Raw genomic sequence first — 144179 nt, 5'->3', positions numbered from 1 at the left:
ATCTTAACGAGAGGCTTACAATTCTGGCCACGCTTCCAAGAAGTATTCTATATAAATCTAGTGTTATCTGTTAGCAAGTAAACCCCGGTACTCACCAGTCAACATATACTGATAGGCATTATCAGAGATGGAGAAGATGTGTGGTGGAGCTTCCTGACGCTTCTTTCCTCTGTAGGCAGCAACAACCTCTGGGTTGTACACAGGCAACCACTTGTAGGGGTTAACTGTGGCACAGAAAAGGCCGGAGTAGGTCTGCAGAGATCACAGAAATACTTAGAGACACCAGGAATTTGTCATGGAGTGAAATCCAGAAGACCGAGCTGGCTGAGGAGACTTACGTAGATCATCCAGGCTGCATAACGCTCTTTGAGGTTATACAGGACAGATGGTTCGTTCAAGTGGGTCATCATGGCCATGTCTTCAATCTTATCGTACTTTGGAGGGTTCATGGGGAAAATTTCATCTTCCTTCACCGTTGCGGACTACAGAAAAGCATGGGTGTCAAAAAAAACACAACTGAGTGTATTTATTACAAATGATATAAAACAGAACCAGAATGATAACTTTTCCAACTTACGGACATGTCTTCTTTCTTTACAGTGACCTTTCCCCCTTCTCTGCCAGTGACCAAACCTTTCACGTACATTGTCTTGGGGTCAATCACAAAGACATTTGTTTTGGCATCAAAGGGCCGGTTCTGAGCCTCAATTCTCTCCTTTTCTGATTTTCGGAGGAACTGGGCGGCTTGCCCAAACACAGCCATCTCACCGTCACCCATGGCTGATGGATTTCTGTATGGAGGAAATAAAAGCTTCAGCTTCTAACAGGACCATAATTAAGTGTATTTGGGCCCCATTGCAAAAATCATTAATGGGCCCCTTGTCTCTTTAGACTTCATCTCAAAGCAATTGCTCTAGTCATTATTAATTGCTTTAAAAACAATTGCAAAAGGGGAGTCCCCACAGTTTATACATTATTTGCATGCAAATGTGTTAGCCAAACAATATGGCTCTACATGGATTTATCATTGTATATTCAGGCTGCTCAGGGCCCATAGCATGCCATAATATTTCAAAAGTTATCTTTTAGGCTTTTAGAACCTAAATCGCGATACCATTTCATCAAGTCATTGTTACTCCAATGTAGCGTTAAAGGGAATAACATTTTAATTAATAATATACTACCTCCTTATTCTATGACTGTTGTTAAAACATTTGTGATGTCATTATTGTATGCAGGTAAAGAAATTGTAATTTATTCATTATTTTAATTACACGAGACAAAAAATGGTAAAATTGATTTAGGAAATGTACCAACCTTTCTGTATCCTTCTAAGATGGAAAAATAATGTTCAGAGGATTTCAGCTATGGAAAAACAAATATTGCAGCATTAAAATAGCGGCAAATTGATTTCTATTGTTTCCTACTTCTTATTTTTTCACATCCCTCTTCCTCTGTCTCTTCCCCCCACCCACTTTATAAGTATCAAAGTATTTTTTTTTTTTGTACATGACAAGAACTAAATGTTATTGACACATAGACAAGTTTTATTTAAAAAATACTGTTATAAATGTATTTCAATATTTTTTTTTCCAAAAAAAAAGAGTTATTTTTATATCAGGTCACTTATTGCTGCATCTAGAGTTATTTTAATTATTTAACCTGATCATTTTTATTTGCATGAATTTAAATGTACTCAAATACTGTATTTATAAACTTGGATCACTTAATTATTTATATATAATATTTATAATTAGCATTTACCCCCCAAAAAATTACAAAGGTATTTTTATATCGGGCCACTCATTGCTGCTTCTGTAATTATTTAACTAGATCATTTTTAGTGACTAAATTTAAATGTACTCAAATGCTGTATTTCTACACTTTGGTCACTAGATTATTTATTTATAACATTTATCATTAGCATTTAGATATTGTTTAGCCCCCCAAAAATTCTAAAGTTATTTTTATATCAGGTCACTCATTGCTGCTTCTGTAATTATTTAACCAGATCATTTTTAAATACTGAATTTTAATATACCCAGATATTGTGTTTTCAAGCTTAGGTCACTAGTTACAATATACTGTATATAGCCATTATAAATAAAATGATATGTAACAAAAGTGTCATTGTATTTATTTTGTAGCTTACCGTAACCTTTTTTTAAATTTAATAATATTAATTTATAATTTATAGGTAAAGTTGATCCAGGGAATATCCAATTGCCTCTTGGGGATCAGGAAGGATTTTTTTCCCTGCCGGAGCAAATTCGTTTATGCTTCGCTGTTTCTTTTTTGCCTTCCTCTGGATCAACTGTGGGTGTAGGATTATACCTTTTTTTTTTAATGCTTGAACTGGATGGACTTTTGTCTTTTTTCAGCCAGACTAACTATGTAATTAAAAAAAATATATTTTGACCATCAGTCTCAAATTAAAATTCAAATCGCTACCTTTTTTAAGGGTTGGAATAGCAACAAGATATAATTATATTAATTGTCGGTTATAAAAATATTTGTTTTATAGAAGCATTAAACATTAAACAAGGTCAAAGAGCCTGGTCTTTTTTTTATATAGTTTTAGATCTATAGATAGTATAGGATAGGATAGGATAGAATAGGATAGGATAGGATAGATTTATGTTTATCCCAGGAAGAAACTCTCCTTTTTTTTTTTTTTTTTTTTGAATGGTTGAACTGGATGGACTTTGTTTTTTTTCAGCCAGACTAACTATGTAATAAAAAAAAAATATTTTGACTATCAGTCTCAGATTAAAATTCAAATCGCTACCTTTTTTAAGGGTTGGAATAACAAGATATAATTATATTAATTGTCAGTTATAAAAATATTTGTTTTATAGAAGCATTAAAACATAAAACAAGGTCAAAGAGCCTGGCCTTTTTTTTTATATTTTTAGATCTATAGGATAGGATAGTATAGTATAGCATAGTATAGGATAGGATAGGATAGGATAGATTTATGTTTATCCCAGGAAGAAACTCTACTTTTTTTTTTTTTAATGGTTGAACTGGATGGACTTTGTCTTTTTTCAGCCAGACTAACTATGTAATAAAAAAAAATTATTTTGACTATCAGTCTCAGATTAAAATTCAAACCGCTACGTTTTTTAAGGGTTGGAATAACAAGATATAATTATATTAATTGTTGGTTATAAAAATATTTGTTTTATAGAAGCATTAAAACATAAAACAAGGTCAAAAAGCCTGTCTTTTTTTTAATATTTTTAGATCTATAGATAGTATAGGATAGGATAGGATAGCACAGCATAGCATAGGATAGGATAGTATAGGATAGGATAGGACAGGATAGGATAGCATAGGGTAGGATAGGATAGGATAGTATAGGATAGGATAGGCTAGGAGAGTATAGGATAGGATAGGATAGTATAGGATAGGATAGGATAGGATAGCATAGGATAGGATAGGATAGTATAGGATAGGATAGGATAGTATAGGATAGGATAGGATAGGATAGCATAGGATAGGATAGGATAGCATAGGATAGGATAGGATAGTATAGGATAGGATAGGCTAGCATAGGATAGGATAGCATAGCATAGCATAGGATAGGATAGGATAGTATAGGATAGGATAGCATAGCATAGCATAGCATAGCATTGCATAGGATAGGATAGGATAGCATAGTATAGGATAGGATAGCATAGTATAGGATAGTATAGCATAGTATAGCATAGGATAGGATAGCATAGGATAGGATAGGATAGGATAGTATAGGATAGGATAGCATAGGATAGGATAGGATAGGATAGGATAGTATAGGATAGGATAGCATAGGATAGGATAGTATAGGATAGGATAGGATAGGATAGGATAGCATAGCATAGCATTGCATAGGATAGGATAGGATAGGATAGGATAGTATAGGATAGGATAGGATAGATTTATGTTTATCCCAGGAAGAAACTACTTTTTTTTTTTTAATGGTTGAACTGGATGGACTTTGTCTTTTTTCAGCCAGACCAACTATGTAATAAAAAAAAATATTTTGACTATCAGGGTTGGAATAACAAGATATAATTATATTAATTGTCGGTTCTAAAAATATTTGTTTTATAGAAGCATTAAAACATAAAACAAGGTCAAAGAGCCTGGCCTTTTTTATATATATTCTTAGATATATAGTATAGTATAGTATAAATTTATGTTTATCCCAGGAAGAAACTCTACTTTTTCTTTTTTTTTTTTAACATTTAAAAATATTTTTTTTTCAGTATAAATCTAAGTTTATCCTCTTCTGGAAGTCTGCTAAGCATTTTCCAATTTTCCAGTGAAAAAATATTAGATCCTTATTCAACATTTGTTTTTTACTCTTAATTAAGAATTTTGGCTTCTTTTATCAAGCTACAACAGTTTGACTAAAAAAAAAAAAAAAAAAAAAAAAAAAAATCTAAATGATTCCCTATATGAGAATGAACAATAGAAGGAGTTTTGCTTGTGAATGGAGATGAATATGAACTCAGCAGACAGGATGCTGTATACAGTGCAGTGCTGAGCTGGGATGGGATGTTACACAGACACAGGGACCGCCTTACCTCTAGATGCAGAGCCAGTGAAGGATAAGTGGGTCTGTGCCTTGCTAATACTTTTATATAGTGAGATCTGCTAGAGCAGCATTATTGGCTCTCTATATTTGGAGATTAATATTAAAGGCTCTCAGCTGTAAATGTGTCGATGCTGTAATTTTACTTCTGTTGACCACTGTGAGATACAAGATACCACCAGTACGCGAAGACCAGCGGCCATATGGACGATCCATTTATTTTTTTTTTTATATATCGTGTCACCTGCTATGTGTTTATATCTCCCGGCTTCCCAATATAGAACACTGATCTGAAACTGAATCGAGCAGCTCAGTGTCGCCACAAAACCTGAAGAAAATTCTGTCTATTTCTCAATGAACTTGTATTTCAAGCGTATATACGTTCCAGGGTGGGTATCACTTTTCAGGAGGACACAAGTGTTCATGCTGACTGTGGTGGCGTGAGGGGCAGCAACGAGGAAATGAGAAAATATGGGAGTAGATCTGCGGGATTGTTACAAAAAAAATAAATAAAGTTTGGAAAACTCTGAGAATCTTTTTATTTTCTAATTTTTTTTTATTGTGGAAATATTTATGGAAGTTTTTAGCCACTCTCCGAAACACAAAAAATCCCAAAATTCAGAAAAAAAAATGTATTGCCTATCGGTCAAATTTTTACCCAGTATTTAAAAAAAGTTAGGTCTGGTTCACACTATATGAAAGCAGTCCAGATGCGTTCCGGATGCGTTTTTGCTTGCATGTTTTTTTACAAGTTTTTGGCGTGTTTCAGTGCATTTTTTATGTGTTTTTGACACGTTGCAGTGCGGTTTTTATGTATTCCAGTTCATTTATTCCCCTCTCTTTTTCTTCAATTTAAATAGGGACATGCGTTCTGGATGCGTTTTTACATGCGCGTTTTTGACACATTTTTGGCATGTTTCGGTGCATTTTTTATGCGTTTTTGACATGTTCCAGTGCGTTTTTTATGTATTTCAGTTCATTTATTCGCCTCTTTTATTTTCAATTTAAATAGGGACATGCATTCTGGATGCGTTTTTGCATACGCGTTTTTGACACATGTTTGACACGTTTCGGTGCATTTTATATGCGTTTTTGATGTGTTCCAGTGCGGTTTTTATGCATTCCAGTTCATTTTTTCCCCTCTCTTTTTCTTCAATTTAAATAGGGACATGTTTATTCCAGTGCATTCAGGTGCGTTTTTCATGCATTTTGCTGCATTCCAATACAGTTCTGTGCAAACAAAATACAGCCTGTTCTACTTTTTTTTCTGCAACTGGAACGCATAGGAACTGCAAGCACTGATGTAAACTATGACATTGACATTTTTATTTCCTAATATTTTTTATTTTAGAATTATTTCTGGAAGTTTTTACCACTCTCCGAAACACGAAAAAAATCCCAATGTACAGGAAAAAAATTTGCCGTATTTGGCGTGTTTCAGTGCATTTTTTTATGCGTTTTTAACGTGTTCCAGTGCGGTTTTTATGCATTCCAGTTCATTTTCTCCTCTCTCTTTTTCAATTTAAATAGGGACATGTGCATTCCAGTGCATTTTTAGTCCGTTCAGGTGCGTTTTTGATGCGTTTTACTGCTTTCCAGTACAGTTCTGTGCAAAAAAATATACAGCATGTTCTACTTTTTTTTCTGCAACCGGAACACACAAGAACCGCAAGCACTGATGTGAACTATGACATTGACATTTTTATTTCCTAATGTTTTTTATTTTAGAATTATTTCTGGAAGTTTTTATCCACTCTCCGAAGCACAAAAAAATCCCAAAATTCTGAAAAAAAAATCTGTTTTCAGCCAGTGTTCTAAAAAATGTTTTATTGCCTATTGGTCTCATTTTTACCCAGTATTCAAAAAATTTAGGGCCGGTTCACACTACTCTTCCCCCTCTCTTTTTCTTCAATTTACATGTGCTTTCCAGTGCGTTTTTGGTGCGTTCAGGTCAGGGGCGGACTGACAACTCATGGGGCCCCTGGGCAATAGGGGATCATGGGGCCCCTGTGTCCTTGCCCAAACTCAAAAAAGCCTATGAAAAAGGTACCAGGGGCATCTCATGGGGCCCCCTACTGACCCCGGGCCCTCGGGCAGTGCCCGAGTTTCCAAATGGTCAGCCCTCCCCTGGTTTAGGTGCGTTCCAGCACAGTTCTGGACAAATGCAGCCTGTTCTACTTTTTTTTCTGCAACTGGAACGCACAGGAACTGCAAGCACCGATGTGAACTATGACATTGACAACCATATCACCTACTTTCTGGGCGCTTTGGATGCAGAAAAAAGCAACTGAAACGCATGGAGTGTGAACCGGCCATTAAAAAAAAACTATTTTATTCCTATTTAGGGCAACTATGAATGAGAACAAACATTTTAAAAATATGGGTTCCTACAAATATACAATCATAACCTGTGTTTTTTTTTTCTAGTAAATAAAAGCCAGTACTAGGACTTCTGCTGATTTTTTACTGTTCCTTGGCTTTTTTTTCCTTTGTAGGTGGATAATGTGCTGGAATTTAAAGTGGACTCATGTCAACTCATGGGCAAAATTTCCAGGTATTTATCACCTCTCACAGAGATTTCAACACTCCCCCTGACAATGCCTTTATCTTCTTTCTTCTTTTTTTTTTTGCTCTCTAGAAAATACCACAGTATGACCAGTAGATGGAGCTGAGAATCATAGGAAATATTTGTATTAGAGAGAATACAAGGGTTACTTTGTGACAGCTATGGGAATGTTTGTGACATTCATCCAGTATTGTTTTAAATGAATTAAAGTATCTCCAAGATACGGCCATTCCTGACCTCGGAAACCACTAAGCAACTTATTCACTCCCTTGTTATATCTCGCCTTGACTATTGTAACTCCCTCCTCATTGGCCGACCTCATCGCAGGCTATCCCCTCTTCAGTCTATCATGAATGCTGCTGCCAGACTCATCCACCTTACTAACCGTTCTGTATCTGCCATCCCTCTCTGCCAATCCCTCCACTGGCCTCCACTCAGTGTCCTCCACCCCTCTCTGCCAATCCCTCCACTGGCCTCCACTCAGTGTCCTCCATCCCTCTCTGCCAATCCCTCCACTGGCCTCCACTCACTGTCCTCCATCCCTCTCTGCCAATCCCTCCACTGGCCTCCACTCAATGTCCTCCACCCCTCTCTGCCAATCCCTCCACTGGCCTCCACTCAGTGTCCTCCATCCCTCTCTGCCAATCCCTCCACTGGTCTCCACTCACTGTCCTCCATCCCTCTCTGCCAATCCCTCTACTGGCCTCCACTCAGAGTCCTCCATCCCTCTCTGCCCATCCCTCCACTGGCCTCCACTCAGTGTCCTCCATCCCTCTCTGCCAATCCCTCCACTGGCCTCCACTCACTGTCCTCCATCCCTCTCTGCCAATCCCTCCACTGGCCTCCACTCAGTGTCCTCCATCCCTCTCTGCCCTCCACTCAGTGTCCTCCATCCCTCTCTGCCAATCCCTCCACTGGCCTCCACTCAGTGTCCTCCACCCCTCTCTGCCAATCCCTCCTCTGGCCTCCACTCAGTGTCCTCCACCCCTCTCTGCCAATCCCTGCACTGGCCTCCACTCAGTGTCCTCCACCCCTCTCTGCCAATCCCTACACTGGCCTCCACTCAGTGTCCTCCACCCCTCTCTGCCAATCCCTCCTCTGGCCTCCACTCAGTGTCCTCCACCCCTCTCTGCCAATCCCTGCACTGGCCTCCACTCAGTGTCCTCCACCCCTCTCTGCCAATCCCTGCACTGGCCTCCACTCAGTGTCCTCCATCCCTCTCTGCCAATCCCTCCACTGGGTTCCCATTGCCCAACGGATAAAATTCAAAACACTAACAATAACATATAAAGCCATTTATGACTCCGCCCCAAATTACATCACTGATCTTGTCAATAAATATCACCCAAACAGTACTCTCCGCTGTTCGCAAGACCTCCTGCTCTCCAGCTCCCTTGTCTCCTCCTCTCATGCTTGTCTCCAGAACTTTTCCAAAGCTTCCCCCATCCTCTGGAACTCTCTACCCCAATTTATCAGACTATCGCCTACTCTGCTCACTTTTAGGCGATCTCTGAAAACCTTTCTCTTCAGGGAAGCTTATCCTGCCCTCAGCTAATACTGGAATCTTCTACTCTTCCAACCAGTCCATCCCCCACAGTTACTACCTTTTGTACCACTAGCCCCTCCCTCCTAGATTGTAAGCTCCCAGGATCAGGGCCCTCATATCCCTCTTGTATTGAACTGTATTGTTGCTGTATTGTCTCCCGTTATATTGTAAAGCGCTGAGCAAACTGTTGGCGCCATATAAATCCTGTATAATAATAATAATATATAAATCCTGTATAATAATAATAAGTAGAACTTTAGGATAGAGTAAGGGAGGGTTATAACCCCTTTCAGATTTTTTTTTTTTGCCATCTGTGTCCCAGAGCAGAGATTTCCCTTCGATTCCTGTCCCATAACCAAACAGGAAGTGGGAGGAAATTCCTGAAAATGAAAGGAACTCCTTGGGGACCCCCAGATCACCAGGACTAGTGTCCCAATTGGAAGGTTTCCCTCTATTCCTGTTCTGGGGACAACCCAAAATTTGGGCTTTTCTTTTACTTTCACTTTCAATGGTAATGGTAAACAGGACACATAGAGAGGATGAATATCCCTAACAAGGGCACAAACAGCAATAAAAACCCCTGACAGAGGACCTAATCCCTCCCCACCTCAAAACTGAAAAAACTTTTGCTTACAACTTTTAGTTATATTTTAAACCTTAAGTAACAGGAGAGATCAAAGTGCCTTCATCTGCTTTTCTCTCAAGAAGGATGGCACCATCCTTGTTCAGGCATCATCTAAGGCAGACTTTTTACCCCAGAGGAACCCTTGAAATAATATTCATGTATCAGGGAACTCCTGCTAAGAATAATCCATCAAGGGTCATTAGGAAAATGCCCCTTACAGTGGTGGAAATTGGAAAGAATAGAACCCCTTACAGTTCTGATTGGAATTCCACTCTTACAGTCAGCTGAAAAGATCATTGGTGCCATGCTACTGGTTCTACCAAGTGGCAGTCAGTCTGGAACTATGAAGGCAGCATCAGATGGGAGGTCACTTAGCTGCATTTCAAGGAACCCCAACCTGTGGAGGAACCCTAAGGGTCCACCGAACCCTGTTGGAGATTTGCTGATCTAAGATCACTATCTACTTCCTGGACTGAGATGCTCATCCAATATGACAGAATCATGTAAATCCTGGTGTCCATTCAGTTCTTGGCTGGGTTTACAAATGTCTGACTTAGATCAGCCCCTGCTGAAATCTCTCACCTTGTGACTTGTTACAAGTTGCAAAGCTTGTGGTCTAGCTTCAGGGTTATTGGGTTCTTCTGGGCTACACTAGGCACTGTGGGCGTGGTCACTTGTTTTCAGATGTTCTGGAACAAGGAGTTTCACCCAAATGGCATGGCTGTACACCTTGGGGCACTCTTCCGCTAACTAGTGACAAGTGATTCTCGCCTGAAAATGGACTGGACCTTGGGGGGAGTACTTATGCCTGGTCCTCTCCATGGGTATTTCTGGAGGACTCAGGGATGCTCCAAGGAAGAGGGCACTAGGGCACACAAGGCACCAGTGGTGGCTGCAGCTCCTCATCGAGTTCAAAGATTAGAGAGTCTCAGGAGAACCCCTCGGGCGAGCCTTTAAGGACAAACAGAGTCCTCTTAGGCAATGGGCAGCTCAGAAGTGGTCATTGAAGGAGGACCAGTACCGGAGAGTCCATGATGGGAGGAGGTTTCATAATGGACTAACCCAGGGTAGGTGGAGGCAGCAGTTCTTCCAGAATTGGCTCTGAAGGCTGGCTGTAAACTCCCTGAACAGGAGTAGATTTTGCAACAGGAGGACAGGACGGCAGCTCGACCCCAGGTCCAGTGGAGGAGGCCATCCCTGGGATGCTGCACAGTGCAGAGCGCAGGATCTTGCCCATGGTTCCAGTGGGGAGTTGGCCCTGGAACCACCAGTGGTCATGGGTAGATCATCAGGGCCGACCATCAGGGCCAAGATTTCTTGGTTCTTCTTTTTCAGGTAGTCACTGAAACAAGAGTGCAGGATCCAATCAGGGAGAAGACATAATTGAGCATGTGAATTATTACTGGGCAAGTTTGTTTTACCTAGCTAACTATTGCCATGGTCTTTTTTAATGGTGGTCTTCAGGTGTATGAAGTTGACATAGCCCCAGGTTGGGCGCCAAGTGTGGGCTAGCTGCGGGGTTATATGGTTCTTTTGGGCTATGCTAGGTACTGTGGCTGGGGTCACTTGCCCTACACATGGGGTACCTTTACTGTGTAGCAGCCACTCTCAGTGATAACCAAACTTTAAGGAAGATCTCCAGCTTAGAGATGATCATACACCGTGTACACTGAACAATGAACTGGAATCTGGTTAACCCTCTGTTCCGGAGTCAGTGTACACCTTGACTGTAACTGTTTGCATTTAGGAGGGACACGCTGAGCTTATGCCCACTCCACCCATCCAGCGTTTCTCTGTTACCTCACTCCCAGTAACAGAATGGGGTCCCACCGTGCAATTATCCTGCACTCCATACATGCACTTAATAACACTTCCTCTTTCGTACCTAGTAGTTGGGCTGAGGACCTCTGCTGTGCTGATCTGTTCCTGTTACTATGGTAGATGCTTCGCTCTGGTAGAGGGGCCAAAGCAAACCCCTCACTGCTATAGGACACTCCGCCTGCCACAGGCACCACTCTGCATAGCAGGCTTCTCATACTGGTTGCTAGACTACCGTTACTCATGGCAGCTACTTGCATTTACTCCGCACTATGTTGACTCTTGCAGAGCTGTCATCATACCCCAGTGTGCTTTATCTGATCCAAGAATAAGTGTGATATGCTGGTAACTTTCATATACCCCTTTGATTAACTTCAGACCATGCATTTAAAATGTTTCAAAGACTACTGAAAAATTTAGCACAAATGAGTAACAGTTAAACAGCTAAAAAGTCTTTCCCTAACTAAACCCTATCTGTAGTTGTAGCTGCCCCAGCATACCTGTACAGGCAAGCGTCCATTCTTGGCAAGTCTATATTGGTGGCACTCCAGGTGCTGGTGCTTTCAGGATACAAATGGAAAAACAGAAAAAGGGCGCACCGACCTAGTGCATTATCATTTAAAATAATTTATTAAGGACACAAAAATAGGTTGGCTCTGAGGAAGAGGTTGTGTCCTCGAAACACGTTAGCCAGTTGGTCATCCTGGGTTCCATCGTATGGACTCAGATGTTGTTTGGATCATACATCTTGTTCAGTTTGACATGCCTGTGTTATTATGTCCATTGTGAGTATGATACCTGTTTTTGTGTCTTTAATAAATTACTTTAAACGATAATGCACTAGGTCGGTGCGCCCTTTTTCTGTTTCTCCATTTGTATCCAGTGTATTCGGACCACCCTGGTCTGTTGAGGGCAGCAAGCAGTGCATATTCCAGAACATTCCTATTGGGTCTACTGAGTCCTTTCCTAGCGCAGGAATAAAGTGTTTGTTGTGCTGGTGCTTTCAGGGCAGACTGCAGGTCCCAGCAGCCCCCTACATGGTGAAGGTTGTAAGGTTCAGCAGCAGACCCCCAAGGCCAAGAGGTTACTATTCCTGAGCTGGCTTACCGGCCCTCTCTCTCTACCCAACTCTGTGTTCTTGGGTCCAGACCCCTGTCCCCTTCTATATAAACACTGAGCCAGAGGGTCGGACCCGAAAAGCCTGTGAAGCCAGACCCAGGAACAGCAGCAAAAAGACATTAACTCCCTCAAACAATCTAACTAACAGTAGGCAACCTGCCTACAAGCTGCCATCTGATTCCAGGGAAAGGGAGAGTAAAGTGAACTGCTTCCTCATCCGTGCAGCATGACGTTATCTCACCCTAGCCAAAGTTACTGATTGGAGCTTAAAGAAGTCTATTTAATTAAAAAATGTGCTGACACTGTATATTGGGACATGCCAGGAATTTATTAATTCAGATCTGTAAAGTTACTGACAGCTCCACTTGAATACATTTGTTTTAGCTTTGATCACAATTGGGTACATTTAGGCTTTGCCACTTAACACGTTCAAAGGAAGGTCATGCTTACTGACAACCCCCTCCTCCAAGAGCTACATTGGCTGGCCTGCCCAATGATAAACAACCTATGCCCACGGTCGCCAGTGCTTGTGCACCACTGACTCCATTCACTTCAAGAGACAGTCTGTTAGCTATGACCGGAAATTACGTAATTAACCTCCCTGGCGGTATGATTATTTCCGATTTTTTGTGCTGAAAGCGGTACCATTATTTTGCATGGAAATATGTAGTTTTTTTATTGTAGGCTGTAATATTTAGAAATAACTCACTGAAATCTGTCTGAACAAGAGTCTAGTAAACATCCCGGGTATGATAAAACTTGAAACACAAAATCATAAATTATAACTTAATAAATAATCATAAAAAATAATAATATAATAATAATACATTTAATTCAATAATATAATCAAACCAAAAACACTGAAATTTGAAATATAGCGCCAAGTTCGCACATCACGGAGCAAAGTCGCAAAATCGTTTTCAGTGTCTGATGACAAATTTCTCCACGACTCATTATCACTCAATCCTGCAAGTAGTTCTAATTTACTATCGCTGTTCTCTAGCCGGTCTAAAACCGCTTTTGACCTAAAGGGACGCTTTTTGGACGCCATGGACGTTTCTCAGTTTCCAGGCAGAAAGAACAGTCAAAATGCAGGCAGGGCACAGGACAAAGCACTCGGGACAAAATGTATGTGAAATGGGTTGATACAGGAATGTTTTACTATGTAAAATAAGTTTTGAAAAAAATTACATTTTTTAAAAATTTTCAAAATTTTATGTCCCGACGTCACAGGGATCTGAACACAGAAGCCGGGTGCCAGCATCGGCCGGAGGAGATGGCCGGGGACGCTGCAGGGGACACATCGCGGGAGCGAAGGACAAGGTAAGCGCTGCAGGGACTCCCTATGCAGCGCTGCATGGTAAGCCCGAGTGTAGCTCGGGGTTACCGCTTTTGGTACAGAAACTTTACCCCGAGCTACACTCGGGAATACCACCAAGGAGGTTAAGGGAAGATCGACATTTTGTTAAATAATACCAATTTGAAACAATAATTTAATTTCAAAACATAGCACTGCTAGAAACATATCACCTTGCCATAAGTCTGTCTACAGTGCACCAGGTCTTGAGAACAAGGAAGACATCAGGGATCCCTCCAGATGTACACTTGGCTTTCCACAATTGGCTAGGACATTCGGAGTTTGAATAAATAGCTTAAATGTAGAGCTGTTGTCTTCTAGCACATTGTGATCTCTATTGATCACATGAGTGCAGTACAGTGCAGGAATCATCAGTTGTGGCTATTGGTATTGAACACAATTAAAACAAATATTTGAAGCAAATACTTACCTTGTTTCTTGTCTGCAATTACAGTGCAGACTGCAGACAAGCTGAATGCTAGCAAAGCAATGCATTACCTGATAAGGAACTGGGACAATGGCAAGTAATATATATATACTATATTGCCAAAAGTAATGGCCCCGCCCTCCAAATCATTGGATTCAGGTGTTCCAATCACCTCCATGGCCACAGGTGTATAAAACCATCACCAAGGCATGCAGACTGCTTCTACAAACATTGGTGAAAGAATGGGTCGCTCTCAGGAGCTCAGTGACTCCAAGCGTGGTCCCGTGATAGGTGGTCACCTGGGCAATAAGTCCATCCGTGACATTTCCTGGCTACTAAATATTCCACGCTCAACTGTTAGTGGGATTATAACAAAGTGGAAGCAACTGGGAACAACAGCAACTCAGCCACCAAGTGGTAGGCCACGTCACATGACAGGGCGGGGTCAGCGCATGCTGAAGCGCACAGTGCGCAGAAGTCGCCAACTGTCTGCAGAATCAATAGCTAAAGACCTCCAAACTTGGTGTGGCCTTCAGGTGAGCACAACAACAGTGCGTAGAGAGCTTCATGGAATGGGTTTCCATGGCCGAGCAGCTGCATCCAAGCCTTACATCACCAAGTGCATTGCTAAGCGTCAGATGCCGTGGTGTAAAGCACGCCGCCACTGGACTCTAGAGCAGTGGAGACCTGTTCTCTGGAGTGACCAATCACGCTTCTCTGTCTGGCAATCCAATGGACATGTCTGGGTTTGGCGTTTGCTAGGAGAATGCCTGACTGCATTATGCCAAGTGTAAAGTTTGTTGGAGAGAGGATTATGGTGTGGGGTTGTTTTTCAGGGGTTGGGCTTGGCCCCCTAGTTCCAGTGAAGGGAACTCTTAAGGCGTCAGCATACCAAGACATTTTGGACAATTTCATGCTCCCAGCTTTGTGAGAACAGTTCGGGGATGGCCCCTTCCTGTTCCAACATGACTGCCCACCAGTGCACAAAGCAAGGTCCATAAAGACATGGAGTAGCCAGTTTGGGGTGGAGGAACTTGACTGGCCTGCACAGAGTCCTGACCTCAACCCCATAGAACACCTTTGGGATGAATTAGAGCGGAGACTGTGAGCCAGGCCTCCTCCCCCGACATCAGTGCCTGACCTGACAAATGTGCTTCTGGAAGAATGGTCCAACCTTCCCATAGACACCCTCCTAAACCTTGTAAACGACCTTCCCAGAAGAGTTGAAGCTGTTATAGCTGCAGAGGGCGGGGCCAACTCAATATTGAACCCTACGGACTAAGACTGGGGGGTCATTAAAGGTCATGTGCGTGTAAAGACAGTGTGACGGGAGTCACTTTGGGTGGGCGGCCCATGGAACACAGCTCACTTTGGAGAGGTGGGGAGACCCCTGTCTCAGCTCCCCATATCCCTCTTATGTGTAAATCACCCTGTGCCTGTTAGGGGTACAGGGTGATCTGTCCTAATACTGTGTGGGCTTTGTCTCAGACTGTGTAGACATGTTTAGAAGATAGGTGGGGTGGGGGGTTGTTGATTGTTTAATGTTATGTGGCTGCATCCCACTTTTCTATTGGTTGTCTGGCTTGGGAGCAAACTATTATGGGATGTATGTGTTTATGTGTATTAGCTTAGTGGGAGGGGGGTGTCTCCAGCAGCCCTCCCTCCTGATGGGACTGTCTGCTGGTGTGAAGTTTGAAGACCTGTGTGTCTCTTGTTACTAAATGTAGATTGCCCCGCCCTGTGTCATTATGCAGGGAGGGGGGATTGTCCCCTGAGTGTATATATCTTGTGTCTGTGTTCAAATAAACTAGTCTACTTCTGGTTTACTTCAAGACTGATGTCGTCTAGTCTTGTATGGTTGGCTGTGGTGTCTGTTGTCGGTGTTCGGACGAGGAAGTACTCAAGCGCAGTCTGGGTCGGTTCCGTTACAGGCAGACTGACCAATACTTTTGGCAATATAGTGTATATATATATATATATATATATATATATATAAAATTTGTTTTTTGGATTTTTTTCGTGTAACAAACACTGTTTCATATAGCTTCCAGGGGCGGACTGACCATCTGGAAACTCGGGCACTGCCCGAGGGCCCGGGGTCAGTAGGGGGCCCCATGAGATGCCCCTGGTACCTTTTTCATAGGCTTTTTTGAGTTTGGGCAAGGACACAGGGGCCCCATGATCCCCTATTGCCCGGGGACCCCATGAGTTGTCAGTCCGCCCCTGATAGCTTCCTTCTTCACTCACATCATATCATACTGACATGATTGCCTTTGAGTTTTAAAATAATACTACTACTGTAATTTGGGGATGTTTATCCAGCTGAGGTCTCTGTTCAGCATTCTATTTTGCAGTCGACCAAACAGAAATAATATTCTTTCCTAATTTACTATATATGAACTGAAGTACCTGGCTTAAACCACATTCCATCTCTCTTGTATGTTTACATGGAATCCTGCAATTTTACAAGAAGGAATTCTCTGTATTCTAAATTTTGTGCTGCAGAAATAAAAGTGGAAATATAATGGAAGTCACCATGTCAGGACAACAGGAGAGAAGAGATCTTCTTAAAAAAGCTCTGAGGCTTGAACTTGCCTCAAGTGACTATGTCTGGAGAGACCATCAGAAGAATCTAAACTTCCTGGACATTTCTAGGTTAGAATGTTTTATGCTCACATATGTTTTCCCATTTTGCAGAGGTTCTTGAATAGTGCAAATGAGGACCCCTTGAACGAAGCAGCTGCTACTTGATAACGATCGCCTGCAGGGAAAACAATTTTATTTCCATATCTAGAGAGGCTGTCTGAGAACATTGTAGTCATGAAACTTCTCTGGGAAGTTAATTACAGATAATTGTCAGTCGTATAGTGAGAACCTCTACACTCATACTTATCTAAAGTAAAGAATCCTTGACTTGAATCTGCAATTTGGTTTTACATACATGGATCAGAAAAGAAAAAAAAATAAGGGCCTGTGGCTTGAAGTTAATTCTATGCTTCTTTAGGGTCCCAAATGCAAACCAACCATTACACATAATGCCTTTTTGTCTAACAGTAAAGATCCCCTCAATCAACAGTAAGAAACTTGCTTTCACCTAAAAATGATGGGCACATACACTGGGGGCCAGCCTTGTAATCTCACTGGGCAGCTGTAGTAATGTTCCAAAAGGCAATGCATGGCAAGACTTCAGTATAAAATTTAAGAGAACAAAGAAAAGAAAGAAAATAGAGGAGCTGGATTTGAAGGTCGGCCATCTTCAAATGCAGGTTGGTTCTTGTTAAAATGGATCACAAAATGCTAAGTAGAGGGACAGTCCTCTGGAGTAAGCAGACATCATCCATTGACCGCTGTGCTGCCCATTCCAAGACGGATGTTCTACATCCACCTACCATACCTCATAACCTAAGTGCCATGAGGTGGATATATTAATGCGCATACCCTATACGCATCTGGTAAGTGCGCAGTCCTATCATTTCTTCAAAGCATTAGTATACTGATATTTGCTCACTTCTGGATTCATCTCACTATATACTCAGAGACTTATTGGCATTTGGATTTTATTGTGATTATATTTATTTAGTGGGAAGGAAGTGTCCAAAGCATTTTGGCAGACAAAGAATCACCCTTCATCTGGGCTCAAACTTGTAAAGGTTGTTAGAGATCCAATATGGTGGTATAACCTCCTGGACAAATATCTCAAAGACAACACGAGTGAGAGTGCAGAGCTTAATGGCTCTGCAGTGACAATGTGCTATCAATCAGAGAGGTTATACCACACTGAAACTCAAACAACCAAGCCTAAGCCTTGATGAAAGGAAACTCTTTGGCCTCCAAAACACATTGGTTACGTTCTTATTTTTTTTTTTCTTATTTTCATGGATGCTGAGCTTGTCCGCTGTGAATAGAAGTATTTATTTTCTACGAGAGGCTTTCAAGTCAAACCAGAACTTTTGAGTTTATTAATTAAAAAAAAAGTGGAAGCTGCATTTATTTTTCAACATAGTCCCCTGCTACACTTATCCCAGTGTTTCACTAATTCCGGGACAGCTTCGGCATAGAAAGATTTATCAGTACACTAAACCATCCTAAGAAAGCCTGCTTCACTTCATCATCACTGTGTTCACAGTTCCCACAGAAAAAATTGTCTCTTGTGAAGATTCACAACAGGTTATGCGTCGATTATCTAGGATTATCTAGGATCAGGCATTCCACATGCTGAATATTCACAGGAATGACTGCTGTGGGCTGGGAACCACCACGGCTGGGATCATCACTGACAGCCATCTTTGAAAAGTTTACACAATTCAAATGTCTTACTGCGGTTGAGCGTCTCATCACCGTACTGTGCTTGAAGTCTTCTGTAGATATCTATGGGTTTTATGCCTTCGTTCAGAAGAAACTTCATCACCCTATGCTGTTCCATGCACTCACTAACACTGTTGTCTAAAGAAAATCCTCTTGCGCTTGAAATAGAGCCCTAACCCTAAAAAAGCTGCTGACACTAACCTTATTACCTATTGAAGGTGAAGTGACTAATTAATACAAAAAAAGTGCAGCGCTAAATAGATATACAATATCTAAAAATAATAATAATAAACAGTGTAGTGACACACTCAATCCCCTTAAAAATACTCAGATAAAGGGGATAACACACAAAAATTGTGCAACACGTGACTTCCCACTAAGGGAATATAACAAGTGCAAGTGATAAATGCTCCAATCGTGATTCAAAAAAATTCCACAGTGACTCTCAAAACTTAATATAAACTTAAAAATACAGTCCACACACAGTGCATATATATACACAATATCCAATCTAATGAGAGTGCTTCCATTCAATGATCATGCAAGTGACTGTGTAAAATTCATGTTCAATCCTCCAGTGGCCTAAGTGGCCCCTCACCTCATATACTCGACCCTACAGGATCAGCTCGCTCAAAAGATCACAGCAATCCTGATAAGGGCAGATTCATCACAGGCTCCCCTCAAGGGAAAAAACGCTCCGTATTCCAAGCCTCCATGTAGTATAGTAATTTTCTCCTCGGATCATAGATAGACACAAAAAGATGTAACTCCTTCTTGTGTACAGCTTCGTATCACCTCATGTTAGAGGTGTACTCCATGGGTATCCAAAAAGGTGTTCCAATATGGCCCCCACGCCGGAAGTGACGTCACCGCGCACCCGGAACTTCCTCGCGTATCGACGCGTTACGTCACGTTATCACGTGACTTCCTCAGGGTATCACTGTTGTCTGCCATCTTGATTAAGGGTCTCTGGACTGGAATGGACTGTGACATGTGCACCGCCTATCAGTAATAGGACACACTGGCCACTTACTTACCACGCTAGTATCCCTTTTTATACCTGTAAAATTAAAAGCCCCGGTTTGACTTGAACGCGCCTCATATTTTGGAATATGAGTTTTCCTAAGCAAAAACTAGGGTCAAATATGGATTTAAAAATATAATATAAAATGTACTGTATATATATATATATATATACAAAGGTTTTTCAAAAAGTTTCACTCTTTTTTTAACATGTATAAAAGTGCGGAAACTTTTTGAAGACCCCCACAAACTACAGGTGTATCTCAATAAATCAGAATATCATCAAAAAGTTAATTTGTTTCAGTAATTCAATTAAAAAAGTGAAACTCATAAATTATATAGATTCATTACATGGACAGTGATATATTTCAAGCATTTCTTTCTTTTAATTTTGATGATTATGGCTTACAGCTGGTGAAAACCCAAAATTCAGTATCTCAGAAAATTAGAATATTGTAGACTCGTGGTGTCACACTCTAATCAGCTAATTAACTCAAACACCTGGAAAGGTTTCCTGAGCCTTAAATGGTCTCTCAGTCTGGTTCAGTAGGTTACAAAATCATGGGGAAGACTGCTGACTTGACAGTTGTCCAGAAGACAGTCATTGACACCCTCCACAAGGATGGTAAGTCACAAAAATCATTGCTAAAGAAGCTGACTGTTCACAGAGTGCTGTATCCAAGTATATTAATGGAAAGTTGAGTGGTAAGAAAAGGTGTGGTAGAAAAAAATGCACAATGACTTGGTGGTCTAAAGTCCTCATTTTGCATGAAAGTAAATTTTGCATTTCATTTGGAAATCAAGACCCACCACACATAGTCGTATCCAGAACATGGGCTACAACTGTCACATTCCTTGGGTCAAGCTACCCCTGAACCAGAGACAACGCCAGAAGTGTCTTACCTAAGGAGAAAAAGGAGTGGACAGTGGCTCAGTGGTTCAAAGTCCCCTTTTCGGATGAAAGTAAATTTTGCATTTCATTTGGAAATCAAGGTCCCAGAGTTTGGAGGAAGAGTGGAGAGGCACAGAATCCAAGTTGCATGAGATCCAGTATGACGTTTCCACAGTCAGTGAGCCATGTCATCTGCTGGTGTTGGTCCACTGTGTTTTATCAAGGCCAAAGTCAGTGCAACATTCTTCCAGGAAATTCTGGAGCACATCATGCTTCCCTTTGCTGGCTATGGAGATGCTGATTTCATTTTCCAGCTGGACTTGGCACCTGCCCACACTGCCAAAATTACCAATACCTGGTTTAATGATCATGGTGTCACTGTGCTTGATTGGCCAGCAAACTCAACGGAACTAAACCCCATAGAGAATCTGTGGGGTATTGTCAAATGAAAGATGAGACACCAGACCCAACAATGCAGACGAGCTGAAGGCCGCTATCAAAGCAACCTTGGCTTCCATAACACCTCAGCAGTGCCACAGGCTGATCACCTCCATGCCAAGCCACATTGATGCAGTAATTCATGCAAAAGGAGCCCCGACCAAGCGTTGAGTGCATCAGGGGCGGACTTAACGTTTGGAAACTGCCCAAGGGCCCGGGGTCAGTAGGGGGCCTCATGAGATGCCCCTGGTACCTTTTTCATAGGCTTTTTTGAGTTTTGGCAGGGACACAGGGGCCCCATGATCCCTTATTGCCCGGAGGCCCCATGAGTTGTCAGTCCACCCCTGGAGTGCATATTATATTGGACCTGGGCATACTTTTCTATAAGCCAACATTTCTGAATTAAAAATCCTTTTTTTTAGGATTTTGGGTTTTCACTAGCTGTAAGCCATAATCAACAAAATTAAAAGAAGAAAATGCTTTAAATATATCACTCTGCGTGTAATGAATCTATATAATTTATGAGTCTCACTTTTTGAATTGCATTACTGAAATAAATTAACTTTTTGATGATATTCTAATATATTGAGATGCTCCTGTATATATACTATACTGTGTAACAAAAATTTGGTAGGAGTGAAAAAAATGCTGTAAATGAAGAATGCTTTCAGAAATAGAAGTGATAATAGTTTATTTTGATCAATTAACAAAACGGAAGGTAAATGAACAGAAGAGAAATCCAAATCAAATCAAAATTTGGTGTGACCACCCTTTGCCTTCAAAACCGCATCAATTCTTCTAGGTAGACTTGCACACAGTTTTTGAAAGAACTCGGCAGATAGGTTGTTCCAAACATCTTGGAGAACCATGAATATTCTGTGGATGTAGGCTGCCTCCATGATGTTGAGATCAGGGCTCTGTGGGGGCCAAACTATCACTTCCGGGACTCTTTGTTCTTCTTTAGACTGTAGATAGTTCTAAAGCAGGCCTTACATGGGTCGAATTCCAAACGATTTTTTGATTGAAAATCGAAAACGTTGTTTGTTCTGTCATCCGATGGTGCCACCAATGACTTAAAAAATCGTTAATTTTTCACGAATTTTCCAACATGCCCGATAAGTGAAATGGGGAGGAACCATGAAAATCGGCCAGTGCCATTACCTCACTAACAGAGCGAAAATCGGCGATGGTTCAGCCCATCAATCTGATCTTCAGATATCTTCAAAATAGATCCTGAATCCAAGTGTGGCTTTGTGAGCAAGTGAGCCTGCGCATTGAAGGTTGCATCATTTGATGTTTGTGGAAAGTAGCCGTCAGAGGTACCAATATACTGGAGAATTTGGGCCATCCTTGGAAGAACTCGTGTTGTGAGAGAATATCTGTCCTTAGGAAAATTATATATACAAATGCGCAAATGCCAACCATGAGAATGGAAGGCAAATATTTTTGGTGAGTGCACACCTAAAAGGAGAGCATAGCACAATTGAAGAATTATTTTGAATATTCACGTGGTGATTTTAGAGAAATGGAATAATTTGACGTGGTGATCATAAAAGGACTGGAATTTATGGACTTTTTAGTTGATTATTATATTATGATTGACAGATCGCCACACTAATATTTTGCCATTTATTCATTCATCATAATCCATGCCAGCTTGGTCTTCAGAAGGTGGAACGGAATGATCGGGAACTTTCAAGACCGCGCAATAGAAATTCTATCTGCCATAAAAATCAATGTTAGTAACCGACACACAGGTTATTGGCGCCCCCTCCACTGGTTTACCGAGGAGGGCCTGCTGAGAGCTTTTCCTAAGGTTCATCTGGGTGAGAGAATAGGTAAAGTTATATGTACGTATCCATAAATTGGTCTTCAGAAGGTGGAAAGGAATGATCGGGGACATCCAAGACCGCGCAATAGAAATTCTAGCTGCCGTAAAAATCAATGTTAGTAACCGACGCACAGGTTTCGGCGCCCCTCCACTGGTTTACCGAGGAGGGCCTGATGAGGGCTTTTCCTAAGGTTCATCTGGGTGAGAGAATAGGTAAAGTTATATGTATGCATCCAAAAACACCGGACCTTTGGACACAACCACCTCCCTGGTGTTTTTTGAAGTCTGTATACACCCATATACTGTCATATATCATATTGTATCTGTGGGTAAGTCGGCTATATCCAGAAGGAATTTCCTACACTAACTAGCTCCATCTAATGACCAAATGCAGTATTTTCAATTTAAAATCAATTATTTACATTCTAACAACACAGGATATAGCCTATTTACATTTGTTTTTTTACAGAACAAGTATACATCACTGGATGAATAGCTATGCAAATTCTTTATAATTCAATGTCTTAGTGTAGAAATGATGGCACGTCACATCAACCTGTATTCCAGATCAGGAGATCAGCATTTGGTGACAAAGCTGCTCCTCAATATATGCAATAAATTTAGCCTTGTCACCCTAGGACAAGAAGTGTGTTGCTGGCATTATCTCAGGTGAAAATAGAGGGAAAATAACTCTGAAAAAATAAAACTACTGCAGCTAACACATTGAAGGTCTGGTAATCTTCATTATATGTTTGTTCTTGATTTTAAATACACTTTAGGCTCCGTTCACGTTTGTTGTTTTGGAATGTTGGGCAGAATTGCTGCGATTCTGCCCATGATCTCAAATCGCACTGCAATCGCAAAATGCATGTTTCGGGTGTCATTCATTTTAAATGGCACCTAAACCGGGTACACTTTTGCTGTGTTTATCGCATGATAAATGCTCTTTTTTTGGGCGACAAGCTTCATGTGTTGTGGTCTACGACGATAATCGTGGCAAAACAGCATTGCATTTTAGGTGCCATTGAAAATCAATGGCACCCAAACATGCGTTTTGCAATCATAGCGATTCTGTCCAAACGCCAAATGTGAATGGAGCCTTAAACCTCAGAAATCTGAAGAGGAATCCAGGACATACTCTTCAGAGGAGATTTTCATTATTATCAGATAGCGAGAAAAGAGGAATGAGACGATGTGAGTTTACTAGAGATCGATAGATAGATAGATAGACAGACAGACAGACAGACAGACAGACAGACAGATAGATAGATAGATAGATAGATAGATAGATAGATAGATAGATAGATAGATAGAGGATAGATAGATCGATAGATAGATAGATAGATAGATAGAGGATAGATAGATCGATAGATAGATAGATAGATAGATAGATAGATAGATAGATAGATAGATAGGGATAGATAGATCGATAGATAGATAGATAGATAGATAGATAGATAGATAGAGGATAGATAGATCGATAGATAGATAGATAGATAGATAGATAGATAGATAGATCGATCGATCGATAGATAGATAGATAGATAGATAGATAGATAGATAGATAAGGGATAGATAGATAGATAGATAGATAGATAGATAGATAGATAGATAGATAGATGGATAGATAGATAGATAATAGATAGATAGATAGATAGATAGATAGACAGATAGATCGATAGATAGATAGATAGATAGATAGATAGATAGATAGGTAGATAGATAGATAGATAGATAGATAGATACAGTCATGGCCGAAATTGTTGGCACCCTTGATATTTTTCCTGAAAATCAAGTATTTCACACAAAAAAGGTATTGCATTAACACATGTTTTGCTATACACATGTTTATTCCCTTTGTATGTATTGGAACAAATATAAAACAGAGGCAGAAAAGCAAATATGACATAATGTCACACAAAACCCCAAAAATGGGCTGGACAAAAGTATTGGCACCCTTAACTTAATATTTGGTTGCACACCCTTTGGAAAACATAACTGAAATCAGTCGCTTCCTATAACCATCAATAAGCTTCTGACACCTCTCACCCGGAATTTTGGACCACTCTTCCTTTGCAAACAGCTCCAGGTCTCTCTTATTGGAAGGACACCTTTTCCCAACAGCAATTTTAAGATCTCTCCACAGGTGTTCAATGGGATTTAGATCTGGGCTCATTGCTGGCCACTTCAGAACTCTCCAGCGCTTCTTTGCCATCCATTTCTGAGTGCTTTTTGACGTATGTTTGGGGTCATTGTCCTGCTGGAAGACCCAGGATCTTGGACGCAAACCCAGCTTTCTGACACTGGGCCCTACAGTGCGACCCAAAATCCTTTGGTAATCCTCAGATTTCATGATGCCTTGCACACAGTCAAGGCACCCAGTGCCAGAGGCAGCAAAACAACCCCAAAACATCATTGAACCTCCACCATATTTTACCGTAGGTACTGTGTTTTGTTCTTTGTAGGCCTCATTCCGTTTTCGGTAAACAGTAGAATGATGTGCTTTACCGAAAAGCTCTATCTTGGTCTCATCTGTCCACAAGACGTTTTCCCAGAAGGCTTTTGGCTTACTCAAGTACATTTTGGCAAACTGTAGTCTTGCTTTTTTATGTCTCTGTGTCAGCAGTGGGGTCCTCCTGGGTCTCCTGCCATAGCGTTTCATTTCATTTAAATGTCGACGGATAGTTCGCGCTGACACTGATGCTCCCTGAGCCTGCAGGACAGCTTGAATGTCTTTGGAACATGTTTGGGGCTGCTTATCCACCATCCGGACTATTCTGCGTTGCAATCTTTCATCAATTTTCCTCATCCGTCCACGACCAGGGAGATTAGCTACAGTGCCATGGGTTGCAAACTTCTTGATAATGTTGCGCACTGTGGACAAAGGCAAATCTAGTTCTCTGGAGATGGACTTGTAACCTTGAGATTGTTGATATTTTGCCACAATTTTGGTTCTCAGGTCCTCAGACAGTTCTCGTCTCCTCTTTCTGTTGTCCATGCTTAGTGTGGCACAGACAGACACACAATGCAAAGGTTAAGTGAACGTCTCTCCTTTTTATCTGCTTTCAGGTGTGATTTCTATATTGCCCACACCTGTTACTTGCCCCAGGTGAGTTTACAGGAGCATCACATGCTTGTAACATTCTTATTTATCCGCAGTTGTGAAAGGGTGCCAATACTTTTGTCCAGCCCATTTTTGGAGGTTTGTGTGACATTATGTCGAATTTGCTTTCTTTCCTCCCTTTTTTTGTTTTGTCCCAATACACACAAAGGGAATAAACATGTGTATAGCAAAACATGTGTTAATGCAATACGTTTCGTGAGAAATACATGATTTCCTGGAGAAATATCAAGGGTGCCAACAATTTCGGCCATGACTGTAGATAGATAGATCGATAGATAAGGGATAGATAGATCGATAGATCAATAGATAGATAGATACTGTAGATAGATATATAAGGGATAGATAGATCGATAGATAGATAGATAGATAGATAGATAGATAGATAGATAGATAGATAGATTGATGATGGATAGATAGATAGATAGATAGATGATGGATAGATAGATAAGGGATAGATAGATAGATAGATAGATAGATAGATAGATAGATAGATAGATAGATAGATAAGGGATAGATAGATAGATAGATAGATAGATAGATAGATAGATAGATAGATAGATAGATAGGTTGATCTCCATCTAATCATGTAAGATATATCAACATCCAAATTCTAAATATCCTTTACTAGCTACAAGTCTTCCAGAATTTGCATTTAATGCGTTCTAAAAGGTTTCTGGAATCTATTTTAATAGGCGTATTAAACACGATCCTCCGTCTTTTAAATTTAGATTGTCAGCGCTATGCTTTATTAACGGCAGTTATCATAACTCTCAAAATAAACGATCGTCCTCCTCCCTCCATATTCGTCATACCGCGGATATCGTTTTACCATTCTGGGATCTACGCCCAGAGTCCCTTATCATTGATAATCTATTACACATCTGCTCATACTAATGTTAATACTGCACATCCACATTTACTATCCATGCTGCAGAACGTTCTCTTTGAGTCCAATAAACTTTGGGCACAGAATAAAACATTGGGACAGGAAAATTGTGTGCAAAATTATCACAAAAAAAAACTGATTTTGGGCCAAATTATGTATTATGGGTCAATGACCAAAGTTTATAAGGAGTTTTGTGCCAACAACTATTTGGTGCACTAGTGCGCTTATGTTATCCACCCAAAATATATGCAATCTTTTCAGTTAAATGTCGCACAGTGACGATCAGGCGACATGCCACAAATAGGGATAAGCTTCCGGGTCCCGTACCCAGTGGCTGCCTTTCTGCTTGCTCAGTAGGGGCAGCATTGAGGGACAAGGCTGCTGTTAGAAACCACAGGGCCCCATATAGCCAACCAGGCTGAATTGTAATTGTTACAAAGTTGCATTTTAACAAATTTTCACTCTTTTTTGTGGAGTTGATAATTGGAAAAGCAGTCCGCGTTGTCAGATTGAACACACTGAACCAGCAGAGGAGGAACACTGAGGAGTGGAAGAGAAGAGGAGGAAGAAGCCTGAGGATTGAAATAGGAGTGAAGGAAGATGCCTAAGGATCATAGTAGAAGAGGAAGAAGAGAACTAAGGATCAGAGTAGAAGAGGAGGAAGAAGCCTAAAGATCAGAGTGGAAGAGGAGGAAGAGGACTAAGGATCAGAGTAGAAGAGGAGGAAGAAGCCTAAAGATCAGAGTGGAAGAGGAGGAAGAGGACTAAGGATCAGATTAGAAGAGGAGGAAGAAGCCTAAGGATCAGAGTAGAAGAGGAGGAAGAATTCTGAGGATCAGAGTAGAAGAGAAGGAAGAAGCCTGAGGATCAGAGTAGAAGAGAAGGAAGAAGTCTAAGGATCAGAGTAGAAGAGAAGGAAGAAGCCTAAGAATCAGAGTAGAAGAGGAGGAAGAAGCATGAGGATCAGAGTAGAAGAGGAAGAAGAAGCCTAAAGATAAGAGTGGAAGAGGAGGAAGAGGACTAAGGGTCAGATTAAAAGAGAAAGAAGAATCCTAAGAATCAGAGTGGAAGAGGAGGAAGAGGACTAAGGATTAGAGTAGAAGAGGAGGAAGAAGCCTGAGGATCAGAGTAGAAGAGGAGGAAGAAGCCTGAGGATCAGAGTAGAAGAAGAGGAAGAAGCCTAAAGATCAGAGTGGAAGAGGAGGAAGAGGACTAAGGATCAGAGTAGAAGAGGAGGAAGAAGCCTGAGGATCAGAGTAGAAGAGGAGGAAGAAGCCTAAAGATCAGAGTGGAAGAGGAGGAAGAGGACTAAGGATCAAAGTAGAAGAGGAGGAAGAAGCCTGAGGATCAGAGTAGAAGAGGAGGAAGAAGCCTAAAGATTAGAGTGGAAGAGGAGGAAGAAGCCTAAGAATCAGAGTAGAAGAGGAGGAAGAAGCCTGAGGATCAGAGTAGAAGAGGAGGAAGAAGTCTAAGGATCAGAGTAGAAGAGGAGGAAGAAGCCTAAGAACAGAGTAGAAGAGGAGGAAGAAGCCTAAGAACAGAGTAGAAGAGGAGGAAGAAGACTGAGGATCAGAGTAGAAGAGGAGGAAGAAGCCTGAGGATCATGGTAGTAGAGGAGGATGAAGCCTAGGGATCAGAGTAGAGCAGGAGGAATAAGCTTAAATATCAGAGCAGGAGAGGAGGAAGAAGCCTGAGGATCAGAGTAGTAGAGGAGGACAAAGTCTAAGGATCAGAGTAGAACAGGAGGAATGAGCTTAAAGATCAGAGTGGAAGAGGAGGAAAAAGCCTAAAAATCAGAGTAGAAGAGGAGGAAGAAGCCTGAGGATCAGAGTAGAAGAGAAGGAAGAAGTCTAAGGATCAGAGTAGAAGAGGAGGAAGAATCCTAAGGATCAGAATAGTAGAGGAGGAAGAATCCTAAGGATCAGAGTAGAAGAGAAGGAAGAAGCCTAAGAATCAGAGTAGAAGAGGAGGAAGAAGCCTGAGGATCAGAGTAGAAGAGAAGGAAGAAGTCTAAGGATCAGAGTAGAAGAGGAGGAACAATCCTAAGGATCAGAGTAGAAGAGAGGGAAGAAGCATGAGGATCAGAGTAGAAGAGAAGGAAGAAGCCTAAGAATCAGAGTAGAAGAGAAGGAAGAACCCTAAAGATCAGAGTAGAAGAGGAGGAAGAAGCCTAAAGATCAGAGTGGAAGAGAAGGAAGAAGCCTAAGAATCAGAGTAGAAGAGGAGGAAGAAGCCTGAGGATCAGATTAGAAGAGGAAGAAGAAGCCTAAAGATCAGAGTAGAAGAGGAGGAAGAAGCCTAAGAATCAGAGTAGAAGAGGAGGAAGAAGCCTGAGGATCAGAGTAGAAGAGGAGGAAGAAGTCTAAGGATCAGAGTAGAAGAGGAGGAAGAAGCCTGAGGATCAGAGTAGAAGAGAAGGAAGAAGCCTAAAGATCAGAGTGGAAGAGGAGGAAGAGGACTAAGGGTCAGAGTAGAAGAGGAGGAAGAAGCCTGAGGATCATGGTAGTAGAGGAGGACGAAGCTTAAGGATCAGAGTAGAACAGGAGGAATAAGCTTAAAGATCAGAGCAGGAGAGGAGGAAGAAGCCTGAGGAACAGAGTAGAAAAGAAAGAGGAAATCTGAAGATCAGATCAGAAGAGAAGGAAGCAGCCTTAGGACCATAGTGGGAAAGGAGGAGGAAGCCTGAGGATCAGAGTAAAAGAAGAGGAATAAGCCTGAGGATCGGAGCAGAAGAGAAGGAAGAAGCCATAGGTTCTGAGTAGAAGAGGAGGAAGAAGCTTGAAAGACAATAATGGAGTGTATATCCTGTCTAGATTCATCGTCTGTTATTATAGGAGCCCTGTACACCATAGCCGGGATGGGAAGTCAGGAGCCCTGTACACCATAGCCGGGATGGGGAGTCAGGAGCCCTGTACACCATAGTCGGGATGGGAAGTCAGGTGAGCTCTGTACACCATAGCCGGGATGGGAAATCAGGTGAGCTCTGTACAGCATAGGTGGGACGGGAAGTCAGGTGAGCTCTGTACACCATAGCCGGGATGGGAAGTCAGGTGAGCTCTGTACACCATAGCCGAGATGGGAAGTCAGGTGAGCTCTGTACAGCATAGGTGGGATGGGAAGTCAGGTGAGCTCTGTACACCATAGCCGGGATGGGAAGTCAGGTGAGCTCTGTATACCATAGCTGGGATGGGAAGTCAGTTGAGCTCTTTACAGAATAGCTGGGATGGGAAGTCAGGTGAGCTCTGTACACCATAGCCGGGATGGGAAGTCAGGTGAGCTCTGTACACCATAGCCGGGATGGGAAGTCAGGCAAGCTCTGTACGCCATAGCTGGGATGGGAAGTCAGGCAAGCTCTGTACAGCATAGCCGGGATGGGAAGTAAGGTGAGCTCTGTACAGCATAGCCGGGATGGGAAGTCAGGCAAGCTCTGTACACCATAGCCGGGATGGGAAGTCAGGCGAGCTCTGTACACCATAGCCGGGATGGGAAGTCAGTTGAGCTCTGTACACCATAGCCGGGAATGGAAGTCAGTTGAGCTCTTTACAGAATAGCCGGGATGGGAAGTCAGGTGAGCTCTGTACACCATAGCCAGGATGGGAAGTCAGTTGAGCTCTTTACAGAATAGCTGGGAGGGGAAGTCAGGTGAGCTCTGTACAGCATAGCTGGGATGGGAAGTCAGGTGAGCTCTGTACAGCATAGGTGGGATGGGAAGTGAGGCGAGCTCTGTACAGCATAGCCGGGATGGGAAGTAAGGTGAGCTCTGTACAGCATAGCCGGGATGGGAAGTCAGTTGAGCTCTGTACACCATAGCCGGGATGGGAAGTCAGTTGAGCTCTTTACAGAATAGCCGGGATGGGAAGTCAGGTGAGCTCTGTACACCGTAGCCAGGATGGGAAGTCAGGCAAGCTCTGTACGCCATAGCTGGGATGGGAAGTCAGGTGAGCTCTGTACAGCATAGCTGGGATGGGAAGTCAGGTGAGCTCTGTACAGCATAGGTGGGATGGAAAGTCAGGCGAGCTCTGTACAGCATAGCCGGGATGGGAAGTAAGGTGAGCTCTGTACAGCATAGCCGGGATGGGAAGTCAGTTGAGCTCTGTACACCATAGCCGGGATGGGAAGTCAGTTGAGCTCTTTACAGAATAGCTGGGATGGGAAGTCAGGTGAGCTCTGTACAGCATAGGTGGGATGGGAAGCTAGGTGAGCTCTGTACACCATAGCCGGGATGGGAAGTCAGGTAAGCTCTGTACAGCATAGCTGGGATGGGAAGTCAGTTGAGCTCTTTACAGCATAGCCGGGATGGGAAGTCATGCGAGCTCTGTAGACCATAGCTGGGATGGGAAGTCAGGCGAGATCTGTACACCATAGCTGGGATGGGAAGTCAGACGAGCTCTGTACAGCATAGCTGGAATGGGAAGTCAGGCGAGCTCTGTACACCATAGCTGGGATGGGAAGTCAAGCGAGCTCTGTACACCATAGCCGGGATGGGAAGTCAGGCAAGCTCTGTACACCATAGCCGGGATGGGAAGTCAGGCGAGCTCTGTACACCATAGCCGGGATGGGAAGTCAGACGAGCTCTGTACACCATAGCCGGGATGGGAAGTCTGGCGAGCTCTGTACACCATAGCCGGGATGGGAAGTCAGGCGAGCTCTGTACACCATAGCCGGGATGGGAAGTCAGGCGAGCTCTGTACACCATAGCCGGGATGGGAAGTCAGGCGAGCTCTGTACACCATAGCCGGGATGGGAAGTCAGGCGAGCTCTGTACACCATAGCCGGGATGGGAAGTCAGATGAGCTCTGTACACCAAAGCTGGGATGGGAAGTCAGGTGAGCTCTGTACACTATAGCCGGGATGGGAAGTCAGGTGAGCTCTGCTTCCATCTAGTGGACGGTGGCTTTTATGACACATTTGGAATGATTCAAATAATAGTCAATTAAATTCAAAGTAAAATCAAATTCAGGCCGGATTTCTGGAGCAGGAAAGTTCAGTCCTTTGAATGTCTTGTGCTGATATCTCAGATAACATTTGCCAGTACTATGCCCAGAACAAACCGGAGATCAGTTTTGAGTGATGCATATCTGGACTGCACAGCTCTACTATGTGGCTGCATCTTAATTTCCCTTTGGGATTAATAAAGTATTCTGATATTGATTTATTGTGCAGAATACTTTCAGATTTTTTCTGACCATGTTTCCTCCTGTTATTTTAATGTCAACATGTTATAGCTAAGGAGATTCTCTGCTTATTTTCACTCTCTAATACAGGGGTCTCCAAACATTTTAAGCAAGGGGCCAGTTTACTGCCCTTCATATATTAGGGGGGCTGGACTGTGGCCATCGAGAGTTGCAAATGCCCATGCATGGTGGGAGTAAACAATGTCATAGGCTTGGTGGTCAGTGGGAGTAAAAAAAATTACATCTCTTGTGTCATTTGGAGCTATAGTGCCCATCACTGGTGTCAGAGGGAGGAATAATGCCCCATCATTGGTGTCAGTGGGAGGAATAGTGCCCCATCATTGGTGTCAGAGGGAGGAATAATGCCCCATCATTGGTGTCAGTGGGAGGAATAATGCTCCATCATTGGTGTCAGTGGGAGGAATAGTGCCCCATCATTGGTGTCAGTGGGAGGAATAGTGCTCCTTCATTGGTGTCAGTGGGAGGAATAGTGCTCCTTCATTGGTATCAGTGGGATGAATAATGCCCATCATTAGTATCAGTGGGAGGAATAATGCCCATCATTGGTGTCAGTGAGAGGAATTGTGTCCCATCACTGGTGTCAGTGGGAGGAATTGTGCCCCATCATTGGTATCGGTGGGATGAATAATGCCCATCATTAGTATCAGTGGGAGGAATAGTGCCCCATCATTGGTATCAGTGGGAGGAATAGTGCCCCATCATTGGTGTCAGTGGGAGGAATAGTGCCCCATCATTGGAGTCAGTGGGAGGAATAGTACCCCATCATTGGAGTCAGTGGGAGGAATAGTGCCCCATCATTGGAGTCAGTGGGAGGAATAGTGTCCCATCATTGGTGTCAGTGGGAGGAATAGTGCCCCATCATTAGTATCAGTGGGAGGAACAGTGCCCCATCATTGGTGTCAGTGGGAGGAATAGTGCCCCATCATTGGAGTCAGTGGGAGGAATAGTGCCCCATCATTGTAGTCAGTGGGAGGAACAGTGCCCCATCATTGGTGTCAGTGGGAGGAACTGTGCCCCATCATTGGTGTCAGTGGGAGGAATAGTGCCCCATCATTGGTGTCAGTGGGAGGAATAGTGCCCCATCATTGGAGTCAGTGAGAGGAATAGTGCCCCATCATTGGTGTCAGTGGGAGGAATAGTGCTCCTTCATTGGTGTCAGTGGGAGGAATAGTGCCCCATCATTGGTGTCAGTGGGAGGAATAGTGCCCCATCATTGGTGTCAGTGGGAGGAATAGTGCTCCTTCATTGGTGTCAGTGGGAGGAATAGTGCTCCTTCATTGGTATCAGTGGGATGAATAATGCCCATCATTAGTATCAGTGGGAGGAATAATGCCCATCATTGGTGTCAGTGAGAGGAATTGTGTCCCATCACTGGTGTCAGTGGGAGGAATTGTGCCCCATCATTGGTATCGGTGGGATGAATAATGCCCATCATTAGTATCAGTGGGAGGAATAGTGCCCCATCATTGGTATCAGTGGGAGGAATAGTGCCCCATCATTGGTGTCAGTGGGAGGAATAGTGCCCCATCATTGGAGTCAGTGGGAGGAATAGTACCCCATCATTGGAGTCAGTGGGAGGAATAGTGCCCCATCATTGGAGTCAGTGGGAGGAATAGTGTCCCATCATTGGTGTCAGTGGGAGGAATAGTGCCCCATCATTAGTATCAGTGGGAGGAACAGTGCCCCATCATTGGTGTCAGTGGGAGGAATAGTGCCCCATCATTGGAGTCAGTGGGAGGAATAGTGCCCCATCATTGGTATCAGTGGGAGGAATAGTGTCCCATTTTTGGTGTCAGTGGAAAGACTAGTGCCTCATATTAGTGGAGGGAATAGTGCTCCAAGGGCCGGATAAATGCAAGCAAAGGGCCACATCCGGCCCAGGGGCCACAGTTTGGAGACCCATGCTCTAATACGTCTCAGTGCTGCTGATCTCCTGCAGCTTCTTTACAGCCACATCCTGACTATATGCACTCCAGCAATGGCTGCATGGCATTTCTGAAGGCAGGTTTCCTGATGGTGACAACAGTGGACCATGCCTATGTAATGTTTGCTGAAAGGGCCACTTGTAATCTCCATCGGCAGCCCGTGTGACAGGGTGACAACACAAAAGCACAAATAGGAGACAAGAACGGAGCATTGTCACCCTATCCTGGGAAAAGCCTGAACACGGAATTCCATAGCAGGATCACCAGGGATTAGCCCAAAAAAGGTTACAGATTTAAAAGACATTTTTAAAATGTTACGTCTTATTGGAGATTTTAGTGATTGAGTTTACATTTTATTTAAGGGCCTGCTTACTCTTGAATCGCCTTCTGAAGAGTGATCTATGGTGGATCGCTTTTCAGAGGGTGTGTGGATGGGAGGTGTTATGTAGCTTTCTCACTGCTTTTTTTTAAGGCTGTGAAGCTCGCACCAACTGTGTGCATTGCACTTGCAGGGTGGTTGCCCATTCACTTCATTTGGTGGACAGCACTGGCACCGACTGCAACCCCAATGAAAGGAATGGGGCTGCGCTGCAACCACCCTGCAAGCCCATGCAATGCAGAGGGTAGGATTTATGCTACGGCCATGGCACATGTATAACCCCCTCCAGCCAATATGTTAGATTAAAGCAGCAGTTGGGGAGCGGTAGAACCCCTGGACACTGAAATATCAGTTATTGGTGGAGCGGCCCCTTAATTAATATGCTTCAAGAAATATATTTACATTTTCTAAATTTTAGAGCAGGTGCAGACTGACCATTTGGAAACTTGGGCACTGCCCGAGGGCCCGGGGTCAGTAGAGGGCCCCATGAGATGCCTCCAGTACCTTTTTCATAGGCTTTTGAGTTTTGGCAAGGACACAGGGGCCCCATGATCCCCTATTGCCCGGGGGCCCCATGAGTTGTCAGTCAGCCCCTGTTTTAGAGAGATGTAGACATGCAGGACATCTACATATTGAACACATTCATATTATTGTCATAATAATAATAATTGGGATTTATATAGTGCCAGCAGCTTTTACAAAATAAAGGGAGACAGTCAGGGGCGGACTGACCATTTGGAAACTTGGGCACTGCCCGAAGGCCCGGGGTCAGTAGGGGGTCCCATGAGATGCCCCTGGTACCTTTTTCATAGGTTTTTCTGAGTTTGGGCAAGAACACAGGGGCTCCATGATCCCCTATTGCCAGGGGGCCCCATGAGTTGTCAGTCCGCCCCTGGAGACAGTACAATTCAATTCAATACACGAGGGGTAGGAGGATCCTGCTCCTAAGAGCTTACAATCTAAAGGATTTTCGAATCTTTACACTAGGATTAGGATCTTGATTTTCAGCCATGTGACTTTAGCTTTTAAATCCCATTTGAGTTCCACTGGCTGGAAATAACTGTCACTTTTTTTTTAACATATGTATCCTTTTCCTGGTGTGTTAGCTCTGAGAATTGTAATGTTTCCTCTGCTTGTCTTCATTCAGATAGCGATTGAATTAAATAAAAACACATCTGAAGCGGTTGTGGAATGAAACAATTACAGGGAAATATTCCAGAGATGCGCGGAGCTCCTGCCAAGTCCTGAGCTCTGAGCTGGGTGATAGGGGGGAGGGGGCTATGAAGGGGAAAATTATGTCCTGCCTGAACCTGAGATGATGCAGATAGAAAAAATGATTTATCCATATGGCCCTCTGCAGCTAATCATATCCGTCGGGGGGTCAATGGCGGGAAAATAGCACCATCTGCAATTCTGCGGCCAGAGGGGCCGATATTAATGACCTAATATAGATCTCCATAGCCTGCTGGTTGATTGGGGGGATATATAAGAGGTCTGGAGAGGGAGGGATAGTCTCTCTGCTGCCCCAGGGGTAGGTGAGTGCCAGAATAGTCTGTGTATTGGGAGTTCCATGAGCAGTGTGTCTGTGGAGGGATGATTGTTTCTTTACATTTTATTTTTCTATATTATTTACTCTAAAAGTATCAATTTTAGGGTTGAGTGATATGGGCAAAACTAAGGTGTTTTTGGTGAAGGATACTGAGTGTCACAACAGCTCCTTTCACCTACCTTGGGGTCTGAAAACAGCCCCTCATTTTTATTATTAAAGGTATTTGTACCAATTTATTTAATTGATGAATATTATTATTTATTATTCATTTTTATTATATATATATATAGAGAGAGAGAATTAATATAATATTATTTATTATTATTCATTATCATACTTATTATTTTTTTTTATTTACATAGTGACAACAATTTATGTGGCACCTTACATATTTTACATTCATTATTATTTATTTTAATCTATACATTATTTTATTCATTATTTTTAAAGTGCCAACAATGTATGCAATTTATAATATATTTAAAAAATAAAATTATATATATATATATATATATATAATTCATGTTATTGTTCATTATTATATTTTCATTATTATAATATTATTCATTAATATAATTATATTTTTTTTTTTATATAGCACCAACAGCCAGTGCAGTTAGTTTTTTTATTCAATATCGTTATTATTGCCCATTATTCAACTAACAATTATCACACAACTACTATTACATTTTCTTTATTCATTTTACACACACATATATATATATATATATATATATATATATAGTATAGTGTATATATATATATATATATATATATAATATTATTATACATTATTTGAGTCATTTTTTTATTTATATAGTGTCAACAATGTATGCAATTAAATAATTATATATATATAATAATTAAAATATAATATAATAATGAATAACAACATGAAATATATATATATATCTATATATATATATATATATATATATATTTATATATAATGAATTAATTCATGTTGTTATTCATTATTATATTATATTTTTATTCATTATTATATTTGTTATTATTAATGTAGCACCAGCAATTTATGCAGCGCTTTCCATACTGTACAGTCATTACTTTTATTCATTATTATTATTATTATTATTGTTTATTATTCCACTAACAATTATTACACAACTAACAATAAATATACAAAAAAAAAAAGAAAATAGGAACAAATACAAATAAAGTACCCTAAATATACCCCAAACATTCCTCTACTAAAGAAAAAAGACCATTTTTACTTTCTTTTTAAGCAAATTTTACATGATGAGAAAAACTGAGATTTCCCACTTTGAAAATAGCGAGTGTACACACTTATTGACTTCAATAAAATTATTTGACTTACTTTTAATGTGGGGAGAATCAAAGAGGTATAAATATCTATTGTATGTTTGACTTTATCAATGATAAGAATTGTGTCTTGAGGCTCTTTTAGTAGATAGTGGTAGTAGATCAGTATTCTTAGGTGATAGGTTCAATATTCAGAGGAAAAGAAGAATTTTTATATAACAATACTGAGACTGACACATATGTATATATATATATATATATATATATATATATATATATATATACACCCATACAAACACACTCATACTTGTCCCCCCCCCCAACAGGGCTGACTTGCTGTGTGGCTCTGCTGCCATCTACTGCTCTTCACTCATTGTAGCACCAACGGCATCTCCACTGAAGCCCAGAGCCAGCCTGTATGGATATATTTTACACGGGGCCACACTGGAGCTACTAAGGAAAGAATGTACTTAGCTGTAAAGCATGCTTAAGCATTTATAGGGTCAGTCCACCCAGAACTGGTATTTGGTAGATGATGGAGAGTTCAACAATTCAACTGCTTTTTCCATCTGTCAGGATGTATTTGGTGCACACCTTCTGTGCCCAATATGAGGAGTTCCCACCATCCCTGTGCTGAGTTCCCAGGTCTGCACACCCGCTGTGCCCATTATGAGGGGATCCCACCATCCCTGTACTGAGTTCCCGGGTCGGTACACCCACTGTGCCCATTATGAGGAGTTCCCACCATTCCTGTACTGAGTTCCCGGGTCTGTATACCTGCTGTGCCCATTATGAGGAGTTCCCACCATCCCTGTCCTGAGTTCCCGGGTCTGTACACCGCTGTGCCCTTTATGAGGGGTTCCCACCATCCCTGTGCTTAGTTTCTGGGTCTGTACACCTGCTGTGCCCATTGTGAGGGCTTCCCACCATCCCTGTGCTGATTTTCTGGGTCTTTACACCTGCTGAGCCCATTGTGAGGGTTTCCCACCATCCCTGTGCTGAGTTCCCGGGTCTTTACACCTGCTGTGCCCATTGTGAGGGTTTCCCACCATCCCTGTGGTGAGTTCCCGGGTCTGTACACCTGCTGTGCCCATTATAAGGGGTTCCCACCATCCCTGTGCTGAGTTCCTGGGTCTGTACACTGGTTGTGCCCATTATGAGGGGTTCCCACCATCCCTGTGCTCAGTTCCCAGGTCTGTACACCTGCTGTGCCCATTATGAGGGGTTCCCACCATCCCTGTGCTGAGTTCCTAAGTCTGTACCTCTACTGCATCCATTATGAGGGGATCCCACCATTCCTGTATACATAATGTCGGGAGATCTCAGTAAGACCTAGTTTACACTTGCAGCAGGGGGGAAGGGGACGAAGGGGAACAAGCAGTTGAGCCATGGTTATACTGCCCTCTTTAACGGAACACAATGGCCGGACGGGGTTGTGTACACCAATGACCACAGCAAACATTATTTACCCCTGTCACATTCAGTGAACAGTACCACCAATATATGTGACCCATTCATGTAATAGGGGCTCACTGCACCCACCCTGTGGTGGTTCTAGATTTACAGAATTAAAACAGGCAGTGAGAAGGCAGCATTTCGTCTCACAGTCAACTGTCAAACAGCCCCTGAAATGTAATCCACTCTGGATCGCTCTTCAAAGGACAAAGCAAATGTAAACAAGCACTAAGGGGATATATCCCCTTGATAAAGTCACAAGACTAGTGCCGAAACACGTCGGATAGGAGTGTGTGGATGACATCACACGCCATTCATCGGGATAGCGGCTTGTAGTATTCTACAATCGCTTTGCCTTGCATTACATTATGGATGGGGTCTGTTTTGAGCATGTGCTGCTGAGATGATACTGCCATCTAGTGTTTAATCAGTATATCACTGGATCTTCATCAAACCTGGTGAAAATAGACCTCCGGAACGTGAGAGTATTTCATGTGTTTTAATTGCTGAATAAAAGGATAAAGCACTCTGTTGAATTCTTTTTAATGAGGAATACGGCTGATACAAAGACGCTTATCAGGAGGGAGCTCACTTTGGAGTCCTCATTCAGCAAGCTGATCTTCTGAGTCCAAATGGGACCAAAAGTGCAGTTAGACCGTAACATTGTATAATGTGATATATGGTGGAGGATGTCTTTCCATGGGAATTGTTGATAGATGCACATATTTTTTGTTATCCAAAGTAGGGTTCACTGTGTGAACACTTTATTGATTGAATTAAATTTTTTTAAAGAATACATTTTGACCTAAATTAATGAAGAAATGTTATTTTTTTGCAAAATTTTATAACAGAAATGAAGAAAAGTGCTTTTTTTTTTTCAAAAGTTTCAGGTGTTTTTTGTTTTATTTAGCAAAAAATAAAAAACTCAGTGGTGATTAAATACCACCAAAAGAAAGCTCTACAATGTTGCATGACTGCGCAATTGTCAATCAAATTGCGACAGCGCTGAAAGCTGAAAATTGGCCTGGGCAAGATATAGTGAATGCAGAGTCCAGGGAGACTGATATAGTGAATGCAGGGTCCGGGGAGACCGGATATAGGGAATGCAGGGTTCAGGGAGACCGATATAGTGAATGCAGGGTCCGGGGAGACCGATATAGTGAATGCAGGGTCCGGGGAGACCAGATATAGTGAATGCAGGGTTCAGGGAGACCGATATAGTGAATGCAGGGTCCGGGGAGACCAGATATATTTGAATGAAGGGTTCAGGGAGACCGATATAGTGAATGCAGGGTCCAGGGAGACCAGATATAGTTAATGCAGGGTCTGGAGAGAGCAGATATAGTAAATGCAGGGTCCGGGGAGACCGATATAGTGAATGCAGGGTCCGGGGAGACCAGATATAGTGAATGCAGGGTTCAGGGAGACCGATATAGTGAATGCAGGGTCCGGGGAGACCGATATAGTGAATGCAGGGTCCGGGGAGACCAGATATAGTGAATGCAGGGTCCAGGGAGACCAGCTATAGTGAATGCAGGGTTCAGGGAGAACAATATAGTGAATGCAGGGTCCAGGGAGACCGATATAGTGAATGCAGGGTCCGAGGAGACCAGATATAGTGAATGCAGGGTACGGGGAGACCAGATATAGTGAATGCAGGGTCCGGGGAGACCAGATATAGTGAATGCAGGGTTCAGGGAGAACGATATAGTGAATGCAGGGTCCGGGGAGACCAGATATAGTGAATGCAGGGTTCAGGGAGACCGATATAGTGAATGCAGGGTCCGGGGAGACCGATATAGTGAATGCAGGGTCAGGGGAGACCAGATATAGTGAATGCAGGGTCCGGGGAGACCAGATATAGTGAATGCAGGGTTCAGGGAGACCGATATAGTGAATGCATGGTCCGGGGAGACCAGATATAGTGAATGCAGGGTTCAGGGAGACCGATATAGTGAATGCAGGGTCCGGGGAGACTGATATAGTGAATGCAGGGTCCACGAAGACTGATATAGTGAATGCAGGGTCCTGGGGAGACCAGATATAGTGAATGCGGGGTCCTGGGAGATCGGATATAGTGAATGCAGGGTCCGGGGAGATCGGATATAGTGAATGCAGGGTCCAGGGAGACCAGATATAGTGAATGCAGGGTCCAGGGAGACCAGATATAGTGAATGTAGGGTCTGGGGAGACCAGATATAGTGAATGCAGGTCCAGGGAGAGCGGATATAGTGAATGCAGGGTCCAGGGAGACCAGATATAGTGAATGCAGGGTCCAGGGAGACCAGATATATCTGGGGTATAGTATCACTTTAAATGTCTGGATTTACTCTCACTGTACAATGAAAAGCTGAGACATAAAGGGCAGTCATCGCTATCCTTCTGAAAATGCCATTTACTTGGCTTTCTCTTGGGAGTCCCTATCATCTTGTAGGACAAGCATGTGACCAGTGAAGGTAGACCTTGTGATAAATCACACCAGCATTCCTCAGTGTTGCTATACTAATGAAAAGAAATGGAACACATGGAGATTTTTTGGTTTATACGTTTTATTTGCATCTAGAGCTACACGTACTAATTACATACGAACAGTTTTAATTACATAAAAGTCCATATTGTATGAACTTCTGCAAAGTGTTCCTTGATCTCTTCACTCTTCAGCTTTCTGCAAAGATAAAATAAAATAAATTAGTTGGATGTTGTACATTAAAGATAGATAATCTGCATGGCCAGAAGGTGGTCAGAGTCTGTGGTTTTGTAGCTTCCTGTGTCACTGCCTCCATCCTGCTCATTGGTCTATGAACAGGGGCGGACTGACCATTTGGAAACTCGGGCACTGCCCGAGGGCCCGGGGTCAGTAGGGGGCCCCATGAGATGCCCCTGGTACCTTTTTCATAGGATTTTTTGAGTTTGCGCAAGGACACAGGGGCCCCATGATCCCCTATTGCCCGGGGGCCCCATGAGTTGTCAGTCCATCCCTGTCTATGAATGATCATTCAAAACCTCTCTGATCACCCCAACCCCCATGTAAGATGCTTAGATATCTCCCTTTTGGCACCCATTGCCTAAACCAGGCTTTCTCAAACCTTTTCACACTGGGGAACCCTTGATATAACTTTCTAGTTTAGAGAACCTTTGCCAATCATTGTGATATCTATAGCTCATGGTACATTAACGTGATGGCCACTGGGACAAGTGCCCCCTTATGTTTGTGGACATTGGGAAGAATACCCAGATAGCTAAAAAGACCACTGGCTTTAGTGGTTCAATTGCTCAAGGAAACCCTAGCAGCCTCTGGAGGAACTTTGTTATTCCATGGAACCCTGGTTGAGAAAAGCTGGCTTATACAGTCACATCAACCTTTTACTGGGACCATTAGTTGCAGTTTGGACTAATGACATCACCTTTAAATTTGTTTTACATTTTTTTTATTTTTTGGCATTTTAAAATCATACAAATTTCCCAGGACCATGTTGGCTAGATTGGTATTTTCAGTATGGCTCTGAATAGCAATGGAGCCCCACCCCTGAGGATTCTTGTGTACAAATCTGCCTAGAAGTTCCTAGACTTGGAAAGGGGTGTAGATACATTCATCCTGAATAATCAGGATGTACATATTTAGAATAGGTGGTCTTGAGGCACTCATCATTATAAAGCACATATTAGAATCTACACCATTTGTTACATGGGGGAGATTTACTAAAACTGGAGAGTGAAAAATCTGGTGCAGCTCTGCAAAGCTTGCAGGATTTATTGTCAAAGATTAAAGCGGAGCTCCACCTAAAAGGGGAAAGTTCTGTTTTAAGGCTTCTTTCGCTGCTCCTAGTTAAGGATTGGCATCTTTGGGGAGCAGGGGGAGAACGGGTACCCGATTTTGACAGATACCCGCTCCCACTTCCGCTGCAATTGCCTAGGTGATTGGAAGCGGAAGTTGTCCTCCTCCCTCTCCATCGTCTTCTGGAACACATGACAGGTCCCAGAAGACCATTTAGAAAGTGCAGCGCTGCTAGCCTGGTTGTGAAACCGCAAGCCGTCACAGCCGGGTACCCACACTGAAGATGCCAGCGCCGGGAAAAGAGGACAGTCAGTGAAAGCAACTGCAGTGAGGACACCGTGGGATTGAGGGACAGATGAGTGTCTGTTTTTTTAAAAGTCAGCAACTCCAGTTTTTATTTTTTTCTATTGTGACGGGAGCTCCACTTTATTAGAATAAACTGAAGTTAGAAGCTGATTGGCTACCATGCAGAGCTGCACCAGATTTATTTTACTTATTTTAGGTACTTATATAGTGCCATCAGTTTATGCAGCACTTTACATATATATTGTGCATTCACATCAGTCCCTAATCCTCAAGGGGCGTACAATCTAAGGTCCCTAACTCACATTCATACATACACATACTAGGGACAATTTAGACAGGATCCAATTCACCTACCAGCATGTCTTTAGAGTGTGAGAGGAAACCAGAGTACCCGGAGGAAACTCACACAGGCACAGGGAGAACATGCAAACTCCAGGCAGGAGGTGCTGTGGCTGGGATTCGAACCAACGACCCGAGTACTGCCAAGTGGAAGTGCTAACCATTTAGCAACTGTGCTGCCCTGAGTGATCCAGTTTTAGTAATTCTCCCCCATAGTTACATAGTTTGTCAGGTTGAAAAAAAAAGGCATAAGTCCATCTAGTTCAACCAATGGAAAATAATAAATAAATATAAAATAAATATAAAACCTCCATATACAGAATTCAATACCCATGGCTGATCCAAAGGAAGGAAAAAAACCCTATAAAGTGTGGTCCAATTTGTTCCAGTGGGGAAAAATAAATTTCTTCCTAATCCCCAGAAGGAAGTCAGAAGGATTAACAATTTCTAATGTTAATACCGATAAATGTTAATATCCAAGCATTTTCCATTGGTATGTTCTTATAGTTACTTTCATGACTGTGTAAGATTCCTCAGTCTGCACAAATTCAGAGAACTGACCATATAAAACCAGAGTGAAGATGCTCTGTGCATTTAAATGCTACACATTCACATATGACTGGAGCACAGCAGAACACACAAGTATGAAGTCCTGACCTTGCCAATTTCCCGGCTTTTGACTCTGAGCTTGTTGACCTGAGACTCTGCAATGTCAGCACGTTCCTCTGCCTCCTCCAGCTCATGCTGAGTCTTCCTAAATCGGGCCAGATGGACTGTAGCTTGTTCCTCCTGAAATATTCATAAGTCACTTTTAGAGTTTGTTTCTTCTCTATGATTTTTATTAAATATTGGTGAGCATCAAAACAATGATAGAGTAGTCTCAGTATACTTACAACTTCTTCTGCTTGTCTCTTGTAAGACTTGACTTTCACCTGCAGCTTGTCAACCAAATCTTGGAGCCTAAACACGTTCTTCTTGTCCTCTTCAGACTGTGATATGTTAGAGACAATCAGACATTTTAGGAGGTGAACTAATCCCCATGCTAAGTCTAACCAAGTTTTTGTAAGAAAGCCAGTCAGCAAAGTCTATTTGGCTTCTGGATTCTTTGAAGTTTTATATTTGGAAAAAACACTGTGCTGTAAAAATCACTTTTTCCACCAACCAGATTTTGTACAACAGTGTGCTGTATGTTCTTTTGTTATATACTTTAGTCTGTAAGTTTCCTACTAGTTTATCAATATCTGGTGATTAATTCTACAAACCTGGTATGACAGCTCCTTGACTCTCCTCTCGTACTTGCGCACACCTTTGATGGCGTCTGAGCTTCTCTTCTGTTCAGCATCAAGTTCATTTTCCAGCTCACGCACCTGTAGAGTAGCATTAAATTGAGTTAAAGTTACCAGTTTTGACCTCCTGTCAATAATAAAATATTGGTTCTTACAGAAACAGATCGTTTGAAAAAAACTTACTCTGGCCTCCAGTTTCTGGAGTTGCTTCTTGCCACCTTTCATGGCCAGCTGCTCAGCCTCATCCAGACGGTGTTGAAGGTCCTTCACTGACTGTTCAAGGTTCTTCTTCATCCTCTCGAGGTGAGCACTGGTGTCCTGCTCTTTCTTCAGCTCTTCAGCCATCATGGCAGCCTATGTATTTAATAAATTATCATTACAAAGGCAAAATATTAACTTTTCAAGTGTTATGCATATTTTTATGTCATGTAAGACTTACATCAGTGATTGCTTTCTTTGCTTTTTCATCTGCATTCCTACATTCTTGGATGGCTTCTTCCACTTCAGTTTGCAGTTGTGAGACATCAGATTCAAGCTTCTTCTTTGTGTTGATAAGGCTGGTGTTCTGAAAGACAAATAACAAGCAATGATAACATCCATTACTGTGGATGAACAGTAAAACACAAAGTCCAAGAAAACTATCCTCCTCACCTGGGTGTGGAGAAGTTGGACACGCTCTGTGACATCGAGTAGCTCTTGCTCAGCCACCTTACGTGCACGCTCTGTCTGTTCCAGGGCAGACCTCATTTCTTCAATTTCTGCGGTCAAGAGGTTGCTTCGTCTTTCAGAAATAGCCAGCTGTTCTTTAAGGTCATCAATTCCTCTAAGAGCATCATCAAGATGCAGTTGGGCATCCTAAGTAGGTATAATGTGATATGTTAGCCCATTGGAAAACGTTATAGTTTAATTTAATTCAGACCAACTAGAATCTTCAATAACTGTACCTTGAGTTGTCCCTGAACATTTCTAAGTTGCTTTTGAGCCTCAGCTGCCTGTCGGTTGGCATGACTCAGTTGGATTTCCATCTCATTGAGATCTCCCTCCATCTTCTTCTTCAGTCTCAATGCATCATTCCTACTTCTGATCTCAGCATCCAAGGAGCTCTGCATGGACTCCAGGGCTCTTTGGCTGTTCCTCTTAATCTGGTCTATCTCTTCATCTTTTTCAGCTATCTTCCTGTCAATCTCAGACTTAACCTGGGTCAGTTCAAGTTGTATGCGCAGAATTTTGGCTTCTTCATGCTCCAGAGATGCTTCAGCTTCTTCAAGAGCTGTCTGGAAGTCAGACCTCTCCTGCTCAACCTGTTTTTTGGCCTTTTCCAACTCATGAACAGTTTTCCCTGCTTCTGCAATCTGTTCTGTCAGATCTGAAATCTCCTCTGAAGAAAGAATTTTTAAAACACAAAATTAAATAACAAACATGTAACTTCAGAAATTATGTGAACAAGATATTTAGAGAAACAAAATATAATGCTCTTAAAACAAAATACATATATACTTACGTTGAAGGTTCTTGTTTTCTCTCTTGAAGGTCTCCAATTGGTCTAATGCCTCTTCATAGGAATTCTTCATCTTAAAAACTTCAGTGCTTAGAGATCTGGATTCTTTCTGAGAAGCTTCCAGTTCAGCTTGGGTCTCCTCATACTTCTGTTTCCAGTCAGCCAGCACCTGATGAAATAAAAAAAAATGGAACATGGTTCTTCTGAGATCCATATTTTTAGTTACAAACCGAGTACTGGTTGTAATAACCTCTTAATATATGAATCATTTGTTCCATTGTCAGAATCATTCTATGATTCATTCAAATCTATATCAAAGACAAACCTTATCAAAGTTCTTCTGTTTCTTATCCAGAGCTGCACATGCTGAATTGGAACGTTCTACATCCACCATGAGATCCTCCACTTCACTTTGAAGTCTCTGTTTGGTCTTATCCAGGGAGGAACATTTGGAATTGACTGCCTCAATTTGTTCTTCAGCCTCCTGGAGACGCTGGGCCAGTTTCTTCCTGTTACACAGATAATAGAAAATTACATGTAAACCATCTATACCAACTTGTTGTATTGTGTGGTTTTCTTAAGATAAAAAATGCTAAATAATAAACAGTAGTTTGGCATTTATAAATCATTGAGCCTTGCCAGTTTTGTTTAACAATTTTTATAAAAGCATTCATATGATTTAAAATTGTTAGAAAGAACTAGGACACTTACTTGGCTTCTTCAAGTTCTTCTGTGCGCTGAATGGCATCTGTCTCATATTTTGTTCTCCACTGAGAGACTTCACTGTTGGCCTTGGACAATGAGCGTTGAAGCTCACCCTTGGCTTCCTGCTCCTCTTCAAATTGCTCCCTGAGCAAGTCACAGTCGTGGCGAGCAGACTGAAGCGCATGAGCTAGGGCATTCTTGGCCTATAGAAGTATAACAAAGCAAGGTGAGTGTCATTCACATTCACAAATTAGAGTTCTTTTCAGTGAAGAATATATTGTACCTTTGTCTCTTCCTCAAGCTGCCTCTTCAACTCTTCAACTTGTTGGGTGAAAGCCTGTTTGCCTCTGGAGAGTTGAGAGACCAAGGATTCTTTTTCTTCCACCTGGCGAGAGAATTCGCCTGTTTGGAGAGATAAAAAATAATAAAATTGGTATGGCGCTTCTCTGCGTGACAACCATTGCAAAAAAATGTTTCAAGGCTGATAAATACCAGTCTCTGTTTGAAGACGAGCTCTTTGGGCATTTAAGTCATTAATCACTCTTAAATGTTCTTCCTCTTTTGTTTTGATCTCAGAATATTGGTCCTCTAGGGTTCGGCACATCTTCTCCAAGTTTGCCTGTTAGGAAATCCAGATTCATTTTTAGTGCAGGGCAACTATATATAATAAAACGAAGCTTCACTAGCAATTTGGGATTCTAGTTGATAAGTTTTTAATAGCAGACATACCAGTTTTCAACCACTTCACACCCTTAGGATATACCAGTACATCCACGGGTTGAAGTGGTTATTCCAGGATCATGGCTGCAGCTGCAGCCATGGTGCCAGTATCCACATTTGCAGCTGGTGATGGACTTTCATGTATAAGTGATCCAAGTGACTCTACAGCCACCCAATCACATTTACAGGGCGTGGAGGGGGCCCCCCTCCCACTGCTGCCCACCACCCTGGTGCGGTTGGGGAGCCCAGGACTGCTGCGCTCAATCTGTCCAGCTGCAAGTACATGCATACATGCCCCTCCTCTGTGATGTCAGAAACTGGAATCAATGAGAATTTTGTCATTTCTGGTTTTAGTTTGTGTCTACAAGCCCCACTGGCTTATAAAGCATCTGGTCAAACTGATCTCTGTTTCATCAGATGCTTTTGAAGGCAGAGGAGAGATCTTGGGTCTAATAGACCCCTGATTTCTCAGTAAAGAGGACCTGTCACTGCCCATGCTATCACAAGGGATGTTTTTCATCCCTCGTGACAGCAATAAAGTTAAAAAAAATTAAAGGGGCAGTGAAAAAAGATTTTAACAAAATATTAAAATTAAAAAAAAACTTTCAAGAACCCTTATCCCCCTGTGCTCACACTTAAATGTGAAGGCATACGTAGGTCGTGCGTGCATTTGTAAACAGTGATCACACCAAACGTGTGAGGTATAATCATGAAAGTCAGAGTGAGAGCAATAATTCTAGCACCAAATCCCCTGTCTAATCCTAGACTGGTAATCTGTAAAAACGTCATCTACGGATAATTTAATGTACTGTAGTTTGTTGCCATTCCATGGGTGTGCGTAATTTTAAAGTGTGACATTTTAAAGCGGAGTTCCACTCACCTGGCAAAAAATAAAAGTAAGCAGCTACAAAAACTGTAGCTGCTGACTTTTAAAAAACAGCCACTTACCTGTCCCTCAGTCCCGCAGTGTGTCTCCCGCAGCCCGTATCACTGGCCGTCCTGTATTCCAAGATGCCAGCATCTTCAGTGTGGGTACCCGGCTGTGCAGCTTGTGGCTTCACAGCCGGGTACCCACTGCGCATGCACGAGTAGCGCTGCACTTTATGAATGGTCCTGTAGTCTTCTGGGACCTGTCACGTGTCCCAAAAGACTACAGGGAGGGAGGATACCTTCCATTTCTGATCACCTAGGCGATCGGACCGAAAATGGGAGCAGGTACCTGTCAAATTTGTGTATCCGCTCCCCCCGCCCCCCAAAGGTGCCAATCCTTAATGGAGAGTGGGGGAGCAGTCCTTAAAACGTAACTTCCCCTTTTGGGTGGAGCTCCGCTTTAAGCATCTATTTACTCAGCATAACATCATAGTTTATATTTTACCAAACATTTGGGTATTATTTTGTGTTAGTGTGCATTAAAATTCAATAATGTAGTTTCTGCTGAAAATTTGCATTTAGAAAAATGGCTGCACAAGTATCTTTCAAATTGCAACAACCACTATTTTATTCTCCAGGGCCTCTAAATAAGAAATATAGAAAAATTGGGGCTTCTAAGTAATATTTTTTGCAGGAAAAAAAATGCTGATTTTTACATGTATATGAGAAATGTAAGAATTGGCCCAGTTTTTAAGTGGTTAAATTAATATTGACAAAAAGTATTTTTTTTCTTTTTTACCTTTTGTGGATAACTGTAAAAATGATGTAGTGTTGAGAGATCCTTTGATACCATATAAGGTCACATGGGCTTGTGTACTCTTGGCTGGAGGACAGTAAGTATGTGGGCTCCCTGCCATGATAATGGTACATTATATACCATTTATATTTATTTATACCATTATATACCATATATATTCCCTGGTCTCCTCCTCCCATGCCCACCTCCAGGACTTCTCCAGGGTGTCACGCATCCTCTGGAACTCCCTGCCCCAACCCATCTCTTCAGGGAAGCCTACCCCACCCCCTGCTAACTTGCCGACCTCCTCCACTCTTCCTACCACTCCATCCCCCACAGCTATCTCCTCCTGTGCCACCATCCCCTCCCTCCTAGATTGTAAGCTCGAAAGAGCAGGGCCCTCGATCCCCATGAATGGACGAAGCAAGAAAAACACCTTGAATCTTTCCTTTATCCATTGTGTTCATTTTTAATAAATTTGTGGGGGAAAAAAAGTTTTATGTTTAATTGTGCTATTGAAAGCAAGTATACAAATGGAGAAACAGAAAAAGGGCGCACCAACCTAGTGCATTATCGTTTAAAATAATTTATTAAAGAAACAAAAACAGGTATCATACTCACAATGGACATAATAACACAGGCATGTCAAACTGAACAAGATGTATGATCCAAACAACATCTGAGTCCATACGATGGAACCCTGGATGACCAACTGGCTAATGCGTTTCGAGGACACAACCCTTCCTCAGAGCCAACCTCTCTAAGGAAGAGGTTGTGTCCTCAAAACGCATCCTCTCTGAGGAAGAGGTTGTGTCCTCGAAACGCGTTAGTCAGTTGGTCATCCAGGGTTCCATCGTATGGACTCAGATGTTGTTTGGATCATACATCTTGTTCAGGTTGACATGCCTGTGTTATTATGTCCATTGTGAGTATGATACCTGTTTTTGTTTCTTTAATAAATTATTTTAAACGATAATGCACTAGGTCGGTGCGCCCTTTTTCTGTTTCTCCATTTGTATTCAGTGTATTCGGACCACCCTGGTCTGTTGAGGGCAGCAAGCAGTGCATATTCCAGAAAATTCCAGAACATTCCTATTGGGTCTACTGAGTCCTTTCCTAGCGCAGGAGTAAAGTGTTTGTTGTGTTGGATTGAAAGCAAGTATACCTCTCTTTACTTTCAAATTGTGGTGAACACATAAGAAAAGCAAATATCATCTTATATTTTAGGGAAAACAATTAAGCATCTGGTGGCCATAACAGCGCCAGTTGGGCCCCTCGCTGTGCTAGAGGGAAAACGGGTTGGTATGTGCATGACTAAGGACTTGCGGCCTTCCAGCCATGAGAAAAACAACCTGAATGTCAGTTTGAATCAGAAGCATTGAGAACATATTCACTCATCTGCAGCACGGAGTCAGTACTATTTTACCTTACCTGCTTATCATGGCTAAAGTCTCTGGGAGAGGTCTCTTAAAAGAAAACTTTGCTAACAAAGTTTTTATATCATATACTGTATGTCATACCTGAAATAAAACATAGGAACCAAGCTTGCACTCACTTTTGCTTTAGAGACAGACTCCATGTTGCTTGCTAGGTCGTCTATCTCCATCTTCAGCTCACTCTTCTCCTTTTCCAATTTCTGTTTGACCCTCTGAAGGTTGTCAACCTGTTCTCCGAACTCTGCCACGCTATCAGCATGCTTCTTCCGGAGAGTGGCAGCAGTGGCTTCATGCTGCAAGGTGGCCTCCTCCAGGTCACGCCTCATCTTCTGGAATTCTGCCTCACGTTTCTTGTTCATCTCTATCTGAGCAGATGTTGCCCCTCCAGCTTCCTCCAGACGCTCGCTGATCTCTTCAAGCTCCCTGGAGAGGTCGGAACGTTGCTTTTCAGCCTTGGCACGAGCCGCACGCTCTGCCTCAATTTCTTCTTCAAGTTCCTCAATGCGGGCCTAAAGTTCACATACGTTTTTGTTTTCTTGCACATTTATGATAACAGAAACACAAACCTATTTGTATTATGCTCCTCAAGTTACCTGAAGTTCCTTAATCTTTTTCTGAAGCTGTGAAGCCAAAGCCTGTTCATCTTCAATCTTGCTCTGAAGCTGGCTCATTTCAAACTCCTTCCTGTTTAAGCAAAAGTGAAATAAAGTTAAATGATTTTGCCATTCATCTATGATTTACATTTCTAAACTACCAATCACAATGTTTTACTTTTTAACTTTTTCATCCAGCTGTTGCTTGTCATTTTCCAGGTCCATCGTGGACTCCTGAGCCAACTTCAAGTCACCCTCCAGCTTCCTCTTTGCTCTCTCCATATCCATGCGGAGCTTCTTCTCTTGTTCAAGAGATCCCTCCAGCTACAATATACAAGTTAAATTAATAAATATCTTCCCACCCTATTATTATAGCACACATAACTTGGTTACTTATTGTCTTTTTTATTTGCTCACATCGTCCACTTGCTGTTCCAGCTTGGTCTTAGCCTTAGTCAGGGTGTTGACTTTGTCCTCTTCAGCTTGAAGGTCATCCAAGGTCTGTTGATGGGCTTCCTGAAGAGCTTTCTTCTCCTTGGTCAGCTTGGCAATGTTTTCATCAAGCACGGCCATTTCTTCAGTAAGGTTTTTCACCTATGTAGTACAGAAATGACAAGTTAATGTGCAGCTGATATACAGGATACATTCAGTATGCAAGTACCAGCACCACCAATGTACCACGTCACATATACTGGTTCAGTACCTTGTTTTCTGTGGCATGCTTCTCTTTCTCTACTTTAGCCAGAGTCAACTCGAGGTCATCAATGTCCTTTTTTAACTCAGAACATTCATCTTCAAGTTTCCTCTTCTTTGCGGTAAGCTCTGCATTTGATTCCTCTTCATCTTCCAGCCTCTCATTAATCTCCTTGATTTTGGCTTCCAGTTGAATCTTGGATTTGATGAGACCCTCACACCTTTCCTCTGCATCTGAAAGGTTCTCAGATTCCTGCAAAGTACATTTAATTATAGTTATAAATTGCTTATTCATAGATTGTGTACTATGATGAGTTTACTCTGATGTGGTAATTACAATAGTTAAACACTTACAGATGCAACTTGGAGCTGCAGGTCATTCTTCTCTTGCAGGATGGATACCATCTTCTCTTCAAGCTCCTTCCTCTTGGCCTCTGACTTAGTCAGAGCCTCCTTTGTCTTCTCAAACTCTTCCTTCATGTTGGCCATTTCCTTCTCAGATTCAGCGCTCTTCAGCAGAGGCTTGATCTTGAAGTACAGCTTCATCCATGGCCAATGCTTGACATTCATGAAGGAGCGAACATTGTACTGGATGCAGAAGATGGACTCTCTGGAAGGCAGATGCAACCATTATTTGAATGAACATTTCATTATTGTTTTATAACAAACTTTGAAATTAAAATACCTCCTCTCCATCATTTTTCCGAACTCAACTCTCATGAGGTATCCTCTGCAAATGGCCTGAGTACGAGTAATCAGTTGTGCCAACTTATCATCTCGCATCTCCTCAAGAGTACCCAGCAGACCAGCTTTGAAGAACACCTAGAAATCATGGAAACTAATATAAAACTTGTGCATAGTTTTTGGGGAGTTAAATATTATAAATCACACTGATACGAAAGTGTACCTTAGTGTGCCCAAATTTGTATTGCGTGTGGTCAACATCAATAGATCCAAGAAGCTTCTCGGAAGCCTTCTTGCTGTCAATAAACTGACCTTCTGGGATGGCACTTGCATTCAGGACTTTGTAACTGTATTATTAAATAGGGAAAATGTAAACGTCCTCGCATAGCACTTGCCAAACTATTTCTACCACGTAGTGAGGGAGGCTCTGGCCTTCCAAATGTTCGAGCTTACAACCTGTCATGTCTTCTACGTATAAGTCTGGACTGGCTCACCCACTCCTCCCAGTACTCTAATTTCCGCATTGAATCGGCCCTAGCACGCCCTTATGACCTCTCGGCCCTATTGCACTCCAATGTTAATTCCTTGCCAGCGCATCTAAAACATAACACACTCTTTCGTGACACCCTTATCACTTGGAGGGAGGTCAGGCGCAAATTGGGGGTTTCTCCGTGGCTCTCTCGCTTTCTCCCTATTCATCGTAATCCTTCATTTACCCCTCCGCAATTACATGATGCCTATGGTACCTGGACAGCTCAGAATTTAACCCTGATACAACACCTCTACGATACTTCAACGGGTACACCGAAACCTCTCAACAGCATCCTTCAAACTTATGGACTACCAGCACACCACTTCTTCTACATTCTTCAAGTAAGGAACTTTGTCAACTCCGTTGTGCCTAATAAAGCAATTAGATTTCAGTCGACGTTTATTGATGTCTTGGCAAAGTCTCGAAAATATAAAATAGCAAACATCTACAGACCTCTAAACCTTCTGTGCGCCAAACCTTTCGAATCCTTCAATGCAGTAAAATCCTGGATCAAGGCGTTCGATAATAGCTTGACGGCGGAACAGCTGCTCTCAGGCTTTAACTCCACCTGTGCCTTCAACCACAACGAATTTTGGCGTGAGCAACAGCTAAAGATTCTTCACCGTGCCTATATGCCATGCATCTACTCTAAAAACGATCCGGCTCTCTCAGCCTGCCCTCTATGCGGTAGTCAATCTCCGTCATTAAAACACAGACTCTGGCTTTGTCCAGCCATTGCGGCATTCTGGAAACAAGTGGTTAACTTCATACATGTCATTACTTCTTTCCGATTACCTATCCACCCGTTACCACTCCTCTTTGGCTTCCTGGAACAACCAGTCATTGGCCTCTTCTCATCTCAAACGTCGTCCTTCAGGAACAACAAAGCCTGGATATCCTCATGTCTACTTATAGCAAGACGGGCTATTCTTCGGAAGTGGATCTCCAACTGCCTTCCATCCTTGGCTGACATTAAGCAGGAACTCAACTTCCTTCTACGTCTTGACAAACTAAATTTAATAATGTCTCCGACTTCCTCTAAGGAGTCTCAATACCTAGGCAAATGGACTTCCTATATCACAGGTTCTCTATCCGTACGTGAACAGGCATTCTTTCTTCAAGATCCATGTTGCTCGAACCGCCCAATGTATCAGTCTGTAAACTCGTCGGCATTGGGTCATTCATCTTTTTGATTAGGTTATACCGTTTTTGCATTGCTAAACTGTAGATGGTACAATGTTTTTCTCCACTGTTCTCCTCCTCTTTATCCATAGGCCCACTTATGTTATCTGGAATGTGAACTCTCCGAGATATCTCTTGTGACGGAACCCACAAGTCCTGATTTCTGCCTCCGTTTTCCTTTCTGTAGCTTCTCTACTACTTTTTTTTTTTTCTTTTTCATTCTGGTCGGACAGGTCCCCGGGTAACCCTCCACTCTCCCCCTTATTCCTTTAACCTAGCAATCGCATTCACCTATTATTTTTTTTTTTTTTTTTTTTTTTTCATACCAGTTCTCATTCATACCACCTATTCTGATTGCTTTCTCTGCTCACGATTCTTCCCCCCCTATACTTTTATCTTCACTCTCCAGCTTTCCTATTTTTTTATACACTCCTAATTCTTACATCCTTGGGTCTTTCTTCTTTTTTTTTTTCTGATCCTTCCTCGATATGATAATATTGGGCAAATTCACTTGTCCTGTGTCACCTCTGTTTTATATAAGAGCTACGCACTCATCACTCTCACGTATTCTTTTTCCGTCACCTACTTATGCAAGCTCTATGCTCCAGCAATCCTCAAACGTCTCTCATGTCTGCTTCTATTTTTTTTTAAGTTTGTGTTATTTTCCATCAGCTAACCTTTATGACTCGATACATTTGATGTAATATTCATGTCATAACTGCCTCATCATTTTGACTTTTCCTACCTTGTCCTTTCTTGTTAAATCCTTAATAAATTTTCTTGAAAAAAAAAAAAAAAATAGGGAAAATGTAAATATGTCCATTGTGTTTTCTGTCATATAGCGTCACATACTGTAGCTGAGTAATTGACCCATACCGTTGTTTAAAGTCAGCGTAGAGGATTCTGCTGGGGAAACCTTTCCTGCAAATTCTGATGCCCTCCAGCACACCATTACACCTTAGCTGATGCATGACCAAGTGATGATCCATAGCACCTAAACATGAAAATGTTTAATGGTGAAACTGAATCTTTGGTAGAACATTGGTATTTTTACAGTTCTCAAGAAGAAATTTGTAATTTTAATTTTTACAGAGTTTACCTTTGAAAAAACTTTAAAAGAAAAAAATGTACACTTAAATATTACAAACAAAAACCAATTTTTATCAACAATAACCAACATGTGGCAAGTTTTAGATGAATTTGTATTTATTTGTATAATTCAAAGACCCAATGTTATTGTGCAGTTGAATAAGCAGCCTGAACACTAAAGGTTGCTGGCATGAGGAACCAGTATCTGTCAGCACATGTACACTGCTGTGCTTTCCAGGCAGAAAGTGTAGTAAGGGAAACAAAGAAACACAGCGCCTCTAAGTGTGTACTGTGAAGGCATTTAATATAAAGATAAGTAGTAACTCACATCTTGGAATTTAAAAACAGGCTCATCTAAGATGTGAGTTACTACCAGGGGCGGACTGACAACTCATGGGGCCCCTGGGCAATAGGGGATCATGGGTCCCCTGTGTCCTTGCCCAAACTCAAAAAAGCCTATGAAAAAGGTACCAGGGGCATCTCATGGGGCCCCCTACTGACCCCAGGCCCTCGGGCAGTGCCCGAGTTTCCAAATGGTCAGTCCGCCCCTGGTTACTACTTATCTTTCTATTAAATACCTTCACATTACACACTTAGAGGAGCTGTGTTTCTTTGTTTCCCTTCTGCAGAGTTATGCTTCGCTCCTATGCAGCTTGCCCTGGACTACCTTCTGGACTACCTTCACCCCTGCCCATTTGGAACTCATCAAACATACCTGGACTGCCACACCATGGGCCTGTTATCCCTTTTGTAGAAAGTGTAGTAAGCATGCTTAATAAACTGTTATGGAGGCACCCAGCCCATTGTTGTTTAGTTACAAAATATGAATGAAAAAATCCTACATTGACTCTAGAAATACTAAAAACAAAAGAATGTGTACAGTATAGACTAAACTTCTTTATGGATTAGAGCATTCTTTATAGTTTTGTTTTTTGGAGCGCTAACCTGGGGTCTTGGTTTCATTGGGGATCAAGCAACGCACAAAGTGAGGGTGAGTGCTCCTCAAGTTTGTCATCAGTTTGTTCAGATTCTCCTGTAGCCAGAAAATAATTATATATATTAGAAAATGTACAGCAGAAATGAGGAATATCCATGTTCCGTGTATCCAATATAAAATGTCACATACCCTGAAGAGAGCAGACACAGTCTGGAAAGATGAACCCTTCTTCTTAGCACCCTTCTTGCCACCAGAGTCTGCAACAGGAGGAATATCATGTTAGGACATGTGTGGAAGGATTAATGTTGCTGGTGATATGGGTGTAGACCAGCAATGGGCAAACTACGGCCCGCGGGCCGTATATGGCCCGGCGGACCTTTTAATCCGGCCCGCGGAGCGTGATACATTGGCTGTCAGGATGTGTGTAGGCGGGGCAGCGTGACAAACGTGAGGGGAGCTAGGCTCCTCTCACAGTCCGCCCTGAAGACCGGAACGGCGCGGGAACACGGCAAGAGGAACGCGCGGAGCAAAGGTAAGTAAATTGACACAGGGGAATTTGGGGAATGAATTACTATAGGGGGGATGAATTACAATGGGGGGATGAATTACTATATGGGGGATGAATTACTATATGGGGGATGAATTACTATGGGGGATGAATTACTATATGGGGGATGAATGGGGGATGAATTACTATATGGTGGATGAATTACTATAGGGGGGATGAATTACTGTATGGGGGATGAATTACTATATGGGGGATGAATTACTATATGGGGGATGAATTACTATGGGGGATGAATTACTATGGGGGATGAATTACTATATGGGGGATGAATTACTATGGGGGATGAATTACTATATGGGGGATGAATTACTATGGGGGATGAATTACTATATTGGGGATGAATTACTATATGGGGGATGAATTACTATGGGGGATGAATTACTATATGGGGGATGAATTACTATATGGGGGATGAATTACTATTGGGGATGAATTACTATGGGGGATGAATTACTATATGGGGGATGAATTACTATATGGGGGATGAATTACTATGGGGGATGAATTACTATGGGGGATGAATTACTATATGGGGGATGAATTACTATGGGGGATGAATTACTATATGGGGGATTAATTACTATGGGGGATGAATTACTATATGGGGGATGAATTACTATATGGGGGATGAATTACTATGGGGGATGAATTACTATGGGGGATGAATTACTATATGGGGGATGAATAACTATATGGGGGATGAATTACTATGGGGGATGAATTACTATATGGGGGATGAATTACTATGGGGGATGAATTACTATATGGGGGATGAATTACTATGGGGGATGAATTACTATGGGGGATGAATTACTATATGGGGGATGAATTACTATATGGGGGATGAATTACTATGGGGGATGAATTACTATATGGGGGATTATTACTATACTTACTATGGATGACACATACACATCATTCATCTACTCTTGGTCCGGCCCCCGGGTCCGATATATGAACCCATTGCGGCCCTCAAGTCAAAAAGTTTGCCCACCCCTGGTGTAGACTCAGCTCCTAATTTTGAGAATATTTTCTTCCCACATGGGTCTTTCATCCCTAATACTAATGCAAATCGTAAGGTATAGTTTAGTACTATGTGTGAATGTCTTTAGGATTGTGATGGGAACAATGGAAGGTAAGTTCCTTTGAGTGCAAGAGAGACTGAATCGATGCACGTCTTTTATAAAAAAATATATAAATCACTTAATATACTGGAAGTGTAGCAAGCAAATGCTTTAGGCATGGAAGACAGAACACAGATTACAGAATGTATTACCTCCTTCAGAACCAGAATAGGCAGAATACAGGAAGGACAAGAGTTTCACTGATGACTTCTGGTAGAGGCCAATGACAGTCTCATTCAGTGGGTCCTTGTTCTTGTCCAGCCAGCCACTGATATTGTAATCCACAGTTCCAGCATAGTGGACCAAGGAGAAGTGAGCCTCAGCTTTGCCTTTGGCTGGTTTAGGTTTCTGGAAGTTGTTAGACTTCCCCAGATGTTGGTCGTACAGCTTGTTCTTGAAGGACGTGTCTGTTGCCTTGGGGAACATGCACTCTTCTTCCAGAATGGAGAAGATGCCCATTGGCTAATCACAGAAAAGCAGTAACATTTTGGTGTATTGCTAGGCTCTCAGTTTGTACTTGTAAAATGTGTTAAAACTGGGTGATAAAAAGTAGCAAGCATACCTTCTCAATAAGCTCAATGCAGGCAGCCAAGTCCATGCCGAAGTCAATGAACTCCCAGTCAATGCCTTCCTTCTTGTACTCCTCTTGTTCCAGCACAAACATGTGGTGGTTAAAGAACTGTTGCAGTTTCTCATTGGTGAAGTTAATACAAAGCTGCTCCAAGCTGTTGTACTAAAAAAAGACAATTTACTAAATTACACTTTTCCATATAAAATATGGCGGGACATTCACGTACTATGTCATGCTACTTACATCAAAGATCTCAAAGCCAGCAATATCCAAGACGCCAATAAAGTGCTGCCTTGGCTGTTTTGTGTCCAGCTGCTGGTTGATGCGGATGACCATCCACAAGAACATTTTCTCATAGACAGACTTGCCCAGGGCACCGACAGAGTTGTACACCTTGAAAAGAACAAAGTTGCAAGTTTATATGCTCTAAACTGTGTCCTACAAATATAAAAATAGCAAAAAAATGTATGTACCTGCTGGACAGTTTGACCTTTGGTGACAAATTCATTTCCGACTTTAACCCTGGGGTAACACAAAGCCTTCAGAAGATCAGCTGAATTCAGGCCCATCAGGTAGGCAGCCTTGTCAGCCACTGTGAAACAGTAATAAGTTTAATATCTGCCCCTTTTTGCTTTTAACCTCCTCGGCGGTATGATTCTTTCCGATTTTTTTGTGCTGAAAGCGGTACCATTTTTTTGCATGGAAATATGTAGTTTTTTATTGTAGGCCTGTAATTTTTAGGAATAACTCACTGAAATCTGTCCGAACAAGAGTCTAGTAAACATCCCGGGTATGATAAAACTTGAAACACGAAATCATAAATTATAATTTAATAAATAATCATAAAAAATAATAATATAATAATAATAAATTTAATTCAATGTTATAATCAAACCAAAAACAATGAAATTTGAAATACTGAGGCAAATTTGCACATCGCTGACCAAAGTCGCAAAATCGTTTTCAGTGTCTGATGACGAATTTCCCCCACGAATCATTATCACTCAATTCTGCAAGTGGTTCCGATTTACTATCACTGTTCTAAAACCGCTTTTGACGTAAAGGGACGCTTTTTGGACGCCATGGACTTTTCTAAGTTTCCAGGCAGAAAGAACAGTCAAAATGCAGGCAGGACGCAGGACAAAGTAGTAGGGACAAAATATATGTGAAATGCATTGAAACAGCTATGAGAGCAAAAATGAAATTTTTTAAAAATTTCAAATTTCCCGCCGGTTCCGGCGCCCGTACGTCCCGACGTCACAGGGACCGGAACACGGAAGCCGGATGCCGGCATCGGCTGGAGGAGATGGCCGGGGACGCTGCAGGGGACACATCGCTGGAGCGAAGGACAAGCAACGCCGCATGGTAAGCCCGAGTGTAGCTCGGGGTTACCGCTCTTGGTATTGAAATTTTACCCCGAGCTACACTCGGGAATACTGCTAAGGAGGTTAAAGCAGAAGACTCTATGATAACAAGAAGAACATCAAGTGCTCATGGCCATATCTGCCTCACCTTCCGTGCCATCAGGCTCAGCCTGCTCCTCTCTTTGCTTCTGTTTGAATTTCATGTTTCCATAGTGCATGACAGCACCGGTCATTTTGTAGATACCGATCTTCTCGTCTGGGTTGAAGCCAAGGATGTCAATAGCACTCTGTTAAACATAAACTCATCAAATTAAACTTTTCTCTGATTGTAATGCATTCATATATACACCACATTAGGTAAATTGATGTGTTGTAAGTTTAATGTTCCAGGGAGTGAGTCCACTTACATCGGTGGCCATTAATTCTTCTTGGTCATCGATGCTGGCCACGGTGATCTCACCTTGGCTGACATAGGGGAAGTCATAGGGGTTGGTGGTGATCAGAAGCATTTCTAGAAGAATGAAGGAATGCATGTTTTGTGTTGCAGATATTATGGTCATTTTAACTAACCAGCCCTGAGATTTACATCCCAGAACACAAGTCACCAATTCAGTAACAATTTTCTATTTCTTGCTAAAATTTTCTACTGCTTATTTTTATAGATCCTTATATTATTTATATATCTCTCCATCTCTTTCTTACACTTGTAAACTATTCATTAACTATATTTTTCCTACTAGCAAGATCTGATCTGTCACTTTAACTGTTTACATAAGGCCAGTCCTTCCAAAATTCATATACCACTTTGGGTTGCATTACACATTTTCTCAGAGTTGGTTGCATTGAAATCTTTGCAATTGGGTTTCTAGATCTGCCAAGCTGCTTTAGACAATACAATCCCTCTCCTTATTGGGTTCTTATGTTATGGAAAAAGTAGCAGCAGGAGTGAGAAATGGATTTTTATTTGATGGACTTTAATGTTTTTACATAAAGAGGTTGATAAACACATCTTCCTCAGCATCACTTACCAATCAGTTCTGGCCTTTTGTTGGACATGATCTGGTAGAAGATGTGGTAGCTCCTCTCAGCAGACAACTGGAATGTTACTCTGGATTTTTCCAGAAGATCTAGGATAAGCGATAATTTATAACATACATGGGGGGAAAGCTGGCTGCATTTTTTTTAGTGTTTGGTGCAGTTTAACGACAATTAGACATAATAAATTAACACTGGTAGAGAATTAAAAAGGTCTCTCTACAGCTCCTTAATATTAAAAGTAGAACTAAATTCTCTCAATCAACACAATTTGTAATCCTTATGCAACTAGCCTTAATATATACATATGTGTGTGTGTTTAAGGTTGTAACTTTTTTTTTTTCTTCAATTGCTTCCTGGTTTCTGATGAAGAATGTCATAACCCACATGGAAGAAAAATATATTTGAAATATAGTTTAAAAATATTCTTCCCAAATATATATATATACATACTGCATGTTGAAATGAGTATTTTATATTTTACAAAATATATGAAAAATATTTTTTAAATATATTTTTTAAAATATATTCTTCAGATTTGTTTTACCATATAAAAAAGTAATTTTAACATATATTTTTACATATATTTTTAAATGCATTTTTGGAAAAATGTAGATTAAATGTATTTTTAAAGGCACACAGCATATTTGAAAATGTATTTTTAAAAATTATTTTTCATATATTCTGTCATAAAAATGCATTTCAACATACATTGTATATATATATATATATTGAAATATATTGAATGCGGCCACAATTGTAGTATTTCAAATATATGTCAATATATTTGCAAAGAATATTTTTAAAATATATTTTTCTTCCATGTGGGAATTTCAAGAGTCTTCATGGGCACTATTTTCTTTCATCTGGAGGAGGTAAGGAGGGGCTTTCACAACTAAGCACACCCTCCTGCCTGCATGCCTGAGATAAGCGCAGATGTATTCCAGGAAATAAATGCTACAAGAAACATCTGCCCTTACTCAAGATGGCCACAGCTAGAAATGCTAGAGAGTATTTTTTAAAGTGGTTTCTCAGCAAAATAAAGCATGGAGACATAGATGGATGGGTAAATATGATGTGCATATTAAAAACTAGTTAAATAGCATTTTCAGTTTGGAGTGCTAGGACACAGTTTAGTTCCACTTTAATGAGTGACATCCTGACACAAGGAGTTTGCTGCAGGCTTTACTATACAGGTGCCATTCAGCTCCACCTGTTTCACACAGGCTTCAGCTTGTATAAGAGCAATGTGAACAGTAAGCTTTTACAAAGTATTTGCGGAGCTTTCAGCCAGCTTTATTGAAGCTTTTTAACCACTTCCCGACCGGCCGTTGCATATAAACGGCCGGACGGCGGCAGTGCAGGGTCGGGTGGCCGTTTATAAACGCCCTGCCCGCACCCTGCTTGTGCGCGCTCCCTGGGAGAACGCAGCACCGCGATCCGGTGCCCGCTGTGTCCTCCGGACACAGTGGAACACCAATCGTCGGACGGGACCTCTGTACGAGGTCCCAATCATGTGTTCACTGATTGGCCAATCAGTGATCACATGCAAAGTAGTAAGCAAGATGTCACTTGTGACATCATTGCTTACTACGTGTGAAATCTGTGAATGATCACAGAGGTCACATGGTACAAGGCTATTCACAACAGCCTTGTACCATGTGACAAGCTGTGACCAATCACAGCTCACTCAGTACTTCTCAATGAGTGCAAGAATGCAGACAGAGAGAAAGAGAAATGATTGCTTTTACATCCTATATGGGTGTAAAAGCAATCAGTGTAAAAAAAAAAAAAAAAATCTTCATCACCCCCCACAAGTAGTACAGTGTCACCATGGTGACACTGTACTGCTAGGGTGACAGTATGTAAAAAAAAAAAAATAATAAAAAATAATAATATAAAAAAATTAAATAAAAATGTAAAAAAAATGTTTAAAAATTATAATTTTTGGTTATAAACTAATTAGGATTTTTTTTTTACTAAAAAGAGAACGGAATAAATTTTGGCAAAGATTTATGATGAAATATTATTTATTTGCAAAATTTTATAAAAAAACACTTTTTTTCAAAATTTTTGGACTTTTTCATTTACATAGCAAAAAAAATAAAAATTCCAGCAGTGAATAAATACCACCAAAATAAAGCTTTATCTGTGTCAAAAAAATGGTAAAAAATTCATTTGGGTACATTGTTGCATGACCGCGCAATTGTCATTCAATGTGTGATAGCGCTGAAAGTTGAAAATTGCCCTGGTCAGGAAGGGGGTAAAAGTGTCCGGACTGGAAGTGGTTAAGGCACCCTTCAGCTCCATTTTGTAAATATTGAACACAGATCCTAATGGGAGTGATGATTGCCAGTTTGAACAAGCTGCTAGCAGGCTTCAGCACAACATGTAGCTTGTTGAAAACCAGCTAGCAGCTTATTTAAAGTGACAATCAGCACTCTCATTAGGATCTGTGTATAACATTCCCAAATCAGAGCTGAAGGGTGCTTTAAATGCTTAAAGAAAGCTACTCAAAGCTTGCCAAAAGTTTGCTGAATGTTTCATAAAAGCTTTCTGTGCACACTGTTCTTATACAAGCTGAAGCCTGTGTGAAACAGGCCTTAATCAGACTAATCCATCTGTTGGGCTAGCACTATGTGTATTCTCTAGGAGATGAACCATATGATCTTTTATTGTATTCATGAGCATGTAGACATCATTGTAGGTTGGGCACAACCAAATGGTCAGAGTCACAAAGCTAAGGTCAGTGAGTATACTAGACTTTGCACAGAGAAGTGATATACGCCTTTATCCAGCATAGAAATCCCCTGCACCAGCCACAATTATGATCTATATGAGGGTATTATGCTTTTATAGAAACATGCCTGTGTGGTGCCATAAGGGCAGGAGGAAAGTTGGGCCTTAGTTCTCCTTTAAGACATTTTACTTACATGTTTCAATATCAGCAGAAGACAGCTTTCCTGTAGTCCCAAAGTGGATTCTGATGAATTTACCCTGTACATCAAATAAGAAGCATTAGCGATAAAGTTTGTGAACATACTTTTTTAAATAATTCAAGTACTTTGGTTCAGGCCTTGGCTATCTCTCACGCCATGAGAACCTTGATTGGTTTCTTGATTTTTTATGCTCGTAAAGTAGAAGTAGAAGTCCCCTCATGCCCCCACATCCAGTTTCTGGAAACATTTGGTTAATACAGTCCTCCTACTATATAAATACACTTATGAATCTAGGGGGTGCCCCACTAAATTTACTAAGGTGTGGCATATTTGGATTGGTTCTTGAGAATCGGTCCCTTCCAGTTCTGATCAGGATTGAGGTATGGATTTTCTATCTCTTGTCGCAGGTTTTTTGCTCGGTGTGGGATCTCCAGTGGTCTTCCTAATGTGGGAATTGTTTTTTGCCATATTTAAGCCCTGTGATATCATTTAGTGTGGTTGTCGTCTGTTTGTTGTTTTTAACCCTACCTTATTCGTTATGTTTATTTTTTGTTTTGTTTGTGCTATTTTGTGACTTGATCAAGCCTGGGTATGCCCAATAGGCTTTGTTTTGTATTCTCTACTTATATAAGTTATAAAGAGAATTAAAAAAAAAAAAAATTCAAGTACAGACAGGGGCACAGACATCTGGATACTGCAACTTAAACCCCAGTCATTTGATCCAACTTACAAAACGGGAGGAGTTGTCATTTCTGACTGTCTTGGCATTGCCGAAGGCCTCCAGCAGAGGGTTGGCCTGGATGATTTGATCCTCCAGAGTTCCCTAGTATTGGTGGAATAAAACATACAGGTGTAAGTGAGTATTTCTTCTTCCTGGTGTTGGGTTAACCATGACCTTCCACTGGCGGCTCACCTGTATCTTTCCCGCCGCAGCCTCTTTGGCTTTTTTGTCTCCGATGGCTGCAATTGTGGCAAAGTACTGGATGACACGTTTCGTGTTGACAGTCTTCCCAGCACCAGATTCTCCACTGGGGGATACAAGATGCAATAATCACTGAATCTCAGTTTTTAAGGGGACCTGTCAGATTTGAGATTCCTTTTGGAATAGACCCAGCATTGAATTTAGGGCATCCAAACTGGGCAGAGGAGGAGCAATCATTTAATGTCAGACAATTGTCTAATGTACCGTTAGATTTTGTACTTACAGTCTGCATTATCTGACATTTCCTGTCATTACCTAAGTAATAATTTCTCTTCACTGCTCAATGAGCATTGACTCCAACATTTTAGGGTGGATTTGCTAAAGTGCGGTTGCTGCAGAGCTTAGTAAATGAGGTGAAGCTTCACTTTGCAAAGTATACCCAATCACATGCAAGAAAAATAGCAAAAAAAAGTAATGGAATGATGGAAGTCAGCAAAGTTTCTCCTCACTCACTAAGCTCTGGAGCAACTGCACTTCCAAAGTGCATAGTCTATTTGCCTGCAGTAAATCAACCCCAGAGTCTGAATTCCCATAATCCTCTTTCCCTTTTCCCATAATTGCCCTACTTCCTTGTTCCCAGGTCTGATCGCTGAGATGCAGGAAACCCATTCAGAATGGTAGCACCCTACGCTGTAGTGAGGGTCATCTGAACCATGGTGCAGAATTCATTATAAGCCAACTCCTCAACAAAAAATTAGACCCCATGTTGCCATATTACATTAATTCTTCTTCTCTGTGCTTTATTTCTCAGGATAAGAGGTGATCTGAATAAAATATAATAATCATTATTACTCTTGTGTTTTTACTTCTTGTGATGGAACTGTCTTCCCCCCTCCATGAGCTGTAGCTCTTGCCGCCCAAGAAGGAAACACATAGGAGCTTTACTGTAGCATCATTCGGACCTTAGACACACTTTATCTATGTAAAGCTTGTCAAAAAACCTATGTCTTGTATCTATGTGATACAGCAGTAGAGTCAAGGAAGAGTCTATGTTATACCATCTCCACCATGGGCTGAGGACCCCCTATAGTATATGGGTTGAGGATGCCCTACTGTATATAGTCTGAGGACTTTATCCCCTTTTCACTCTCATTTGTAATAATGACCCAATGGCCAAGTGATGCAGATGTCACTAATGGTGCAGAAATAAGAAAGTGAACTCACGTGATCAGGATGGACTGGTTCTCACGATCTGCGGGTGGAAGAATATACTTAGCATTAGACATAATCCCCCAACAGCTTGTTAATCCCTCTACCCTTAAGAGGACAGTATTAATGCAGCTCAGCCAATTTATTTATGCTTGTCACCTACTTTGTGATTTTTAGCCATATTTTTAGGGCATAACAAAGTTCTAATGAATCTGTCACATGACTGATGGTATGCTTTGCTGAAAAGCCCACAAAAAAGTAACTCATTGACAGAACTGGATGTACTAAGCAGCAGACAGAAGGCAACATTTTGTTTCCATTGGTCGATATTTGATGTAACTCACCAGTCAACATGAACTGATAGGCATTATCAGAGATGGAGAAGATGTGTGGTGGAGCCTCTTGACGCTTCTTCCCTCTGTATCCAGCAACCACCTCTGGGTTGTACACAGGGAGCCACTTGTAGGGGTTGACAGTGACACAGAAGAGGCCGGAGTAGGTCTGTATGGCAAGCGACAAGTGGAGGAAATATATTAGATATGGTTAGCAAAGGACAATAAAGATTCTTTATAGTCATAGCCAGGGGCAGACTGACAACTCATGGGGCCCCCGGGCAATAGGGGATCATGGGGCCCCTGTGTCCTTGCCCAAACTCAAAAAAGCCTATGAAAAAGGTACCAGGGGCATCTCATGGGGCCCCCTACTGACCCTGGGCCTTCGGGCAGTGCCTGAGTTTCCAAATAATCAGTCCACCCCTGGTCAGAGCATCAGCATCAGACACTCTCAAGTGCAGAAATATTTGCAAATCAGCAATGGAATATTTGGACAGACAGGGCATGTCTAACAACTAACATCTATAGTTATAATTCATATTGAACTGCTTGGGAATAGTCAAATCTAGGGAGATGATCTGACTACTTTTGGGAGATGTGAAAGGATTATTCTTCTCATCTGCCTCAAAACTGGCCATATCTACCCCTGGGGATTGTTCCACTTTCTTTGAACAAATCCAGCTGAGGCTGGACATGGCGGACATGTCACACCTACCTAAAAATGTAATTATGGAAGAGAAAAGCTAAATCCAGACACCACAACTATTTTACAATTAGCAGATTTTATCGTGCCTTTGGGTGTGCTCCCGTTACATGTGTTTAAAGACCCATCTGGTAATGTGCGCTGTTATCCCAACATTCATTTTTATAGCTAGTAGTTTTGTCACATTTAGCTGGACTTGTTCTGCATTGTTGAATATAATGATCTAAGCAGCTTCTCCAGTTCAAATGATTGGTAGGAACCTCAACATTTGTCCAAGTCTTGTTCTTGGACAACCAACATCTGCCTTGACACGTTCCTTGGTATCTGGTTGAAGGTGACTGAGTTTCCCGCGTAGATATACATCCAGGGGCGAACTGACAACTCATGGGGCCCCCGGGCAATAGGGGATCATGGGGCCCCTGTGTCCTTGCCCAAACTCAAAAAAGCCTATGAAAAAGGTACCAGGGGCATCTCATGGGGCCCCCTACTGACCCCGGGCCCTTGGGCAGTGCCTGAGTTTCCAAATGGTCAGTCCACCCCTGTATACATCTAATGTCCATGACACTTATTAGAACCAACAAAGCTAATCAGATGAGTAGTGAAGCATTTTCAACATTGCAGAACCAGAAGTCCAGTTGACAGTGACTATTACTAGCATCTCTTTCACAATAATTATTTTATCTCAAGGCTGAGAATGATTGACCAATTGCCTCTTTGGTGTGGGCAAAAAGTTTTAAAATAGGACGAGGAGATGATAGTCTTTTATCTTTTTTTTTTCAACGCTGCTTACTCCATACTGTAACACTTGTCTACTGGCAGCCAGAGCCACCATATGTGTTTTTGGCCCAGTATATACAGTAGTATTTTGTGTAGTTTGAGATATTTCTCTGTCATGTAATATATCCCACTTACGTAGATCATCCAGGCTGCATAACGCTCTTTGAGGTTATACAACACAGCGGGCTCATTTAGGTGAGTCATCATGGCCATATCTTCAATCTTGTCGTACTTTGGAGGGTTCATGGGGAAAACTTCATCGTCCTTCACTGTTACGGTCTACATAAAGGCATGTAGGAAGAAAACATCACCGAGTGTAGTTATTATAAACATGTATTATAATGGAGATGATATTTTGCTTTCACCAACTTACGGACTGGTCTTCTTTCTTTACGTTGACTTTCCCCCCATCTCTGGACTGGATGGTGCCTTTCACGTACATCACTTTTTGGTCGATTACAAAGTAGGAGGTTTTAGCATCAAAGGGCCGATTTTGGGCCTCAATCCTCTCCTTTTCAGATTTGCGGAGGAAAGGGGCTGCGACCCCAAATACGGCCATCTCACCATCACCCATGGCTGATGGTTTTCTATGGAAAAAAAAAACAAATATCAGCATTTTCTGAAATGTTGGTATTATTTAACATTTTCAGTGTCCCTATACTTAGAGAAGAATTCTAGGTGTGTGTCAAATAGCCAAAACTACCACATCTGTAAGGTGTGGGACAACTATACAGCAGTAGCCTCTTTGTTATTATCTGCAACTTTGAAGCTACCTTCCGTTGGTTGGCAGCCTAAGATCTGCTAAAGCAAAAAAGTAAAGCTGGCCATAGACGGTTCCTGCTAAACTGACCAAGAGTCAAACCATGAATGGACAGGCTGATTATACCAAGTTGATCTATTTATCAATTTGGGTATAACCAGCATGTTGGATTTTTAGGATGTGATTATTGCCAGTGGCTATAGCCACTAGCAATAATTACTGGGTTCTCCATGGTTGCAGGAAAGAAAATTGCATCATCTAAGACTGGCTTAAGGCATATTTCAGCAATGCTGATTTCTTGCTGGAGTGTGAGAGATAATACAGTGATTAGTATACTGGTTCTGCTTGTAATTTGTCCACTCCTAACCTCTGTTTGTTTCCCTGCTAGGAAGATTCACCCTTACTTTGGAAGTAAATCCCCATAATGGCCCACAGAGGGCTACAAAAAAGTAACAGGGTTTGTAACCCTTTATACCTCCACCCAAAACTGCTAAAAGCATTTTGGCCTTAAATATACTTTACATTATATCGCTATCTGTGACTGTGCATTTATCATACACACATTAGAAACGTCTTGATATATAGATGGGGGTAAAATAATTATCATTAATTAGCTAGATTTAAAATCTGGAAACCTGCACATAACAAGCGCTAAAACATGTAATATGCTCCACGTCTTCCCACAGCAGGGTTCCGGGGTTTAAAAAAGGATGGAACATGTTATATAGCTCCCATCCTCCCACAATAGGATGCCAGGGTTTCACAAGGCATGGAACATGTGATATGATTCATGTCCTCCCACATCACGGTGGTGTTCTTTAACATGGGATGGGTCATGTAATATAGTCCCCATCCTCCCACGGAATGGTGCCAGGGTTAAACAAGGGAGGGAGCGTGTAATATTACTCCTACGGTGGGTTGCAAGGCTTTAATGTGGGATGGAACATGCAATGTAGGCCACATCCCCCTAAGGTGGGGTGCCCAGGTTTAACAAGGCATGGAACATATAATATAGTTCATGTCTTCTAATGGTAGGTTGCCAGGATTTAACAAGGCATTGAACATGTAATATAGTCCATGTCCTCCCATGGTGCGGTGCCAATGTTAACGTTGGATGGAACAAGTAGTGTAGTCCATATCCTCCCACAGTGGGGTGTCAAGGTTTAATGTGGGATGGAACACGTAGTATAGTCTACGTCCTCCCATAATGGGGTGCCCTTGTTTAAGAAGGCATGGAACGTGTAATATAGTCTGTCTCCTCCCACAGTGGAGTTTAGGGTTTAACGTGGGACAGAAGTGTAATATAGTCCACGTCCTCCCATAACGGGATGCCACGCTTAGCTTGGAGGTCACAGATAGGACAGGTTATTTTACAACAAAATTCTAACAAGAAGTAAAATGGAACATTTAAAAAAAAAATCTCTCCTTATAAATAATGTATAATGATAGAAAACTGCATAGCTTGGTCACTCCTTCTAGAACAGGGGTTTCCAAACTATGACCCTACGGCTGTTGAAGTACTACAAGTCCAGTCATGCCTCTGCCTCTGGGAGTCTTGCCTGTGGCTGACAGAGTCTTGCAAGGCCTCATGGGACTTGCAGTTCCTCAACACCTGGAAGGCCATAGTTTGGAGACCCCTGTTCTAGACCTAAATGTTACATAGATAAGAACATGATGGCTTCTCACCTCTAATATGCCTTTAAGATCTAAAAATGATGACTCTGGAAGGGAAATGAAGCTGTGAACAAGAAACACATTGTATTAAATACAGGATAAAAATGGTGTCACATGACACGAAGGAATCACATATGGACAAATATCATCATTATAGGTAAAAGTTGGGTGTCTGATAGTATGGCTTCCTTTCCTGAAAAGTTTCTATAAAAAAATCTGGAGCTTCAATAATATTCCTCCCATACGTCATCCAAAAAAACTAAAAAAACAACAATCGTGATTAAAAGCCAAATTGGTAATGGTCCACTGCAAATAAAAGGTCTTGAAAAGGTCTTAATCCAACCAATAATGATAAATAAATGGATCAGACAGATTTTCTTGAATAATCCTGCTCCAACTTGGGTGATATCCACAATAATAAAAGTAATTACAGTGAGGACTACCCCCCACCCCCCCCCTTGTGTGTCCCAGACAGACAAGTCATTACTGAGGGTTGAGGAAGACAGACACTTGGTGGTTTGCTATGCTGACTGTTAAGCTCTTCACCAATCTCCTCCTCCCTGCAGAATTCCTATTGGCTCTCATTGTAAAAAAAAAAAAAAACTAATTCAGGCCATAGGAAAAGGTTGTTTGTGGTTGGGAAGTTAAATGTTTCCAATTTATGTAGCAAGTTGAATTTTCAAAAAGAGTATTTTTTACTTTTTAAGCTGAATTCTAGTCAAATATGAAACTATTACATCTCAATTAATTGGCCAATTGTAAATTCTTAGAAAAAAAAGTAAAAAATAAAAATGTTGCAGCCTGGTAGGAAGGGGCCCCAGGCCCTGTCATAATCCAGGATAGAGGTTGGTGGTCTGAGTAGCATGGTGGTTCCTCTGGCACAGTCTTACCTCTAGATGCAGAGCAGTGAAGGATGAGCCCCCCAGTATCCTGACTACTTTTATATACACGCAATTGCTGCCCCAGCACATTCACTCTCTATATTTGGTGAATCAGACTCTGGCTGCAGCTGTAAAAATGTGTCGAGGATGCGATCTGCCATCCATGGGGGCACGGCGGGATATTATTGGCTGCTTGTGTACACACAGCCATATGGACAAATCGTTAATGCTATGAGATCTGATGGCCAGTTATTAGTGTGGAAGACGGAGATGTAACTAGAGCTGCTACAGACTGGAGAGGAGAGAGCCGAGGACTCCGCAATTCACACTCCAATGGTAACCAAAATCATTACCTGACAGATAGATAGACACAGACTAAGTGAGTGCTAATAGTGACAGGGATAGATAAAAAGACAGGCAGATGGATAGATAAATAGAAAATAGACAGAGATCAATAGAAAATAGAGAGATCAATACACAGATTGAAGGTAAGACAGAGATTAATAGAAAAGAAAGAGTGATCAATAGATAAAGATAGATAGATAGATAGATAGATAGATAGATAGATAGATAGATAGATAGATAGATAGATAGAAGATAAGAGAGAGAAGTCAATAGATAGAAAAATATGTAGATAGATAAAAGAAGGATCCCTAAGATAGATAGATAGATAGATAGATAGATAGATAGATAGATAGATAGATAGATAGATAGATAGATAAATTAAGTGCCATCTCCTGATCTCTGGGAAGTTCTCGCTATGGAACATTATTTTAAGGTTCACAATACCATCTATTTCTACTTCTCTCTCTGTCCAGCTTAATATTTCATTTATGTCTTTTCTAAGGACCGATCTCCCCAGAACTGACTTCGGTGTATATTGATATTTTAGTGTTGAAGGGATGCTGGAGGACTGAGTCTAATCACTGCCTCTGGGACTCATTCCTCCTGCTTCATTTCTTATAATGGGAGCAGCAGGTATGGAGAGCTGGGAAGTCTGTCAGGTGGTTTACCCCCCTTTACCCACCAAAAAAGTCTCAGGAGTTTTTCAACAGTTTTGTGTTGTATGAAATGTATTTTATATTTACTTTGATCTTAGCATTTTGAAGACCTGAGATCTTGATAGAGGGGAAAAATGAAAACTTAATTTTTATTCCCATCACAAGTGGTTCAAGTTCTTTTTTATGTAACAGGTTGTTCTGATATTGTTTTTTACTTGCGTTAATATATTTAACAATTTTGTTGTTTTGCAAGGCACAGCTGTCAGAAGTATCAGATATAGATAGATAGATAGATAGATAGATAGATAGATAGATAGATAGATAGATAGACAGACAGACAGACAGACAGACAGACAGACAGACAGACAATACACATGTTTTTAGAGATATTGTCCAGGGTGCAATCTAGATACATAAATAGATAGATAATGGATGGATGAATAGATAGATAAATTATGGATAGATAGATAGATAGATAGATAGATAGATAGATAGATAGATAATGAATAGATAGATTGATACTTCAATAGATAGATAGATAGATAGATAGATAGATAGATAGATAATGAATAGATAGATCGATACTTCAATAGATAGATAGATAGATAATGAATAGATAGATCGATACTTCAATAGATAGATAGATAGATAGATAAATAGATAATGAATAGATAGATAGATAAATAGATAGATGATAGATAGATAGATAGATAGATAGATAGATAGATAGATAGATAATGAATAGATAGATAGATTGATAAAGGATAGATAGATAGATAGATAGATAGATAGATAGATAGATAGATAGATTGATACTTCAATAGATAGGTAATGGATAGATCTATAGAGAGAGAGATAGATAAACAAATAGATAGATAATATACACGCTTGTAGAGATATTGTCCAGGGTGCAATCTATAAAAAAGTAAAATCTGAAGTAGGCAGTGCACCAAAACGTTAACATTTATTAATAGATAGATAGATAATGGATGGATGGATGAATAGATAGATAAATGGATAGATAGATAGATAGATAGATAGATAGATAGATAGATCAATACTTCAATAGATAGATAGATAGATAGATAGATAGATAGATAGATAGATAGATCGAGAGTTAAAGGAGAGAGAGAGAGAGAGAGAGATAGATAGATAATGGATAGATAGATAGATAGATAGATAGATAGATAGATAGATAGATAATAGATAGATAGATAGATAGATAGATAGATAGATAGATAAAGGAAGGTGGATAGATAGATAGATAGATAGATAGATAGATAGATAGATAGATAGATAAAGGAAGGTGGATAGAGAGATAAATTAGAGAGTTAGAAGATAGATCAATACTTAAATAGATAGATAAAGCCTTAGAGCTGATAATTGTAAGCAGTTCTGTTTCTTCTTCCTTATGACAGATTGCATGGATATCTTGTTGTTTTACTGACATTAATATATGGAATTATTTTGTTCTGTTGCAGGGAAGTATCTCAGAGAATTATCTGTCAGGGTGTGGATATGTTTTTGCAGACAATATTATCATACTACAAAGTGTGTGCAGAACAGAAGATAAATCCCTGGAGACACCAGGCAGGAGACAGGTACACGTTATTGGAGAGACATCGATTACAATCCATATCAATACAATAATCAGTGAAAGTCTCAGTGGAATGTCATCTCATAGTTCAGATATTGTCACCTCGAAGAGATCAGCAGAACTCCAACTATACCTATAGATACACACCCCCTTCCCCACCCAAATTAATTTCAGTCTTGGCTGGTTCTGGGGGCATTGATCCACTCTATCAGCTCTATAGTCTCTTGAGGTCCCAGGGGGGTTGAAAATCTATGTGCTGTTCTTAGCTCTACCCATCTCCTCCTCCAAAATGTCTTGGTATGCAAACTCCTTAAGAGTTCCCTTCACTGGAACTAGGGGGCCAAGCCCAACCCCTGAAAAACAACACCACACAATAATCCTCCCTCCACCAAACTTTACACTTGGCACAATGCAGTTAGGCAAGTACCGTTCTCCTGGCAACCGCCAAACCAAGACATGTCCATTGTATTTCCAGACAGAGAAGCGTGATTGGTCACTCCAGAGAACACTGCTCTAGAGTCCAGTGTCGGCGTGCTTTACACCATGGCATCTGACGCTTTGCATTGCACTCGGTGATGGAAAGCTTGGATGCAGCTGCTCGGCCATGGGAACCCATTCCATGAAGCTCTCTATGCACTGTTGTGCTAATCTGAAGGCCACACCAAGTTTGGAGATCTTTAGCTATTGGCTCTGCAGACAGTTGCCGACTTCTGAGCACTGTGCACTTCAGCATGCGCTGACCCCGCCCTGTCATGTGACCTGGCCTACCAGTTGGTGGCTGAGTTGCTGTTGTTCCCAGTTGCTTCCACTTTGTTATAATCCCACTAACAGTTGAGCGTGGAATATTTAGTAGCCAGGAGATGTCACGGATGGACTTATTGCACAGGTGACCACCTATCACGGGACCACGCTTGGAGTCACTGAGCTCCTGAGAGCGACCCATTCTTTCACCAATGTTTGTAGAAGCAGTCTGCATGCCTAGGGGCTTGATTGTATACACCTGTGTCCATGGAGGGGATTGGAACACCTGAATCCAATAATTTGGAGGGCGGACCCAATACTTTTGGCAATATAGTATAGATATATATGCTCATAGACTGTATATATCCTGTAGATCAGTTGATAAATATATATATATATATATATATTATTTTTTTATGTCATTTTTATATATATATATGTAAATAACATGTTTTATGCTTTATACGTGCTTTATATGTGTTTATATAAAGTTAAAATATAATTGAAATAAATGTGTTAAAAAAAAATTCTCTGTTCAGCTTTTTCATTTATTTATGTGCAAGTTATGGGCTGGTGCGGATTCTTATTCATAGTATGTGTTCTGGGCTGAGACAACTTTCCACCTCTATGAGATCATTGTATTAGGGCAAACAGCGATCGATTTCTGGCATTGGCGGAACAGTGGTACAGTTACTAATAAAAAAATAATCATTGACAATTACCATTTGAAAACTGTTCTGTTTTGCTGAAGCTAAGGAAGGCTGTTCTCTATTATATGTTATGTCAATGTAATGTGACTACACTATGGGGTTGATTTACTAAAACTGGTGCAGCTCTGCATAGAAACCAATCAGCTTCCAGGTTTTATTATCAAAGCTTAATTGAACAAGCTGACGTTAGAAGCTGATTGGCTGCCATTCACAGCTGCACCAAGAGTCACTGTGGGGGAGATTTTCTAAATCAGCTTCTAACCTCAGCGATTCAATTAAACTTTGACAATAAAACCTGGAAGCTGATTGGTTATTAGGCACAGCTGCACCAGATTCTGTGTGGACCAGGTTTAATAAATCTCCCCCTATATGTCTGGATTAGAATGGATAAAGCAAGAACACAATGTTGTGGGTCATGATGAAATAAAATCATTTTCATAATCATGCTGTCATTGCAGAATGTCCAGCTGTGGAAAACCAGTGGGTTATCTGTCCCGTATTGAAATCTACTCTAACCCCCAGGTCACATCTATGCGGCCGTGTGGGCCGCGTTTTGCACGGACATGAGAGCCCATTCATTTGAATGGACTCCCGTGCCCGCGACACGCAGGGAAAGAAGTCCCTGCACTTCTTTGGAAAACGCAGCCTGCATGGGAACCTCGGTTCCCAGTACGGTTGCGCTACCCAGTGCGGGCATCGTGCCATTAGAACTAATGGCACCCGCCCGCGGGTCCGCAATTCTCTGTGCGGGTGGTGCTGCTGCACAGATTTTCATGCGGATCCACAGCGGAACCACCCACACAGTCGTGAACCTAGGGTAAAACTGGTGCAGCTCTGCATAGAAACCAATCAGCTTCCATGTTTTATTGTCAAGCCTTAATTGAACAAGCTGACGTTAGAAGCTGATTGGCTGCCATTCACAGCTGCACCAGATTTTGCATTCTCCAGTTTTAGTAAATCAACCCCTATGATTCCACCCATGTTCTTGGGAAAACATAAAGAAAATGTCCAATTTAAAGCAAGATTCACTGTGGGGGAGATTTTGTAAATCAGCTTCTAACCTCAGCGATTCAATTAAACTTTGACAATAAAACCTGGAAGCTGATTGGTTATTAGGCACAGCTGCACCAGATTCTGTGTGCACCAGTTTTAATAAATCTCCCCCTATATGTCTGGATTAGAATGGATAAAGCAAGAACACAGTGTTGTGGGTCATGATGAAATAAAATCACTTTCATATTCATGCTGCCATTGCAGAATGACCAGCTGTGGAAAACCAGTGGGTTATCTGTCCCGTATTGAAATCTACTCTAACACCCCGTTCACATAGGTGCGACTTGGCATGCGATTTGTATGCCCTGCGACGTGCAAATCGCATGCCAAGTTGCACCCTATTGTCCGCAATTGGAGCGGTCATATCGGTGTGGTTCTGAATTGCTCAGAGCCGCACCGATTTCAAAAGTAGTACATGCACTACTTTTGGTGAGATTTGCATAGACATCTGTATCTTGCAAATCGAACCTAAAATCACTGGGTCCCCCAACTTTAAAATCGCGTGACTTCACTGTAAGTCGCACAATTTCAAAGTCGGGCATGATGTGAACGGGGTCTAAACTAGGGAAGTGCATAAGGTTCCTACTGCTCTGTGCCTGGACCAGGGGTGGACTGACAACTCATGGGGCCCCCGGGCAATAGGGGATCATGGGGCCCCTGTGTCCTTGCCCAAACTCAAAAAAGCCTATGAAAAAGGTACCAGGGGAATCTCATGGGGCCCCCTACTGCCCTAGTTTCCAAATGGTCAGTCCGCCCCTGCCCTGGACTGTGCAAATCAGAATGTAACATGGTCAATCCTGGCGTGATAGATTGCTACATTGTAACTCAAATTCTGACACTAATAAATAGGGAGGAGGGGGTGGTATTGCTGCAATTAAGGAACTGCTGCATGAAATGTGATTCTTTATGTGGACAGATCGCATGGAAGAACATCTACATGTTATACTGCAACAAGATTGTGCCACGTTTTATCAATACTGAAGACTGACATGTCACAGTCGCTCTTTATAACTGAATAATAAAAATCTGTCATTATAATAATTACGATTCAAAACACGCGAATCACTAAACGTTAATGTAAGGATAAGGATCTTTATTTTCAGCCATGTGACAGTCATTTTCTGATTTTATTTTGCTGGAAATGGTGCTCTGCAGTGGTGGACTGACCATTTGGAAACTCGAGCACTGCCGAGGGCCCGGGGTCAGTAGGGGGCCCCATGAGATGCCCCTGGTACCTTTTTCATAGGCTTTTTTGAGTTTGGGCAAGGACACAGGGGCCCCATGATCCCCTATTGCCCAGGGGCCCCATAAGTTGTCAGTCTGCCCCTGGTGCTCTGTATTTTAGAAATAAGGATCCTTATCCTGCCATGCTAGATTTGTGAACTGAGCTCAAAGATAAATATGAATCTCTTCCTATTTGCACAGATACATACTGGTTGGTCGCCATTCGGTTTGTCCATTTGCAGAGCATTGTTGCTTCAAAGGTTGGATGATAAGTGACACATAGACATCTCCGCCCGGGTCCTAGCTTCTACTTATAGTAAGATATTTGTCACCCTGATCTTGTAATGAAATATTCCTTGACCTGCCACACAATGTCATCCAAGCTGAACGAGGCCATTCTGAGCTGCTGAAATCATCCTCGTATTAAAAGGATGAGACACAGGGGGGGCGACGTCCCAAATCTCACTTTATTTTCAACCGGGAAAAATGTAAGCTCTGCCTTCTTATCTGTTAAACTGGTGCCTAAATATAATCAAAAGTCCCTCTCAGCGTCCATAAATCTCAATAACCCCTATTGTGTGTATAAAATGTTCAATATGAAGTATGGGGCATTCTGCAAGGTGACATTATTGGGCTTTAATGTTTCTTTTTCTTTCTTTACCATTTTATACACTGTCCTTCAACACAACATTTATAATCTGAAAAAAAGCCTTATTCAGGGCACCCCAAATATGAGCTTTGCTGAGGCAAGGGCACATCAGTAAATGAATTTCCTAATTTTATGAAGCTCTGAAAACTTCCAATACAAAGTCTGGGTACTACTTGTGGTAAGCTCTGCCTTCTTATCTATTAATCTGGTGCCTAAATATAATCAAAAGTCCTTCTCAGCGTCCATAAATCTCAATAACCCCTATTGTGTGTATAAAATGGTCAATATGAAGTATTCTTTCTTCTTATTAATAATCTTCCTCCATCTGTGATAGATACTGTCATCCTCCAAAGAAGGAAAATAACCACACGCAGTGTATTATCCATAATGAAAACACATAAATCATAGGAAATACACTCACAAAATCGGTGAAACATCATGCGAAATCATTCCACCATGTGTCTACTTTCGTGTGTCTGTAATTCTTACTCTTACCAAGTGGTGTATTTAGGTTTTGTGCTGCCCTACGCAACACAAAAATCAGCGCCCCCCACAGAGAGAACCTGACATTGACCAACAACACCCCCCGCCTCACACCCGAGAGAGCCTTCCACTACCACTGCCCCCCATACACCAGCCACCATCCCCCATGGCGAGAGAGAAAGACACTCACCTTCACAGCTCCGGACATCCCTGGGAACGAGAGTCGGGTTGTGCATCCACTGTCATGTAACCCGCAGCCTCTCTCAGAACCCACCAGGTCCCCATGCTGCGTGTGTCCCTTCTTCCATCCCTTCTTCTGAGGGGCAGTGCTGCCCCCCCCCCCATAAAAAATGCCACCCTAGGCAAATGCCTTGTGGTAAATCCACCCCTGCTCTTACCCTCAATTATCTTGAAACAGGCCTTGTGGTATAATCCACCAATAGACTCCTTCAAACATCAACCTCTTATCTCATTCTCCCCTTCACAAGAGATGTACCTCCGAAGAAATTGGAATATAGTATAATATCTTTCAACTGTGTGCTCTCGTGCTCCCCTCAGTCTTCCAATACAACCACCAGTGCTGCAAGGGTGAACACTCCACCACCTCCAAAACCATGCACCTTACCAGACAGCTTTAGTCCACCAGTACAGAATGCAAATGGCTCCTCTCAATCAGTAACATTTGCGGCTTCCAAAGGCATCAACTCATGTATCAGAATAAATGGGTATATAGTGCAGTATATTTAAAATTCCACTATTTATTATAGATGGTGCCTAAATATAATTACAGATGCTTGTCAGGCATTCGTTTGAGACTTGAAGACCAATGACATGCCCACCTTATGGTTCTTTGTGTGACTATCAAATACACATGATATTCTTCCATCACCTCCAAAGGTCCAAATGAGTCCAAAGGTGATCATGAAAATTCAAACTTGATTTTCTATTATTACTTTTATTATCATTATGTGCCGACATCTCCCGCAGGGCTGAGCATTATTAGTACAAACAGGAACTCTAATGTTTTTTCAGCAATGGAGGCAGCCTTATCTCATGGAGGAGTAATTGTATATGAGCTTCAAATAGGATACGTTTAATGCTGTCAGTAGGTGTACATGTATTCCTAAATGTTTAATGTCCTCTAAAAACAAAAATACATAAAAATACTAAAAATTATGAATCCCCTTTCAGAAGGTCTAAAAAAGTAGCTTCAACTCTCCTGGCTGATTGTGGTTCTTCTTCACATCCACCATATCTGAAATCTTTGAATTTTCTGCAGCTTTCTGGGTACTCTTCCAGGAGTGTTTTATAAATGATAATTGGCAAGCTCTCTGGGAACTCTGGACACCTCCAGAGCTTTGAGGCATTGCTCCAAAGCTTCTTAAGATACCCTCCAGGGGTATCTGATCATTGACCAGGTCTATGGATACTCTAACACCTCCGGAGCAGGGGCGGACTGACCATTTGGAAACTCGGGCACTGCCCGTGGGCCCGGGGTCAGTAGGGGGCCCCATGAGATGCCCCTGGTACCTTTTTCATAGGTTTTTTTGAATTTGGGCAAGGACACAGGGGCCCCATGATCCCCTATTGCCCAAGGGCCCCATGAGTTGTCAGTCCGCCCCTGTTCCGGAGCATTGAGGTTTTTCTCCAAAGCCTCTTTAGATATCTTCCAGGAGTGTCTTATAATTAATAATTGGCCAGCTCTCTGAATATTCTGGACACCTCCAGAGCTTTGAGGTATTTCTTCAAAGCTTCTAAGATATCCTCCAGGGATGTCTAATCATTGACCAGCTCTCTGGATGCTCTGTACACTTCTGAAACTTTGACATATTTCACCAGAGCCTCTTTAAATATCCTCCTGATCATTGACAAACATCATCCCCCTCCCTGTTCCTCTTCTACTGTCCTGTGAAATATCCCCTTCTACATGTCCATACCTGGACAGAAATCAAAATAATATTGAGCACCCCCACATATAAAAGTCTACAATAAGTGAGGAATATTAACTCCAGGGGAGATTATATTGAGTAGTAGAAAAACAGCAGTTTTCAAACATTTCCTGAGTTTCCACCTGGTTTTCACCAAAATGTTGCTGATCGCTACAGTAAACCTAGAACCTTTACTTGAACTGGAAAGAGGCTTGAAATGGGGCATTCTGCAGGGTGACATCATTGGGCTTTAATGTTTCTTTTTCTTTCTTTACCATTTTATACACTGTCCTTCAACACAACATTTATAATCTGAAAAAAAGCCTTATTCAAGGGACCCCAAATATGAGCTTTGCTGAGGCAAGGGCACATGAGTAAATTAATTTCCTAATTTTATGAAGCTCTGAAAACTTCCAATACAAAGTCTGGGTGCTACTTGTGGTAATAAGAGATATCGTACACTTTGAGAGCCATGGCTCAAAAAGATCATAGTTCTAATTTATGGAGTACAGCAGTTCAAATTGAATAAACCCACCAGATTATCATCCAATCACATTTCAGGATAAAGGAGATTATGGGAATTATGATTGTTATCTGTTACTGTCCTTATAATCCAACCCAAATAGCTGAACCAATGTGTACTGAATTAGGAGCATCAGTTAAGGGCATGTCCTCAAAGATGCAATGCAGGTAACTGGTCAAGGTAAAATCAGATTTGTGCTAGGGGACTAAACAAGACCCACAAGTTGAACAAATCCATGTATTAATAATAGTTATTATACTGGTAATTATTTAAAGAAGAATGTCATTAAGTATTTACAGATGAATAACACAACATCTTTCTGTGAACAAAAAACAATTTCCTGTAGTGCACCCATGTCTCTTACAGTCATACATATGTAGATAAATATAAATTGAATGGCCATGCTTCTTCCATGCGGTGTTATAGGTGTGGGGCAGGACACAGACACAGGAGGGAGATTAACTAAAACTGGTTCACTCAGAATATGGTGCACCCGTGCATAGTAGCCAATCAGCTTCTAACCTGAACTTCTTCAATTTAGCTTTGGCAATGAAACCTGGAAGCTGATTCCTTCTATGCAGAAGTGCACCTGATTTTGCACTCTCCAGCTTTAGTAAATAAGCCCCAGCATCTCTGCCATTGGTCCTATAGAAAGGTTTTCCTTACAGAACCAAATTTCCTTTCCTTACAATGCATACCAGCCCCTGAGTCCCTGCGTCAGATATGTAGGTCAGGTAGACACTGACACTGCCAAGATTTTGCAAAGATCTAAGGTTTATTAACACTGTAAATTTAAGACAACATAGTTTAATGACAAAGTGAGAAAGATTTCACATTATGTGCTTGTCTTTGTTCACCTTGAGGCTCAGTTGTTCCCTCATTCCTCACTCTTGGTGATCTTGGTGACCTCTCGTGTTTTAGCCCGAAGCTTGTTGACCTGGGACTCAGCAATGTCGGCACGCTCTTCAGCCTCCTCCAGTTCATGCTGGATCTTGCGGTACCTGGACAGGTTAACATTGGATTGCTCCTCCTAAGGTTTGACAAAGGAGAAGAGGAGATCAAGCACTGAGCACTATCCATTGCTAAGTTTTAATGGTCAATACCACCAAAAATCCAGCTTTGCATAGTTATTGCTAAACTAACATGGGAGTTTATGGTACAGTTCAGTTTAACTGTCAAAACCATCAGGGAGACACAATACGGGGTATTCTCAGTAATGTGGAATAAACAAATTATTGGGGTGTTTGGAGAGTGACACCTTCATTATAAACCTAAGGGGGGGGGAAATGTGTTGCGCTAATAGCTCACCACTGGAGAGTCTGTCAAGGAAGGAGAATGTAGTTCAACACACTGGTGGTGGACAATAAAGTTAAAAACCCATGGCTGACTATACATTTTTATGACACAAATGACACTATAAATGTACTAATATCTGCAAATAATTAGGATATAAGCTTTTGCAGATGTAGCATGGAGTAGGGAATGGGTAAAACACCTGTAAATGGGTAAAATGCTTGTAAGCTTTTTGCCATCTTTGTCCCATTAATGTGATTTCAGTTCACTAAAGCTACATTCACACTAGCTTTGTCAGCAGGCGTCAGACAGGCGTTTGGAAAGCGTTTTTAACACTTCTCAAACGCCTATGAAAATTCTGCACATGGCAGCACACAGTGCTGTTCACACTGAAGCGTTAGCGTCGCGTCAAAACTGACGCCTCTTGTTAAGTCAGGAGAAGCTGAAGCCTCCCATTCAAGTCTATGGTGCCACTCCTCAAATGCCTGGCAGGCGTTTGCGACGCGATTGTGAGGCATTTGCAGAGCGTTAATACCATTTAACTTCATTATAGGCGTTTGTGGTGCGGTTTTAACGCTTGGCAAACGCCTATCAACTGCCTCAAAACTGCTCATAGGGCGTTTGGGGAGCGTTAAAAATGCTTCCCAAACGCCTGTCTAATGTCTGTCAAATGCTATAGGGGCATTTGGCAAGAGTTAGAAATAAAGTCAAGTGTGAACGAGCCCTTAGTGATTTTCCTTACTTTGCAATCTTTCCAATGTAAGAAAAATCTCAAATGGAGGCACAGACATCAATATAAAAATGGCACAGGGTTCTCTATTCCAACATAAAAAAAATGGCTTAAAATACATATTAGATCTCCTGCCAAAGTGTTGGCCTATTAGGTATGCAGCTTTTCAAGTAGCATTGAATAGGGCCGTTGCACTCACAATTTCCTCAGTCTGCCGCTTGTAAGCTTTGACTTTCAGTTGTAGTTTGTCAACCAGGTCTTGGAGCCTCAATACGTTCTTCTTGTCTTCTTCAGCCTGCAAAGAAGAGCAAAAGGTTGTTTTTGATAAAGACCTTAGTGACTTAAGAATGACTTTTGACTGTAAGCTCATATGTTGTCTTCAAAATGAAGGCACTACTGTCTCTATTGTTGCTACTCAAAATTTCTGTCAAAAGTCAAAAAGTAAAAAAAAACACTTTACCTCTTAGCAGTGTTTTACAATAATCTGGGCTTTGCCCTGAGAAATGATACTGACCTGGTATGAGAGCTCTTTGACCCGCCTCTCATATTTACGGACACCCTTTATGGCTTCAGAGCTGCGTTTCTGTTCTGAGTCCAGCTCATTTTCAAGTTCCCTCACCTAAAAGTAGACAAAGGCCAATGTCAGAGAAGGCCTAAGGCTGGGTTGGCTCTGTCCATAGTTTCAGGAAGTTCTCTATACACACCCTGGCCTCCAGTTTCTGGAGCTGCTTCTTTCCTCCTTTGAGAGCTAGTTGTTCAGCTTCATCCAAACGAAGTTGAAGGTCCTTCACAGTCTGGTCAAGGTTCTTCTTCATCCTCTCAAGGTGAGCACTGGTGTCCTGCTCCTTCTTTAGCTCTTCAGCCATCATTGCAGCCTGCGTACAAATCAAAACGTAATGTCTACAATGGTCACAGTAGATGGTAGTCCAGGTCACCAAAGCATGTTGGTGGACAAAATCCACAATTACTATGTTATATTATATCAATATGATGCTCTCCAAGTAATATAGAGTCAAGATTTATAACACAAGTTATAGGTAAGTACAAATATATTCTGTTGTTTTTCAGCTGGTTCTTTGCAAACACTAACATTTTCATGAAAAAAGCTTACAGGCCTGAAATTGTTTCTGCAGTTTCAAAATTAGCAAGAATTTTTTTTACTTTTGCTTTCTCTATTTGACTCTACATTTCATTCTTAGAAATAGCAGAATAAAATGCAAAGAAAAAACCACAGTACACAAAAAAGCCACAAACTCACATCAGTGATGGCCTTTTTGGCCTTTTCTTCTGCATTGCGAGCTTCCTGAATGGCTTCCTCAACCTCAGTCTGGAGCTGAGAAATGTCGCTCTCTAGCTTCTTCTTGGTGTTAATCAAGCTTGTGTTCTGAAAAAAAACCCAGAATTGTCAAAATGTGTACACTTTGTTAATCAGCTGCTTGTTTCAGTCATGGCTCATATCTGGCTTGCATATGGGTAAGTCACCTGTGTGTGCAGAAGTTGGACACGTTCGCTTGCATCCAACAACTCTTGCTCGGCCACCTTCCTGCTCCTCTCAGTCTGCTCCAGAGCTGCTCTCATTTCTTCAATCTCTGCCTGCATGAGGTTGGCTCTACGCTCAACCATGGCCAACTGCTCTTTGAGATCGTCATTTGTCCTCAAGGAGTCATCCAAATGGATTTGGACGTCCTGGTGAAAAAAATTGCAAAAAAAAATAAAGTGGTTTGCAGGGTCATGTGCGAAATGTAAATCCTATTTCTTGGATTGGCTGAATATTAGGCACTAGTCCAAGCAATGAACAAGCATGCACTTATCCATTTCTTGCATAAAGAAAACAGGATTACATTTGATAGATGTCCTCCTAGAAAATCTAAATGACTAAATTGCCCTGCCTTTGTGCACAATAATGTAAATTAACAGCTACTGTTCGGTGTAATAAAGCCTTTGTGTTCAGTTTTGGCCCTGGCTGTCCAGTCTTGCTGTCCAGGCTGCTAGAAACAAATCCCTCTATAGACATTTATTTATTTTATTTCAGGTACTTATATAGTACTGTCAATTTATGCATATATATTGTACATTCACATCAGTCCCTAAACCTCAAGGGGCATGCAATCTAAGGTCCCTAACTCACATTCATACATACACATACTAGGGCCAATTTAGACAGGAGCCAATTCCCCTACCAGCATATGTTTGGAGTGTGGGAGGAAACCGGAGTACCTGGAGGAAACCCATGCAGGCATAGGGAGAACATGCAAACTCCAGACAGGTGGTGCCGTGGTTGGGATTCGAGCCAATGACCCTAGTACTGCCAGTGCTAACTATTTAGCCAGTGTGCTTCCCATTTATAACGTTTTATTCATTAACTGCATTATTTTACCTTTTTAAAAAAATGTATGGCCTTATTCTACCTTTGGAGAAAAGTTGTGTGGGGGACACAGAGGCATATTTACCACAAGGCAAACAAGGCACTTGCCTAGGATGGCATTTTCCAGGGGGGGGCAGCACTTCCCACCAGATGAAGGGATGAAAGAAGGGACATGTCTGCCATAGGAACCAGGTGGGATCCAAGAGAGGCTGTGGGCTGCTTGATGGTGTATGTAGAGCCTGACTCCCGTTCCCAGGGATGTCTGGAGCTTTGAAGATGAGTGTCTTTCTCTCTATCATGGGGGGTAGTGGAAGGCTCTCCCGAGGATGGGGGGGGGGGCAGGGGTGTTGATGGTCAGTGTCAGGATCTCTCCACAGGAAGGGGAAGGGGGGGGGTGTTGGTCGGTGTCCCTTGGGGCAGACAATTTTTGTTGCCTAGGGCAGCACAAAACCTAAATACACCACTGGGGGGACACGTATTAGCGAGCAGCTTTGTTTTAAGTTGTATTCGATATTGTTTTAGGTTAATTGTGCATTTTGCCTTCAGTTACATTGTATGAGAAAAAAATAATAATAAATTAAATCAAAATGACTATCTGAATTGTGGTCATTCACCTTAAGCAATCCTTGGACATTTCTCAGCTGCTTCTGAGATTCGGCAGCTTGGCGGTTGGCATGACTCAACTGGATTTCCATTTCATTTAAGTCTCCTTCCATCTTCTTCTTCAACCTCAGAGCATCATTTCTACTTCTGATTTCAGCATCCAGGGTGCTCTGCATTGATTCCACCACCCGCAAATGGTTCCTCTTCAACTGGTCAATTTCTTCATCCTTCTCAGCAATCTTCCTGTCAATTTCTGATTTAATTTGTGTAAGCTCAAGTTGGATTCTGAGGATCTTCCCTTCCTCATGTTCAAGGGATGCCTAGGGAGTAGAAGACACTTGATGAAGCACCACTAGAACAATCCTTTAAGCTTTTCTCTGTTTTAAGTAATTGTATAGAAATACAGCCGCATGTAATCTAAAAGAAGGATACATTCATTTTTTTATGATTGAGTACCTCTGCCTCCTCCAGAGCAGTCTGGACTTCAATCTTCTCCTGCTCAATTTGCTTCTTGGCCTTTTCTACTTCATGCAGAGTCTTGGCATTTTCTGACACTTGTTCTGTGAGGTCTGCAATCTCCTCTGTAGTCCAATGAAATTTAAAAAAATTTTAACAAATGATTTCGTTGCTTGTGTTTCATTTATAAAAAAAAAAAAATTCAAATATATTACTGGTTCACACTAGGAATCAAAACAGGAACGCTGTGCATTCCTGTGCAATTCACATGTGGTTCGGTGGTGTGCGATTTGAGCCCATTCATTTTGAAAAGTACTGCATGCACTACTTCTATACAATGCGATCCAGTGCAGACAAATGCATCGCATTTGCAACCTGCATTCGGTGCATCGTTAATTTAACACTGGCACCAGTATGGGAAAAGCACAGGAAACACGGGTTTCCCGCACCCCATTCTGGTGTGAATGTGGCCTAAAAGATTCAAAAAGAAATGGCACATGATTCTGAGAAAATATTTGATGAGTCTAAAGGGTGTGGTCAGCCAATATAAAATGAACAAATGGAGGTAATAGGAGGGATTTGATTCCATGTACAAAGATTATATTGTAATCTTGTATTGGTTCATAGCTGGAAAGCCCTTATTCTAAGGCTAGGTTCACATCTCCACGCTCCTGCGGGCCACGTTTTGCATGGGCACGAGAGCTCATTCATTTTAATGGTTTCCCGTGTCCAGGGACATGCAGGAAAGAAGTCCCTGCACTTCTTTGGAAAACGCAGCCAACACGGGAACCTCGGTTCCCAGTACGGTTGCGATTTCCAGTGCGGGCGGCGTGTCATTAGAATTAATGGCACCCGCCCACGGGTCCGCATTCCTCTGTACGGGTGGTGCGGCTGCATAGATTTTAGTGCGGATCTGCAGTGGCACCACCCACACAGATGTGAACCAGGGTAAGCATATAAGCATCTAACCAGAACCAGGCCAGAACTGGAAGATCTTAATAAAATTATCCAATTTAGCTGAACTACAGGATATTCTTAATTAAAAAGATGCCCTTATAATGCCAATGTTGCTCCCCAAGATTGATCAAGATAAAAAAAAAAAAGATATTTGTAAAAAAAAAAAAAAAAAACAAGTTGATTGAGCAGAAGTAATTTATTACGTTGCAAATTCTTGTTCTCCCTCCTGATGGTTTCGAGATGGTCAATGGACTCTTCATAAGCATTCTTCATCTTAAAGAGCTCAGTACTGAGTGATCGGGTTTCTTTCAAAGAAGCTTCCAGTTCAGCTTGGGACTCTTCGTATTTCTGCTTCCACTCAGCCAAGACCTGTAATGTAATGTGGAGTTAATGAATGATGATATTGAATGAGTAACAATAAATTTTATTAAATTACTGTATATTAAATACAGTCAATTGCATTAAATCTAATATCATATAAAAGGTAGGGATCAGTGAGCGCTCAAAATTAGCTGCTATTGCACACTAAGGTAACCAGATAAAACTTCAATAAATATATGAACTAAAAGGTGCAGCGCTAAAATTAAATTATGTCCATTGAAATAGGTAAAAATGTATATATCATAAAATAAAGATAAAATGTTCATAAAGTGACAGTTCGTGCTAGGGTGCCAATCACAGCTGTGGATTATTTCAATATTCAGTGGGGAGGAGGAGATTCCGTACCCGGCTTACCTCATCCATCCTTAAAGGGGACTTCTGATTACACATAATACATGCGTATTTATAATACGCATCTGGTGAGTGCGTATTTTTACCACACTTTTCGACACATCACTGAATATTGAAGTAATCCACAGCTGTGATTGACACCCTAGCACGAACTGTCACTTTATGAACATTTTATCTTTATTTTATGATATAGTCATTTATATCTATTTCAACGGACATAATTTAATTTTAGCGCTGCACCTTTTAGTTCATATTAAATCTAATATCACAGAGCAGATAATGGAGGAACTGTAATATTATTATTATTATTATACAGTATTTATATAGCGCCAAAAGGTTTGCTCAGTGCTTTACATTATAGTGGGGGATAGTACATGAGACAGTACAGTAACAAACAATACACGAGGGGTTCGAGGGCCCTACTCTTTCGAGCTTACAATCTAAGAGGGAGGGGATAGTGACACATGTGAAAGTGGTTGTGGGGGATGGAGTGGTAGGAGGAGTGGAGGAGATCGGCAGTTAGGTGAGGGTGGTTTAGGCTTCCCTGAAGAGATGGGTTTTCAGGGTGCGCCTAAAAGTGAGGAGGGTAGGTGACAGTCTGATGGATTGGGGTAGTGAGTTCCAGAGGATGGGGGGAAATCCTGGAGAAGTCCTGCAGTTGGGCGTGGGAGGTGGAGACCTGGGAGCTAGAAAGTAGGAGCTCTTGTGAGGAGCGAAGATTACGGGTTGGGTGGTATTTGGGTATCAGGTCAGTGAGGTAGTTTGGGGCAGCGTTATGAATGGCTTTGTATGTCAGTGTTAGTAGTCTGAATTTAATGCGTTGGGCAATCGGGAGCCAGTGGAGGGAATGACAGAGGGGGGTGGCAGAAGAGGAGCGGTTGGTAAGGTGGATGAGTCTGGCCGCTGAGTTCAGGATTGACTGAAGCGGGGATAGTCTGTGACGAGGTAGGCCGGTGAGGAGGGAGTTGCAGTAGTCCACGCATTTTGATGAAAAAAAAACACCAAACACAAAGAAATCAAATACAGGTTTTTAAACGGGATGAAAGGAGATTCGAGTAAAGTTGTTGCTATAGAAATACATCCATACCTTATCAAAGTTCTTCTGCTTCTTGTCCAGGGCAGCACAGGCAGCATTAGATCTCTCCACATCAACCATGAGATCTTCAACTTCATTCTGAAGCCTCTGTTTGGTCTTCTCCAATGAAGCACACTTGGAATTCACTGCCTCAATGTGTTCTTCAGCTTCCTGTAGTCTCTGGGCCAACTTCTTCCTAAGTTGCAACAGGCATAACAGTTGTATAAGTTGAAGATACTTTGTTTAGAAGTCGTAAGTGCTTTCTGGTCTCAGCTTCCAATATAGTGCAATGACCTAGACATCTCTTTTGTAATTAAACATTTCTCATATATGGCACACAAAATAAACTTCTGAGCATTGAAAAATACATGAGATATCAGTACATGTAATGATAACTCACTTGGCTTCCTCAAGCTCCTCTGTGCGCTGAATGGCGTCCGTCTCATATTTGGTTCTCCATTGAGCAACTTCACCATTGGCCTTGGACAGAGCACGCTGAAGCTCAGCCTTTGCCTCCTGCTCCTCTTCATATTGCTCCCTCAAAAGGTCACAGTCATGGCGTGAAGACTGTAAGCTGTGTGCCAGGGCATTCTTGGCCTGTACAGACAAGCATATTTAGGAGTTGTATTCCTGATACAAATATATTTCTGTATATTGGATAGTAATAAAACTGTATGCGTGAGTTCTATGACAGTGGTGGGTTACTTCTAGCCTTTAATGTATATAATATACCTTTAGCTCCTCCTCCAGTTGCCTCCTCAGTTCTTCAATTTGCTGGGTGAAAGCCTGCTTTCCACGAGAGAGCTGAGAGATCAGAGCATCTCTTTCCTCCAATTGTCGAGAAAATTCCCCTGTACACAATATGGCAGTTAATGTGAAATTCCGATGGGTGACTGAGCCATCCTACCCTGTACTTGCAGAACTGTTATATCATCTAATCCCCAACACATACTGCAAATATTTACATCACTGAATCTTAGAAAATCACCAAAAAGGTGACTTTAAGGCTAGGTTCACACTAATGCGGTGCTGTACATCGCATGTGATTCGCGCAATAACCACACCGCATTCCTGTGCAAATCACATGCGATTTGTGTGCGGTGTGATTGGAGCCATACATTATGTATGGCTCAAATCGCACAGCCCCCACACCAAAAAAGCGCAGGACCCTTTTTTGGGTCCGCACTAGAATCGGATCGCATGGGTATTCACACCTATGTAATCCGATTCTGCACATCGCACTGCGTTTTGCAGACCGATTTCGGGGTGTTGCTAACTTAACATACACACCCGCATTGGTTCGCATGAACGGGGTGCGATTCTGATGCGGTGTGGAATTCCGCACCAAATCAGTGTGAACCCAGCCTTCAGGGTCACTAAACATAATCTACCGTCTATTTTAAGGTGTAAATTACTTTTCAGTAAACATTCATGGATGGGCGGATGAGAGTCCAAGCAGCATTTTGAATGAAGGGGACATTACCAGTACTGTTCTATTTTGTATCTTTGCATCATGTTGGAAAATCCACATACCTGCCACAACAGCTAACATGGAACAACAGGCTGCTGCAAAACCTTACAGAAATGCCAAAAATGGCCTTCTAACTTTAGTTATACCTTTACATATTTGTGTATTTTTTTTTAGCACTTTCACATAATAGTTTGTTTCTGATTTCATTTTAGTGGTCGTTGAACATTATATTCACCATTTTCAGTTTGCAGACGGGCTCGTTGAGCATTGATATCATTAATTTGCCTCTGGTGTTCCTCTTCTTTTGTCTTTAGTTCGCTCAACTGATCTTCCAGTGTTCGGGAGATCTTCTCAAAGTTGGCCTGAGTACAACAAGAAGGAGTCTTAAAGTCTGAGACACCTCATAATTTAGTACATTTGCGCTTTACAGTATCTGTAGGTGAAACGTTCTTCGCTTTGCATAAAGTGTGGAAATGTTGAACCTTTGTTAGCTGTACTTTTTTTTTTTTTTTGCGGTGTGACCCCACTGAATAGGATTCACCCTCTGTATTTGTCTTGCTCATCACTTTCAATGAGACAGAAAATTATGGGTAATCCAAAATTTTACAGCTGTCTCAGAAGGCAAATTCTGTGCCATTATATGGGGTCTTTTTGCTAAACTTGTATTTAGCCAAAAGCCATCGCTCCTTCCAGAGAAACCAAAATGATGATTTCAAACGTTCAAGAATTTTCTGGCTATAGAAATGTATCTCTCACTTACCTTAGATTTAGTAACTGTTTCCATGTTGCTCGCAAGGTCATCAATTTCCATCTTCAGTTCACTCTTCTCCTTCTCTAATTTCTGTTTGACACGTTGAAGGTTGTCAATTTGTTCCCCAAGTTCTGCAGCACTGTCAGCATGCTTCTTCCTGAGAGCTGCTGCTGTGGCCTCATGCTGCAAGGTGGCTTCCTCAAGGTCTCGTCTCATCTTCTGGAATTCTGCCTCACGTTTCTTGTTCATCTCTATCTGAGCAGATGTTGCCCCTCCAGCTTCCTCCAAGCGTTCACTAATCTCCTCAAGTTCCCGAGAAAGATCAGATCTTTGTTTCTCTGCCTTGGCACGGGCTGCCCGTTCTGCCTCAATTTCCTCTTCCAGTTCCTCAATGCGGGCCTAAAGTTAAAAAAAAACATCACTTGAAAGAGCCAGATGACTTTTTGAATGTTTGATAAAACGTTTGTCAACTGTAAGCAGGTAACGGATCATACCTGGAGCTCTTTGATCTTCTTCTGCAACTGGGCACCAAGAGCCTGCTCGTCCTCAATTCTGCTGGCAAACTGGCTAATCTCAAAGTCTTTCCTGTTGTGAAATTGATATGGTTTGGTCATTTAGACAATGACAAAGAAGTCATTTGTTAAAGTATAACTATAGCCAAAACTTTTGTTTTTCATTTTGGATAGATTAAAGGGGTAAAACCCTGTCAGATTTTTTTTTTTTTCATCTGTCTCCATTTATGGAGATTTCCCTTTACTTCCTGTCCCATAGCCAAACAGGAAGTGAGAGAAAATCTGTGAAAATTAAGGGAATTCCTTGGGGACTCCAGGTCACCAGACCTAGTGTTCCCATTGGAAGATTTCTCCTCTATTACTTTTCTGGGGACAACCCAAAATTTGGGATTTTCTTTTACTTTCACTTTCAATGATAATGGTAAACAGAACAAATAGGTTGAATCTCCTTAACAGGGACACAGACAGCAAAAAAAAAAAAAACTGACAAGGGTTCTCATCCCACTCCACTCTATCCAAAACTGAAAAAAACAAGTTTTGCCTTTAATTATACTAAAGTATAAATAATGACACCATAGAAGCAATAAAACGATACATATATATTTTATACTATTTGTTGTATTAACATTGGTTCAGTTATTTGACTAAACCTTTGTGGACACCTACTTTTTCAGCTTCTCATCCAGTTGCTGTCTATCATTTTCTAGGTCCATGATGGTCTCCTGAGCTAATTTGAGATCACCCTCAAGTTTCCTCTTGGATCTTTCAAGGTCCATGCGCAACTTCTTCTCTTGTTCTAGAGAGCCTTCAAGCTAATGTAAAAAAAAAATAAAAATGTTAGCAGCCTGAATGTATATATGTTGGTAACGGGATTTAGACTGTAGCTTCCTACTCACATCATCAACTTGCTGCTCAAGTTTGGTTTTGGCTTTGGTCAATGTGTTCACTTTGTCCTCTTCAGCTTGGAGGTCATCAAGCGTTTGTTGGTGAGCTTCTTGAAGTGCTTTCTTTTCCTTGGTAAGTTTGGCAATGTTCTCGTCCAGAACGGCCATCTCCTCTGTGAGGTTTTTTACCTTTTTTAAAAAAAAAGTTTCATTATCGGTCCATCTTTAAGTTGACTAGATGCTTGTAGAAAAGACTGCATCAACCAGTGACAACTGTAACAGCAGAAGATGGGAAGCTGCACACCAAAACAGCTGAAACACTCAGGGAATGGAAAGCGACTTCAGACCATGCTGTCTGACGCTTTTCACCCCACCTACAGGGAATATTCATAGGGGTCACAGTAACGGCTTTTTGGAACATAGTGTTGTACAATGTGAACATGCACTAAAACTGACAACTTCAACAATTACTGTATTTTGAAGCATTTTTAGTTTACATATAATAAATTACCTTGTTTTCTGTGGCATGCTTCTCCTTCTCAACTTTAGCCAGTGTCAGCTCTAAGTCATCAATGTCCTTCTTCAGTTCAGAGCATTCATCCTCCAGTTTCCTCTTCTTGGCAGTGAGCTCGGCATTTGACTCCTCTTCATCCTCCAGCCTCTCATTCAGCTCCTTGATCTTAGCCTCTAATTGGAACTTACTTTTGATCAGCTGATCACATCTCTCCTCTGCGTCTGTTAAATTCTCAGATTCCTGTTCAAAACAAACATTTAATATTGAACATTTTCTGATTGTTATTCTTATCTTCCAGCCTTTGATTCAGCTACTTGCTTTGTCTCCAATACAAATTTGCTTTCAGCTGATCACATCTGTACTCTGAGTCCACTGAGTTTTCAGGTTCCTAACTGGGGGCTAGACACAGGGGCTATAAGGTGCAGAGACTTGAAAATAAATATTTAAAGAAGAATTTCAGGTATGACAATTATTACATAGATTGTAACTTTGCATTGTACCTGTGGGATCCCCCTGGAAGCTGGAAATCATTATAATAGACACCGTTACTGTCACAATCGTGCATACAAGAGCCAGGCACGGCTCTCACTGTGTTAAGAAGTCTTCATGTTATCCCCTCATTTCCCCCTCCCTCAGGAATGTAATCAGTGTATGATGCTGAGCCCCCTGCCTAACAATTCTTTGCCAAATAAAGCAACTGGGTTCTGTTGTAAGAGACACTCCATTGATTTTGAGTAGAAAAAGAAGCTGTTATGCTTTGTGTGTAGACAGAGAAGTGAGGACCTTCTGCGTTTTAACATCTAGCAGACAAAGAGCAAAGGAGAATCGCGCTGTAACAACGAAACTGAGTGCGACACCAGAAATCCCTTTTTAGCTCATCAGACTTGAAACTGCTTAACCCCAGGCATCTATTTGGCAAGTACTTATTTACCTAAACTTCTTTCTGTTATCTGTTTGCTGTGCTGTTGTGCTCTGTATATTTATATATGTATATATTGGTTACATCTTTTTTCTGTAAATATTTCTACTGCACCCTTTTGACCTTTTAGTAATAAATCTTACTTTCTAAAAGTGATGAACTGTTTCGATAACTCTTTAATGTGACTTATGAATCCCTGCCGCTAAAGAGCACTACTATGAGTGTTTAACCCTCTGTATAACCTGTCTGTGGAGATAGCGGGATACCGACGATTAACCAATCATCCTAGTGTATTGCTGAGTTTCCTCTTTCTCTATATAAAAAGGAGGTGGTGGCAGTGTGAAGGGTTAATTGCGTAATTAACCCAACCCAGTAACAAACGCTCCCAGGCTGCAGGTACGTCGATTGTGGTCCAATTAGCTGGAAAATCGGTGTGCAGGGTGCAGCTGGGCGCGGTATTGTTACGCACATGACATTGCGGTGTTAGATTGGCTAGTCCTTCAGTCACGAGTTGGTGAGAAGGTCAGGGGTCTGACGCCGCGCCCGTCACAGTTACTACAGTGATCTTGACTAGCTTCTGGGTCCTATGCTGAGCAGTTGCCCTGCTGCACTATGATCACAGGAGGTTGGTTGCTTGGCATGGGTGCCATTCAGAGATCACTTTGCATTTCATCAATGAATGCGAAATATTCTCTGTTTGGATAAGGGGAAGAGGCAGGATGGTGACATCATGCTTTCCACCTTATCCAAACAGAAAATGCTTTGCATTCATTGAGAAACTGTAAAGCACTCTTTAAATGGCACCAGGGACAAGAAGCCAACCTCCTGTGTTCATAAAGCGGTAAGGGCAGCCACTCGGCACATGACCTGGAAACAAGTGGAGGTCAGTGTAGTAGGGGAGTCTGCTACAGTGATTCCCAGCTTCTAGAGGGATCCCACTGATATAGTATGTGCAAAATTATACTGGTCCAAGCTAGACCAATGTAATTATATAAAAATTAACATACCTAAAATTCTTCTTTAAAAACTCAACAGGTGCTATTTTACCTCCTATTTTAGTACTTTAATCATTTTTATAGTAACTGAGACTCACAGATTGGACTTGAAGTTGAAGGTCATTTTTCTCTTGGAGAATTTTGACCATCTTCTCTTCAAGCTCCTTCCTCTTTGCCTCTGACTTGGCCAGAGCGTCTTTTGTCTTCTCAAACTCTTCCTTCATGTTGGCCATTTCTTTCTCAGATTCGGCGCTCTTCAGGAGAGGCTTGATCTTGAAGTAAAGCTTCATCCATGGCCAATGTTTGACATTCATGAATGATCGGATGTTGTACTGAATAGTGAACAAAGCTTCCCTGCAAAACAATTGCACATAATTCAGCAGACTTAAAATAAATTACATCTATTTTAACCAGGGGTGAAGACTTCCATCCTAAAATATCTGTTAGGGTCTATGTCTTTAAAAGTTATGTCAAAAATGCTATGTTTAAAAATGCTTTAATAATGTCATTATAAACACATCATAAACAAAGAAAAAAAAACTTGCTCCTGAATATTATTTGGTTGTATAATATGGTTTTCTTACCAAACAGCTAAATTATTGGTAAATATGAAAAAATATATGACTTGGATAGTCCATTCTTAAAGTGAACACTCACCTCCTTTCCATCATTTTCTTGAACTCCACCCTCATCAGATGTCCTCTGCACAAAGCTTGAGTGCGCGTGATGACATGGGCCAAACGATCATCTCTCATCTCTTCCAGTGTACCCAAAAGGCCGGCTTTGAAAAACACCTTCAGGTTTAGAAAATACAGCGTTACAGTTATTAGAGCTATGAACAGTTTTCGCTTTTGTTGAAAATATAAACAACTGAAGTGAGTGGTAAGCACCTTGGTATGGCCAAATCTGTATTGTGTGTGGTCAACATCAATGGATCCAAGAAGCTTCTCAGAAGCCTTCTTACTGTCAATAAACTGACCTTCTGGAATAGCACTTGCATTTAGGATTTTGTATCTAGTAAAGAATATAGAAATTATTTAGCCATTTTACACAAGTAACCATATTCTGATACCCTAAGATGATACGATAGCAGAAAAAAGAAATAAAGAGAATTTCATTGTATAAATATATACTTCCAAAGCACTTCACATTACGAATGACCTCTTTTCATTCATCTTAAAGTATATCTAAAGCCTAAACTTTATTTTATATGGAATCGATGGTTAGATTTACTTTTGATGTCTATTTTCCATTGGCAAGATTTCCCTGTACTTCCTGTCCTTTACACACAACATGAAATTAGAGAAAAATTATTTAAAGTGAGGGCAAATTTCCTCTTGGACAACTGTCATCAAAACAGCAGGTGTACTCATTGGAAACTTTTGCTTCACCAACTGTTATGGTCACAACTGTAAAATTTTAGATTTCCTTAATTTTTTTGCCCCGGTGACAATGCTCACCAAGACAAATGAAGAAGGTAAATTAACCCAGTGAGGAAACAGACAGTAATAAAAATGTGAGAGGGGTTCCATGCACTAACAAAATAAAAAAAAAAAAAAGCTTGGCTTTAGAATAGATCATCTTTAAATGTAATCATTTTAGCTTCTTCAAAATGTTCAACTAACAGTTTTTAGCCTTTATGAAAAATAGAATTTGTAGTCTAATTAAACCAAAAAGCAACAGTAGATGCTTCTGCCCATTCCCTACTTCTTCACCATCCTTAGGTACAGGGGCAGACTGATAACTCATGGGGCCCCCGGGCAATAGGGGATCATGGGGCCCCTGTGTCCTCACCCACACTCAAAGCACACCCAAAAAAAGCCTATAAAAAGGTACCAGGGGCATTTCATGGGGCCCCCTACTGACCCCGGGCCCTCAGGCAGTGCCCTAGTGCTCGAATGGTCAGTCCGCCCAAACCACATCTCCCAAACTCTCTTCTTTAAGATTCTTACATAAGGATTGAGGTCATTGAAAGTCAATGCTTTTTTCTTACTGCAATGCGGGACCTAAATCCAATATTTAATGTCTGGGTTAAATGTAACAATTAGTTCAGTGTACACTGTTGACCTCTAATGCCAAACACAATAAATATGTGTCACGCTTTTGGTCAAAGAAAGCGTATAATACCAGTCTTTATAATTTATTTTTTCAGTCTATCCATCCTAAAAACAACCTAACCTAACTCCACCCGCAAGGAGCTTTAAATTAACAAAACCTTCGATGGGAACTTTACAATTTGTGGCTTTTGTTGCTTTGCCCTGAAAAAGATCCTAGTTTGTGGAGTATAACTAAACAAAAACACTTTTGAATCCTGCAGGCCAGTATCTATATTACTGATTGAGATATGGACAGCTTCTATATAAACTATATTAAATCTTCAGCCTATAAAAACCTGCACAAATTTTACATCAACTTTGTTGAACTTTTAACTGTCCACTTAAGATTCCCTCTCTACAACTTTATATTGATCTTCCCTGACGTTGTTACCCGGCTCTTTTGGCTACGGTACCTCTGTTTGAAATCACCATAAAGGATTCTGCTTGGGAAGCCTTTTCTGCAAATCCTGATGCCCTCCAGCACTCCATTGCACCTCAGCTGATGCAGGACCAGTTCATGTTCCATGGCACCTTTAGGGAGAGAGACGTCAGATGTTTTAAGGATCCTTCTGATCACCTGACTGCACGCTGAATATTCGCCACTCACTGCCCTTAATCTCACCTGGTGTTTTGGTCTCATTGGGAATGAGGCACCGTACAAAGTGAGGATGAGTTGTCCTAAGATTGGTCATCAGTTTATTTAAATTTTCCTGTAACAAAATAAAGTTGCATTGATAAATTATAGGACGGCTGTAGGACCGGCTATCCTAGACCTACAACGACCTGGAACCGGCTCTGCTAAATATTACAATATTGTATAGGGCAGTGTTTCTCAACTTTGTTTCTGTCGGGGCACCCTTTAAAATTTTGCACACTCTCGAGGCACCCCATTCTAAACTGTAAATATCTAAATTAATAGTTTTACTTGTAGAAACATCCACACATGTAGGACACCCAACATTAGAGGCGATTTATTCTTCCAAAGCAAATACACCTTTGCAAACTGGTACTGACTAGTATTCTGGCATTTCTTTTCTCCCTCAGTTTCTCTTACTCAGTTAATGTGACCCCAGTGCTGACAGAGAGGGGTATGGGGTGGGCAAACAGGATGCCGTGTAGGCGCCAGATGTCCGCCTTTTCCACCAATGTCATTGGCTGTTAGGACACTGGTGACTGGAAGGTCGTAATGGTGCACAATGAAAACCTATGGCTTTGCGTTACTAAAAGGCAGGCTTCATCCAACTGCTGCCTTGTATACAATTTTGGGGCAATTTTTAGGCATTTTGCCAAGGCATCCCTGAAGAAGCCTGAAGGCACCCTGGTTAAAAAAGGCTGGTATAGACTACCAGGGATGGGTCTTTAATGGGAGGTATGTGTTCCCGTTGTTTGGGCTGTGGTCCCTTTAAGGGGACACCAAGAAGCAGCTGGAGTGTTAAGGGACTCTCACCCAAGCAGGGTGATGGGTTCTGGGGTGAACCAGTAAAGGGGGAAACCTGACTTGCAGTTTTTACAAGATTAATAAGTCCTCAAATGGGTCCTGGAAATTGAAGGCTTTGTGAGAGATTTTTAGGTGGGAAACCTAACCTTGACTATGGGTACGTTGGTCCTGAAAGGGTTAACCCACCTGTGACAGAGGGTTGAAAAGGGTAGTAAGCAGCCAGCAGGTGTCCACAAGGTTTTGAGTGGAACAAGACACACTTGTGAGAGGACTGTGGGCTGTCTGGCTACTGAGAGGCTGCTTGGGGTCTTTTCTGTACTCCTGGAGCAGGCAGAGACTTTAGACCCCATTGTGGAACAAATTTATACTGGTGGTGAGCTGAAGTTTCACTTTTACAAAGACTCCAGGCTGGTGATCCAGAACTCCAAAATATCACAATTATGTTCTGTATCGTTGGATTATCAGCACATCAAAAATACCAAACAAATATAAACGTTAGGTGTAAAAATATATATTTTTTCCCTCTGAAACTTAGTAACAGCATTCAGTTTAGGAAAAGGATTCTCATGATTCTTATCCCCCTGCTGCTAAAAACAGGGTTTGAGTTTTATTATATAGACTTCATTTTCATTGGAATATAGCATCTCTGACAATGTCATTAGCTTTTGTATACTGGGAGCTTCAGCTTTGGTTACCATGATTGTAATAAATCTAAAAGAATCCCAAACATGGAGTTTGACCCATTACAACTCTGTAATGGATTGTGGTATTATATTAACCACTTCCCGCCCAGCCCACTTATATAAACGGCCAGACGGGAGCAGTGGTGCAGGTGCGGGTGGCCATTTATAAATGTCCTCACTGCTCCCTTCTTGTGTGCACTTCCTGGGTGTTCCTCCGGACACAGCAGAACACCGATCGCTGCACGGGACCTCTGTGTGAGGTTCCGATCATGTGATCACTGATTGGCCAATCAGTGATCACATGCAGAGTAGTAAGCAAGATGTCACTTCTGACATCATTGCTTACTACGTGTGAAATCTGTGAATGATCACAGAAGTCACATGGTACTGGACTATTCACAATTTTCGCCTTGTACCATGTGACAAGCTGTGACCAATCACAGCTCACACAGTATTTCTCAATGGCTGCAAGAATGCAGCCAGAGAGGAGAAATGATTGCTTTTACAGCCTTTATGGGTGTAAAAGCAATCAGTGTAAAAAAAAAATCTTAATCACCCCCCACAAGTAGTACAGTGTCAATATGGTGACACTGTACTGCTAGGGTGACAGTATGTAAAAAAAACACCAAATAATAATATAAAAAAATAAAATAAAAATGTAAAAAAAATTTTAGAAAAATTATAATTTTTGGTTATAAGCTCATTTGGGTTATTTTTTTTTACTAAAAAGATAATTGAATAAATTTTGGCCAAGATTTATGAAGAAAGATTATTTGCAAAATTTTATAAGAAAAACACTTTTTTCAAAATATTTGGAGTTTTTCATTTTTATAGCAAAAAAAAAAAAAATCCCAGCGGTGAATAATTACCACCAAAATAAAGTTTTATCTGTCTCAAAAAAAATGCTACAAAATTCATATGGGTACAGTGTTGCATGACCGCGCAATTGTTATTCAAAGTTTGATAGCACTGAAAGCTGAAAATTGGCCTGGACAGGAAGGGGGTAAAGAGAGAAATATCCACTTGACGCTCATTTAGAAAGATTTCAGTTAGTACCATAACATGGGGGTCCTTACACAGAACATGCCTGTACAGCAAAGCATTGATGTGGGGTGTATACTTTTTTGACAATCTTAAATTGTGCTAAATTTTAATAAATAACATAAATAATCCTGATTAACTGATTTCTCGCTCAAAGGAAATTAAAAAAACATACAGGCAGCAGACTAGACTTGAAATTCAGTCATGTTATTGTGACTTTGTAGGGACCTTACTTACCCTGAAGAGAGCAGATACAGTCTGGAAAGATGAACCCTTCTTTTTACCGCCCTTCTTTGCACCGCCCTCTGCCAGATGACAAGAGAGTATTCATTTTGTCTGCTTATATTTTCCTTCCTTTGTTCCTCTCTCCCCCCTCATCAACATGCAATGACATTTGTAAATAAAACATTTCCATTTTCATTATATATCTTATTTTATACCCAGTGATGTCGTCATTCACATTCACAAAGAACTATTTTCTACATTTGAAGTGAAATATTTCTCCCATGGTGTCTGCCAATTTTTGAGTTTGCTTTGTACACTAACCTGCTTCATTACTAGAATAGCTGGAGAAGAGGAAGGCCAATGTCTTCATGGAGGATTTCTGGTAGAGGCCAATGACAGTCTCATTCAGTGGGTCCTTGTTCTTGTCAAGCCAGCCTGAGATATTGTAGTCCACAGTTCCAGCATAGTGGACCAGAGAAAAGTGGGCCTCAGCTTTGCCTTTGGTTGGTTTGGGTTTCTGGAAGTTGTTGGATTTGCCCAAATGTTGGTCATACAGCTTGTTCTTGAAGGAAGTGTCTGTTGCCTTGGGGAACATGCACTCCTCTTCCAGGATTGAGAAGATGCCCATTGGCTATGTGCAATAAGACAAAATATATTTACAGCACATTTTATACAATACCTATAGGATGCACCTAAGTGTTCTACCGAACAAAATACCTTTTCAATCAACTCAATGCAGGCAGCCAAGTCCATGCCGAAGTCAATAAATTCCCACTCAATGCCTTCCTTCTTGTACTCCTCTTGTTCCAGCACGAACATATGGTGGTTGAAGAATTGTTGCAGCTTTTCATTAGTGAAGTTGATACAAAGCTGCTCCAAACTGTTGAACTGTGTGGAAAGACATGTTAATGATCACTCATAGTTAGTACAGAGCTTCATTTAAATTTCAGACACACAGGGTTATATGTGTTGATCAAAACAACATTTGCTTACATCAAAGATTTCAAATCCAGCAATATCCAGGACACCAATAAAGAACTGCCTTGGCTGCTTGGTGTCCAACATCTCATTGATACGTGTGACCATCCACAAGAACATTTTCTCATAGACTGATTTGCCCAAAGCACCAACAGAGTTGTAGACCTGGAAGTGGATAAGAGACAAACTATTACCTGTGAAATATCATTTTTTCTGGCAACCCTGGCTATATCAATTTTCAATAACGAGCCAGCCTACCCATTTTTTTGGATTTGTATAATTCCTATCTGGCACATTTGTGGTGGCCTTGGATCCCCTGGGGTGGGGCCTGTGTTATTTTCTGAGGCCCTTACCCCCTAGTATTCCATTTTTTTCTCTCCTCCTCTTTCTAATTCTGTTTTTTTTCCTGATATCTTCTGCTTTCTACTTTGCTTTTTTTAGCGCCAGTAGCCATCCTGCTGAGACAGTTCATTGCCTCCTGGCTTCTTTTGTGGTGCCAATATTGTGCTAATGTTGCATTCTATTTCATATCTGTGGGCATACGAGATAGACCTTTGGCCCTGGAGCTGGTCTTTAGGCCCTTTTCATTATATATATATATACATAAAGGTCGAACTTAGGTGCTATTCTGTGTACGATACTATATGCTCCGAGTCATTTTTGGTTTATGTATACCTTTACTCCCTAGGTCTTCGACCACTGGGATCCATACTTATTGTTGTCTTCCTAATAGAATGTACTGAATTCAGGGTAACTTCATTTTGTTGTTTTCATTGTCTTTTCTTTGTTTGTTTTCATTGTTTACGATGTAAATGGGGCCTTTTTGTATGTGGTGTCTCTGTCTTGGCTTTCTGCTACTTTCCATTGTCCACACTTTAAACAAGTCACAGCAGTTCCATGGGGATGAAAAACTTGGATTACAAACCCCAGCCCTAGTCCATCACTGACTTGGCTACAGTGAATAGAGACAACACCATATTCCAACCAGCCACCATAGCCTGTGTATGAAGATCAGCTTCAGCCAACAAGAAGTCATGCCCTCTGATGCATTTTGCTCCACCCACCAGGGCTTAGGCTGGCCATACACTATAAATCTTCTTACAATTTTCTCTCCAATTTCCTTTAGATTTACCTTCAACTATGTAGTGCAAGGGCCCGCCTAATTGGATACAATTGAAAGTGTTGTTAGGTTTGACCTCCTATTATATGGTTTTTGGTAAATCTAAACCAAAAATCTCAAGAAAATTGTATAATGTATGGCCAGCCTTAGTCACAGGGTCACATTTGGTGTGTATTGATTACAGGGATATCCTCAGACAAGTCCACCTACCTGCTGCACAGTCTGCCCTTTGGTGACAAATTCATTTCCAACTTTGACCCTGGGATAGCACAGAGCTTTTAGCAGATCAGCAGAGTTCAGACACATTAGGTAGGCTGCCTTATCAGCAACTGGAGAAAAACAAACATATTTATCATTACAGGAATACAAGTGTGCATTGTGATACCATTCATTGTGTGCAGGAAGCATGCCCAACAGGAACCAAGCAAGTCCCCCTGCAAGGTTTTCAGGTGCATTTTCGCAAAACCTGAATGATTTTACTTGCTGCCTGGAGTTACTTTTTAACTCATTCTCACAATGCCCTGTGTGGAGGTGATGTTAATCTAGATTCTTATTTACAGCTAGGAGAGAGCAAACCTACATGTTACTGACAGCTCCAAATCTCCTTTAATGATGGAAAACCAATCAGCATGCTTTTCAATCATGTAGTCACTATGATATCTAACCAATGGTGATCACATGGCTTTGTTTATAAACAGATGACAGTGACAGTTGGTGCACATTATTCACTATGCAATCACTCTACCCAGAGGACAGTTTTTTTTTTTTGCTTTATTACAGGAAATTACAGTGTTTACAAAGTAATAATTATCAGATATAATAATTGGAGTGAAAAATACGGTACATATACAGTATATGTTTACATATTTTTTCCTTGGATATTTTTTTTTCTTTGGATTTACACTAAATTTGTATATGAAATTTATTTTGTTAATTTATTATTTTGTTAATAAAATGTATAAGTTAAACTGGCTGGACCTGGATAGTAACCTCTTTATTTCGGAGGGTTCTTCTCTCAACCCCTGACTGTTTGGTATGGTTACGAGGTCCGCACCACCACTTAATGGTGAATTGCTGAACCTATCCCTATATTATTTATAGTTTTAAAAAAGTCTTTTTACTCTCCTTCTTTTTAATTTTTTTCTTTTGCAGTGTATGTCACCCACCTTCTCTTCCCAGGCAAGGCCTACCCCCATCTTCTCACAACTCCTCACCCTCTGTGCCGTCTGGCTCAGCCTGCTCCTCTCTTTGCTTCTGCTTGAACTTCATGTTTCCATAGTGCATGACAGCACCGGTCAACTTGTAGATGGAAACTTTCTCATCAGCAGTGAAGCCCAGGATGTCAATGGCACTCTGCAAATTAGAACAGGAGAATTACTTGAGCTGGAAAATGGTCTTCTCATCCATGGATCACAAGGATTGTTATAAAGAAAAAGAAAATAAAACAGTGGTCTCCAAACTGGCCCTTTGCTTGCTTTTATTTAGACCTTGGGACACTATTTCTACCACTTATACGAAGACGTATACCACCCACTGACACCAACAATTGGCCAATAATTCCTGCCAATGACACCAATGGTGGGACACAATTCCTCATACTGACCAAAAAGATGAGGTATTGTTTTCTCCCACACTAAGACATTTTCTACTCCCACTGGCCAAAGTCCAGCCCCCTAAAGCCTGAAGGACATTAAATTGGCCCTTTGTTCAGAAAATTTGGAGACCCCTGAAATAAAATAACGGGATATGTATAGGATGATCAGACATGCGTTTTAAAAGGGCAACTCTAGCCAAAGTGTTTGGAGCACCATCACACTGACACCTGTTCTGAACTCTCCCCTACTACAGGACCACTGAAACATCTCCCACTTATCAGTTTCCACAGTAGCCACACTTTCTGCCAGCCTGATTTCATTAGGCATGTGATAGCTCATTATATAATTCTTGGAAAATAAAGCAATATCCTGAATTATAAAGAAATACATAAATGAATTTACAGCTATTTTACGTTAGTCTGGAGTGCCACGTTAATAAAAAAAGTAACTCAATCAAAGACGCATTCCAATGAAAAATGTAATTAATTCATTCATTACAGTCTTTAGAAGGAGTTAGGCCCCATGTACAGGGGACACTTCTGAACGATGGAAACTGACTGCTGGAAAACATAGGTAAAAAAACGTCTGTTTAGCCACGTTTGCATAACGCATTTATGTGCGTTTGCGTTTAGAAGCATTTTTTAAAGACAAGCACAGGAGAACCTCCCAAATGCCCAGAATGCACTTAAAAGTGGTAAATTATTAACTATTTCAGACTGTTTCAGAGAAATACAGAGAGTAGAAGCAGAGACAGCAGTATGTGTTGAGATTAGCTTAGGTGTGAGTTGCTCATTATCATTTAATTTGTTTCCAAGGGTGGGAAAGGTGTCTGGCTGGCAGAATGAGTCATTAAGGCCACCTGGCAGGGGGTCCTCAAGAGGAATTAGAGGTGTGAATGGTCATTAACATATCCTTTGTTTCCATGGGTGGGAGAGGTCTGAGGTGTGAATTGGTCCTTACAATGTGTGACAAACTTGGTAGGAACATCCTGTGTTCAGTGTTTTGTCCATCTGAGCACCTTGAAAATGCTTTGCATGCATTTTTCATTATGAAAAAAGGTTCTGGACAGCAACAGGAACTGGAAGAGTTAAAAAAATTTCACACACAAATGCTTCTAAACGTGATTTTCCGTGTTTAGACGCATTTACAAGCAGTTTGCGTTTGAAACGCTGATAACATCGACGTCTGAATGCAATTTTTTTGCATTAAAAAACGACTCTAAACTCAACTGCCTGTAAAGGACGATGTGTACATGGACACATAGGAAAACATTAGGGTGAGTTCAGGGGCTGCTGAACAAAACGCTGAACAGCTCCTAAACGTGAGTTTATCAGCTGCAGTGTACATGAGCCCCCAGTGTGTGCTGGTAGAGATTGGATGCATGGCAAAATCTAAAACTGTCCAGTCATTACAGAATTGATCAGCGAACATACATGTGTTGGGGGTTATGACTTGAGGGCTATATAACATGGAGCTAAATGACTACAAACAGATTTGTGCCGCCTCTTCCAGTAATGGGAATTCTTTGTGTTGGTTTACAATGTTCATGTATTTTGTGCGACACCTAGATCAGTATTCAATAGAGATATACTTTTCAACCAGTAGATGTCAGTGTTTATAAGTTTGTAGGTAAACTCTATCTCTTTACTCTGAATCAAGTTTCCTGTTTCCTTGAAGCAGAAAAGCCCATGTAGACTGCACACTGTCTGTTCTTTAGGGCTATATAAAGAAATTCTAACACTTTGCTCATTGTCTACATTCACCAAATTGTTCATTCCTGACTTACATCAGTGGCCAACAACTCTTCAGAATCATCAATGCTGGGCACGGTGATCTCCCCCTGGCTGACGAATGGGAAGTCATAGGGGTTGGTGGTGATCAGAAGCATTTCTGGAGGACAAATAATACATACATTCAATACATGCCATTGTTGTATGCTATAAATAATGTCAGATGTCAGAAATCTTTGTTAGGGGAACCATAGTGAGCAGGAACATCAATATTCATTAGGTCCAAACATGATGCTTTTACTGAAATCTAAACTGAGAAGAACAAGCTGAAATAAGTGCAATGTGTGAAATTCCAGATGGGGAGCGTTTTATATCCTACGGAGAGATTTACTCATAGGGCTGAGCAGAATGATTTCATCAAACTTGATTTTGGCACAAAATTACAAATTTAATCTTTCCAGATGAACTGTGTCTGCAAAAATATGCTTGAAAAAAACCTTTATCTTCTAACATACCCATGTGATCAGCAGGGACATAGTGATCAATGGCTTTGTTGGTAAACAAAGCCATCTTCATTACATGGTTTGACTTAAAAACAAAGTCATGTGATGGCTTTTTTTTTTTTAACAAAGTGCTGACAAGAGAGTGTACTTGTTCTGAATCTACAAAAAAAAATACTTTACTTAACACAACAAAATATACATTATAAAATATATTTTCTTTGATTTTCTTTTTTCATTTTTTTTTATATCAATATATTTTATTTTGTGATTATTTGTATGATTAGAATTAGGGTTTCTCAATATCTAACATCAGAAATCCAGCTGATTTAACCATGAACAAGCGCTAGGTTTCAGCATGAAAGCCGTTAACCCTTGCTGTCCCTGACACTGTCTGTGATGCTGATTTTATCTACATTCAATAGATACAGAAGAGTGCAGCGGATTCCAGTTGCTCTTTTCCTTGTAGTCTCACAGACGAGCTGTAGGAGCACCTTCATCTGAGTGGTTAGTGGATGATTCACCCTATCAGGGGCGGACTGACAACTCATGGGGCCCCTGGGCAATAGGGGATCATGGGGCCCCTGTGTCCTTGGCCAAAGTCAAAAAAGCCTATGAAAAAGGTACCAGGGGCATCTCATGGGGCCCCCTACTGACCCTGGGCCCTCAGGCAGTGCCCTAGTTTCCAAATGGTCAGTCCGCCCCTGCACCCTATTCACCTGGAGCAGCTTTGCTTGTGTTTGTCATTAAACTAGGGATGAGCTTGGGTTCTGTCTGAACCCGTAAGGAAGCAGCCAGTGCCGAACCACCCAGCTGTTGGTGGGAGATTCCTCTGTCCTGCAGATGCATATACTCAAAGGGGTGGGGATGCCTATGACTTCATTGATCTAATGTGGCCAGGTGGCCATACTAGATCAAAGACATTGACCGACTTTGACCACATGGCCATATGAACCCAATGACATTGACCTAATCTGGCCACATGGCCATTTTAAGACAATGACATTGACCTAATATGGTCATGTGGCCATATTAAATCAAGGATACCAGAAACATCCCCAACCCTTTGTGTGTTGGTGTAGATGTGGGACGGGTAATCCGCCAGCAGCAGCTGATTGGCCTGGCACCTACAGTTTTCTTCTGGGTATGGTGGAACATGGATTCCAGCCTAACCCAAGCCAAATCCTAAATTATAACCCATTGCACCCTTAAAAAAAAACGAAAAGCCTTTATTTCATCCCCCCCCCCCCCCCACACACACACACACACGCTATACACAAGTATATTGTGAATTGTGAGCGTGTGTCAAACATTCTCTCAGTAACATGTAGATCATTTTATTATCTCCCTGATATATTTTGCTGTAGTAATGGGACCTGAAACACGTTGGTAAAACACCTTGGAATACTGATGATGGTTGGCATATCGCCCAGCAAACTTCCTTACCAATTAGCTCTGGCTTCTTGTTGGAACAAATCTGGTAGAAGATGTGGTAGCTTCTCTCTGCTTTCAGTTGGAAGGTGACTCTGGATTTCTCCAGCAGGTCTGAAAAAAGAACATTTCACAATTACAAAAACCAAGGTCCATCAAGTCCAACTTTTCACAAACACCAGTTTTTGAGGATACAAAGAATACATTTAAAGCCCTAATCCAGCCTTCTCTTTATTTTAGTTTGGATGGAGTGGAGAAGAGGTAAAATTTCTGTCAGTGTGTGTGAACGGAGTCACTTTTGGTGGGGGGGCTCATGGAATCCAGCTTTCTTTGCAGAGGATGGGAGACCCCAATCTCAGCTCCCCATATCCTTCTTATGTGCAAGTCACCCTGTGTCTGTTAAGGGCACAGGGTGACTAATGGACACTGAGAATGCGGGTGGAATTACTTCAGATGGGACAGTAATATTTATCAGTCATATGAAGACTATTCCTGGTTGTTGATTCTGAACTAGACATGTGAATTGAAGGAGCCGGACCATCTGCTCTGTAGTGAGATCCTAATTCATCAAACCATTGTCTGGGTGTGAATTCCCATTCACCTTTTGTTTAGGTCACCCAGCTAGCTAACCTAATTAACTTACTGTTTAGAGTGTTAAGTCTATTTCTGTATATAGCTGCGTTTGCATATGATCATGTGATCAGTCTCAAGTGTGTATTGTATAAAAAGCCCGTTTGAGTTTAAAATAAAGAGTTCCATGTTCAGACAGACTGGTGTCGTCTATTCTTGTTTGGTCAGCGGTGGTGTCTGTTGTCGGTGCTCGGATGGGGAAGCGGTATTCTAACGGAATTACTCAAGCGCAGTCTGGGTCGGTTCCGTTACAGTGTGTAATTTCTATCTGTGACCTCACTGATGATAAATGTTCTTCACTTCCTGTCTCTATAAAAGCTGTTCAAGAAATGGCGGGAGTGGTTGTCACCGGCACAGTAATAAAAACAGTGTTGGAGGTTCTGACACTTCCGCATGGTTCTAACACTGCTCTTTCGTTTCTTGTTTGTGTCCCTGTTGGGGAGATTTTCTGTCACTTTTGGTTCTGGCAGGAAGTGTTCACAAATCTCTTCAGTAGGAACATAGGCACCAAAACAGTTCTGACATAGGCTCCAAACCTTCTCAACTCTAACTTTCCGAAAAAAGGCAAAAAATTGTGACTGGTCTTTACACCTACTTAATTTAAAGGTAATATTTCAAGCAGAGCAGAATAATCAAAGTTCCTCAGTGCAGTTCCTCTTTACCAACACTTTGTTCAGAAATATTTGAAAATTGTCCTCTTTGTCATCATAATAAGAATGATGATAATAATAAAATTGGAGAGGCGTTGCACTGGAGACAGCCATATTTAATGCTATCCATGCACAAGTATTGTAGTGTATGGGTGAGGTCATGTAGACTTTGTTGGTGGTGAGTAGGTCTGTGCTCACTCATGGAGGGTCTTTGGTGTGGGTCCCTTCAAGTATATGAAGATCTTCAAGGTGGGTGAGGAGCACTGTTCAAGAACAGAAAGTCTTGGAGACCCCACACAGTTGAAGAACAACCATCAATTTATTAGCGTGGGACATAAAATTGAATGCACCAATGTAATTTCGGGGGAATGTGGCCACAACAGGCACAGCAGACACTCCAGACTGCAGTACCATGACCAACATATCTAACACTACCAAGGTCCCAAAGAAGGGTAAACCCCAGTCCCCCGATTCACATTGGCCATGTTTCATGTTACATACAGTATTACTAAACCGATCATTGTTGTTCAACCAACTGGAGTTTCTAAGACTTTCTAATCACACATGGTTCTCCCCATCCACCGTTAGAAGCAAATGTGTGCCAGTAATTTATTATAAGAAATGCAAATTTAGTGGGAATTTCGGAATGTTTACAGAGAATTACACCTGACTGAAAGCATAATAAAACAAAAATCCCATCGTTTATTGGGTGCCAAAAAATTTTGAGAATGGGATTATCACAATGGTTGGCTTACATGTCTCGATATCAGCAGAGGCCAGCTTTCCTGTGGTGCCAAAGTGGATTCTGATGAATTTACCCTACAAGAAATGTAAATCCAGATTTGAATGACAAAAGACAACAGCCTTCAGTAATAATACAGAAAGTCAAGTGTCAAGAGTTGGATATAAGCAAGGAGACCATGGGGACATAGATGTCTAAAAAATGGTTGATGAGCATCTGTTAATCTTGGGTCTTAGGTACACCGATTGTCATGGGCATCTCTTCTACTCTGAAGATTGTGACACCATGTGTGGTGCCCTATGGCTCTTCCTCTCCAAACCTTCTAATAATGAAGGTATACTGTATATCCGGTAGGGAGGTACTCCCTGTTTTTGCTTCTACTGACACTATATTGCTACTTTTGAAAGGGGTGAATGTATACTCACTGGCCACTTTATTAAGTACACCTGTTCAATTGCTTAGTAACACAAATTGTTAACCAGCCAGTCACATGGCAGCAACGTGGTGAAGATGACTTGCTGAAGTTCAAACCAAGCATCAGAATGGGGAAGCAAGGGAATTTAGGTGACTTTGAACGTGGCATGGTTGTTGGTGCCAGACGGGCTGGTCTGAGTATTTCAAAAACTGCTGATCTACTGGGATTTTCATGCACAACCATCTCTAGGGTTTACAGAGAATGGTCCAAAAAAGAGAACATATCCAGTGAGCGGCAGTTGTGTGGACGAAAATGCCTTGTTGATGTCAGAGGTCAGAGGAGAATGGGCAGACTGGTTCGAGATGATAGAAAGGCAACAGTAACTCATGTCAATATGGACCAAAATCTCTGAGGAATGTTTCCAACACCTTGTTGAATCTATACCACAAAGAATTAAGGCAGTTCTGAAGGCAAAAGGGGTCCAACTTGGTACTAGCAAGGTGTACCTAATAAAAGGGCCAGTGAGTGTACATCTCGTACATGCTTTGTAACACATAATAGAGTTTTATTTAAGAAACCATCAACTTTATTTGTTGAACTAGATGGACTGAAGTCTTTATTAAACCTCACTAACTATGGGACAAAAGAACTTACAAAACGGGAAGAGTTGTCATTCCTGACAGTCTTGGCGTTTCCAAAGGCTTCCAGCAGAGGGTTGGCCTGGATGATTTGATCCTCCAGAGTCCCCTATAGAAGACATATAGAGTTGTTAATATTAGGTGATATTAGTAATGTTGGTTCAGGTTGGTGATTTGGCTTAGATGATAGAAATTCACAAAACTAATATATAATACTATAATGCTGTCCAATATCTGGCCTTATCATGAAAATGTGTACATTATACCTTGTTAAATAAATTATCTATACATTATCTAGACATTATATCCTCTTATGTAAATTATCTATATGTTATAGCCTGCTTTGTGGATTGTCTATATATTACACATTACATGGGTGGACTGACAACTCATGGGGCCCCCGGGCAATAGGGGATCATGGGGCCCCTGTGTCCTTGTCCAAACTCAAAAAAGCCTATGAAAAAGGTACCAGGGGCATCTCATGGGGCCCCCTACTGACCACGGGAACTCGGGCAGTGCCGAGTTTCCAAATGGTCAGTCCGCCCCTGACACGTTACTATATGAATTTTCTATACATAATAACTTGCTACTGTGTGTGAATTGTATAAACATTATGCCTTGCTGTGTGAATGGTCTATATATTATACCTTGCTATGCGAATGCTCTAAACATTCTATCTTTCTATTTGAATGTTCTACGTATTATATCTTGCTATGTCAACTCTATATACTCTACATTATGCCTTACTATGTGAGTGCTGTATACATTATACTTTACTATATATATATATATATATATATATATATATATATATATATATTTATATATATATCCTTGTTTGTGAACTGTTTATACATTATACCTCAAAGGGGACTTCTCTATACATTAAACTTTATTATGTGCATTCTATGTACAATATACCTTGCTATGCTAATTGTATATACGTTACCTTGCTATGTGAATTGCATATACACTATACTTTGCTATGTATTATTATTATTATTATACAGGATTTATATAGTGCCAACAGTTTGCTCAGCGCTTTACATTATAGTGGGAGACAATACAGCAACAATACAGTTCGATACAAGAGGGATTTGAGGGCCCTGCTCCTTGGAGCTTACATCTAGGAGGGAGGGGTGAATGGTACAATAGGTAATAACTGTGGGGGATGGAGTGGTTGAAAGCATAGAGGATTCCAGTATTTTGTAAATTATCAATATGTTATGTGAATTATCTATAAATTATATCTTATATATCTAAATTGTATATACATTATACCTTGCTATGTGAATTATATATACATTTAAGCTTGCTTTGTGACTTTTCCATACATTATGCCTTGCTATGTGAATTATATATACTTTATATGTTGCTATGTGACTTGTTAACCTCCCTAGCTGTCTGATTATGTCGGTATTTCTGTGCTCAAAGCGGTACTTTTTTTGCATGGAAATATGTATTTTTTTATTGTAGGCCTGTAATTTTTAGGAATAACTCACTGAAATCTGTCCGAACAAGAGTCTAGTAAACATCCCGGGTAGGATAAAATTTGAAACCCGAAATCATAAATTATAATTTAATAAATAATCATAAAAAATAATAATATAATAATAATAAATGTAATTCAATAATGTAATCAAACCAAAAACACTGAAATTTGAAATACAGCGCCAAGTTTGCACATCGCTGAGCAAAGTCGCAAAATCGTTTTCAGTGTCTGATGACGAATTTTCCCCACGAATCATTATCACTCAATTCTGCAAGTGGTTCTGATTTACTATCGCTGTTCTCTAGCCGGTCTAAAACCGCTTTTGACCTAAAGGGACGCTTTTTGGACGCCATGGACTTTTCTCAGAACGGTAAAAATGCAGGCAGGGCGCCGGACAAAGCACTCGGGACAAAATGTATGTGAAATGGTTTGATACAGGAATGTTATACTATGTGATTTTAGTGTATTTAGTGAATGTCACTTTTTCACATTTTTTAATTTCCCGCCAGTTCCGTCGCCCGTACGTCCCGACGTCGCAGGGAACAGAACCCGGAAGACGGATGCCGGCATCGGCCAGAGGACATTGCTGGGGACACTGCAGGGGGGACATTGCGAGAGCGCAGGACAAGGTAAGTGAAGAACAGATCCCGGAGCAACGCTGCAGTTTATTCCCGAGTGTAGCTCGGGGATACCGCTTGTGGTGCTGAAAATTTACCCTGAGCTACACTTGGGAATACCGCCAGGGGGGTTAATCCATAATGCCTTTCTATGTGAAATATATTTATTTATTTATTACAGGTACTTATATAGTGCTTTACATATATATATTGTACAATTAAATCAGTCCCTAACCCTCAAGGGGTGTACAATCTAAGGTCCCTAACTCACATTCATACATACACATACTAGGGACAATTTACACAGAAGCCAATTCACCTACCAGCATGTCTTTGGAGTGTGGGAGGAAACTGGAGTACCCGAAGAAAACCCACACACGCACAGGGAGAGCATGCAAACTCCAGGCAGGTGGTGCTGTGGCAAGAATTCAAACCAATAATGCTAGTACTGCCAGGCAGAAGTGCTAACCATTTAGCCACTGTGCTGTCTGGTATACAGGTGTACCTCGGTTTACGAATACCTCAGTTAATGTCATTTTCGGTTTACGAATGAAAATCCCCTGAAAATAATGCCCCGGTTTACTAATTTTTTTTCGCAATACGAACGGATTAATTGGTTTTCAGTGCATTTATGAATTGTTTTTTAATCACGTCCCTGTACAGTACGATGCTTTTATAAAGAGTTTTGAACAGATAACACTTTTTTTTACTTTTTTCTGACCTCCAGAACGAATTAATTGGTTTTCAATGCATTTACAAATTAATTTTTAATCATGTCCCTGTACAGTATTTATGCCTTTAACCTTCCTGGCGGTATTCCTGAGTGTAGCTCGGGGTGAAATTTCAGTACCAAGAGCGGTAACCCCGAGCTACACTCGGGCTTACCATGCGGCGTTGCTCAGGGAGTCCCTGCAGCGCTTTCCTTGTCCTTCGTTCCCACGATGTGTCCCCTGCAGTGTCCCCGGCCAATGCCGGCATCCGGCTTCCGTGTTCCAGTCCCTGTGATGTTGGGACGTACGGGCGCCAGAACCGGCGGCAAATTTAAAAATTTTAAAAAAGGTCATTTTTTTGTAAACAAATATTACATAGTAAAAGATTGCTGTTTCAAACCATTTCACATACATTTTGTCCCGAGTGCTTTGTCCTGCGCCCTGCCTGCATTTTTACTGTTCTTTCTGCCTGGAGACTTAGAAAAGTCCAAAAAGCGTCCCTTTAAGTCAAAAGCGGTTTTAGACCGGCTAGAGAACAGCGATAGTAAATCAGAACCACTTGCAGAATTGAGTGATAATGATTCGTGGGGGAAATTCGTCATCAGACACTGAAAACGATTCTGCGACTTTGCTCAGCGATGTGCAAACTTGGCGCTCTATTTCAAATTTCAGTGTTTTTGGTTTGATTATATTATTGAATTAAATTTATTATTATTATATTATTATTTTTTATGAGTATTTATTAAATTATAATTTATGATTTCGTGTTTCAAGTTTTATCATCCCCGGGATGTTTACTAGACTCTTGTTCGGACAGATTTCAGTGAGTTATTCCTAAAAATTACAGCCTACAATAAAAAAAATACATATTTCCATGCAAATTAATGGTACCGCTTTCAGCACCAAAAATCTGAAAAAATCATACCGCCGAGGAGGTTAAAGTGCATTTTATAAAGAGTTTTGAATAGATAAAAGACTTTTTTAAAAAAAAAATTCTGACCTCCAGAACAGATTATTTGGTTTTCAATGCATTCCTATGAGAAACCGCGTTTCGGTTTACGAATTTTTCACAATATGAAAAGTCCTGCAGAATGAATTAAATTTGTAAACCGAGGTACCCCTGTATTCTGAAAACTGTTGGCACTATATAAATCAGGTATAATAATATTAACAATAACAATAATAATGCTTTATATCTTGCTATGTGACTTGTCCATACATTATACCTTGCGATGTAAATTATATATAAAATGTAACTTGCTAGGGGAATGGTCCATACAATATACCTTGCTTTTTGCAATAGCTTCTTCCTTCTTTTTATCACTGACAGTGGCAATTGTTGCAAAGTACTGGATGACACGTTTGGTGTTCACAGTCTTCCCGGCACCAGATTCTCCACTGGCAGAGAAAGAATAATATTGTGTCACATAGGCAGCCAGTAGACAGGAACTTATTAATTGACAACTAAATGACAGGTCCTCTTGCCAACACATTTCACCACCCTCTTATGCTGTGCTTCCCAGACACCCTGTTTATTTGTTACAACTCTCATTTTGCTTGTACTGCTTGGACCTTGAAGAAGGGGACATTCCCCGAAAGCTTGTCCTCAAAATTGTATGTTCGGGCAAATAAAAAAAGTATCACGGACAGTACTCAATTGTTCAGAACTCTCAGAAATACCTGGTGCTTCCAGTAGAGTGGGAGTATGTGACCTTTTCCTCTCCCTCTAAAGTAATTTGCGCAGATTTGACCCAGGGATGGACACTTTGGGGTGGATTTACAAAAGGCAAATAGACTGTGCACTCAATTTCCCCAGGGCTTAGTAAATGCAGTAAAGCTCTACTGATTTCCATCATCCAATTACATTCAAGCAAAATGCAGTTTTTTTTTCCTTGCACCTGATTTGAGTATTATTTACAAAGAAAAGCTTTACCGCATTTAGACTTTACTAAGGAAAATGAGTGCAACTGCACTTGCAGCTTGCACAGTCTATTTGCCATTGGTAAATCCACCCCATTGGTGCCACATCTGATTTTTTTGTCATTAATAAGCTACAAGTTTAGGGTTTCGCAGCTCCACGATTAATAAAAACAGATCAGTATAAGAGGGTACATACGTGATGAGGATGGACTGGTTTTCACGATCTGGAGAAGAAAGAGAGAAATGTAATTAGTTCACAAAAAGCTGTACACAAGTATGTACACATTTATTCATATATACAATAGTACATACAATGTGTTTGTTTTGTGTTTTTATGCAACATATTTATGGTTTATATTCTTGTGGCATTGTTACTCCCAGCAAGAAGGTTTGGGGTGGAGACAGCTCTGATGAAGAAGGGACCCCCTTCGAAAGGCGTCAGTATACTTTGAGAGTCTGCCCTCGTGATGGGACTCGCACTGGTTTTGCACTTGTAGCGGTCTGATTATGTCCATATTTCTGTGCTCAAAGCGGTACATTTTTTTGCATGGAAATATGTCTTTTTTTACTGTAGGCCTGTAATTTTTAGGAATTACTCACTGAAATCTGTCCGAACAAGAGTCTAGTAAACATCCCGGGTATGTTAAAATTTGAAACACGAAATCATAAATTATAATTTAATAAATAATCATAAAAAATAATAATATAATAATAATAAATTTAATTCAATAATATAATCAAACCAAAAACACTGAAATGTGAAATATAGCGCCAAGTTTGCACATCGCTGAGCAAAGTCGCAGAATCGTTTTCAGTGTCTGATGATGAATTTCCCCCACGAATCTTTATCACTCAATTCTGCAAGTGGTTCTGATTTACTATCGCTGTTCTCTAGCCGGTCTAAAACTGCTTTTGACCTAAAGGGACGCTTTTTGGACGCCATGGACGTTTCTCAGTTTCTAGGCAGAAAGAACAGTAAAAACGCAGGCAGGGCGCCGGACAAAGCACTCGGGACAAAATGTATGTGAAATGGTTTGATACAGGAATGTTATACTATGTGATTTTAGTGAATTTAGTGAATGTCACTTTTAAAATTTTCAAATTTCCCGCCAGTTCCGGCCCCCGTACGTCCTGACGTCGCAGGGAACGAACCCCAGAAGACAGATGCCGGAGGAGAGCTCGGGATTACCGCTTGTGATGTTGAAACTTTACCCCGAGCTACACTCGGGAATACCGCCAGGGAGGTTAATGTTCCTTTGAGGATCCTATACGCTTGTTTTACTTCTTTGCTTGTGAGTATATATCTCAATTTAATAAAATCACATTTAATTGAGATAATGCGCAAGGTTGTTGTGCTTTCTTTTTGTTTCACTTTGCAGTACTGGTCAGGCTTCCTTAGCCTTGTTTAGAGCCGCACATCCTTTTATGCATTGGTGGACCTACCCTCCTCACCTTTAGGCGCACCCTGAAAACCCATCTCTTCAGGGAAGCCTACCCCACCCTCACCTAACAGCCGATCTCCTCCACTCTTCCTACCACTCCATCCCCCACAGCCACTTCCTCCTGTACCACTATCCCCTCCCTCCTAGATTGTAAGCTCAAAAGAGCAGGGCCCTCGAACCCCTCGTGTTTTGTTTTGTTACTGTATTGTCTCATGTACTGTCCCCCACTATAATGTACAGCGCTGAGCAAACCTTTTGGCGCTATATAAATACTGTATAATAATAATAATCCATCTATCCACCCTTGCTCTGGGTCCTAGAGTGCAGGAGGTGTTGTTTCTGTTTCCACTGGAGACAGCTCCAAACATATCCCTAAGGCCCCTTTCACACGAGCGGACGATGTGGTCCACTTGTGTGTTTTTCAGGAGGACCCGATCAAACTACCTATTGTTCTCTATGGGGAGTCGGATGTAAACAGACATATCTGATCTGCCAAAAACAGACTGGTGAGGATACGTTCCCCATCTGTCTAGCAGATTGGATCAGATAACAGTCGGATATGAAGGGACTTCCCCATGGAGACTAGCGGGCTTTGTCCATGTCTGCTCTGCACAAGCGGAGCGGACACGGACCTGTCATCTGCCTGCTCAGCAGATATCTGTGGACAGATTCCCCACTGAGCAGGTGGACGGATTCTGACCCATGTGAAAGGGGCCTAACTGTGTGTGAGACAAGTCCCAACATATCTCTTACAGTGTGCCAGGCAACTGTCAGCATATCCTCTACTGTGTGCGAGACAAGTCTCAACATATCCTCTACTGTGTGCAAGGCAACTCCCAACATATCCTCTACTGTGTGCAAGGCAACTCCCAACATATCCTCTACTGTCTGCGAGACAACTCCCAACATATCCTCTACTGTGTGCGAAACAACTCCCAACATATCCTCTACTGTGTGCAAGGCAACTCCCAACATATCCTCTACTGTGTGCGAGACAACTCCCAACATATCCTCTACTGTGTGCAAGGCAACTCCCAACATATCCTCTACTGTGTGCAAGGCAACTCCCAACATATCCTCTACTGTGTGCGAGACAACTCCCAACATATCCTCTACTGTGTGCAAGGCAACTCCCAACATATCCTCTACTGTGTGCAAGGCAACTCCCAACATATCCTCCACTGTGTGCGAGACAACTCCCAACATATCCTCTACTGTGTGCAAGGCAACTCCCAACATATCCTCTACTGTGTGCAAGGCAACTCCCAACATATCCTCTACTGTGTGCGAAACAACTTTAAACATATCCTCTACTGTGTGCGAGACAAGTCCCAACATATCCTCTACTGTGTGCGAGACAAGTCCCAACATATCCTCTACTGTGTGCGAGACAACTCCCAACATATCCTCTACTGTGTGCAAGACAAGTCCCAACATATCCTCTACTGTGTGTAAAACAACTTCAAACATATCCTCTACTGTGTGCGAGACAACTCCCAACATTTCCTCTACTGTGTGCGAAACAACTTCAAACATATCCTCTACTGTGTGCGAAACAACTTCAAACATATCCTCTACTGTGTGCGAGACAAGTCCCAACATATCCTCTACTGTGTGCAAGGCAACTCCCAACATATCCTCTACTGTGTGCGAGACAAGTCCCAACATATCCTCTACTGTGTGCAAGGCAACTCCCAACATTTCCTCTACTGTGTGCGAGACAACTCCCAATATACCCTCTACTGTGTGCGAGACAACTCCCAACATATCCTCTACTGTGTGCAAGGCAACTCCCAGCATATCCCTTACAGTGTGCAAGACAACTCTCAACATAACACCTACTCTGTGCAAGACAACTCCCAACATATTCCCTATTGTCTGCGAGACAATCCCCAACACATTCCCTATTGTGTGCAAGAGAACTCCAAACCTATCCCCTACTGTGTGTGAAAACAACTCCCAACATATCCCTTACTGTGTGTGAGATAACTCCCAACCCTTCCCCTACAGTCTAGGGAGACTTTCCCAATATATCCTCTACTGTATGTTGAGACATCTCCAAACATATCCTCTACTGTATGTTGACACATCTCCAAACATATCCTCTACTGTATGTGAAGACAACTCCCAACATATCCTCTAGTGTATGTGAAGACAACTCCCAACATATCCTCTAATCATGTATGTGGAGACATCTCCCAACATAACCTAACCTGTATGTTGAGACATCTCCCAACATGTCCTCTACTGTGTATGGAGATATCTCCGAACATATCCTACACTGTGTGTTGAGACATCTCCCAACATATCCTCTACTGTGTGCGAGACAAGTCCCAACATATCCTCTACTGTGTGCGAAACAACTTCAAACATATCATCTACTGTGTGCGAGACAACTCCCAACATTTCCTCTACTGTGTGCGAGACAAGTCCCAACATATCCTCTACTGTGTGCAAGGCAACTCCCAGCATATCCCTTACAGTGTGCAAGACAACTCCCAACATATCCTCTACTGTGTGAAAGGCAACTCCCAACATTTCCTCTACTGTGTGCGAGACAACTCCCAACATATCCTCTACTGTGTGCAAGGCAACTCCCAACATACCCTCTACTGTGTGCAAGACAAGTCCCAACATATCCTCTACTGTGTGCAAGACAAGTCCCAACATATCCTCTACTGTGTGCGAGACAACTCCCAACATATCCTCTACTGTGTGCAAGGCAACTCCCAACATACCCTCTACTGTGTGCAAGACAAGTCCCAACATATCCTCTACTGTGTGCGAGACAAGTCCCAACATATCCTCTACTGTGTGCAAGACAAGTCCCAACATATCCTCTACTGTGTGCGAGACAAGTCCCAACATATCCTCTACTGTGTGCGAGACAAGTCCCAACATATCCTCTACTGTGTGCGAGACAACTCCCAATATACCCTCTACTGTGTGCGAGACAACTCCCAGCATATCCCTTACAGTGTGCAAGACAACTCCCAACATATCCTCTACTGTGTGCAAGGCAACTCCCAACATTTCCTCTACTGTGTGCGAGACAAGTCCCAACATATCCTCTACTGTGTGCGAGACAACTCCCAACATATCCTCTACTGTGTGCAAGGCAACTCCCAACATACCCTCTACTGTGTGCAAGACAAGTCCCAACATATCCTCTACTGTGTGCGAGACAAGTCCCAACATATCCTCTACTGTGTGCGAGACAAGTCCCAACATATCCTCTACTGTGTGCAAGACAAGTCCCAACATATCCTCTACTGTGTGCGAGACAACTCCCAATATACCCTCTACTGTGTGCGAGACAACTCCCAGCATATCCCTTACAGTGTGCAAGACAACTCCCAACATATCCTCTACTGTGTGCAAGACAACTCCCAACATATCCTCTACTGTGTGCGAGACAAGTCCCAACATATCCTCTACTGTGTGCGAGACAACTCCCAACATATCCTCTACTGTGTGCAAGGCAACTCCCAGCATATCCCTTACAGTGTGCAAGACAACTCTCAACATAACACCTACTCTGTGCAAGACAACTCCCAACATATTCCCTATTGTCTGCGAGACAATTCCCAACACATTCCCTATTGTGTGCAAGAGAACTCCAAACCTATCCCCTACTGTGTGTGAAAACAACTCCCAACATATCCCTTACTGTGTGTGAGATAACTCCCAACCCTTCCCCTACAGTCTAGGGAGACTTTCCCAATATATCCTCTACTGTATGTTGACACATCTCCAAACATATCCTCTACTGTATGTTGACACATCTCCAAACATATCCTCTACTGTATGTGAAGACAACTCCCAACATATCCTCTACTGTATGTGAAGACAACTCCCAACATATCCTCTAATGTATGTGGAGACATCTCCCAACATAACCTAACCTGTATGTTGAGACATCTCCCAACATGTCCTCTACTGTGTATGGAGATATCTCCGAACATATCCTACACTGTGTGTTGAGACATCTCCCAACATGTCCTTTACTGTGTATGGAGACATCTCCCAACATATCCTCTACTGTGTATGGAGACATCTCCCAACATGTCCTCTACTGTGTATGGAGACATCTCCCAACATATCCTCTACTGTGTATGGAGACATCTCCCAACATGTCCTCTACTGTGTATGGAGACATCTCCCAATATATCCTGTACTGTGTGTAGAGACTGGATGGAGGGATGGAAGGAAGGAAGGAAGAATGGTTGGTTGGAAGAAAGGATGGATGAATGGATAGATGAAGAAGCAAGAAACATTGTGACTCACCAGTCAACATGAACTGATAGGCGTTATCAGAGATGGAGAAGATGTGTGGTGGAGCCTCCTGACGCTTTTTCCCTCGGTACCCTGCGACCACCTCGGGGTTGTACACAGGGAGCCACTTGTAGGGGTTGACAGTGACGCAGAAGAGGCCGGAGTAGGTCTGGAAAATACAGAACAGTAAAGCAGTGGACTTTATACTCAATTTACAAAGCTAACACACCAGGGTACAGATACTTATTTTCCACACTGTGACAGTTATTTTCAAATGAGACCAATGAGATATGAAAATGACAGTCACATGGCTAAATTAGAACACTTTAAACTTGTTTTAAAGCTTTCTGAATTGAGACAGACAATGGGTTTGATTTACTAAAACTGCAATGCATGATAGCCAATCAGCTTCTAACTTCAGCTTCTTCAATTAAGCTTTGACAATAAATCCTGGAAGCTGATTGGTTTCTGTGCAGAGTTGCACCAGATTTGTCACTCTCCAGTGCTAGTAAATCAGAGTGCCCCTTAATATAATTGTGCCAATCAGAGTGCCCCTTAATATAAATGTGCTCAACAGGGTGCCGCTTAATATAAATGTGCTCATCAGGGTGCCCCTTAATATAAATGTGCTCACCAGAGTACCCCTTAATATAAATGTGCCCATCAGAGTGCCCCTTCATATAAATGTGCTCACCAGAGTACTCCTTAATATAAATGTGCCCATCAGAGTGCCTCTTAATATAAATGTACCCATCAGAGTTCCCCTTAATACAAATGTGCTTATCAGAGTTTCCCTTAGCATAAAACCTGCCCATCAGAGTGCCCCTTAATATAAATGTGCCCATCAGAGTGCCCCTTAATATAAATGTGCCCATCAGAGTGCCCCTTAGCATAAAATGTGCCCATCAGAGTGCCCCTTAGTATAAATGTGCTCATCAGAGTGCCCCTTAATATAAATGTGCTCATCAGAGTGCCCCTTAGCATAAAATGTGCCCATCAGAGTGCCCCTTAATATAAAATGTGCCCATCAGAGTGCCCCTTAATATAAAATGTGCCCATCAGCATGCTGCTTATTTTAAATTAAGGGTCACTCTGATGGGCATATTTATATTAAGCGGCACTCTGATGGGCACATGTTATGTTAAGGGGGCACATATGGGCACATACTGTGAAAAGGGGCATGCTGATAGGCACATGTGATGTAAAGGAGCACTCTGAGGAATAGGATCTAAAGGGTCGCTCTGATGGTCACATTTTATATTAAGGGGCACTCTGATGGGCACATTTTATGTTAGAGGGCACTCTGATGGGCACACTGTTATGTTAAGGGGGCACTCTGATGGGCACATTTTATGTTAGAGGGCACTCTGATGGGCACAATGTTATGTTTAGGGGGCACATATGGGCACAAACTGTGGAAAGGGGCACTCTGATGGGCTCATGTGATGAAAAGGGGCACTCTGATGGGGAATATGATGCAAAGGGTCTCTCTTATGGGCACATTTTATGTTAAGGGGCACTCTGATGGGCACATTATATGTTAAGGGGCACTGTGATGGGCATATTTTATGTTGAGGGAGCACAAATGAGCACATCCTGTGGAAATGGGCACTTTGATGGGGAATATGATGTAAAGGGGCACTCTGATGGGGAAATATGATGGTAAGGGGTACTTTGAGTGTAAGGGAGCATTCTGATGGCAATACCTGACGTAAGGTAGCAATGTGATGGGGATACCTGATTTAAAGGGGCACTCTGATGGGTACACATGATGTAAAGGAGCATTCTGATGGGCACACCTGATGTGATGGGGATACATGATGGAAAGTTGCACTATGATGGCGACACCTAATGTGTGCGAGACAACTCCCAACATCTCCCTTACAGTGTGCAAGACAACTCTCAACATATCACCTACTCTATGCATTAGTATTAATTTTTAAATTTAATTTGGATACTGATGCATTCTTCCCACAATGCAGTGTTCCTGTGCACTCCAAAGACTTACGTAGATCATCCAGGCTGCATAACGTTCTTTGAGGTTATACAGGACAGCCGGCTCATTCAGGTGAGTCATCATGGCCATGTCTTCAATCTTATCGTACTTGGGTGGATTCATGGGGAAGATTTGGTCATCCTTGACTGTTACAGTCTAAAGGAAAATAAGGGAATTAAAAAAGCTGCACGATAAGTATACAAAAAGCAGCTGATTGGCTGTGGGGAGTCCGCACCCATCGCTCTCAGTGCTCATGGTACCTACCTGTCCGCCCTCAGTCTTGACAGTTGCCTTCCCTCCTTCCTTGCTGGCCAGCGTGCCCTTCACATACGACTCTTTAGTGTCCACCACAAACATAGAGGTCCTGGCATCGAACGGCTTATTCTGGGATTCAATCCGCTCCTTCTCTGTTTTCCTGAGGTAGGGCGCAGCCGGCCCGAACACCGCCATCTCCGCGTCTGAACTCATGGTTCTAGTTTATGGAAGGGATTCTCAGCACTGAATTTCTCTGTCTAAAATTTAAAAAAAAAATTAAAGTCAGTGTGCCACATTGCCAATCACATGGACATCTCTGCCCATCCATAGCAGCCCAAAGTTGGGGTAGAAATCGATGGAAACCCCAAACTGAATGACATTTAGTTTTAAAATTTTGAAAATGACTTTTGAAATTACTATAACATGATAAAGCTTCTGCGAGATTTCTGGAATTGGGTTTACATCTACTTTAAATATTTTAAATTATAGTGCAGACCTGATGATAACAACCCTCCATGAAGCTGACAATAAGGAACCTTCTGTCTGCGCCCCACCTTTGTCCATTACAATATATTGACTTTATCAACCTGCAGAAACATATTCAGCTTCTGGGAATGTCAGATTCATTTCGCCCCACCCTCTGCGCTTTGTAGCTTCTTCCATCAACTTTCCCATCACTACTATATCCTGTACTGTGCCCTGCACTGGTGTAAGGCCCAGTGGAAAGGACCACATAATGAGCAGGGAGACCAGGAATCTGACACTCCTGGAAGTGTCAGATGCCAAAGTTCTTCCACAAGCTTAGCTATTTGTGATGGCAAACATGGACAGCATAGGAAGCAGGACAGGTAAGCATTATTTTATTTGCACAAAGACTTTTTTAAAGATTAAAAATCTAGTTATGGAGTCCATTTAAAGAGGTCTTCTGCCCTGAGTTTAATTTTCAGATCCCTCTATTCCAATCCTTCTGATATGTTTTTTCAGGCAGAGGTGCTCTGAGGTTCTTCAATACAGTTCCTAATCTCTGTGCCCCGTGGGTAGGATATGGAAAATGTAAGTTCCTTGGCATCAGAAAATATATATATATATATACACACACACACACTGTATATCACTGTCCTAGATAGTAGACAAACAATCATTAAAAGCACAGAAGACAAGTGAAAAGGAAAATTGATGTTGGCAGGGAACACAGATAAACTGATATTTGAAATCAAAGAAGTGAAGTCGTTAGGTGGTGGAAATTCCTTGTAAATTAAAGCCTTTTAATGGCAGCCAAGGGTTGAAATTATCATCTGGTGATCCCAGGAAGGAATGTTGGGAATGTGGCAGCTGCTCATTCAGTGATCCTGTCCCCAACGCTTGTTTGATCTCATCTCTCCACTGTATCCCAGCTCACAGAATAAGAGACCCCATGACAAAGAAATTACTATCGCCACAAGTCTACAACCTCTTACAAGTATGCCCCGGGTCATTAATAACTGTTACAATGTATTCCACCGGGTACTCCATAACTTGTTATAATGTATACCCCAAGAGTGACCTATAGCCTGGTATAATGTATCCCCCGAGTCCCTTGCATCTTGGTACAATGTGTTCCCAAGGATCCTCTACAAGCCTGTTACAATGTATCCACAGAGGTCATCTATAGCCTGCAACAATAAATCTATCGGGGTCATCTATAGCTTTTTTTACAATGTATCCTCTCAGTGTTATTTACAACCTGTTGTAATATATATCTCCTACATCCAGGTCCTCTGCAACCTGTTACAATGTATCTCCCTGGGATCCTCTACAACCTGTTACAATGTGTCTCCCTGGGGTCCTCTACAACCTGTTACAATGTATCTCCCTGGGGTCCTCTATAACCTGTTACAATGTATTTCCCTGGGGTAATCTACAACATGTTACAATATATCTGCCCGGGGTCCTCTACAACCTGTTACAATGTATCTCCCTGGGGTCCTGTACAAACTGTTACAATGTATATTCTAGGACCCTCTACAACCTGTTACAATGTATCTCCCTGGGGTGTTCTACAACCTGTTACAATATATCTGCCCAGGGTCCTCTACAACCTGTTACAATGTATCTCCCTGGGGTCCTCTAAAACCTGTTACAATGTATCTCGCTGGGGTCTACTACAATCTATTATAATACATGTCCCCAGAGTTCTCTACAACCTGTCACAAAGTATCTCCCTGAAGTCCTCTACAACCTGTTGAAATGAAGTTCCTTGGGTCCTCTACAGCCTATTTTAATGTATCTCCCCAGGGTCCTCTACAACCTGTTACAATGTACCTCCCCAGGATCTTCTACATCCTGTTAAAATGTACCTCCCCAGGGACCTCTACATCCTATTACAATTATCTCCCAGTGGTCCTCAACAACCTGTTATAATGTATCTCCTCAGGGTCCTCAACAACCTGTTACAATGTACCTCCCCAGGGTCCTCTACATCCTGTTACAATGTACCTCCCCAGTGTCCTCTACATCCTATTACAATGTACCTCCCCAGGGTCCTCTACCTCCTGTTACAATGTACCTCTCCAGGGGCCTCTTCATCCTATTACAATGTATTTCCCCAGGGTCCTCTACATCTTGTTACAATGTACCTCTCCAGGGTCCTCTATATCCTGTTACAATTATCTCCCAATAGACCTCAACAACCCGTTATAATGTATTTCCCAGGGCTCCTCTACATCCTGTTACAATGTTTCTCCCCAGGGGCCTCTTCATCCTATTACAATGTATCTCCCAGTGGCCCTCCAGAACCTGTTATAATGTATCTCCCTGGGGTCCTCTACTATCTGTTACAACGTATCTCCTTGGGTTCCTCTACAATCTGTTATATTGTATGTCCCCATAGTCCTCTACTAGTACTCTACAACCCGTTGCAATGTAATTCATTGGGTTCCTTTACAATATATTACAATGTATCTCCCATGGGTCCTCTACAATCTGTTACAATGTATCTCCCATGGGTCCTCTACAATCTGTTATAATGTATCTCCCACGGGTCCTCTACAATCTGTTACAATGTATCTCCCATGGGTCCTCTACAATCTGTTACAATGTATCTCCCACGGGTGCTCTACAATCTATTACAATGTATCTCCCACGGGTGCTCTACAATCTGTTACAATGTATCTCCCACGGGTGCTCTACAATCTGTTACAATGTATCTCCCACGGGTGCTCTACAATCTGTTACAATGTATCTCCCACGGGTGCTCTACAATCTGTTACAATGTATCTCCCACGGGTCCTCTACAGTCTATTACAATGTATCTCCCACTGGTCCTTTACAATCTGTTACAATGTATCGCCCATGGGTGCTCTACAAACTATTACAATGTATCTCCCATGGGTCCTCTACAATCTGTTACAATGTATCGCCCATGGGTGCTCTACAAACTATTACAATGTATCTCTCCAGAGTCCTCTGCAACCTACGACAATGTAATTCCTTGGGGTCCCCTACAGTCTGTTACAATGTGTCTCCCAGAGGTGTCCATCTTACCTGTGATGTTTCCAGATAGACAACCAGACAGTCCTGTAAAGAAAACAATATGTTAATCCAACAGTCCATTAAATGTAACCCTTCCCTATGTATTCATCAAAATCCACAATTCAGTATAGATCTATCCTTTCCTGCGGCATCATTACCGAATTTGGTAAAATGAAGTTTAAGATTTGATGAATACGCCGATGTATTCACCAGGTGTAATCTAGCAAATGATTTGGTAATTGGGCGATAAAACACCTGTAAAATGCACTTATAAAATGTTGAGACTACAGAGGGCCTGAAGGTGTGAGGATAATGAGCCCCTTGGAATGACAATGACATCCTTGGAGAGTTCCATACCTGAAAGTGAGGACAGGAAGGACACAGCCTCAGCATCCCCCTCCGGTACTTTTATAACTCCAGGGGGTCTGTGATCTCACTCCCATCTTCTCAAAAAGGACAAAACAATTTTGGCAATGGGCTCGGAGAGCACAACAATTCCCCCTCTGTGTATGATATGGACTGGGCTATATTTAGAAGTGATTTTATTTTTTCGCCTTCCCCTTTCGAACTGAAGCTATACCCTAAAAATAATTTCACAAGGTGAATCTCAAGGGAGCGATTGTGCCCTTTAGAAAGGGCCGGGCCAGACAATCCAAACGTTGCCCAGAAACCATAGTCCACATAGCTGTGATAGAAAACCCTTCTATCATTACACAGTGTCTTCTCCCCTGCAGCCCGGAGGAGACGATTGTCTGCACACAGATCCTAAAACTCTCCAGATGGAGAAATCTCTGGAACAAAAACTTTTTCCCAAAGGAGACTTTTTTTTTTTTTTTAATCCTTCAGAAACTCTTAATCAGGTACAGTTTGTCCCGGGCCCCCCACTCCATAACACGACCTAACCACTGTAACCCACTAACGTCTCCTGTTAATTAATTATTACATCCATTTTATGGGGTGTGAGAGGTGCAAGAGTGTGAAGGTGTCTAACCCCAGAGGTGACAGGGATCAGGACCTCGCAAACGCAATGATAGCTTGTGGTAAGCGAATCTCGCCCGGGGCGGCTCACGTTACACAGAAGCTGCCGGTCGTGCTGGAGGACGGAGGGCTGCGAAATCCATTAGCACCCAATTAATATTTGCTGCTTCAATAGGTTCACGCTGTACGGTCTGAGTGAGTGATCGTTTCCTCGATGACGAGGGGAGACGAGATGAATGATGGTGGAGAAACCGCCAAGAACCAAAGAACTTTTTGACTTTATGGGGCTTATTTACCAAAGGCATATAGGCTGTTCATTTTGCAAGGGAAGTCGCACTTTGAAAGGAATTATCCCTGGAGCTTAGAAAATGCTTAGCTCTTCTATCCTTCAATTATGTCCAAGCAAAAATTTGCTTTTTTATTGAGTATTCTTTGCAAAGTGAACTTTCGCCACATTTACGAAATTGTGGAATATTCCCTTGCAAAATGAACACCCCATGAAGTTGATTTACTAAAGGCAAATAGACCATTTATTTTGCAAAGGAAGTTGCACTTTGCAACGGAATTAGCCCTGGAGCTTAGAAAATGCTTAGCTCTTCTATCCTCCAATGGAAGTTACACTTTGCAAGGGAATTATCCCCAGAACTTAGTGAATGCGGTGGAGCTCTGCTGATTTCCATCATTCAGTAACGTGCAAGCTCAAATGCCATTATTTTAACCCCTTGCACACAATTGTGTATTCTTTGCAAAGTGCAAATTTCCCCTCATTCACTAAGCTCTGGGGAAAATTCACTCTCAAGGTGCAACCTCCTTTGCAAAGCGAACTTTCGCCACATTTACGAAATTGGAGAACATTCCCTTGCAAAGTGAACACCCCATGAGGTTGATTTACTAAAGGCAAATAGACCATTTATTTTGCAAGGGAAGTTACACTTTACAAGGGAATTATCCCCAGAACTTAGTGAATGCGGTGAAGCTCTGCTGATTTCCATCATTCAGTAACGTGCAAGCTCAAATGCCAACATTTTAACCCCTTGCACACGATTGTGTATTCTTTGCAAAGGGCAAATTTCACCTCATTCACTAAGCTCTGGGGAAAATTCACTCTCAAGGTGCAACCGCCTTTGCAAAGTGAACTTTCGCCACATTTACGAAATTGGGGAACATTCCCTTGCAAAGTGAACACCCCATGAGGTTGATTTACTTAAGTCAAATAGACCATTTATTTTGCAAGGGAAGTTACATTTTGCAAGGGAATTATCACTGGAGCTTAGACAATGCTTAGCTCTTCTATCCTCCAATTAAGTGCAAGCAAAAATTAGCTTTTTTATTGAGTATTCTTTGCAAAGTGAACTTTCGCCACATTTACGAAATTGGGGAAATTTCCCTTGCAAAGTGAACACCCCATGAGGTTGATTTGCTAAAGGCAAATAGACCATTTATTTTGCAAGGGAAGTTACACTTTGCAAGGGAATTATCCCCAGAATTTAGTGAATGCTGTGAAGCTCTGCTGATTTCCATCGTTCAGTAACGTGCAAGCTCAAGTGCCATTATTTTTAATCCCTTGTACACGACCGTGTGGAAAATTCATTCTCAAGGTGCAACCTCCATTGCAAAGTGAACAGCATATTTGCTTTTGAGAAGCCCTTAAGATTTACTGAACCCCAAAGGGGTTGATTTACTAAATGCAAATGGGGTGTTCACTTTGCAAGAGTGCTTCGTGAATCGGGTGAAATTTAACTTTGCAAAGAATACATAGCCTATTTTTCTTTGGTAAATCAACCTCTGCAACACTCCTCAGGATAAAGTCAGCATTAAAGAGGGTTATTAAAGGAATAGAGACAGTGGGGCTGATATACTTAGGGCAAATAGACTGCTAAGAAAGTTGCACTTTGCAAGGGAGTTTTCCCCAGAGCTTAGTTACTGCGGTGAAGTTCTGCTGCCTTCCATCATCCAATCATGTGCAAGCAAAAATGCTGTTTTTTTATTTTCCTTGTAAGTAATATGGGTATTCTTTGCAAAGTGAAATTTCGCCCTATCCACTAAGCACCTGGAAAAACTCTCTTGTAAAGTGAACACTCCATTTGCATTTAGTAAATCAACCCCTGTGGGGGTTTAGTAAATCCTGTGGGGTTGGTTTACTAAAGGCAAATAGGCTGTTCACTTTGCAAGGGAAACTGTACTTTGCAAGGGAATGTTCCCCAGAGCTTAAAGAATGAGGTGAAGCTCTGCTGACTTCTGTCTTCTAAGGGCTCATGTACACGGGCCATTTGGAAAACTCTTCTGAACGATGGAAACTGACTGCTGGAAAACGTAGGTTAAAAAATGTCAGTTTAGCCACGTTTGCATACCGCATTTATGGGCGTTTGCATTTAGAATCATTTTTTAAAGATAACCTCAGGAGACATTCCAAAATGCCCAGAATGCACTGAAAATAGTAAAAAATTTCATATTTCAGACATTTTATGAGAAATAGAGAGAGCAGAAGCAGAGAGAGCAGTATGTGTTGAGATTTCCTGTCTTTTCTGGTTGTATTCACTATGGATCCCATCATGAGCATAATGCGGCGCGTTCTACCATTGTTTCCTTCACGCAAAACCTGGAACTGGCTGCGCTGGTGTACCGGGTCCATTTGAATACATGGAAAACGCATTGAATGCATTTCTGATGATGAAAAAAGGCTCTGGACAGCATCTAGACATGGAACAGTTGAAAAAACGCTTCTAAACGCAAACTCTTATAAACGCGGTTAACCGCGTTTGGAAGCGTTTAGCATTCGAAACGCCGGTAAAATCTACTCCTGAACGCAAGTTTGGTGCATTCAAAAAAACGACTGTACACTCAACTGCCTGTAATGACTGTAAATGACGATGTGTACATGAACACATAGGAAAACATTAGGGAGAGTTCAGGGACTGCTGAAAAAAACACTGAACAGCTCCGGAACGTCAGTTTAGCAGCTGCAGTGTACATGAGCCCTAATCATGAGCAAGCAAAAATGCTTGATTAGGTATTCTTTGCCAAGTGAAATTTCACTACATTTTCTAATCTATGGGGAAGATTCCCTTGTAAAGTGAACCACCCATTTACTTTTAGTACATCAACCCCCATAACTCTAATTATTCCTGGCAGCAGCAAATCCTCAGGATTAAGTCTGTGTAGAAGGGAGTTATTAAGGGACTAGGGACTAGGGACTGTGCACTTAGATTTATAAATAGGGTGAAGCTGCGTTCACTTGGAATCCCCGATCATCTGCAAGGGAAATTAAAAAAAAAAAAAGATTTGTGCTTGCGCATGATTGGATGATGATTGGATGATGAAAGTGAACTTAGTTGCATCTCATTCACTAAACTAAAATTTCCAAACACAAATGAGCTGTTCACTTTTCAAGGGAAGTTGCACTTTTCAAGGGAATTTTCCCCAAAACGTAGTGAAGCTGTGCTGACTTCCATCATCCAACTGTATGAAAGGAAAAAGTTTTTTAATAAATTAATACTTTTTAATCTTTCTTGCATATACAGTAACTGGGTATTCTTTGCAAAGTAATATTCTGCCACATAAGTTCTGGGGCAAATTCCCTGGCAAAGTAAAACTTCCCTTGCAAAGTGAAGAACCTATTTGACTTTTGTAAATCAACCCCTTTGCAGCATGGTTGTGGGTGGAGTACCCAGCACAGACATCAGCGGAGCTTCTAGTGTGATCGCCTTTTTTTGTAAAGGGATCATGTTATGTTCTATGCCATCTTTGCCCTCTTGCAATATGAGTTTTCTGACTGTTATGGTAATCCTCTGGCTTCTGTATGCTGAGTTATTGTCCTGAATCAAATACAGCTGGCCATACTCTTGAGGAATTAAAACTGGACATTTTTGTTTTTTAGAATGTTCGTTCTAGTTTCTAATCGTTGGGCTCCATGCACACTGCTGCTCTTAAATGTGAGTTTAGGAGCTTTTGGTGTTGTTTTGCCCAAACCCCTGAACTCAACTAAAAAAAGCCTGTCTATGCACACATGGGCTTTTATCCAGGGCTGGATGTAACCTATCTGATCTGGGGGTGCAGTAAAAAACGGTCAGGGGGCATAATGTCAATAGTGTGACAGAGATGCATGGAACCATTATTCCACCTGGCATGCTTCTGTACCACGGCATGACAACCCTGAAGCAATGTCTGACAGGTAGTGCAGAGGAGGTGTCTGAGTAGGCCAGCATTTCTCACCCTTTTCAATACAGAGGAACCCTTAAAATAACTTTCAAGCCTCAGGGAACCCCTTCCAAAATCTACTATATCTATTGTACAACTCATGATACATTATTGTGAGGGTCTACTGATACTGGCCGCTGTAATCCTATTAATACTCCCTATTCAGAAACCTGGTGAACATCAGATCTTGCATCCCAGCTAACTGGCAAAAATAGTAACCCCCAACCTTACAAAAGTGGTTTATCCGAGGTTATCCAAGGTACTCCCCTTTTCCGAGTCACCCCCGTCTCTTCCCCTACCCACTTTCAAGCACCATTCCTTGGTTCTACACCTGTCTCCACCCCCTACCCACCTCTGAGCACCATCCCTTGGTCTCACCCCCTGTCTCCTCCCACTACCCACCTCTGAGCACCATCCCTTGGTCTCACCCCCTGTCTCCTCCCCCTACTCACCTCTGAGCACTATCCCTTGATCCCACCCCGTCTTCTCCCCTTACCCACCTCTTAGCACCATCCCTTGGTTCCACCCCATGTCTCCTCCCCCTACCCACCTCTGAGCAAAATCCCTTGGTTCCACTCCCTGTCTCCTCCCTCTACCCACCTCTGAGCACCATCCCTTGGTCCCACCCCCTGTCTCCTCTTCCTACCCACCTCTGAGCACTATCCCTAGATCCCACCCCCTGTCTTCTCCCCCTACCCACCTCTGAGCACCATTCCTTAGTTCCACCCCGTCTCCTCTCACTACCCACTTCTGAGCACCATTTCTTAGTTCCACCCCGTCTCCTCTCACTACCCTCCTCTGAGCACCATCCCTTGGTTTCACCCACTGTCTCCTCCCCCTTCCCAGCTCTGAGCACCATCCCTTGGTTCCACCCCCTGTCTCCTCCCCCTACCCACCTCTAAGCACCATTCCTTGGTTCCACCCTGTCTCCTCCCCCTACCCACCTCTAAGCACCATCCCTTGGTTCCATCCCGTCTCCTCCCCCTACCCACCTCTGAGCACAATCTCTTGGTTTCACCTCCTGTCTCCTCCCCCTACCCAGCTCTGAGCACCATCCCTTGATTCCACCCCTACCCACCTCCCAGTACCACCCCTTTTGGAGTATACATAACCAAGTATCACTTTGCTCAGTTTCCTGAGGCTTGAAAGTTATTTCAAGGGTTCCTCTGTATTAAAAAGGTTGAGAAATGCTGGCCTACTCAGACATGGTGTTATATGGAGATGTGGCTTGTAAAAGAAGGAGACATTTTACTGTTCCTAATTGCTCTTCTTTACCTATCTGTATTTTATTACACATACTGTTGACAGCATTGAGGAGAACATGACGACTTTAAGTACAAGAATCATATTATTTCACCACATTTGAGCAAAAAAGAGGAAGATTACACTATTCTATTTTCAGTTCAGTCTTGGGAGTCCACAAAGTGCGGAAATGGTGCCAAACCAATAGGTATACCACCAACTTTTTCCATTCACCAGTGTGTGTCACCACAAAAAACCATATACAGTGGGGCAAAAACGTATTTAGTCAGCCACCAATTGTGCAAGTTCTCCCACTTAAAAAGATGAGAGAGGCCTGTAATTGGCATCATAGGTAGACCTCAACTATGAGAGACAAAATGAGAAAACAAATCCAGACAATCACATTGGCTGATTTGGAAAGAATTTATTTGCAAATTATGGTGGAAAATAAGTATTTGGTCACCTACAAACAAGAAAGATTTCTGGCTCTCACAGACCTGTACCTTCTTCTTTAAGAGGCTCCTCTGTCCTGCACTCATTACTAGAGATGAGCGAATCGAAGTAGGCGAAGTGGAATTTGAGTCGAATATTGGAAAATTTTCGATTCGCGCCGAATCCAAAAAATAGCCTACTTCGGACGCGCGAAATTTTTCCTAAAATGGCGGCGGACATGTGCGGCGACGGAGCGGGGATGTCTGGGAAGGCGCGCAGAACCATAATGCATTCCTTAATGACATGTGATCGCATTAGCCAATCAGCAGCCAGGCAGCCAGCACTGTGTAATGGTCGAGCTATAAATAGCGGCCATTTTAGAATTCTTCATTTGCCTCCAGTCATTCAAGAGAGGCAGACCGCTCTGTATTAGGGACAGAGTTAGGGCCACAGAAACGTTACTTGGGGACAGAGAAACGTTACTTAGGGACAGAGAAGCATTACTCAGGGACACAGAATTGTTAATGAGGGCCACAGAATCATTACTTAGGGCCAAAGAAACGCTAGTTAGGGCCACAGAATTGTTACTCAGGGACAGACAGAATTGTTACTGAGTGCCAGAGAATTGTTACTTAGGGCCACAGAAACGTTAGTTAGGGCCACAGAATTGTTACTCAGGGACAGACACAGAATTGTTACTGAGGGCCACAGAACTGTTACTTAGGGCCACAGAAACGTTATTAGGGCCACAGAATTGTTACTCAGGGACAGACAGAATTGTTACTGAGTGCCAGAGAATTGTTACTTAGGGCCACAGAAACGTTAGTTAGGGCCACAGAATTGTTACTCAGGGACAGACACAGAATTGTTACTGAGGACCACAGAACTGTTACTTAGGGCCACAGAAACGTTATTAGGGCCACAGAATTGTTACTCAGGGACAGACAGAATTGTTACTGAGTGCCATAGAATTGTTATTTAGGGCCACAGAAACGTTAGTTAGGGCCACAGAATTGTTACTCAGGGACAGACACAGAATTGTTACTGAGGGCCACAGAACTGTTACTGAGGGCCACAGAAACGTTAGTTAGGGCCACAGAATTGTTACTCAGGGACAGACACAGAATTGTTACTGAGGGCCACAGAACTGTTACTTAGGGCCACAGAAACGTTAGTTAGGGCCACAGAATTGTTACTCAGGGACAGACACAGAATTGTTACTGAGGGCCACAGAATTGTTACTTAGGGCCACAGAATTGTTACTCAGGGACAGACAGAATTGTTACTGAGTGCCAGAGAATTGTTACTTAGGGCCACAGAAACGTTACTCAGGGACACAGAATTGTTACTGAGGGCCACAGAACTGTTACTTAGGGCCACAGAAACGTTAGTTAGGGCCACAGAATTGTTACTCAGGGACAGACACAGAATTGTTACTGAGGGCCACAGAATTGTTACTTAGGGCCACAGAAACGTTACTCAGGGACACAGAATTGTTACTGAGGGCCACAGAACCGTTACTTAGGGCCACAGAATTGTTACTCAGGGACAGACACAGAATTGTTACTCAGGGACACAGAATTGTTACTGAGGGCCACAGAACCGTTACTTAGGGCCACAGAAACGTTACTCAGGGACACAGAATTGTTACTGAGGGCCACATAACCGTTACTTAGGGCCACATAATTGTTACTCAGGGACAGACACAGAATTGTTACTGAGGGACACAGAATTGTTACTGAGGGCCACAACCGTTACTTAGGGCCACAGAATTGTTACTCAGGGACACAGAATTGTTACTGAGGGCCACAGAACCGTTACTTAGGGCCACAGAATTGTTACTCAGAGACACAGAATTGTTACTGAGGGCCACAGAACCGTTACTTAGGGCCACAGAATTGTTACTCAGGGACAGACACAGAATTGTTACTGAGGGACACAGAATTGTTACTGAGGGCCACAGAAACGTTAATCAGGGACACAGAATTGTTACTGAGGGCCACAGAACCGTTACTTAGGGCCACATAAAAGTTAATCAGGGACACAGAATTGTTACTGAGGGCCACAGAACCGTTACTTAGGGCCACAGAATTGTTACTCAGGGACAGACACAGAATTGTTACTGAGGGACACAGAATTGTTACTGAGGGCCACAGAACCGTTACTTAGGGCCACAGAAACGTTAATCAGGGACACAGAATTGTTACTGAGGGCCACAGAACCGTTACTTAGGGCCACATAAACGTTAATCAGGGACACAGAATTGTTACTGAGGGCCACAGAACCGTTACTTAGGGCCACAGAATTGTTACTCACGGACAGACACAGAATTGTTTCTTGAGAGACACAGAATTGTTACTGAGGGCCACAGAACCGTTACTTAGGGCCACAGAAACGTTAATCAGGGACACAGAATTGTTACTGAGGGCCACAGAACCGTTACTTAGGGCCACGTAAACGTTAATCAGGGACAGACACAGAATTGTTACTGAGGGACACAGAATTGTTACTGAGGGACACAGAATTGTTACTGAGGGCCACAGAACCGTTACTTAGGGCCACAGAATTGTTACTTAGGGACACAGAATTGTTACTGAGGGCCACAAAACCGTTACTTAGGGCCACAGAATTGTTACTTAGGGACACAGAATTGTTACTGAGGGCCACATAACCGTTACTTAGGGCCACATAATTGTTACTCAGGGACAGACACAGAATTGTTACTGAGGGACACAGAATTGTTACTGAGGGCCACAACCGTTACTTAGGGCCACAGAATTGTTACTCAGGGACACAGAATTGTTACTGAGGGCCACAGAACCGTTACTTAGGGCCACAGAATTGTTACTCAGGGACACAGAATTGTTACTGAGGGCCACAGAACCGTTACTTAGGGCCACAGAATTGTTACTCAGGGACAGACACAGAATTGTTACTGAGGGACAAAGAATTGTTACTGAGGGCCACAGAAACGTTAATCAGGGACACAGAATTGTTACTGAGGGCCACAGAACCGTTACTTAGGGCCACATAAAAGTTAATCAGGGACACAGAATTGTTACTGAGGGCCACAGAACCGTTACTTAGGGCCACAGAATTGTTACTCAGGGACAGACACAGAATTGTTACTGAGGGACACAGAATTGTTACTGAGGGCCACAGAACCGTTACTTAGGGCCACAGAAACGTTAATCAGGGACACAGAATTGTTACTGAGGGCCACAGAACCGTTACTTAGGGCCACATAAACGTTAATCAGGGACACAGAATTGTTACTGAGGGCCACAGAACCGTTACTTAGGGCCACAGAATTGTTACTCACGGACAGACACAGAATTGTTTCTTGAGAGACACAGAATTGTTACTGAGGGCCACAGAACCGTTACTTAGGGCCACATAAAAGTTAATCAGGGACACAGAATTGTTACTGAGGGCCACAGAACCGTTACTTAGGGCCACGTAAACGTTAATCAGGGACAGACACAGAATTGTTACTGAGGGACACAGAATTGTTACTGAGGGACACAGAATTGTTACTGAGGGCCACAGAACCGTTACTTAGGGCCACAGAATTGTTACTTAGGGACACAGAATTGTTACTGAGGGCCACAGAACCGTTACTTAGGGCCACAGAATTGTTACTTAGGGACACAGAATTGTTACTGAGGGCCACATAACCGTTACTTAGGGCCACTGATTTGTTACTTAGGGACACAGAATTGTTACTGAGGGCCACAGAACTGTTACTTAGGGCCACAGAATTGTTACTCGGACAGACACAGAATTGTTACTCAGGGACACAGAATTGTTACTGAGGGCCACAGAACCGTTACTTAGGGCCACAGAATTGTTACTCAGGGACACAGAATTGTTACTGAGGGCCACAGAACTGTTACTTAGGGCCACAGAATTGTTACTCAGGGACACAGAATTGTTACTGAGGGCCACAGAACTGTTACTTAGGGCCACAGAAAGGTTACTCAGGGACACAGAATTGTTACTGAGGGCCACAGAACTGTTACTTAGGGCCACAGAATTGTTACTCGGACAGACACAGAATTGTTACTCAGGGACACAGAATTGTTACTGAGGGCCACAGAACCGTTACTTGGGGCCACATAAACGTTAATCAGGGACACAGAATTGTTACTGAGGGCCACAGAACCGTTACTTAGGGCCACATAATTGTTACTCAGGGACAGACACAGAATTGTTACTGAGGGACACAGAATTGTTACTGAGGGCCACAGAACCGTTACTTAGGGCCACAGAATTGTTACTCAGGGACAGACACAGAATTGTTACTCAGGGACACAGAATTGTTACTCAGGGACACAGAATCGTTGAATTAAAGAGTATGTCAGACAACATGCAGAGGAGTGGCAGAGGAGGCAATGTTTTAGGAGCGAGCAGACGTGGCAGCAGAGGAAGGGGTCGAGGCAGCACTATTCGCAGCCAGAGGCCAGTGCTCCCGGTGTCATCCAGCGGTCGTGTCTCCACCGACAACCCTGCCATCGTCGATTGGTTGGCTCGGTCGTCTTCCTCTTCCCAGGTCACCTCTGACACCTACAGCCAACGGTCGGTGGGTACGTCAGACACAACCGTTAGTTGGCATGGCCCGGGACCAAGCCCACTGAAATCACGTGTCCTCTACCTGCCCCTGTCCTTTGGTGTTCCCTCACCAAGCGAAGTATCGCATGCTGTGGGCTCAGCCCCACTGTACAGTGAGGAAGAGCTAACAGAGGGCGGTCAGGAACGGGGGGAGACATCCGCCTTTTCAGCAGCCAGGCGAAGAAGTAGTGGCGAGGAGAGTGGCTCGGTAGCCGGTCTAGAGACAGGTCTGTCTCCTGACCCAGACGCAGCCGAGGGGGCTAGTAGTGAGGCGGAGACCCTACTTGATGATGAGGAGGTTGATCGCACTTGGCAGCCTCGTCGTCATCAGGCAATTTCTTCCGCATCATAAGGAGAAGAGGGTGGCAGCTTGGCAGCGAGCAAAACAGTCGGTGGGTTGCCCAGGAGACAGCAGCAGGGTCGCAGCAGTGTCAGTGGAGCCAAACGGCCACGGAGTAGAGCACCAGCTCCACTGCAGCCTACCACCACGGCCAGTAGTGGTGCCGGTGTGCACGGAGGAAGCAGCAGTCAGCCAGTGAGGAGTATCGGGGGCAAAGTTTCCTACTCGGCGGTGTGGCAATTTTTTGTCAAGCCGCCCGAGGAAGTAAACGTAGCCGTATGTCGACTATGTGGCCAGAAAGTCAAGCGTGGCCAGGGGGCCCATGTTGGGACTACAGCGTTGCGGCAGCATATGCAGCGTCGCCATTTGGTGGCCTGGGAAAACCGTGATAAAGATACGGCGGTTCTGCCCGCCCCAGCCCCCGCTCCATCACACGCTCCGTTACTTGCTCCGTCACCTGACGTCAATCCCCCTCCATCAGCCAGTCAAGGCTCCAACACCTCTGCTGAGGGGAGTTGTCGCTCGTTGGCATCTTCCGCTCGTTCAGATGCTCCTTCTCCTGCTACTCCTCTTCATGGATTCCGTCAGCAGTCTTTCTTGGAATCCGTTTCCAAGAGACAACAGTTTGCGAGCACGCACCCGACGGTGCAAAAGCTGAACGTCCTCCTGTCCAAGTTGCTGGTGCTGCAGTCCCTCCCTTTCCAAGTGGTGGACTCAGCACCTTTCCGAGAAATGATGGCTTGTGCCGCGCCGCGGTGGAGAGTGCCAAGCCGTCATTTCTTCGCCAAAAAGGCAGTGCCAGCCCTGCATTCACATGTAGAAGAGATGGTGGGCCAGTCTTTGAGCATGTCGGTCTCTGCCAAAGTGCACGGCAGCGCCGACGTGTGGAGCTGTAACTACGGTCAGGGACAGTACATGTCATTTACGGCCCACTGGGTGAACGTGGTGCCGTCACAGCCGCACCAGCAACTTGGACAGGTCACGCCGCTTTTGCCTCCACGTTTGCACGTCCTTGGTCCGGCAAAGATGTCCGCCTCTACCACCTCTTCTTCCGCCGTGTCCTCAGCCGCCACCCCCGTGCCAAGTCCCATTACCCGACCGGCATATCACATGTGCAGGGCGCAACGGTGTCACGCTGTGCTGCACCTGGTATGCCTTGGCGAACGTAGTCACACAGGGGAGGAACTTCTCAGTGTAATGAACAGAGAAATCGACAGATGGCTGTCTCCGCGCAAACTCAAAATCGGAACCATGTTGACCGACAACGGAAAGAACATGTTGTCTGCTCTGCGTCAAGGAAGGTTGTGCCATGCGCCATGCATGGCTCACGTGTTCAATCTGGTTGTAAAGCGGTTCCTAAAATCCACCATCCCACTGCAAGACATCCTTAAAATGTCACGTAAACTTTGCATGCATTTCAGCCATTCCTACACCGCAAAGCACACCCTCCTTGAGCTGCAGCGGCAGAACGGAATTGCACAGCATCGCCTGATCTGCGACGTTGCAACAAGGTGGAATTCAACCCTACACATGTTAGACCGCCTTTACGAACAGCGAAAGGCCATCACCGATTTCCTGATGTTACAAGCGGATAAAGGTACTCCCCTGTGTAACTTTGATGTCAGCCATTGGCAGCTCATGCGTGACACCTGCGCTTGCTCAGGCCCTTTGAGGAGGCCACGCTATTCGTGAGTCGGCAGGACTATGGGATGAACGAAGTCATTCCTCTGTTGCACGTCCTGGAACAAATGCTGTTAACAATGGCTGGTCAGGGTGCGGTAGACGTGGCGCACAGATCTCAACGCCACATGACCCCTGTGGGGGCAGGACAGGAAGAAGAGGAGGAGGTAGAGGAGGACATTTGTGCTCAGGAATTATTGAGTGAAATGGGTGGTTTTTCCACTCAGCGGACAGGAGTGGAGGAGCAGGAGCATCTGGTAGAGGAGGAGGAGGAGGAGACAGAGGACCCAGACGCACCGTGGCAGTATGCTGTGGAGATGGAGGCAGGGAGTCCCTCGCATTCCTTGGCACAAATGGCCCATAGCATGCTCGGTTGCTTGCGTAGCGACAGCCGAATAATAACCATCAGACAGAGGGATGACTTTTGGCTGTCCACCTTGTTGGACCCTCGCTACCGTTCAAAAATGGTGGCCTTTTTCACACCTGCTGAGAGGGAGGCCAAAATAACGTACTATAAAAACCACCTATGTAGTCAGTTGGTCTCTGCCTTTGTGCGCCAACGTCCATCCTCAGACACTGTGGGCCCTGTGCGCTCGCGTTCCGCTGCCATGGCAGCAGGGGAGGGGTGGGGTGGTAGGAGCAGTGGCAGCTCCACCAGCAGCGGCTGCCTCAGTCTGCAGTCGATGATGAGTAGCTTTCTTCACCAGCGCAGTGAGGAAACTACTAACCAGCCGCAGCAGCAGCAGCAGCAGCATCAGGTGGACCTGGAGCAGGACCTCAAACAACAGGCTTGGGCCTACTTGGACAGCACCCTGCCAACCGAGGTAGACAATCCCCTTGACTACTGGGCAACGAAACTTGACCTTTGGCCCCAACTAGCTGAATTTGCCCTTGAAAGGCTGTCATGCCCGGCCAGTAGCGTGGCATCGGAGCGCGTGTTTAGTGCGGCAGGAGGTATTGTAACTCCGCGGAGGACACGACTGTCCACCCAAAGTGTGGAGAGACTCACGTTTGTGAAAATGAATCAGGCGTGGATTAGTCTGGATTTCAAACCACCAGTTCTTGACACAACTGACTAAATCCGCCATGAATCATGCCTCAAACATGTGCCACTTTCAGGTCTCCTCACACACTGCTGGTGTGTTCCATTTTTTGTCATAGGGTGCTGGCAGATTACGGGCCTCCCATAGCTGCTGCCAGGCCCCTAATCTGCCATGGGCCCCTATATACCGCCTCCTCATGCTGCTGCCAAGTCCAGAGTCTGTCATGGGTCCCTGTACGGCCTCCCATTGCTGCTGTCTCCATCGCCACACTCTGCCATGTGCCACTTTCAGGTCTCCTCACACACTGCTGGTGTGTTCAATTTTTTGACATAGGGTGCTGGCAGATTACGGGCCTCCTATAGCTGCTGCCAGGCCCCTAATCTGCCATAGGCCTCTATATACCGCCTCCTCATGCTGCTGCCAAGTCCAGAGTCTGTCATGGGTCCCTGTACGGCCTCCCATTGCTGCTGTCTCCATCGCCACACTCTGCCATGTGCCACTTTCAGGTCTCCTCACACTGCTGGTGTGTTGAATTTTTTGACATAGGGTGCTGGCAGATTACGGGCCTCCTATAGCTGCTGCCAGGCCCCTAATCTGCCATAGGCCCCTATATACCGCCTCCTCATGCTGCTGCCAAGTCCAGAGTCTGTCATGGGTCCCTGTACGGCCTCCCATTGCTGCTGTCTCCATCGCCACACTCTGCCATGTGCCACTTTCAGGTCTCCTCACACACTGCTGGTGTGTTCAATTTTTTGACATAGGGTGCTGGCAGATTACCGGCCTCCCATAGCTGCTGCCAGGCCCCTAATCTGCCATAGGCCCCTATATACCGCCTCCTCATGCTGCTGCCAAGTCCAGAGTCTGTCATGGGTCCCTGTACGGCCTCCCATTGCTGCTGTCTCCATCGCCACACTCTGCCATGTGCCACTTTCAGGTCTCCTCACACTGCTGGTGTGTTGAATTTTTTGACATAGGGTGCTGGCAGATTACGGGCCTCCTATAGCTGCTGCCAGGCCCCTAATCTGCCATAGGCCCCTATATACCGCCTCCTCATGCTGCTGCCAAGTCCAGAGTCTGTCATGGGTCCCTGTACGGCCTCCCATTGCTGCTGTCTCCATCGCCACACTCTGCCATGTGCCACTTTCAGGTCTCCTCACACTGCTGGTGTGTTGAATTTTTTGACATAGGGTGCTGGCAGATTACGGGCCTCCTATAGCTGCTGCCAGGCCCCTAATCTGCCATAGGCCCCTATATACCGCCTCCTCATGCTGCTGCCAAGTCCAGAGTCTGTCATGGGTCCCTGTACGGCCTCCCATTGCTGCTGTCTCCATCGCCACACTCTGCCATGTGCCACTTTCAGGTCTCCTCACACACTGCTGGTGTGTTGAATTTTTTGACATAGGGTGCTGGCAGATTACGGGCCTCCTATAGCTGCTGCCAGGCCCCTAATCTGCCATAGGCCTCTATATACCGCCTCCTCATGCTGCTGCCAAGTCCAGAGTCTGTCATGGGTCCCTGTACGGCCTCCCATTGCTGCTGTCTCCATCGCCACACTCTGCCATGTGCCACTTTCAGGTCTCCTCACACTGCTGGTGTGTTCAATTTTTTGACATAGGGTGCTGGCAGATTACGGGCCTCCTATAGCTGCTGCCAGGCCCCTAATCTGCCATAGGCCCCTATATACCGCTCGTAAGAGTAGGGCCCTCTTACCCCTTGTACATTGTTTGTTGTTGTTGTACTGTGCCATGTATTGTCCCCCCTATTGTACAGCGCTGAGCAAACCCTTTGGCGCTATATAAACTCGTAGTAATAATAATAATAATAATAATACCGCCTCCTCATGCTGCTGCCAAGTCCAGAGTCTGTCATGGGTCCCTGTACGGCCTCCCATTGCTGCTGTCTCCATCGCCACACTCTGCCATGTGCCACTTTCAGGTCTCCTCACACACTGCTGGTGTGTTCAATTTTTTGACATAGGGTGCTGGCAGATTACGGGCCTCCTATAGCTGCTGCCAGGCCCCTAATCCTCCATAGGCCTCTATATACCGCCTCCTCATGCTGCTGCCAAGTCCAGAGTCTGTCATGGGTCCCTGTACGGCCTCCCATTGCTGCTGTCTCCATCGCCACACTCTGCCATGTGCCACTTTCAGGTCTCCTCACACTGCTGGTGTGTTCAATTTTTTGACATAGGGTGCTGGCAGATTACCGGCCTCCCATAGCTGCTGCCAGGCCCCTAATCTGCCATAGGCCCCTATATACCGCCTCCTCATGCTGCTGCCAAGTCCAGAGTCTCTCATGGGTCCCTGTACGGCCTCCCATTGCTGCTGTCTCCATCGCCACACTCTGCCATGTGCCACTTTCAGGTCTCCTCACACTGCTGGTGTGTTGAATTTTTTGACATAGGGTGCTGGCAGATTACGGGCCTCCTATAGCTGCTGCCAGGCCCCTAATCTGCCATGGGCCCCTATATACCGCCTCCTCATGCTGCTGCCAAGTCCAGAGTCTGTCATGGGTCCCTGTACGGCCTCCCATTGCTGCTGTCTCCATCGCCACACTCTGCCATGTGCCACTTTCAGGTCTCCTCACACTGCTGGTGTGTTGAATTTTTTGACATAGGGTGCTGGCAGATTACGGGCCTCCCATAGCTGCTGCCAGGCCCCTAATCTGCCATGGGCCCCTATACCGACTCCTCATGCTGTGACGTTGCAACAAGGTGGAATTCAACCCTACATATGTTA

General features: G+C 42.3%; 3 protein-coding genes and 1 long non-coding RNA gene across 4 annotated transcripts in view; 1 reads left to right on the top strand and 3 right to left on the bottom strand.

Annotated features, from left to right (window-relative positions):
* LOC149442054 (myosin-4-like) overlaps nucleotides 1-1365 on the bottom strand; it is a 15503-nt gene extending 14138 nt beyond the window's left edge. The window contains exons 1-4 of the mRNA XM_089656574.1: nucleotides 1318-1365; nucleotides 578-791; nucleotides 339-482; nucleotides 96-252 (exon numbers count right to left, since the gene is read on the bottom strand). Coding sequence (XP_089512700.1) covers nucleotides 96-252; nucleotides 339-482; nucleotides 578-778 — 502 coding nt within the window. The 5' untranslated portion in view covers nucleotides 779-791; nucleotides 1318-1365. The remainder of the gene's footprint in view (nucleotides 1-95; nucleotides 253-338; nucleotides 483-577; nucleotides 792-1317) is intronic.
* Nucleotides 1366-40832: 39467 nt separating this feature from the next.
* On the bottom strand, nucleotides 40833-69812 carry LOC149442053 (myosin-4-like). Its single transcript, XM_089656575.1, has 39 exons — nucleotides 69755-69812; nucleotides 67682-67895; nucleotides 67444-67587; nucleotides 65841-65997; nucleotides 65512-65539; nucleotides 64279-64393; nucleotides 64096-64188; nucleotides 63360-63423; nucleotides 60420-60518; nucleotides 59799-59902; nucleotides 59540-59678; nucleotides 58501-58619; nucleotides 58271-58420; nucleotides 58019-58189; nucleotides 57609-57918; nucleotides 55954-56021; nucleotides 55773-55860; nucleotides 54615-54732; nucleotides 52248-52371; nucleotides 52026-52162; nucleotides 51695-51950; nucleotides 51351-51593; nucleotides 51065-51241; nucleotides 50826-50971; nucleotides 50648-50738; nucleotides 50174-50563; nucleotides 46725-46851; nucleotides 46516-46634; nucleotides 46239-46435; nucleotides 45853-46036; nucleotides 45531-45696; nucleotides 44974-45407; nucleotides 44681-44884; nucleotides 44469-44594; nucleotides 44213-44383; nucleotides 44006-44110; nucleotides 43637-43732; nucleotides 43401-43532; nucleotides 40833-40988 (listed from the first exon to the last, which is right to left on the bottom strand). The coding sequence occupies exons 2-39, from the start codon at nucleotides 67880-67882 to the stop codon at nucleotides 40974-40976; spliced, it is 5808 nt and encodes a 1935-aa protein (XP_089512701.1). The 5' UTR covers nucleotides 67883-67895; nucleotides 69755-69812; the 3' UTR covers nucleotides 40833-40973.
* LOC149442052 (uncharacterized) lies at nucleotides 61055-74366 on the top strand. The gene is made up of 2 exons (XR_016307248.1): nucleotides 61055-73225; nucleotides 73697-74366. It is a non-coding gene; the product is annotated as an uncharacterized LOC149442052 (long non-coding RNA).
* A 6922-nt stretch (nucleotides 74367-81288) lies between these two features.
* LOC149442051 (myosin-4) lies at nucleotides 81289-126969 on the bottom strand. Its single transcript, XM_089656573.1, has 39 exons — nucleotides 126931-126969; nucleotides 123418-123665; nucleotides 123166-123309; nucleotides 121170-121326; nucleotides 115637-115664; nucleotides 114807-114918; nucleotides 110718-110810; nucleotides 109662-109725; nucleotides 107642-107740; nucleotides 105752-105855; nucleotides 103585-103723; nucleotides 102581-102699; nucleotides 101266-101415; nucleotides 100990-101160; nucleotides 100594-100903; nucleotides 100285-100352; nucleotides 97508-97595; nucleotides 97299-97416; nucleotides 95680-95803; nucleotides 95447-95583; nucleotides 94888-95143; nucleotides 92873-93115; nucleotides 92374-92550; nucleotides 92144-92289; nucleotides 91460-91550; nucleotides 90975-91364; nucleotides 90450-90576; nucleotides 89476-89594; nucleotides 89144-89340; nucleotides 88756-88939; nucleotides 87140-87305; nucleotides 85980-86104; nucleotides 85535-85843; nucleotides 84038-84241; nucleotides 83814-83939; nucleotides 83260-83430; nucleotides 83070-83174; nucleotides 82755-82850; nucleotides 81289-81562 (listed from the first exon to the last, which is right to left on the bottom strand). The coding sequence occupies exons 2-39, from the start codon at nucleotides 123619-123621 to the stop codon at nucleotides 81410-81412; spliced, it is 5814 nt and encodes a 1937-aa protein (XP_089512699.1). The 5' UTR covers nucleotides 123622-123665; nucleotides 126931-126969; the 3' UTR covers nucleotides 81289-81409.
* Nucleotides 126970-144179: the final 17210 nt, after the last annotated feature.

Source organism: Staurois parvus, unplaced genomic scaffold (genome assembly GCF_062004578.1).
Source record: "Staurois parvus isolate SC_StPar_1 unplaced genomic scaffold, SC_StPar_1.0 ptg000918l, whole genome shotgun sequence".
Classification (NCBI taxonomy): domain Eukaryota; kingdom Metazoa; phylum Chordata; class Amphibia; order Anura; family Ranidae; genus Staurois; species Staurois parvus.
The sequence above is the reverse complement of the archived record's forward strand: the minus strand, read 5'-3'. Positions and strand labels throughout refer to the sequence as shown.

Excerpts from the sequence above, each read along its gene's own strand:
- LOC149442053 (XM_089656575.1), bottom strand. The coding sequence starts at position 67,882 with ATGGGTGATGGTGAGATGGCCGTATTTGGGGTCGCAGCCCCTTTCCTC. Across the intron at positions 58,421-58,500 it reads AAGGTCAAACTGTCCAGCAG|GTGTACAACTCTGTCGGTGC; the intron begins GTACATACATTT and ends GTTCTTTTCAAG. Across the intron at positions 43,533-43,636 it reads AGAGACAAGCAGAAGAAGTT|GAGGAACAAGCTACAGTCCA; the intron begins GTAAGTATACTG and ends TGAATATTTCAG.
- LOC149442051 (XM_089656573.1), bottom strand. The coding sequence starts at position 123,621 with ATGAGTTCAGACGCGGAGATGGCGGTGTTCGGGCCGGCTGCGCCCTAC. Across the intron at positions 110,811-114,806 it reads AAGCTATTGCAAAAAGCAAG|GGGACTCTGGAGGATCAAAT; the intron begins GTATATTGTATG and ends TGTCTTCTATAG. Across the intron at positions 92,290-92,373 it reads TTGAGCAGCAAGTTGATGAT|CTTGAAGGCTCTCTAGAACA; the intron begins GTGAGTAGGAAG and ends TTTTTACATTAG.